Consider the following 144,179-nt stretch of genomic DNA (forward strand, 5'->3'; position numbering starts at 1 on the left):
CTTGTTCTAAAGGACGCAAGGTCTTCCTCCTTCTGGGGGACGAGGAAAGCTCCTCAGTGAAGACCAAGAGCATGCCATTGTAGGATTGGTCATTTCTGACAATGCAATAAAACAGAGAAATTCAGACCAGAATTGTAGAGGACACCTGCTTTTTCACAATGTGGAAAGCATCAGCCTGACTACCATTGCTCGGACTCTGACCAAAGACAGAATTGGAATGAAACCGTTTTTTTTAAAGGAACAGTGAGCGGGGTCAAGGATCTCCGGGACACCAATACGTCCAGGTATAGTGTCTATCCAATATGTCTTGTTCTATAGTGAGTTTAACACTATGCTACTCTACATGTAAACATGGGTTACATTACATACAGTAGGACACTATGCTACTCTACATGTAAACATGGGTTACAGTACATACAGTAGGACACTATGCTACTCTACATGTAAACATGGGTTACAGTACATACAGTAGGACACTATGCTACTCTACATGTAAACATGGGTTACAGTACATACAGTAGGACACTATGCTACTCAACATGTAAACATGGGTTACAGTACATACAGTAGGACACTATGCTACTCTACATGTAAACATGGGTTACAGTACATACAGTAGGGAGACTATGCTACTCAACATGTAAACATGGGTTACAGTACATACAGTAGGACACTATGCTACTCTACATGTAAACATGGGTTACAGTACATACAGTAGAACACTATGCTACTCAACATGTAAACATGGGTTACAGTACATACAGTAGGACACTATGCTACTCTACATGTAAACATGGGTTACAGTACATACAGTAGAACACTATGCTACTCTACATGTTAACATGGGTTACAGTACATACAGTAGGACGCTATGCTACTCTACATGTAAACATGGGTTACAGTACATACAGTAGGACACTATTCTACTCTACATGTAAACATGGGTTACAGTACATACAGTAGGACACTATGCTACTCAACATGTTAACATGGGTTACAGTACATACAGTAGGACACTATTCTACTCTACATGTAAACATGGGTTACAGTACATACAGTAGGACACTATGCTACTCAACATGTTAACATGGGTTACAGTAGGACACTATGCTACTCTACATGTAAACATGGGTTACAGTACATACAGTAGGACATACTGAAAAGCATTTACACATACTGTGTTTGATTTCTTTCAGAGACATAGAGTTGGAGGCTAATCCGACCCCACATTAAATTATTTATGTAGACAAGGCAGGGTTTAACCTGGCAAAAACACGTCAGCGTGGAAGAAACGTCACCGGGAAAAGGGCTACCGTTGATGTGACGGGTCAGAGAGGAGAAAATTTCACAATGTGTGCTGCAATCTTGAGTGCTGGTTTGGTCCTGCAAAAATGCCAGATTGGTCCCTACAACACTGAGCTCCTTCTACTGTGTTTAGATGACCTCCACCAACAACTGGTGCCAGAAGCAGAAAGGGAACAGCTGGGAGGAAACATGAGGACATTTGTGATTGTGTGGGACAATGTAGCATTCCACCATTCACATGCAATCACAAACTGGTTTGCAGCCCATCCAAGAATGTTTTCCCTTTTCCTCCCCCCTACTCACCTTTCCTCCCCCCTACTCACCTTTCCTCCCCCCTACTCACCTTTCCTCAACCCCATTGAGGAATGTTTTTCTGCCTGGAGGTGGAAAGTGTATGATCATCGGCCATATGACCAAATGTCCCTCCTGGATGCAACGGATGCCGGCTGCAGAGACATCTCAGCTGAAGACTGCCAGGGGTGGATAAGGCACGCCAAGCGTTTCTATCCAAGGTGCATAGCGAGAGACGACATAAGATGTGATGTGGACGAGAACATGTGGCCAAATGCTGAAGATTGTATAGATTAGATTATAGATTAGAACAGGACTGTGCTTTTTCCCTTCTGTGCCTTTTTTGTTGATCACTGGCAGTAATTTCATGCTGCTAATAAAGCTTTCACTGCAGCAATTCTGTCACTTACAATTTTTTTCCCACTACATTCTATAAAGTAAAAATGACTCATTCACTTTTAGATAGTATGTTGCCCTAAAAATGCACTTATTCGACACTCAATCAAAAAATGTAGAGTGGTTTACAGTAAAAGGAAACTGAATTCTAAAAAACAATGGATGTCATATTGTCTATTGTCTATTGTCTGCAGGTAGAACTGAAACATGAAAAGTAATGCAGTTTTTGTAATGCCATCAACTGTTAGTGTTTTGAAAGTCTTAAGTATAGGTAAACGCTTGTTAGCAATTGTAAAAAAAATTATTGCGTAGATACATGACCAAGCTGTGTGTTTGTGTGTGTGAGAGAGAGAGAGAGAGAGAGAGAGAGAGAGAGAGAGAGAGAGAGAGAGAGAGAGAGAGAGAGAGAGAGCGAGCATGTGTGTGTGTGTGGATGTTGTTGTTAGTATGATGGAAATAGATAAACTGTAGAGATTTACAATAGAGATGTGTTAATGTTTTAGGCCTGTACTGTACCTACTGTATTAGTACCGCTCGTTTAGTTTTACGGTGTCTTCCAATACCCTGGTTATAAAGACAGAGTGGCTAGTGACCATCTGCTTTCTGTCAACATAATGGTCACATTAATGACCATCAAGGCATGTCTTCATCTGGGTCTGTACATCATCTCAGAGTAGGAGTGCTGATCTCGGGATCAGGTCCTCCCTGTCCATATAGTCATTGCGATCTAAAAGGCAAATCAGATTTACTTAATGCGTGCATACATTTTTACATATGGGTGGTCCCGGGGTCAAACCCACTATACTTGCGTTACAAGTGCCATGCTCTACCAAGTGAACTACAGAAGACCCAGTAATGTTGCTATGGTGCTTGAATAGTACATAACACTGGCTCCATCTAGTGGTGCGATGGTGGCTCTACATCAGACAACTGAGTCTAGGGCACCAGCTGTTCGTCCTGCTTGTGATCAGCAGCCAAGCTACAGTATCCGTCTATATAAGCAGGCTTGAGGCCCACTGTGAGAACTACAAATCCTCTGGCATGTCAACAACATAGCTCAGGCAGTAGGAAGCTCTTTCATCCATTTATATGCGGATGATACAGTCTTATACTCAGCTGGCCCCTCCCCGGGTTTTGTGTTAAATGCTCTACAACAAAGCTTTCTCAGTGTCCAACAAGCTTTCTCTACCCTTATCCTTGTTCTGAACACCTCCAAAACAAAGGTCATGTGGTTTGGTAAGAAGAATGCCCCTCTCCCCACAGGTGTGATTACTACCTCTGAGGGTTAAGAGCTTGAGTTAGTCACCTCATACAAGTACTTGGGAGTATGGCTAGATGGTACACTGTCCTTCTCTCAGCCCATATCAAAGCTGCAGGTTCAAGTTAAATCTAGACTTGGTTTCCTCTATCGTAATCGCTCCTCTTTCATCACAGCTGCCAAACTAACCCTGATTCAGATGACCATCCTACCCATGCTAGATTACGGAGACATAATTTATAGATCGGCAGGTAAGGGTGCTCTCGAGTGGCTAGGTGTTCTTTACCATTCGGCCATCATATTTGCCACCAATGCTCCTTATAGGACACATCACTGCACTCTATACTCCTCTGTAAACTGGTCATCTCTGTATACCTGTTGCAAGACCCACTGGTTGATGCTTATTTATAAAACCCTCTTAGGCCTCACTCACCCCTATGTGAGATATCTACTGCAGCCCTCATCCTCTACATAAAACACCCGTTCTGCCAGTCACATTCTGTTAAAGGTATCGAAAGCACACACATCCCTGGGTCGCTCCTCTTTTCAGTTCGCTGCAGCTAACGACTGGAACGAGCTGCAAAAAACACTCAAACTGGACAGTTTTATCTCCATCTGTTCATTCAAAGACTCAATCATGGACACTCTTACTGACAGTTGTGACTGCTTTGTGTGATGTATTGTTGTCTCTACTTTCTTGCCCTTTGTGATGTTGTCTGTGCCCAATAATGATTGTACCATGTTTTGTGCTGCTACCATGTTGTTGTTATGTTGTGTTGCTACCATGCTGTGTTGTCATGTGTTGATGCCATGCTATGTTGTTGTCTTAAGTATTTCTTTATGTAGTGTTGTGTTGTCTCTCTTGTCATGATGTGTGTTTTGTCCTATATTTATATATATATATATATATATTTTATTTATATATATATATATTATTATTTTTTTCAATCCCAGCCCCCCGCAGGAGGCCTTTTGGTAGGCCGCCATTGTAAATAAGAATTTGTTCTTAACTGACTTGCCTAGTTAAATAAAAAATAAAATAAAAATGAAGCCATCCATTCTGAGAAGGCTGGGACATTCAGCGACAGAAAGTTCTGCTCTAGACTAGATAGAATGTTTCGCCATTCCAGAATCCATAGGAATTGGGCTTCTAGAATTTCATCATTTGATATCTGATGTGATGATCAGAGACATATTTTTATTTATATCTAAATATATGGCTCTATTGATGATGAAATAGAGGAGCCGACATGCATTAAGGGTATAATTACAGTGCTGGTGAGCTGGTCAATTACATGTGATGACATTCATTGTATATCATGCCTGATATATTGATATATTCTCGCTATACACCAAGTCACTTGGCTCTGTCATATCCTCACATGGTCTCTCCTATCATTGCTATGCAGACGACACACAATTAATCTTCTCCTTTCCCCCTTCTGATAACCAGGCGGCGAATCGCATCTCTGCATGTCTGTCAGACATATCAGTGTGGATGACGGATCACCAGCTCAAGCTGAACCTCGGCAAGACGGAGCTGCTCTTCCTCCTGGGGAAGGACTGCCCGTTCCATGATCTCGCCATCACGGTTGACAACTCCCTTGTGTCCTCCGCCCAGAGTGCTAAGAACCTTGGCGTGATCCTGGACAACACCCTGTCGTTCTCCACTAACATCAAGGCGGTGACCCGATCCTGTAGGTTCATGCTCTACAACATTCGCAGAGTACGACCCTGCCTCACACAGGAAGCGGCGCAGGTCCTAATCCAGGCACTTGTCATCTCCCGTCTGGATTACTGCAACTCGCTGTTGGCTGGGCTCCCTGCCTGTGCCATTAAACCCCTACAACTCATCCAGAACGCCGCAGCCCGTCTGGTGTTCAACCTTCCCAAGTTCTCTCACGTCACCCCGCTCCTCCGCTCTCTCCACTGGCTTCCAGTTGAAGCTCGCATCCGCTACAAGACCATGGTGATTGCCTACGGAGCTGTGAAGGGAACGGCACCTCCATACCTTCAGGCTCTGATCAGGCCCTACACCCAAACAAGGGCACTGCGTTCATCCACCACTGGCCTGCTGGCCCCCCTACCTCTGAGGAAGCACAGTTCCCGCTCAGCCCAGTCAAAACTGTTCGCTGCTCTGGCACCCCAATGGTGGAACAAGCTCCGTCACGACGCCAGGACAGCGGAGTCAATCACCACCTTCCGGAGACACCTGAAACCCCACCTCTTTAAGGAATACCTAGGATAGGATAAAGTAATCCTTCTAACCCCCCCCCCCCCCCCCCCCCCCTTAAAAGATTTAGATGCACTATTGTAAAGTGGTTGTTCCACTGGATATCATAAGGTGAATGCACCATTTTGTAAGTCGCTCTGGATAAGAGCGTCTGCTAAATGACTTAAATGTAATGTAAATGTAATATACTATATCTGGCCCTATATTTTTTTTACATTTTTACATTTTTAGTCATTTAGCAGACGCTCTTATCCAGAGCGACTTACAGTAGTGAATGCATCACATTTCATTTCATACATTATTTTTCTGTCCTGTATATTGCAATACGTTTGACCCTGGCCCAAAGGTATGTATCTCCCGCTGAGTATTTGCTATTTAAACAGTTTAAGTTAAGGTTGAGCCTTGTGTCTTTTGAACACGGGGACTGCTTTGACTCACACAAGGAAGCTGCGGAGGTTTCCTTCTTCAGTTTATTGATTTATTGACATTGATTTTCTTTTTTTCACCATTAGTTTCTCTCGACAGACACCAATAGCATTTTCATAAAGTATATTTTTTGTTTAAAATTACATTTATAATATTTTACTCACATATGTATTTTATTGGTTCCTTTTTTTTGTTATTGCAATAAACAAGAGTAGCCAGTATGAGTTGGGTATTGCTACAATTCGACATACAAACTCTTACTTGTCCCTTCTAACAATGAAATTCAAAAAAATTACTTTATTGGCAAGACACGGTTTCACCAAAGTGTCTCCATCTTTATCTTTCTCTGGATGTTTTCCAAATGGCACCCTATTTCCTATAAAGTGCACTACTTTTGACCAGGGCAGTACATAGTGAATAGGGTGCCATTTGGGCAGCATTCTCTGCCTCTGGTGATTAATAAGGATGGAATAAGGCTAAGAGCCTACACACAGCTACCAGGACACCTGCTCAGAAAATATGTTCAACAGTTTGACTAATACATGAGGATGTACGTACCATTTGAGGTGACTACGATATAAACATATATGTGAATTTCTACTTCATGGATCTAACAGTGACAGAATCAAACACTTTGAACTGATCGATGGGTCATGGTTGTTAATAATGTTTGATGCTTTGTCAACCTTATATCAGGAAACAATCTATAACGTCTGTGCCTGCGTGGGCGGGTTAAGGTTTGTCTCCTCTATTGTGGTCGGCCACCTTGCCTGGGTTAAGGTTTGTCTCCTGTATCGTGATAGGCCACTTCTGTTCCAGCCATGGCTTCTCTGGTCTCTGATTGGTGGGGAGTGGGGAGAGCAGGTCTCAACACACACAATATTACACAGGGTGCATCTGAAATGGCACCCTATTCCCTATATAGTGCAGTACTTTTGACCAGAGCGCTATGGGCTTAGTGTACTATTTGGGATGCAGACATAATGATACACACCAACATGAACAAGAGCACTACTCCAAGTACACTTTTTAACTTCACTACAAATGAAATCATCTCCACCAAGTCAAGATCAAGTTTAAGATCAGGATTAAGATCAAGTTAACCAAAAGAGCACATTGGTGGATAAACTGACTCAGTCAGCTCTTACATAATGGCATTGATATAATCATATATTCTGTCATATCAGGATTTATTACTCAATACTCAACCTTATTTCTCACACACGAAAATGAAACACAATGCAACAAAAACACAAAAAGTTCAAACTAAATGAAAAAATCTTGTCAGATCAACTTTAATGCCAGTTTGCTACCTGGCATGTATGTACCATTCCCCAAGCAGAGATGGGCTGCTTTCCAATTATCTCTCTTTCACCCATCTCATATTAACAGCCCTTCCCTAAACTGCTTCTTTATTGTCCCTCTTCTGTCCCAAATCGACCTCTAGACCCTTCAACCTATGCACTTGAAAAAAATCTTAAGATGATTAGATACGCAATATGGTAGTAGCACAATCTGGCCGACTGATTGACTAGACGGCATTGTTGTGTCCAATCCGCTGAGATCGCTGCAAGTGCATAGGGTCTAGGGGTCCATTTAGTATTGGGCTTCTCTACTGTACCCCTCTGCAGGCCACCCCCTCTGTGGACGAACATAAAAGGCCTATTATCAGGTACATTTCCCATTCATAGGACCAGGAGTTTTACACTGACTATGTGACTCGACCATGTGACCTGAACAGGACAAAATGCATTTAAGCACATCTAGGACCCAGAGTTCACTGTACATTACCTTGTAGTGTACAACACATTGTTTACGCTTAATAACAACAAGTTAAACTCTCCGATCAAAGGTAAGACATTAGAACACATTGCTTCTCGCTGGAAGGGCAGTGTACATCTCCGTTTGGGTGGTGTTCATTAGGGCACTTTTTGCAACAGAAAACGAACGCAGGCGTTTCTTATTGGACGACTTCAGTAGTAGTATCACCCTGTTCAGCTCTGTTTCGGCTAGTTTTCCTCAGTTTTGTGGCCGTCGTGAACACGGCCCAGTGCTATAGCAGTGTTCAGCAGGGCAGGCTTCTCTTCGTCTAATTCTCAGTTCTGTTAGCCTGCTGTAGGTGGACAGCACAGTCTCAGTCTCTGCATCCGGTATCTTACCAACTCCTAAATATTCCATCCTTCTCACTTCCCACCCGTCTCCAACCATTCCCTCATAAATAGAATTTTTGTATTTTTTTATTTATTATTATTTGCACATCACTATAATTGTGTAGGTAACTATGAAAATGAACCAACCATCCCAAAATACAACAGAACAAAACATTGATCACTCATGGTAAAATAATACACCTAGCATTGCATGGCTTTCCGTTTAAAGACAGGAAGGTGTGGATGTCAAAAATAAAGAGGGCTGGGCAGGGTTTCCCAGGCCTGTCCTAAATACACTATGTGTGACCTTGCTGTGCTAGTGCTCTGGGGTGGTTGTCACTTAAGTTCAGTGTCTTCTCTCTCTCTCTCTCTCTCTCTCTCTCTCTCTCTCTCTCTCTCTCTCTCTCTCTCTCTCTCTCTCTCTCTCGCTCCAACTCGCTGTGCCGCTCTCGCGCTTTGTCTCTCTCGGGGGATCTGGTAGAGATCGTTTGGGGAGTTCGCGGTCCCCTTGTTGCCCCTTATGTAGCCTTAAACCAACCCTCCGGGGATGAGGGGGGGTCGATCCAGGTCGATCCAGTGATGCATAAGAGAAGACCCTGACCCTTCCGGATCCCAGAACTACAGGCCCCACACAGAGAGAAGGACAGAGAGACATACAGGGAGATACTCTACGTAGAGATACTGTACACTGGTCACACCACCAACACTGTATGGAGTTCATATGGGGGTGGGGGGGGGGGGGGGGTTGCATAGGTGGATGGAATCCGGAATCCTGTGCTTTATCGCAGATACACAAATCATTCTCTCCACACGCTCTCAGGGACACACACAAACACACACAAGAACAGACTCTCATGTGGTTGTACTTTGAGGACTAAGACTCACATTAAGGTCTCAATGAGTAGTAGATGCTGCAATACCAGTCAGAGTATATGGCAAGGTTCCAGGTTACTGTGTTAAAGGGGCAGTATGAACCAATGCATGCCTCCTCTGCCCTAGCTCCTCTCTCTCTCTGTTCTCGCGCTCTCCTATCCGGTGGAGAGGTTTAGCTGTGATCGTTATAGTGGTTGACACACTTCCCCCCCCCCCCCCCGCAGCCATCTTTGTTGTTACAATCTATTTTCAAACGCCAGCGTGTCTCCGCCTCCTCCACAGTGCCCCTGGGTCCAGATATCCAGTGACCCACGCTGGTCGTCCTCTCACCTAGTCCTACCACAAGTACCCTAGAGTCCTGTTCCCTTCTCCTCTCTTACCCCGCTCTCCTTTCTCTCCCCCATAATCCCCCTACACTCTGTCCCCATAGGAGAACCCTTTTTGGTTCGAGAGGAACTCTTTTGGGTTCCGTGTAGAACCCTCTGTGGAAAGTGTTCTACGTGCAACCAAAAAGGGTTCTTCAAAGAGTTCTCCTACAGGGACAGCCAAAGAACCGTTTTAGGTTCTAGATAGCACCTTTTTTCACAAATCCCCTTACAGTCCTGTTCTCTTCTCCTCTGCCCCACCACCACACTTCACACATCAAGACGTGACCATCACAATCCTGTTGTCACCCACGGTAATACTCTAACAAGGACCTATAGGTCCACCAATAGGAAGAGAACCTAGGGGTCACCCACAATGAGGAACAAGGTTGCCTGTTTCGTTTGTGCCCCCGAGAGCGGGAGGAGAAATTTACAGTATTGTGGAATATTGCTATACTTATACATGGCTACACACGTTTATAATAGCGAAGAAGACCACTGAAAAGCAGCTAGCCTACTGTACTGGCATACTATAGTAACAATATTCTCTTGGTTTGGAGGTGCATAGGAGGAGGTGGAGGTGAATAGTACATTAAGTACACGTTAGACCAGAATGATGAGGAAACCATACATACTCGTAGTGTGGCCCAGCACACACTGCACTGGAATAGTTAGCTGCAGTGGAGGGGTGTGTGTGTGTGTGTGTGTGTGTGTGTGTGTGTGTGTGTGTGTGTGTGTGTGTGTGTGTGTGTGTGTGTGTGTGTGTGTGTGTGTGTGTGTGTGTGTGTGCGATCAGTCTCATCAGTTTGTTCTATCGCTATATGCAGTGATGGAGCTCACAGTGTGTGGGGGAGAGGGAGGTGGGGAGGTGAGAGATGAACAGGGGAGTCTATCCAATGCATACTGTGTATCGCTCCTCCTATCGCTCGTTCTCTCTCCATCAGTCTATCACTCGCAGTCACAAGTCTATGAGATGGAGGGAGAGTTTCAGGACAGAGTGCCCTCTTCCCTTTCTTTTCTACTCCTCTAGATGTTTTTTTTACGTTTGATTTGTTCACCGATGATTTTGTTTAACTTATCAATTGCTGTTTGTCGTTTTATGTTGATTATTTCTTCACAGTGTGCTTTTGGAGTGGCTGCTCCTGACTGGCCGAGGTGGAGGGGGGTGGAGTCAGTAAGGAGAGAAGAGGATTGGCCCGTGGGAGGTACGCATGGGTCCGGGGGCGGGTCTTACGATGGCGTGGCTGAGAGGCGGGCCCTGTAATAGGTGGTGGTCGGTGGTGATGCGAGGGGTGGTGGACGGAAGACGCTGCGGCGCGAAGCTGAGCCAATTGGTGGTTTGAGGAAGCGGCGGCCGCACATCGCCGCGGCAACCGCCAGGGGACTGGGCAAGAGCCCAGCGCCCAAACATTTGGAGAGATCCTTAGAGAAGGTCAGAGAGGACTGAGGGAGAGAGAGAGGCAGAGAGCGAGGGAGAAAGAGAGGGAGGGAGAGACGGATACAATGTTTAGTGGCAGAAGGTGAACACAAGGGATTCAGGGGAACAAATATAGAAATTCCATTTCAGTTTGAACCTCTTTGATCTTATAACACAGAGGTTTCTAATCAAACTATGTTTCCAGCAAGCTACAAAATGGATCTTCAGCGCTTTGGTAAGGAATCTACTCAGAGGAGGCTGCTGGGAGGAGCTGTAGGAGAATGGGCTCATTGTAATGGCTGGAATGGAATTAATGGAACGGAGACAAACACGTTGTCTTTATTTGTTTGGTACCATTCAATTGATTCCATTCCAGCCATTACAATGAGCCCGTCCTCCTACATCTCCTCCCAGCAGCCTCCTCTGAATCTACTTTACCATTAAGTACTGACTACTCAGGAGACAGCCAAACCTCCTCTTGTTAATTAACTGTGTGCGTGTTTGAGATAGACAACATTGCAGTTTGAACTTTACACAATCACTGATCTACCAACCCCTTCGCGTCCCAAATTACTACCCAGCCTTGATCAGGCTGATCCAGTCAAACGCGCTGATTGATAATCTGATCTAGCCCTGGCACGATAGTGGTCGTAGAGGTGAAAAGTTACCGTGAGGTCAGCTCCCCTGTGCTTCTTGTGTCGGCTGAGGAGTGGGTTGGGTTTCCCTGCCACTCCGTCCCGGTGCCTTCGACTAGATATGTGCTGCAGAGCGAGAGAGCGAGAGAGAAAGAGAGAGGGAGAGAGAGAGAGAGATTAGGAGAGAGAGAGAGAGAGAGAGAGGAGAGAGAGAGAGAGAGAGAGAGAGAGAGAGAAAGACAGGGTGCAGTGTTAGACAGCAAGCCAGACAGACAGACAGGTAGGGTTGAACTCTGACCTCTTGAATTCTCTAACAGCCGGTCCCAATCTACTCCTTAACTCCCTAACCCTTCAACGTTTGCCGATCTGAATAGGTATAATCAGGGTAATGGTGGAGCTTACAAGGAAGCGTTTAGCGAATTTGAACTGACTGAGCTCTGGACTAAGGAGCCTAACTGCAATATATAAGGTACAAATGATAGGTAAACAAAACCAGTATTCTCTAGTTAGTTGATTAAGAAAAAGATGCAGTATGATGTGCCCCCCTTTCTTTCCATCTCTCTCACCTGCTTGAGCTGCAGTTCGGAGTTGACCCCGCACGTTGCAAATCTCACAGTGGAAGGTGCGTTCCTGAGTGTTGGGGTCCAGCGGCCCCCCTCCCAGCTCCCCCGGGAGTTTGGGGCCCAGTCGAGGGTACGCCTTAATGGGACCCAGCCCCACTGCGAGCCTCCAGGATAGTTTTGTGTTTGGTACCTACACACACACACACACACAACACACACACACACACACACACACACACACACACACACACACACACACACACACACACACACACACACACACACACGTATTCTTTAATTGACTTAAAGAAAATGGTGTCTAACAATCCCATAAATGATTGGTCAAGACACAAAAATGCGTTTTTAGTTCAGGATGACATCACCCCCCAAAACACTAACATGTACGCTATGCTGAACTCTTATATGGCTCATGCTAACCCCATCTCAATTGCCAGAGCTCGTCACCCATGTATATCTGGAATCCTTCATACCACAGAACAGCATATGGTGAAGGAGAATATGACAACGAGAGAGCCAGCCTAATGCACTCTCTGGGAACGTATGTCATCATCTCTAACCCAGCACACGTTCAGTTAGTGGAATGGGACTGGGAGGTGTAGTGTAATATATTCGCCACTAGAGGCCCACAGTGATAAGGTAACGCTGTCGTCGACAGAAGGGTTAGTGACGGAAGTAACATAAGATGGTGTTTTTCAGGATCTCTGCATTGTTAGCATTGACGTTGGCACCGAACGGAAACACATCTTTAGATCTCTCTGTTCTCTTAGGGTAGCTAATTCAATGTTCTGGGTTAGGGTTAGCTTGACTGAGAGGTCATATGGGTGGTTGTAATAATGTCTTACAGGGGTCAAATGTCTAGAACAGCATCTATAAATTGAAGTCGACTCGTGCGTAGCCAGGTCAACTGCATTTGGTCTTGAAAGAATGGAAGAGCTGCCTCTCATGAGCAGAAATATGAGTGTTCACATTTTTTGAATGGTTAGGATTACACAGACAGACAGCACTGACGACGTTGTGCCAGAATAGTTCCTATAATTAATTGCATGTTCTGCTCTTGGCTGAAAAATTCCAGTCATGTCCTACCCTCTGCCGCCCCTGCCCCTGCCTCCACTCCTTCCTCCCCCGCTGTCCTCCCCCCTCCTCTCCCAATCCCAAACCCCCAAGCAGTCTGGTTGCACTCTGTCTGACTGAGAGGTTTAAGTGCGTCCCAAATGGCACCCTATTCCCTATGGGCCCTGGTCAAAAGTATAGCACTATATAAGGGAAAGGATGCCATTTGGGGCGCAGCCTTTAACTTGTTCTACCAAATCTTTGAGCTTTGAGAAGTGAGTTAGAGGTTACAGCAGGAGAACATGGGGAGTGGGGGAGGTCGGGGAGGAGGAGCGATGACTGGAATGACTGATTTCACGTGTGGACAAAAAAAGTACACTTTTGTTACTGCCTTTGTTCTATTCTGGGCCGACAATGGACGAACCCCCTCGGGGTGTTTTTCACTTGTGCTCTGCGAGTCGAGCTCGACTCATGTTTACAATTAACTAAAGCACTACGCAAACAGACAGGAGAAGTTTCTAAACATGAAAATAGACAAAAACACAGAAAGGAAACCATTGTATAAACGTATGATTACGGTTGAATACACATCCATCCATAACCTTGATCTCTCCTCTCTGTATGTAATGTCCGTCGCACCGCTAGCCACACAGTCTGTCTCTCTGTCTGTGCAACAAGTCTTTTTTATTTTGGACTCTGTAACGTTTGAGTATTATTTGTGTTGATTTGTGTGTTGATTTGGGTTGTTATTCTGCCCAGATTGAACTGCAGCCACTGTCGCTGTCACACACACGTCTGAGTGTCTACGTTTATCTCTGATTGTTTCATATCTGTAGCGTAAATGATCTCTGTGGGAGTTTGCATGTACGTACTTAATTAGTGCTTGAGTGCACATGCATACTATAAGAAGAGATGAGAGGGAGCCCTCTGTTACACGATCAGCTAGCAGCTAGCAATCTTATCTTATTCTTATCTTATATTATTGACACCTGAAACCCCACCTCTTTAAGGAATACCTAGGATAGGATAAAGTAATCCTTCTAACCCCCCCTTAAAAGATTTAGATGCACTATTGTAAAGTGGTTGTTCCACTGGATATTATAAGGTGAATGCACCAATTTGTAAGTCGCTCTGGATAAGAGCGTCTGCTAAATGACTTAAATGTAAATGTAAATGTAATTCCTTCATCTCTGTGTCCTGCCCCTGGGGCTCAATCAAACATCTATTACAAAAAGCCTTCCGGAGGTTACTCTAATGATATCAGTGATTCTTTTTCCATTGGTGGACACTTAATCTACATTAAGCTGTTCATTGATGTGTATTATCATGTCTGGCTGGCTGGTAGTCCAAGGCTATTCTCATTCCCTTAACAACACTGCCTTACTGCTGTGGCGTGGTAATGGGGATATGTAGGGACTGGTGTGTGTGTGTGTGTGTGTGTGTGTGTGTGTGTGTGTGTGTGTGTGTGTGTGTGTGTGTGTGTGTGTGTGTGTGTGTGTGTGTGTGTGTGTGTGTGCGTGCGTGCATGTGTGACATGAATCAGAACACCGAGGGAGTGAGGGCAAGTTAACTGCTTCCCCGGTTAAAAACAAAGCCACTGAGACTGAGTGGAAGGTTGAGGCCGAATGGAGTTGAGAGGAAACAAATACTATTTGAACCCAGGTCTGGCCTCATAACAGCTCTGTGGTTTTACAAGCTTAAAGAAACTCCTCCAGTGGTGGAGCATTAAGAGGGCCTCATCTACCAGCATTAACAGGACTTTCTCGGCTTCCTATTCAGGCTGAATGCCTGGGGCAACAGAGACCAGCTTTCTCCTGCATCCGCTTACAATATCACAAGGTACATCATGAATGTTTGAGTGGGAGACTCAATAACTTTATAGAATTATTATCAAGGCGTTATTTGTACTGTAACTGGACCGTGTAGGCTACGCTGGCTGGGTGATAGAGGACGTGTAGAAACAGGAAGGAAGAGAGGAGAAATATGCTACTCGGGCATGTTGGATCAGACACTACAGTAAAACCATTTTGGGAAGGAAGCTTGTGGTTGAAAAGGTTATGCTTAGCTGGAGTCTAGCACCTTTGATTTATTTGGTCATCAAGATACTTTTGTTATAGAAGCACCCTCATCTGTGTTTGAACTTGAAACTCTTACCCCTTTTGGGTTTTATTTTCCCTAAGTGCGGGATAAAATGAAAATGGTGGTGTTGATGAGGGTGACGCAGGCCAAGCAGATGGGTAGAGGAGAGCCGTTCTGAGTTGAAATCTTTTATTTTTTCATCTGGCACTCCACACAGGCTAAATCTCAAGCTCTCAAAGTATTTGAAAGAAAACAAACACTATATTAGCCCAGGTCTGTTGGTAAGGAATTCGCCATTAAGTACTGACTATTCAGAGGACTGCCACGTGTCCTCTCCGAGATTAGTAACCTGAAGATGGTCACTATCCATACGTACATTTACGTACCTTTGTTGTGAGCCTCCAGCTGTGAAAGGGAGTTGACGGCTACTTTGCAGAGTGAGCAGTAGAGGAGTTTCTTAGCTTTGTCCTCTTCTGTCTCTGGGCCGGCCGGGGCCCCGGGAGCAACAGGGGCCACTGGACCACCATTCTGGTCTGGGTTGGTGGTGCCAAAAGCCAGGGGAGAGTCAGAGGATTGGGGGAGCAGAGGAGGAGGGGTGAGGGTGGGGGAGGTCAGCATGGGACACACAGAGGGGGCAAGGGGGGAGTCGGTGGTGGGAGAGGTGGAGAGGGGAGGCAGGAGGTGTAGGGGCCCAGGCAGGGCCAGCAGAGGTCCCCCATTAAACTGTGATGGCAGAGGGCGCGGTTCGTCTATAAAAAGGAAACACAAGGGGAAATCATTGTCAAATAAAATGCAGTGTTAACAAAACAAAAATAGAGTAAAGCATGTAACTGAAACTATAACGTGTTTACAATAGACTTCGACGATGCTGTTCAAGTGTGTATGAGGTGAAGCAAATTCAAGTGTTTTCTTTTAACGTATAACCAAACACATCCCAACCCAAGCCAGAGGCCACTTCAACTACAACCCACTGGCTGGTTCAAAGATCACACAAACCCCATTTTATCTCACTAAAGTAAAGGATTCCAAAAGAAAAACACTGGCTTGCCATAGGGAAGTATTTTAGTATTCAGTACGACCTTATAATTGTGAACGGTTCCTTCCTTTTAATCTGTACTACAGCAATAACCCATAGGGAGGATTTGACCAAGCAGGCTGGGAACCCGGGACAGAACCAACTATGTATATATACTAGTATATATACTAGTATATAAACACATGGCATATACAATATATAGTGAATATATGAATATCTGGAGACAGAACAGAAACCAAAATGTTTGGTCTTCTGAGGTGTCCGAGTTTTCCTCTCCTCTCAGTGATGTGTTATGCTTCCCAAATGGCACCCTATTCACTTTCTAGTGCACTACTATTGGCCAGGGCCCGTAGGGCACTCACCTCTGGTCTCATCTTATTAAAATGGTTCGGAGGAAAGAAGAGGAGAAAGAAATGGGAAACAGATACTCCCTTGGCAGTGGATTTATGTTTTTTCACCTGTTATTGTTGGCTGAGAATGAGACGGAGCAGGGGGAAAGTGGCACAAGTGTGTTTTGAAAAGGGGTTCCATGCTCTCTCTCTCTCGCTCGCTCTCTCTCTCTCTCTCTCTCTCTCTCTCTCTCTCTCCTCTCTCTCCTCTCTCTCTCTCTCTCTCTCTCTCTCTCTCTCTCTCTCTCTCTCTCTCTCTCTCTCTCTCTCTCTCTCTCTCTCTCTCTCTCTCTCTCTCTCTCTCTCTCTCTCTCTCTCTCTCTCTCTCTCTCTCTCTCTCTCTCTCTCTCTCTCCCTCCCTCCCTCCCTCCCTCCCTCTCCACACATGTACAGCTAGTACACATGCTTCTGGCCAGCCACTCCCATGCTGCAATGCCTCTGGTATTCACCCGACAAGGCACTTGATGGTGTTCCATAAAGACCCCCTAACTTTGGGTGGGTGGGGTGCAATTCAGAGTTCTGCCCTCCGCCCCACAGGCCCCCCTCAGTTGGGACACGGACGGGACAGAAAGCCCTGCGGGATTATCGGACTTAAAGGGGCTAGAGTGGACTATTTTGGGGAAGAACACAAATATTGACTTTAACTGCTCAATTTCCTTTTCAGGATTACTCATCCTCCTCCTCCTCAACAAGCTCTCACAGTCTCACTGTAGAATTAGACGCTTATCCACGTTTCTCCAAACGTTTTTTTTGCCACCGAGGGTTGTTCCTGCTGCTCTGTATAGTAGCCATCTTTGAATGGATTTCCGATGTCTTCAAATCAAAATCAAATCAAATTTTATTGTGTAGCGAAGTGCTTGTGTTCCCAGCTCCAACAATGCAGTAGTGTCTAACAATTCACAACAATACACACAAATCTAAAAGTAAAAGAATGGAATTAAGAAATATATAAATATTAGGACGAGCAATGTCGGAGTGGCATTGGACATGTCGGAGTGGCATTGGACATGTCGGAGTGGCATTGGACATGTCGGAGTGACATTGGACATGTCGGAGTGGCATTGGACATCAGGACATGGATAGACGTCCAATTTCGAAGTCAATCTTGAACAAAAAGCGTGGCTGCATCAAAGAGCTGGGTGATGGGTGTGTCAGGGGTGTGTGGGGCGATGGGTGAGTGGTGTTTACGGCTGGGAGGAGAGGGTTCACACAAAAAAATTATAATAATACAAATAATGTTTTGTTGTCACATAAATAGGTGCAGTGAAATGTGTTGTTTTACAGGGTCCGCCATAGTAGTACTGCACCCCTGGAGCAAATGAGAGTTAAGTGCCTTGCTCAAGGGCACCTCGACCGATTTTTGACCTTGTCGGCTCGGGTATTAAAACTAGCGACCTTTGGATTACTGGCCCAACGCTCTAACCGCTAGCAACATTAGAGCAGAGGAAGGAGAGAGGGTGTCATCGTAAAGCTAAACTTTACCCTATAACATTTTTCTAGAAAATGACAACATGTAAAACAAGCGCGTGCACACTCACACACAAGCGCCCACACACATGTGCCTACACATATGTGCATACACAGGCTCTTAAACACACTCCTTGCACCCTCTTCTGTCAGATCTCTCGCACCGACACACACACACACACACACACACACACACACACACACACACACACACACACACACACACACACCATCACAGTACGTCAGCACGCCGATGGAAGAGCGCTGGCCTCCGACCATGCCTCATGGAATAGTATTGAAGTTAAACCCATAGCGTCCTGCATGTGGTTTATGTTAGGCTAAAGAGAGAAGGAGGGAGAAGGAGTGAGGAGGGGATGAGAGATCGTAATAGGGGATTTCATGATCCTCTATGGGCTGGAGGAGAGCTATGCTGTTAAGAACTTTCATTTCAATGCATCATTTCAATATGCTTCCTGCTTATTCACCACAGTCACTCCTACGGTTGGTTCCCCCCTGAAACTGAGTTCAACTCGGTCTCAGCATTCGGTATGTTTCAGAATACATTCCCATTGATTTATGCAACCTAAATGTATATAATGCAACGGATTCCACTAGTGCTTTTAACATGAATGTCTTTGTTTATGCATTGCAATACCCATGTATTTGTGTCTTTGATTGCCCTTTGGGTATTGAATTTGATTCCTATGGTTTCCCCCGTCAAACTCAGCTCAGCTTTTCATGTTTCAAACATGTTTCAGCAGCATTGATTCCCAGCCTCCAGAAAAAAGAATCGGATCCTCAATTGATCAGGCTTTTCCCAATTACAGATGGATAACTCCAATTACAGATGGATAACTCCAATTACAGATGGATAACTCCAATTACAGACGGATAACTCCAATTACAGATGGATAACTCCAATTACAGACGGATAACTCCAATTACAGATGGATAACTCCAATTACAGATGGATAACTCCAATTACAGATGGATAACTCCAATTACAGACGGATAACTCCAATTACAGACGGATAACTCCAATTACAGACGGATAACTCCAATTACAGACGGATAACTCCAATTACAGATGGATAACTCCAATTACAGATGGATAACTCCAATTACAGACGGATAACTCCAATTACAGATGGATAACTCCAATTACAGATGGATAACTCCAATTACAGATGGATAACTCCAATTACAGATGGATAACTCCAATTACAGACGGATAACTCCAATTACAGATGGATAACTCCAATTTAAAAGGCCAGTAGAGAAAATAACACAGGTGCACACGAGCGCACACGCACCCACACACACAACCACATACACACGCACCCACATACACACACACCAACTACAAACTACAACCAGATGCCTTAAAGTTCTCCTTAGTATATTAATGCTGTTATTCAGCACGACGATTAAAGAGTGAGGATGGTGTGGGCTAGACAGCTGAGACCAGGAGGGAAGGTTAATCAGATAGGCATCCATTCTCCTCTGGTGCGTTAGAAGATACCAGACGTGTACAATCAATCCACCCTGTAGCTGGCTCTCTATATGGGAATACAGACAGGAATGGAAGAAAGAGAGGGAGTATTGGCCAATAGCTGGATAAAAGACAAGATAAGAAGTGATAGGGAAAGAGGAAGTAGGGCTAGAGATGGCTTATGTTAAGGGAAATAAAACATGTATATCTGCCTTGTTTTTTTTCTTATTTAAAAAAAATATGTAACCTTTGTTTAAAGGTCATTACAATTTAATGCGGAGGGAGAACCAAAGAGATGTGTTTTCAATAACATAGTAAAAGTTGCTCAAGGAGGACTACTGCCTCATTCAAAAATGCTTTTAAAACCATGTATTAAACTAGCTCCATTGTCCTGGAAGGATAAAACAAATTAATAAATGTTCACTAACGATAACTTCGATACATATGAGCCAAAACACTAGACAAAAAGCATACCAATACCACATTTGTTTTTCATATAAATAAATAAAGCATCAAATGTTAGTTACAAACTCAGAGAAAGTAGCTAATGAAATAAAACATTTGATCTCTTTGGTAGCTACAGTACACTGTTTGAACACATGAGCATAGTGCTGGCTAGTTATGGTACTGCCAGTAACCAGGTGGGTGTGCTGGGATAAGGTGCACCCCCCTTCGAGTGGTCAGGTGTTATGTTCACAGGAGGCGATAAGGGACCTGTGTACAGGGTCAGAGGTCGGGTGTACCCCTTGTGTGTGGTTCCCCTCCAGCCCTCTCCTCTCTGGCTGTGTTACAGGAGTCCATGCTCAGAGTCCATGCCCCGACGAATTGAGGCTACTCTGAGGGCAAAAGGGAGTGAGGGAGGGTAGGGCTCCAATGCTTCCCACAATTGTGTCAAGTTGGCTGGATGTCCTTTGGCTGGTGGACCATTCCTGATACACACGGCAGACTGTTGAGTATGGGGAGGAAGGTGCTCCTAATGCTTGCTATACTTCGTGTATATCATTCATTTATAAGTCCAAAAATGGATGTAGCAACTAAGGATTCTAGCGTTAATGATTAATGAATGGAGAAACCCAACACTGTTCTAACGAGCACTCAGCGTCATGTATAATGCAGCATGGTGCCTTCTCCTCTCCTCCTGGACTCCGTATTAACTATGACTCAGATACGCACGCAGGCTCCCAAGCGTCACTCTGCCTGGGTGGAAGGGCTGTCGACTTACACTAGCGAATAAATATTTATGCTGTAGGGGGGGGGGGGTAAAAGTTATAGACTACAGTTCAACTCTTCCGATTTACAACCAACATCAGATTAGGATATTGCAATGATTGGTAGCCGTCTATAGTTTATGTGAGTAGTGTATGAGATCCAGATCAACTTCCTGTTATTCAACACTACTCTATAGTATGCATGCAGTAACTATAGCCCCCAAATGAAAGTCATCTCTTTAAATAAGCTTGGGTGTGTGGACTAAGCACACTTTAACCACACTGGGCGCAGCTTGGCGGGTGGCTTTACTAGGGCCCACATTAGAGAGGGCGGGAGGGGTGTCAGAGGAGGGTGAGGTGAAGAAGGAGGAGGAGAAGAAGGAGGTGGATGAGAAAGAGGAGTAGGAGCAAGAGGAGAAGGAGGAAGAAGGAGGAGGAGGAGAGCCACGGCTGCTCTCTCTTTATAAACAGCTAGCCTTGGCCTCTACCACTGACCACAACTCAACCCCAGGCTTTTCCTTCACAGTCCCCCAAGGGCCAGTAACTGATCTCAGTACAGTACAGTAACAACAAGCCCATATAATCCATCTCACAAACAAATATCTCAACTGGAATGTGTATTATTAGCACACTTCCATGAAATTCTCAGAGAAGATATTCAACCTTCAACAATATATTATATATTTCAATAGAACAAATTGCACATTCATTGATAACTGAGGTTCAATAGTCATATCTCAAAGTCCCAGTAGAGGAAATAGAACTGTAACGTCTGAAAAACAGACCAAACGAACAGACTTTACACAGTAAAACAATCTGCATCGACCATCACATGGAACTGTAACGTCTGAAAATCAGACCAAACGAACAGACTTTACACAGTAAAACAATCTGCATCGACCATCACATGGAACTGTAACGTCTGAAAAACAGACCAAACAAACAGACTTTACACAGTAAAACAATCTGTGTCGATCATCACACAGAACTGCATGGTAGTAGCCAAGTTCTGCTCAAGCATGAGAATTATTTTCCTCTCCTCTCACCCTCCCTGACCACAGCCCACAGTGTCTGTGTGTGTGTTTTCACACGAGTGCATGTGTGTGTATTTGTACGTGCCTATGTGTGTGTGTGTGTGTGTGTCTTTGCGTAGCATGTGTGTATGTTATCCTATGGACCCCACAAAGTGAACCACAGTGACCGCCCAGCTAGACCCACCCACCCATTCTCCATCCTCCAGACAGGGCCCCTCCAACTGCAACATACCCCAGCTGGGACCACAGCTGCTGGCCCTCACAGGCCCTGGATGTCCCCCTCCATGGAACTGATGTTGTGAAACTGGTATTGTGAGACACTGAGTGCACTGGGATACACACATGCACACACAATCGTAGCTAGGGAGAGAGAGAGAGAGACACACACACACACACACTCACTGACATTCAGGGAGATGGCTGGGCTTCCAGGGTCAAGAAAGAGTCTTGGATGGAAAAATGCATTCTTTCACATGTATCTGCTTTCACATTTAGATCATGGTAGGCTTGTTTTGGCTCTGCTTCCCTCTGGAATTCTCTCAGAGCCTCGTTAATTGAGGCTGGAGTGGAGTTGGACGCTGAAACCTCTGTGACTGCAAGGCTGTAGGCTATATAGACGGTCAGACTGGCCTCTTAAGACCTTGTTGCAGTATTGTGCTGACCCGCAGTTCTAGAAACCATGGTGGGTGCATAACCAGGCCAGATCAGTACAGCCTGGTTTGGTTTTAGTCCCCTTTAGAGCTATGTGGTCAGTGGAAACCTAGCCACAAGAGAGAGAAATAAACACCCATTAGACCCCTTCAGAATGTCCAGTCCTTCCGTCATGACACCATATGATGTCTCATGGTCCTAGTGGTGGGTTAAAGTCACAAGAGAGATATGAAAACACCCCTTGGGATGAAGAAAGGCAGCCACATCAGAATGTTAAGCCCATCACTCTCAATTAGGAGTTCTGATATGACTGGGCTGAGGGCCGTGTCACTGAAGGACTGCAGGCTACAGATCACCCCGTGAGGCAGAGAGACGGCCAGTCTGCCCTCATAAACATGTTTCACTATTGTGGCGACCCAGACTGTTGGCTGAGATATTTCATTTTCACATTGTCCTTTCAAGTATGGTGGAATGTGTATGCAGGCCAGTCCAGTACAGCTCAGTTTGGCTCGGCTCCGTTTGACTCAGTAGAGTGGAAACAAAGCCACAAGAAAGATATGAAACAAGCTAAGGAAGAAGAAAGGCAGAGCCCTTCAGTTAGGAGTTATAACACCGTATGATGCCTGTTGGTCCCTGTCCTTTATCAGTTTCTATGTTATTGTTTCAGCTTTGTTTAATGACACCTTCTCTGTGTTTCCCTGAGGAAATAATGGTCAGTACAACCTTTTTCAAATGCCAACACCAGATTCAGAATATGCCCCAGTTATTTCATTACGAAGTGTTTGATTCAGGGAGGGACGGAGATGGACAGAGTGAGGGAATGGAAAGTCCCGGGTGGAGAGAGAGAGATGGGCAGAGACTGAGGCCGAAAGAGAGAGAGGAGTATTTACATTTGAGTCATTTAGCAGACGCTCTTATCCAGTGAGACTTACGGTAGTGACTGCATACACTTCATACTTCTTTCCCCCTCTGTACTGGTCCCCCATGGGAATCAAACCCACAGCCCTGGCATTGCAGGCAACATGCTCTACCAACTGAGCAACTCGGGACCAGAGAGTATGGCAGAGACTGAGGCAGAAAGAGAGAGCGAGAGTGAGAAAGACAGGCAGAAAGAGAGCGAGAGACTGGCTTCCCAGCGACAGAGAGCGAGAGAAGGAGAGGAAGAGAAAAACAGCAACACCCTCCACCTTGCCCTCTATCCCTAACAACCAACCTGTCACTCCAATAATCTGACAACAACACTGAATTACATTAGATTAGACTGATTAAACTGATGTCAGCTGTGATCTTTCCATACCAATAGATGTCGTCCGACAGCTAAGCCGTCTCTCTCGCGCGCTCTCTCCCTCCCTCCCTTAGCACCCTCTACCTCCTCCCAGACCCCACAGTTTATTTTGACTGTGTGACAAATCACACTCTAATACCTAATAAAACACGACCCATAACTATAAACACACCGAAGGGGGTCCGAATTAAAGAGGCCAAGAAAAGCTGCCACGTTATGGTGCCATTGTGCGAACTGCAAATTCACCGGTTTGTTTCTCTGAGGTCAAGCTTTAAATAGGTAGCCCTATCCCAGATATCTTTGTGCCGTCTTGCCAATACCCCACGTGAAATTGACAATGACCAAAGGATTGACATAGGAGTTGCCATGTCAGCACAAACAGATCTGGGACCAGGCTACTTAACAGGACACGCATTGTAGAAGCCTTTCATTGTTTTGAAGGCAACACAGCATTAGTAGTGCAATACATTCCTTTAAAGAACTCAAAGAACTCAGACCGCCATTTCAGGTCCAACAATACACGCTGCTGTTGTCCTCAGATCGACCTGCTGGTTGGCAGGAGAGGTTTTCCACAATGTGTTACTCGTGTGTCTCTGCTCAAAAGGCCATATTCAAATTCGGATAAAAATGAGTCCTTCCTTTTTCCCTTCATTGAAGTATTCACTGACAGTGTTTGGGATGAAGGGTTTCCACCATACAGCTTTCATCAATTCTGTCATGTCCGATCACAAGATCAGTTGTTAGCCTACTTCAATGAAGGGAGGAAGGAAGGATGCATTTGTAAAGTATTTTAACTTGGAGCTAGGTTCTGCAAGAATTTATAACCAGATATAGCTCCCCTTTCTAAGTCCTTGGTCTCTACTTGCAGCTGAGATTTTGGTCCAGCATTTATCTGTGTGTTTGTCATCTCAGGGTTAGGGAGACAGCAGTGACTGAGTAACTATGTATTTCTAAGGTATTTGAAAAAGGAGTTAGTCTCTGCATGGAGTTAGAGACAAAAAAAATCCCCAAAAAGTCCTTAGTGAGTTTCTGCTTCTCTGTCTGTTTTTGGTCCAGCTTCTCTCTGTGTGTTGGTCATTTTGTCATTGTCATCTCAGGGTCAGCTGGACAACAGTGACAGAGGAGATCTGGGCCTAAACAGAGTCTGTGGTGCTTTGCTGATGCTGTGCTGTGCTGGTGGGAATGTGGGAGGAGCAGATTCTAGCCATCAATTAAGGTCAGAGTTTGACCCGACCACACAGAAAGAGGAGCCATGAAGGACCAGAACAACATACTTCAAGGCCTATGTGATTGTTATTCCTCCATATCTGTGGAGAGCTATTCATATCTCCCTCAGCCCACAGTGGTCAGTTAATTTCCCTATGGATTGATGACTAACTATAGTAAAACATGGATGTAGTAGAATGGTGCTGGAGGGAATAGTAACCGTTTTTACGGGCTCCGGACCAATTGTGCTGTATTGTGTGTTTTTTTAGCTGATCTTAACTTTTTTTGTACATCATGTTTTAATCAAATCAAATGTATTTATAAAGCAATTTTTTTAAAGCTTCCTCATGTAAAGCTGTAGACCACACTATTTACCAAGAGTGTTTTCATCTATATTTTGCGTAGCTGTCTATTTACCACCACAAACCGATGCTGGCACTAAGACCGCACTCAACGAGCTGTATAAGGCCATAAGCAAACAACAAAATGCTCAGAGTGGCAGGTGATTTTAATGCAGTCTTTCCTCATTTCTACTAACAAGCCACCTGTGCAACTAGATGCGAAAAAACTTTCGATCACCTTTACTCTCCCTCACCCTCCATTTGGCAAATCTGACCCTAACTCTATCATCCTGATTCCTGCTTACAAAAAAAACATATTTTTTTTATCAAAATGTGTTTTTTGGCAGAAATACCTTATCGAACATGTGAAATTTCATGTGCCTTAATAACAAACTTGTATGCTGTAAATACAAATAAAATTGTTAAATTATTCACCTAGTTGGTCTAGCTACAGAAAAAGATTGCAACTTTTCCGCTAGCTATGATTGGCTGAGATAATGAGTGGGCTGGACATGCCGAGAGATGAGCTTGGATTGGTCTGCCATAAAGCACGCTTCTGTCTATTTGAGCTAGTCAGTATGTCTAGGTAAACCTGTCTAACGCGGCTTTCTATAAAATGTATTGAGTAGTAAAACAGCATAAACCTAATGTCAAGTTAAAGTGTACTTTTAGCTAGCTAATGCTAGCTAACTGGCTTGCTAGCTAACGTTACATGCATGCTCTCCACTTTCTGGTGAACTCGAGTATGAAAGCTCAGGAGATGTAGAAAACACCTGTCTCCGGATTACATCTTCAAACTAAAGGCAACCATGGCATCAGAGAGGAGACTCGCCCATCCATGATGTATACGGGTAAGATAGTCTACCTAGCTACATTTTTAGATATTACACATTTGTAATTTTGACAGAAAGTTGTTTCATTTGAAGTTAAAGTGTACTGTTCGCTAGCTAATGTTAGCTGGCTGGCTCGCTAGCTAATGTTACGTGTATGATCTTATAATTCGTATCTCTTAGCCACTAGTTATAGCCTAATGTTAGCTAGCTAACATTGAACCTGGTTGGTTAGCTACCTGCAGATTCATGCAGGGTAGTAACGTCAAGAGTTGGGATTATGGTTCATTGTTTACCTAGCTAGCTAACTACATGTCTTAATCAACAAAAGACTCTCATCTGAGTGTGCCAGAGCGCAGAATAACTGATGAATTTACGAACGCTCAACACCCGTTGAGTATGACCGGTGTCAGTAAACGTCAGCAAAAAAGTGTAATTAAATGGTTTTCAGCAGCAAAGTTACAGTCACCAACGCTCTGGATAACATGAAAACAGCCTAACCAGCGAACTAGGGCGAGTAAAATGGTCAAAGTGGGGTGTTCTGTCATTATGTGTCTGGAAGTAGCTTTAATTAAGAGGTTTGAACAAGGTAATTCAGTTAAGAACAAATTGTTATTTACAATGAGAGCCTAGTGGGTTAACTGCCTTGTTCAGGGGCAGAACGAGAGATTTATACCTTGTCAGCACAGGGATTTGATCTAGCAACCTTTCAGTTACTGGCCCAATGCTCTAACCACTAGGCTAACTGCCACCCCATTCTGTTAGTACAGAATGCTCAGATTAACCCTTAAAGAGATGAGTGGGGCTAAAGCTTAAGAGGGTGTGAACGATGCTGAATGGGTTTAGACAAAGAACGCCTCTCCAGTAGTAGTACCAAAACATTCAAAGGCCATTTTCTCAAAAGAGAGTTTACAAGTTCAACTTTCAAAGCAAAATTACTTTCCCATTGTTCCTCAACTGTAGTGTATGATATACCATTTTGAGTCTCTACTTTTATCCAAAAATGTAAAAAACACTATTTCAAATTTTTCTTCATAAGGTCACAATTAATAAATACATCAACGACGTGGCCCACACAGTAACCTTTCGTACAAATCCCAACCAGAAGCCATGGATTACAGGCAACATCCGCACTTAACTAGAGCTGCCACTTTCAAGGAGCGGGACACTAATCCGGATGCTTATAAGAAATCGCGCTATGCCCTCCGACGAACCATCAAACAGGCAAAGCATCAATACAGGACTAAGATTGAATTCTACTACACCGGCTCTGATGCTTGTCGGATGTAGCAAGGCTTGCAAACTATTACGGATTACAAAGGGAAACCCAGACATGAGCTGCCCGGTGACGCAAGCTTACCAGACGAGCTAAATGCCTCCTATGCTCCCATCAAGGCAAGCAACACTGAACCATGCATAAGAGCACCAGCTGTTCCGGACGATTGTGTGATCACGCTTTCCATGGCCAATGTGAGTAAGACCTTTAAACAGGTTAACATTCATAAGGCCGCAGGGCCAGACGGATCACTAGGACAAATACTCAGTGCATGCGGTGACCAGCTGGCAAGTGTCTTCACTGACATTTTCAACCTCTCCCTGACCCAGTCTGTAATACCTACATGTTTCAAGCAGACCACCATAGTCCCTGTGCTCAAGAACACCAAGGTAACCTGTCTAAATAACTATGGCCCCGTAAGCACTCACATCTGTAGCCATGAAATGCTTTGAAAGGCTGGTCATATCAACGCCACCATCCCAGACACCCTAGACCCACTCCAATTCACATACCGCCCCGACAGATCCACAGATGACGCCATCTCTATTGCATTCCACACTTCCCTTTCCCACTTGGACAAAAGGAACACCTCCATGAGAATGCTGTTCATTGACTACAGCTCAGCGTTCAACGTCATAGTGCCCCCCCAAGCTTACAACTAAGCTTTGGACCCTGGGACTAAACATCTCCTTCTGCAACTGGATCCTGGACTTCCTGACGGGCCGCACCCAGGTGGTGAGGGTAGGCAACAACAAATCTGCCGCGCTGACCATCAACACGGGGGGCCCTCAGGGGTGCGTGCTTCCCATCCGGGACTCCCTGTTTACTCACAACTGTGTGGCCGTGCATGACTCCAACACCATCATTAAGTTTGCAGACGACACAAAGGTGGTAGGCCTGATCACTGACGAGGATGAGACAGCCTATAGGGAGGAGGTCAAAGACCTGGCAGTGTGTTGCCAGTACAACAACCTCTCCCTCAATGTCAGCAAGACAAATGTAGCTGATCTTGGACTACAGGAAACGGAGGGCCAAACAAACCCCCATTCATATCGACGGGGCTCTATTGGAGTGGATCGTAAGCTTCAGGTTCCTCTGTGTTCAAATCGCTAAGAACCTATCATGGCCCAAACACACCAATACAGTCGTGAAGAGGGCATGACAATGCCAATTCCCCCTCAGGAGGCTGAAAAGATTTGGAATGGGCCATCAGATCCTCAAAAAGTTTGACAGCTGCACCATTGAGAGAATATGACTGGTTGCATCACCGCTTGGCATCTGCTTGGCATCCGACCGCAAGGCGCTAGAGAGGGTAGTGCGTACAGCCCAGTACATCACTGGGGCAGAGCTCCCTGCCATCCAGGATTTCTATACCAGGCGGTGCAGAGAAAGGCCATAAAAATTGTTGAAGACTCCAACAAGTCATAGACCGATCTGTATGCTACAATATGGCAAGCGGTACCAGAGTGCCAAGTCTGGGACCTAAAGGATTATGAAAGCTTCTACCCCTAAGCCATAGGTAATCAAATGGCTACCCTGACTATTTGCATTGACCCCATTTTTATTTGCACTGACTCTCTTGCATTGGCTCTATGCACACTCACTGAACTTTACCCACACACTCACACATATTACACTGATACTCCAATACACACACACACACACGCGCGCACACACACACACACACACACACACATATAGACACAGACACACTCTTTCACGCTCTTCACATATGCTGCTGCTACTCTGTTTATTATCTATCCTCATTTTTACCCCTACCTACATGTACATATTACCTCAATCACCTCTACTACCTCGTACCCCTGCACATTGACTCAGTACCAGTACTCTTTGTATATAGCCTCGTTACTGTTATTTTATTGTGTTACTATTCCCTTCTTTTATTTAGCAATTGTTTCTTACTTTTTAAAAGTAAGCATAAACGGTAAAGTCTACACCGGTTGTATTCGGCGCATGTGACAAATACAATTTGTTTCGATGTCTTAAGTTTACTTTCAACAGCATTTCCTTGCCATCAACCCTGTTATAATGTCGGTCACCCATAAATGTTTCCACTGTATTGGTGTGCGGTGATGATGGAACTGTGCAGGGTATAGTTGGTATACACCCAACACCCTGTATTGAGAGCTGGTATTGGCAATATACTGTTACTGTACAGAGTCTTTCTCCACCATGGTCTTACCTGCATTGCAGGGGTCGCTGATGTCCGAGGTGGCTGTATGGGGTCCACCGGGGTCGGACGGGGAGAGGGGGACAGGTGGGGCCGGCTTGTCACCCTCCTGGGGGCGACTCTTGGAGGTCTCGATGCCTTTGACTCTCCGGGCGTGGCGGTTGCCTTTGTAGTGGGCTTCTGCCTGGCTCTGTGTAGAGATGGAGAGATGGAGAATAGGATTTAGGCTAACGAAAACAACGGGTGAATAAAACATTGGATGGATACAAATTGACTGGAAAACAGAGGCCCGAAACACCATACACACCAGCCAATGATTGCGGTGCCCACAATGACGCAGTTTGATATAGTATACCTGCCATTGTGCGCCTGGGTACATTGATACACATGCGCGAATCCAGGAGTGATAAACGCACACACACAAACACACACAGTTTCGGTGTCTGGTATGTTATTCAATCTGCACCGGGGATAGGAGACAGGAGGCAGGCTGTAAAATGGCATGCATAGAGGACATCGCAGAGTGTAACAGGTGATCTGATCACTGATACTCTAGGCAGTAATGATCTAGGCTGTGGAGGCAGGAGTTTTACCTGATCAAGGAAAACTTCCTGGTCCCCCCCACCCCCCCCCCCCCCCCCCCCACCCACCCACCCACCCACACACACACCACACCCTTGGACCTCCTCATCTGACTGTGTAAATGATCAGTGGGGAAGCCAGCATTCATCTATCCTTCTACTCCTACAGAGCAAAACCTAACACCAGAATACCAAGGCTGCCTACAGCTTCTCCAGTAGGCCTAGACAAACTCGGAGTTAATTGCTTGCATAGAAATGCATATCTCTCTAAATACGCGTGCTACTGGGCAGTGGGTATCTATACCCTTTGTGGCGGTGGTGGGAACTGGAAGGTGCTGGCGGATGGAAGGCAGGTTTTGTAAAAGGCTGGGGAATGTCCTGCAGTCCGACAGAGAGAAACACAATCCACGTGTCCATTACAGTAGCACTGTTCTGATTAATCTCCTGTTGAAAGGAGTGCTCCTGGTAATGTGTTGGTTCAGGGGTAAACAACAGAGGGAGTCATCCATTAAAAGGACGGGACTGGAGTAGGGGACATTGCAGACAGAGACAGCCCCTGTCCTTTTGCAAGACTCTCCATCCACCCCTCACTTCTCACCACCAAACGCTTTAGATACTGGCCACTAGTTTGAGAATGATGTACAGCTATATGTCTGTCTCAGCTCAGTGTGTTGATTGGCCAATTGGTCTCTGTCTGTCTGTATTAGTGTGGTTGTTTGGATGGACAGATTGACCTCTGCCTGGCTAGGTCTTGAGACACCTAGGAGCTGTCGCCCATGGTCTACTTCCTCATGATGGCCTGCTGCTGCAGCAGTGCTGTGCTTTACACAAACACACACACACACACGCACGCACGCACGCACGCACGCACGCACGCACGCACGCACGCACGCACACACACACACACACACACACATTGCCCCTCCGCTGTGCGCTGTGAGCACTTCAAACAGATCATCTGGCAGCTAGCAGGATGAAAAAGGCCTGCCCAAAGCCTCTGGAATGTTGATGTGTGTGTGTGCGTGTGCGTGTGTGCATGTGTGTGTGTGTGTGTGTGCGTGCATACATTGGTCGGGCGAATAATTATTGTATCAAGATGATGATGATGATGATGATTATTAAGGCTTATAAAACAGGGCTGGAGAGACGCTGACAGCTGCAACAGACAGGCGATGACAGGGATAGAGAAATCAAGTGGCACAGCACACCACACCACCGGCTAACTAGGGGCTCAGGGCAGGGGCTCAGTTATACTGGTTCGGCAGGGAAGGAGAGGAGGTGTGAGGATAGGAGGAGGACGGGAGGTGAGAGGAGAGAGGAGCAGAGAGAGGGGGCCTTGACTGAGGCATTGTTGGACAGAAGGAGGGATGTAGGCTGGGATGGCTGAGGATAGACAGGCTTGACATTGGAGGAGAGGTGGAGAGAGGAGGTGAGAGAGCAAAGAGACGGCCTTGGCTGGATGGCTGGCCCGGACGGGGTGGGGAGATGAGAAGGGGGGAGAGGGAAAGAGGACCTAGGCTGGAGCTCCTGTGGTTTGGATGGCAATAGTCTGTGGTCAAGGCATCAGGCTCCCGAGTGGCGCAGCGGTCTAAGGCGTCACTACAGACCCTGGTTTGATTCCGGGCTGTATTACAACCGGCCGTGATCGGGAGTCCCATAGGGCAGTGCACAATTGGCCCAGAATCATCCGGGTTAGGGGAGGGTTTGGCCGGGGTACGCCGTCATTGTAAATAATAGGTACACTACCAGTCAAAAGTTTTAGAACACCAACTCATTCAAGGGTTTTTCTTTATATTTACTATTTTCTACATTGTAGAATAACAGTGAAGACATTAAAAATATGAAATAACACATATGGAATCATGTAGTAACCAAAAAAGTGTTCAACAAATCAAAATATATTTTATATTTGAGATAATTCAAAGTAGCCACCCTTTGCCTAGATGACAGCTTTGCACACTCTTGGCATTCCCTGCTGGGTCCGTTGACATGACAATTACATAGGAGTTGCAAGACAGCACAAAAAGATCTGGGACTCAGGCTAGGCCGGATGTTTCTAGCACTATCCCCTGTGGTCAGGGCGTAAGGTATGCCCAGGCACCAGGCAGTATGGTCGATGTCTCTTTAAGCCGAGAGCTGTAATTGCCGATGACAGTCTGCCCTACCCTGAGAGCGTATATAGCAGGTCCCTGTAACTGTAAACGTCCTGGGGTCTTAAGGAGGCTAAAGCCGTTCAGAGTGTGTCGGTATCAGAAGGAGAAGCCATTAAGGAGGAGCGATACAACAGGACACACACAAACACACAATGATGGAGGCTTTCTGATTAACCTCTACTTCCAAAGTTTGGGATCACCAGCCAAGACCCAGGTGCTCATATGTTTCTGGATGGAAAGACAGCGGAAAGATAGAGGGGGATGGAAGACAGCACAGAGAGAGGGGGATGGGGGGGTTGGCAGAGGTTATGGGAGAAGATAATGGCTGGCCAGAGAGACGGAGGACAAGAAGAAGAACAATGCAGGAGGAAAGGAAGAAAGAGCAAGAACGAGAGACAGAAAGAAAGAGGAGAGCAACACAGGAGAAAAACAGATTGAAAAGGACTGCATGTCTTATCGAGAGGTCAGATAGAAGCAACATGTGATATAGAGAGAAGTGATTGTAATCAGCATATTGAGGGTACATGTGCTGCAAAGCCTGGATACTGAGAGAAGAGCTGTGGCACAAGGACACACATTGCAGTGCAGCAGCAGCTCCAGATGAGCATAGAGAGAAGGGAGGAGGGGCCGGACCAGCTGGGTCATGCGGCAGCACTGAGTGACGTTGACCAATGCAGCGTAAAACCGGCCTGTGACATCACTCCTGTCCTGAAGCAACTCACAGCAAGGTTATTCCTCCCATCGCCATCAACCCCACACACAGGCAGGGCGAGAGATACTGGGGGCTGGCGACACACACACCATACACACCGATCGGGGACAATGGAGGATGATGCCACATCATCCCCCTCTCCACTTCTCTACCCTCTCTCACCCATCTCTCCACCTCTCTACCCTCTCTCACCCATCTCTCCACCTCTCTACCCTCTCTCCACATCTCTACCCTCTCTCCACATCTCTACCCTCTCTCACCCATCTCTCCACCTCTCTACCCTCTCTCCACATCTCTACCCTCTCTCCACATCTCTACCCTCTCTCACCCATCTCTCCACCTCTCTACCCGCTCTTACCCATCTCTCCACCTCTCTGCCCCTTTAATCAGAGTGCAACAGGGCTGTCACAGACCATGGCATAACCCTGGCCCTTGACGAATGCATCTTATCATAAGTAGTGGCAGCCAATTTCAGGCTTTCCGCACTGTAAATAACAGAGACAGCAAGAGAGAGAAAGAGACAGAGAGAGAGAGAGAGAGAGAGAGAGAGAAAGAGATTGAGAAAGATGGGAAAAGAGCGAGACCACGAGAGACCGAGAAAGAATGACAGACAGTCAGAGAGGAATATGAATGCAGCAATGAAGCATGAAATGGCTTGACTGACTTGAGCACAGATGGGATGGGGGGGGGGATGGGATAAGCTTTTGAGGAACTACTATATCTGCTGATGGTATGGTGATATGGTCAGAGGCCACTTGTTTCTCTGGGCTGCACCAGGCAGACGTTTCTCTGATTAAAAGAGAGGCTTTATCTTAAAGATAAACACTGATATGAGAACTGTTAGCGTCATCTAGAATATTAACTTCCATACTGTACTACGTTGTTGGAAAAAGCTTTGGTGAAAGCACAGTCCTTTCCTATTTTCCATAGCGTTATGTAGTGTGCAGTAAGGCCTTTCACCTGCTTGGAATAAAAATGTGTGTTAGCTGTGACAGTAAGAGAGGATTGCAACAGAAATCCCTAAACGTGACATACACACACGCACACAGCCCTGCAGGGAGAAACACATACATGGATGCATACACGTACGCACACACGCAAAACACAGCGAGGCAGCTACTGGCCCTGCTGGGAGTCGAGGGTCATAGATGGCCCGACAACGCTAGTGTACTTAGCTTTTTATTGGACGGTATGTGTAAATATTTACCAGCATGTTTATGTGTCAGACCTGTTTGGCTGAGAGGTCACATACTAGGCTATAAACAGTAAGCTTATACCCTGCAAGTCCCTGGTCGCTGGCATTTATGTTGAAGACATCATACCTGGGTTCAAATGCTATTTAAGTACTTTAGCTGTGCTTTATTGAGCTTGCCGGGCGTAATGGGACGAAAAAGAACAATCCCAGACGTGAGAACCTCACCCACTTGGCAGTCCAGGCAGGCTCAAGCAAAAGCTCAACATAGTTGAAAGATTTCAAATCCTATTTGAATCCAGGTCTGAGACATGCACTTCACTTACTACACTGCATACCTATGCAACGATCGCATTTTGTCCATGAAATCATGTCTCATTTCAGATATGGGAGTAATAAAGTAAAGAAATCATGAAGACAGGTAGATTAGCTTGAATAAAAATATCCATCACTTACCATATGAAAACACCGCCTAACAGTTTAATAGCCAGGGTCAAGTTTCCAACGGAATAACAGACACAAACATCCCCTTACTCAGCTGTTTCCTGTGGCGTAGTAGTCTAAGCCATGACTGTGTTCACTTTTACTATGTAACTTATGTGGGATCTCTGTGGGAATTGAACCCACAACCTTGGCATTGCCAGTGCCACGCGATTAACAACAGAGCCACGCAAGATCTAAAGTTTCCTACAGTGGCCTATGGAGGGCTTTACCTCTGCTCAATGCAGCCTAGAAGAGTACAGCTCCACCGCCACAGAAACCACAAGCAGGCCATGATTGTAGGCCTGCTCAGTAAAAATAGAAATGGTTTACTGGGTTGACACTATTATCATGGAAGTGTTATGGGGCACTCCCTAGTCCCTGTGTGGGATTGGGATATGGGAAAAGATCCACCCTGGCTTTGAACTGAAATCTATGCTGCAGAATATTTTGCCCATAAAGCCAACTTTAAATATTTCACTATAGGCCTACAGACTAAAGTATTTTTGCTGATGTACACGTTGATGGTGTGATTTGCTAAGATAAAGGATGCTTTGTATACTGGGAGCTTCTAAAGCATTCAGAGAATGTTGGTGACACGAGACATTAAACCTACCCACTCCATTTTGCTTTTCAAAAAACACACATTGCATACATACAGTACATTCATGAAATCATGAATGCACATTGCATTGCAACATTACACATCTAGATAAACCTATCCCCTATGTTCTGCTTTTCAAGTCATGCAGTATGCACATTAAAAACAAGTCAAGATAAACTGTGCCATATGGTTGGATGAAAATGTAGTTAGCGGAGGTGGATTAATCACATTAATCAGATTATATAAAAGAAGGCGGTCTAAAAACTGCCGTTGCACTTATTTCTGGAGAGATTTCAACTGCGTCCCAAATGGCACCCTATCCCCTAGCACATAGTGCACTACTTTTGAACAGAGCCGTATGGGTCCCCCGAGTCAAAAGTAATGCACTATATAGGCAATTTGAGATGTAGACTTAAAACTTTGTGGTATGCTTATGTGAAATGAGTTTTCATGCGCTCAAGAAGAACCTAATCAACATTCCCCATGTTGATGTTGGGGAGAGAAAATCCCTTTGAAACGTGGAGGAAAATCTTATTTCATGCTCTCAGCTTGCCTAGCAACACTTCAGGGCTGTCACTGCAGTATTATACCACACCTGGGTTCAAATACTATTTCAATTCTTTAAAATACTTTTGTTTTAGCCTGCCTGGATTGCCAGGTGGACAGGGACTTTTGGGACTCTTCTATTGGTCCCATCGCAACAAGCAAGCCCGATCAAGTACAGATAATATATTAGAATTGATTTCAAATAGTATTTGAACCAAGGTCAGCTGTTCTGTGTCTTTGTCTCACAACTCTCACTCAGACTAGGTACGCCATATTCCAATGAGGCATTGACTGCCAAACCACAACACAAACAGATGTACCAAACACTACAGAAACACAAGCAGATGTATGCAGCACGTCCATGGTGGCACCACTTTGTCCAGAGATATAAAAAAGAGATAAACAATAGTAACCAGAGAAAGCCTTCTAAACAGTGTGCATATGGTGTCCGAAATTGTGCTGCACGATGTGTTAGGAGTGTTAAGGGCATTTCACACTACTGAGCCAAACCAAGCTGTACTAACCTGGCCTGGTTACACATCCATCATAGCTGCTGGAACCGTGCAGATTCGGTACAGTTTGGTTTGGATTAGCACGCTTGCGTAAAAAAAGCTTAGATTGGTACGGTATGGTGAGTATGCTGTGAGAAGTGCTATAGTGTACTGTACCTCAGAGTTGAAGCGTATCTGGCAGACGTTACAGGAGATGATGGGCCTCTTGGTCTTCACCAGCGGAACGCCAAAGGTATGGTTAATCACCGCCTTTTGAACCGGGTCCATCTGAGAGAGAGAGAGAGGGATGGGTGGAGGGAGAGAGAGAGAGAGAGGGTGCAATAGAAAATGATGCAGTGCTTCCCTGTTTCAGTCTGTTTTCTTGTGTTTGGTGCCGAATAAACACAACCTTTGAAAGCTATGTGGGCAGATGCAACTGGTGGAGAGCTTTGTGAGTGAGTGACCTCCTCCTAATTGTTTCAGCTGGGGTGTCCATCATGGGGATGTTAGGCCGGTAAGGCCACTCGGTATAAATTTAACTGTCCAGCTTTAGCACCAGGACAATGCTTTGCAGGAGGCTAAGCCTCTTTTAAACCACAGTCCCAGACAGGGCCGGCCCTAGGCAAAAGGGGCCCCCGGCCCCTAGGAACTCAGTCGGGGTGTCAACTTACTGTTGCAAATTAGAATAGTAGAATACACAAGGTGCAGTTTCGATATTTGGTAGTGCACCAGTTTTTCTCTTGTAATGTTAGTCACTGACAGTCACTCAATTAGCATGTCAGTAAAAACATTTTTTATGGTAAGTTAGTCTAGCCAGCTATCTACACCTTGTAGTAATCATGGCCGAAGTACTGACCAGGCACACAGGGTAGGTGCCCACGGGCCCTCACCTCCAGGGGCCCCCATTGATTTTGTTTAGTCACTCTCACTCAGATATCATACGAACATGTCAAACTGTGCAGAATTACAGGAAACTGGCTTTAAAACTGCAACATTTTCTCTTCGCCCTATGGAATCTTTTTTAGAATTGCATGAAATGTGTCTTTAAAACCACAACATTTTCTCTACGCCCCATGGAAAGATGCATAGAATAGCAGGAAATTAATTTTAAACTTCCATTTTTTTCTCTCAGCCATCAAGAGGGGGGACCACTTGACCAAAATCTCGCTTAGGACCTCCAAAAAGCTAGGGCCGGCCCTGGTCCCAGACACAAAGAGACAGGAAAGCCAGTCAGCCTGTCCTGCGGTCTCTGAACTGAACCCTTATCTTTTTCTATCTTTTTTTGTCTGAACCGTAATTTACTATTGGGCTCATGTTTAATTGACATTAGCATTAGTTGGGGATCCATCGCTGGTGTGGATTTCAACCACCCCTGGATTCAAATAGTATTTTCCTTTTTTAAGTAATACTTTGAGCGTTTGTTTGAGCCTGCCAGGAAGGCTAGATTTGGAGGGGTTTGCACTTTTGCGGTGATTCCATTGGATCCATTGAGCCAGACAAGCTTAATCAAGCACAGCTTCACTGTGTGAAAGATTACAAATACTACTTGAACCCAGGTCTGATTCCCACCATAGCCAACCGTCGGGTACTTCAGGTCGTGTAGCCTACGCTAGCATTGCCAGTCAGCTTCACTGGGCAAGATAAAACTTTATTCGACACCAATCTGAATTTCCATTCCTTGACATGTCCTAATAAAAATCATTCAGACAGTTACTGGGACACAAATCTCTCTCAACTCTACTGTACAAAAAAAAACATTTTAGATTCTAAGTTTAGATGATAATCATTACGTTTCTTCTCATTGTCTTACAGCCAGAGTAAGCCATGTCTAAAAAATTGCTTAAGTTGGCTGGAGTGTCACGACTTCCGCCGAAGTCGGCTCCTCTCCTTGTTTGGGCGGCGTTTGGCGATCGACGTCACCGGCTTTCTAGCCATCGCCGCTCTATTTTTCATATGTCCATTTGTTTTGTCTTGTTCCATACACACCTGGTTTTCATTCCCCAATCAATCTACATGTATTTAGTCCTCTGTTCCCCATCATGTCTTTGTGTGTAATTGTTCATTGTTAATGGAGTATGTTCACGCGCGATACTGTTATAGTTTATGTTCCGTGTTTTTGGGCACTTATGTCATTTTTTGTGCCTATTGTTGAACGGAATAAAAGTGCGCCCGTTTACCGTACTCTACTCTGCTCTCCTGCACCTGACTTCGCCTCCCTTACACAGCCTTAACATGGAGAGCCAGCTGAAGAGGCTGAAATGAATACGCCCTTAAGTGAAACAAAACAATTTGGAAATCTGCACTGGGATTGTAACCAGGCAACCCAAAGAAGGAAAAACTACACAGAGGAACAGAGAAAGGGAGTGACAGGGTGACAGTACAGACAGACACCATCTGTAGAGGAGAGGGGGAGAGAGAGAGAGAGAGAGGGGGGGGAAGAGAGAGAGAGAGAGAGAGGAAAAAAGAGAGAGAGTGAGAGAAAGACAGACAGAGAGAGTGAAAGAGAGTGAAAGAGAGAGGAGGAAGAAGAAAGGAAAAGAGAAAGACAGACAGACAGACAGACAGACAGACAGACAGACAGACAGACAGACAGACAGACAGACAGACAGACAGACAGACAGACAGACAGACAGACAGACAGACAGACAGACAGACAGACAGAGACAGACAGACAGACAGACAGACAGACAGACAGACAGACAGACAGACAGACAGACAGACAGACAGACAGACAGACAGACAGACAGACAGACAGACAGACAGACAGACAGACAGACAGACAGACAGACAGAGAGTGAAAGAGAGAGGAGGAAGAAGAAAGGAAAAGAGAAAGACAGACAGAGAGACAGAGAGAAGGAGAGAGAGAGTGAAAGAGAGAGGAGGAAGAAGAAAGGAAAAGAGAAAGACAGACAGAGAGACAGAGAGAAGGAGAGAGAGAGTGAAAGAGAGAGGAGGAAGAAGAAAAGAGAGGAGAGGAGAGGAGGGCCAGGCTCAGCGCCGGACATCCTGACATCGCACATTCTTATCTCCTCTGGCCCTCTTCTCCCTCTTTCTCCCTCTTTCTCCCTCTGTCCCGCACTCTTCCAATTTCCCCAAAACTCATCTCTCCAAGGGTCTTCTGGTGCTGTTGTCCACATGTGAACACAGGGAAAGCGCAAGGGGGATGGATCCTGGCCAGTAAATGCTGGACTATGATGATACAGTGTTCCTGGACCTCCAGGAAGTTACTGCAGAGCTACACCATGCAGCCTGCTTGGTCATTGCTCACTGGTCAATGCTCTAGAACATAGTGGTATAAAAAGGACAGAAACCTCCACTCCACTCCACTAATCCTGTTTTACAGCCACATAGCCCACACATAGAAACAAACGCCCCTGCCACCAAATGTTGTTGATTAAATGCATACGTAACCCTCATACATAAACAAAGCTGTCATCAGTGTGCATGTGTATGTTCGTGTGTTTGGGTGTGTCGTTTGTTCAGAGGTTTACATAACCTTTTAGTTAGTCAGGTTAGGCTCATTGAGATAACATCTATTTTTCAAGAGAGACCTGGTCCAACCAAGACAGCGGAAGGGGGGTGGGGAACAAAGTTTCAGACAAATATCAGACACAATAATTTCTCAGCGACGCGAGTCAACCAAACTTTTCAACTCCTCCGAGGAAACAAGATCCTGGGGTTTCAAGCCGGTCCGGAGAGAATTCCAAGACCCCGGAGCTGAATAACAAACACACTTTTTTGCCATGATCCGTTGGGATTTTAAGAACCGTTTAAAGTAAGTATGAGTGAGACCGTAACTGCTATTTATTTTCGGGACCTTATCAAAGAAGAACAGATACTGTATAAAGTGGCAGTTTTCCCATAATGGGAGTGTGTCTGTGTCTACCTCCTAAAATACAAGGGGTCTGTCCAACACCCTCATAAAGTCAGTTTAATGAGAAGCTGAACAGAACTGTAATGGTAGGTTGAGTCACTGAATTCCTGCAGGGTCCAGGTCAGTATTTTGGGTGTTGCTCCACTTCACTTTAGTACTAAACATTTACTTTAACCAACAGGGTTCTCTCAATCACTGCTCCACTGGTCTCTGACCTCCGGTAAAACGTTTTTTCGAGAAAGAGAGCGTGTCTTCACTGGCAGCGCTACAGTGGCAGGCAGTGTCTATGCAACCGGGCACCTTCATAGCAGGTGGAAGGAACACACTCAAACAAACACACACACACACACACACACACACACACACACACACACACACACACACACACACACACACACACACACACACACACACACACATAAACGCTGTAGAATAGCATCACTCCCACAGCACATGTCAACAGTTCAACACACCAACACTCCTCTCTTTTCCTAAATAGTGTTTTAACACAAACCAGACTCACAACAGTGTCTGTGAGACAGACCAATACCGGCATACCACACATCTCTCAACAAAACAGCACTAAACAGCTGCATGCCCCAAAAAGTAACAGCCAAGGATTCGACTTTCTTCTCTCCGTTTTCTCCTTTGACTTTTCTCTCATCACTCTCTCTCTCTCCGAAGCGTGTCTATCGTAGCCCTGAGAGATGAAATGTTTCTGCCATGGCGCTCAACTCAAATTCCTGCGGTCCAACCGTACACTGTTCTATTTCACACTGTGGGACTTGGCTGGCGACAGGAGCAACAACTCTACCAAGCCAGATGAAACATCCTTTGAACACCAAGGTGTGCGTGCGCGCGCCAAAGTCTCTCCGTTCGAGTCCTGCCCAGTTGTAGAGTACCTCAACATGAAATCACTCCCCTCTGTCCCATATATCCCTGTATTCAACACTTCTGCTCGTTCTGGTTCTGTACTCACCCTCGTCTCCTGCTCTGAGTCAGCTGGATCTTTAAGCTGCATGCTTCCGCCGGTGTGTATCTCTCTGTGTGTGTGTGTGTGTCTCTGTCAGGGTGTGTAAGAGTGAGGTAGTGGGAGTGTGTGTCTCTGTCTCTCTACTCATTCAGCCACCTCCTACACTATGCTAGACTGGTATAACCTCAACAGTGAATGTAGCTAATAGTACACTCCATCTATTCCTCTCACTTTCCTTATTTGTTCTCCTTCTTTCTTGTGTCTCTATATAGCTGTAGTGTTTGAAGTAGTAGTTTTGGCCATGAGGGATTCTGTTGGGATTCTGTTGTTTATCTACTGATACGTCACCTAGCTAGCAAGTGTCTGCCTTATCAACGCAGACTTCTCTCCTCTTTCTCTCTCTCTAGCTCTTCTGTCGCTCTCCCAGTGCTGTAGTCATTTTCTTCTCCCACACCCTCTCTCTCTCTCCCACACTCTCTCGCTCTCTCTCCTTCTCTCCCACACCCTCTCTCTCTCTCACACCCTCTCTCTCTCTCTCTCTCTCACACACCCTCTCTCTCTCTCTCCCACACCCTCTCTCTCCTTCTCTCCTACACCCTGTCTCTCTCACACCCTCTTTCTCTCTCTCTCCCACACCCTCTCTCTCTCTCCCACACCCGCTCTCTCTCTCTCGCTCCCACACCCTCTCTCTCTCTCACACCCTCTCTCTCCTTCTCTCCCACACCCTCTCTCTCTCTCTCTCTCTCCCACACCCTCTCCCACTCCCTCTCCCTCTCTCCGCCCTCTCTCTCTCTCTCTCTCTCTCTCTCTCTCTCTCACACACACACACACACACACACACACTCTCCGTCACATGCATACTCCCACAATCTGTCCAGATGCAGTCAGTGTAGTGTCATGCTCCCCTCCTCTCTTCCTCCTCCTCCCCCACTCCCTCCCCCCTCCTCTGTTCTTGCCATCTACCAATGGTTGTCATCCCCAGCCAGTAGAACTTTTGCCCTCCCCATCACCCCTTCCCTTTTCATTCTGTCTCCCCTCATCCCCCCCTTCCCTCACCCAATACTGCACTAGTCACCACCAATTGTTCAAAACACATGGCGATGTTATGTGGAACCACTTTCAGAGAAAACCTCATTACACACATCAGAAATCTAGGCTTCATCTCAAATGGCACCCTATTCCCTTCAGGGTGCACTACTTTATTGCACTATATGGGGAATAGGGTGCCGTTTGGGACGCGTCCCTAGTCCCAAATGGAACATCTCCACCACAGTATCGTCACATGGATAGCATTACGTTACATTTACATAAGTGCTAAATCACAGTCTGAGACTATTGAACTGTATCAGGGTCCTTGGAGGGATACTCATCTGAACGTCTCTAAAGGGGGGCAGGGTTATGTTTAGCGTGTGAGACGAGACTGTCGACAGACTAGACACACAGCAAGAGAGGGGACCTGAGGCTACAGTATTATAGAAAGTTCTTCGAAGGGAGACATGGAGGGAAGAAAGCAGGGAGGGACAGAGGGAGGGGGGAGGGATAGAAAGGAGGGAGAAGGAATGAGGGAGGTGCAGGTGGGGCCCGCGGCAAGTGAGAATCGACACGTCTGCGCATGGCTCGCATGACTAGACAGCTTCATTGGAAATTCCTGACTCTGCCGCCTGCGCGAGGCACCTATCTCAGCCTACCTCAGCCTAACCCTTAAGCCTATAGTACCACCAGTAGCAGCTGCTGCTGATAAATGATCACTGTCTCAGGGCACGTTGGGCCAGATTGACACACATGCAGGTAGAGAACAAGTTACATTATTGAGAGACATTGACGCTACAGAGCTATAAGATTTAATAACAGAGACTATGAATAAGTACTTTTTCATTTAGCTTTTAGCCAGATTGACATCCTGCTTAAGTTACCGGTACAAAGAGCAGTAAAACACATATAGTGTACCTGCTAGCACTTTGGTAGTAAATCACCTATAAGCTACTGTACAGTTACCGAGAAGCCTCGGGTTAGTTATCTCGCATCCTTATAAATGTAACATTTAAAACCTATTTGGAACTACATGAGTTAACTTGAAAGACGGACTACAATGCAGAGTACTGGCTTTGTCTCTTCAGAGGTGGTCAACGACAGTACAGAAGATGATCCCAAACAGATCATTCACCTCTTCTCTTCGATTGTGCGAAAGAAAGAAAGTATGAACACGTACGACCTCACTAGTGTAAGTACAGTAGCTCTGGATAAGAGCGTCTGCTAAATCACTAAAATGCAAATTGTTTACACCTCCTCTCCTCTCTCTCCCCAAAAAAGGCAAAAATCCATAAACGCCTGCTATGACGACAACCATGCAGACAGAAGTAGTACATTAGTAAAACGTACTGCTCCTGAAAACATGGGTCTCGCTCTCATTGATCCTACATGTAATGTCGGGCTGTACTGGCTATATCTATGTACAGCCCAAGACTGCTGTCTAATGCACAACTACTATACGTAATTGACAGAAGCAACAGCACGTGCACTGCCATAGACACACTGTAAGTCCCGATCCGTTCTAGAACTTGTAGTCAACGTTCTAGACCGCAGACTCCCCTCCCAACGGTTCCTAATAAAAGACCTGTTTATTACCTGCATGTGACTTTCTGTTACTCATCACCCCATTGTTTTTTAGTGCACACAATGCAGTAATCCCTTTCTGAAGGTGTCCTAAAACGTTGTTGGTAAGGTCAGGTTGTCCTCTCCAACACCCCCATCTACTGGTCAGCAGCAGTACAAGTCTGTAGGCTGTTACAATTCACAAGATCGTACTAGACCAAATATAGATAGTTGCTGTGGTAAACAGGAGCACTTGGAATGGCAAGTCAAAAAGGGCTTTTCACACTCCTGAGCAGCATCGAGCCAAACGGTCCTGAACAGGTCTGTGAGATGTAGGCTAAATATCCAAGACAGCACAGTATGGTTCGGGTCAGCAGCACGATACTGTTGGAAAGAGCTAGAATACCTACAGTATGAGAGAGAGTCTGGGTTTAGCTTGGTTTAAGAGAAACACATCAGATCTGTCGAGATCTGAAACAGTCTGTAACGTTATCAATCTATGACCGGTCAGTCCTGTTCTAATTTCAACACAGTGAATGTCAGCAGTGTGCAGCTCTATAGAAACTATGGGGCGTGTTAAAGTCAATGGGTAGTAAAATATAATGGAGGTTAAGGTCTCTGTTTGTTCTACGTCTGTATCACCTCCTGCACTGAGGCCAAGTCACATGCCATACTTCCAATTGGCAACAAGTGTCGTACCCTATGTTGCCATGCAATGTCCCGAGCCAGCTGGAGAACCAAGGATACAGATTGAGATGGCAAACAAATAGAGAAAAAGTCAGCGGTGTGGGAATGACCTTATTACCCAACATAAAGACCTGGGCCCATAGTCTATTCACAAAGAGTCTCAGAGTAGGAGTGCTGATTCAGGATCAGTTTAGCCTTTCAGATCATAACTAATCAGATTTTATGGAGATGGGGGACCAGGAACCATATTCACAAAGTGTCTCAGAGTGGGAGTGCTGATCTTGGATCAGGTCCCCCCTGTCTGATCTAAAAGGCAAAACATGATCCCAGATCACCCTAACCCATACGAGATGCTCTTTGAATGAAGTTCCTAGTCCAGTCTAGTAGAACAATCCTTCTCTGTTCCATTCATTCTATTCTGCTGACCAACAGAACCACACTGTACTTTTTATAATGCATTTCCAAATCAGCCATCTTGAGAATGCAATGCACAGCTCTTTTCAACAATATGCTGAGTGTGGCGATATGCTAAATATCATCCTAATCAAAATGATCAGCCATAACTCGTAGCCTAGGGCAGACCTGGGTTCAAATAGTATTTGACATCTTTATAATACATCAGCTGCATTTCACTGAGCTTGTCTGGCACAAAGGACAAGACTGCAAGCCCCACCCATGTTGAATTCCAGGCAAACGCTCAAGGTCTCTGAAAGATTTCAAGTAGTATTTGAACCCAACTGGCCCGAGGACACAGAGCGTCCCTATAGAAATGAGAGAAGGACATCCACAGGGCACATTGAAGAACACACATCAAACAACCATCTCAGACGGGGTTGATACATTGTGTGTTTTGAAGTGTAAGTAGAAGTGTGTTCTGAAGTATACAGCCTTGTAAAAACGACCTTGAAGTTACTCTTCAATCCAATTCATTTGAAAGGTAGTTAACAGGGAGGTTTCCTGACCTTAACTGTGCTGGTATTTCATCTTGTGACCTGGAGTCAGTACCTACAGAATAGTGCATATGTGTGTGTGTGTGTGTGTGTGTGTGTGTGTGTGGTGTGTGTGTGTGTGTGTGTGTGTGTGTGTGTGTGTGTGTGTGTGTGTGTGTGTGTGTGTGTGTGTGTGTGTGTGTGTGTGCGTGTGCGTGTACTCACGGTGTTGTATATACTACTCACGGTGTTGAAGTTGTGAAACAGACCCATGCTGTGTTGTGGTGGAGCTGTATCCATAGGGAACTGCAGGAAGGGCTTCATATCCAGGTGAGGCTGGATCATAGTGGGGGTCCGCAGGAATGCAGGCATCGCCCCCGCACGGTTTATACCTCCTACAGAATGAGAGAGAAAAGATGGAGGGAGGGACACAGTCAAAATACAGTACATACCCTGACTAGTACAGACAGTACACTCTTAGAAAAAAAAAAGGTGCTGTCTAGAACCTAAAGGGTTCTTCGGCTGTCCCCATAGGAGAACCCCTTGAAGAACTATTTTTGATTCAACGTAGAACCCTTTTGGGGACAGCCAAGGAACCCTTTCTGAAACTCTTCTTTCGAAGAGTGTAGGCTCTTGTATGTCCTAGAAAGTGTCCTTGAAAGGAACACTCTCCGAAACATGGTGAGGACCTGCATCAACTCCAGCAACGATAACAGTGGGCTACAAATGATAATTGACTCACTTTCGTAGAATAACACACAGATTTTTAGACATTATTGTCCTCTAACACCTTTCTAGTGGAAAGGTGGAGATAAAACCAGAACCAACATAGCTTGTGAGGACATAAGTCAACATTTCATTTTAACAGGCTGCCAGTGTCAGGCAGTGGTTATGAAACATGGTTATGAAACATGTCTTCTGTCTACGTCATCGTCCCTATCTCTCTCTGTGTCCCTCTCTGCCCCCCTCCTCACCCCTTCCTCTCTCACTCGCTCTCTGCCTCCTCCTTATTCCCTTCTTCTTCTGTAACCTCTGTCAAGGATGACACTGAGGGGGCTCCGCACCGAGCAGCAAACCTCAGAAAGTCAGCTTGCAAAAAAATAAGCTTCTTAATATCCGCAACTGGATTTCTGTGGCTTTCAAATTCCCCCAAGACTTAAAGCTTCCCAGGCGTCTCTTCCTTTTTTTGCTCCATCTCTCCGTGTTTGTCTAGCTATCTCTCTCTGTTTCACTCTCGCTATCTCTCTCTTTTTCCACTATCTCTCTCTTTCTCTCTCGCTCTTTCTTTCTCTCTCTCTGTAGCTGCCTGATACTATTTTTCTCTTCCTCCTACCCACCTAAATACTTTCTTAATTTCCTGGAGGGCTTTCACCCCGCACTTCTCAAAAAGTTTGTTGTGTTCGTATTTCGAATAATTTCAGCTGCATTGAAAAAGCAGCCCAAAGTGGGCCTCTGTCTGTTGAGGGGAATGTGATGTGATGGGATGTTAAGCCCAGGCTTCTCAGCAGCAGCTGTCTCCCAGTTAAAGAACATGGTGAGAGAGAGAGGGGGGAGAGAGAGAGAGGAGAGAGAGAGAGCGGGAGAGAGAGAGAGAGAGAGAGAGAGAGAGAGAGAGAGAGAGAGAGAGAGAGAGAGAAGGGAGAGAGAGTTAAAGTGAGAGGGAGTTGGGGCTCATTTGAAAGGGACTTTGAGAGACTTTGTGAATGTGCTGTCTCAGCCAAAGCCCAGCTGCTGCTTGCCTCTGCTCTCTTCTCCCTGTCCACCCCAACGCTCAGTGCATCTGTGAGCCCCAGGGCTGAGCTGAGCTGAACTGAGCTGCTGAGGCCTGCATCATTAAGTCCCATTAGACATGCATGGTTTTCCTCTAACACACAAACACACATGCACCCCCGAAAACACAGCTACGAGAGCACACATACAAACTTCAAATCACTCAAGCACTTGCATTCAGACACAGAATTCTCTCCATGAGTACTGGTGTTAAACAGACAATCAGTCTCTTGCTGGTGGTAGACCAACTGCTGGTGCTTTCATAATCATTCTCTTCACCGAGTCTCTCAGCGAGCACAACTACAGAGCATGACTAGCTTGCCCTACTGATGCATGGCCTGCACCAATGAGTGTGTGTTAGGGTTGAATATTTCCCCGGTATTTTACAAACGATCCATCCAGAGAATAAATCTATTTTCTCCCGGGTAAATCAGCATTTCCTGCCAAACCCAGAACAGTCATTCTAAAGCATTATAAAGCATAATATCGGCCTATGTCTGGTTTTGATTGGAGCTTTGATCGAAAAATTCAAGCCTGATGCTACCTGAGACTGTATTGTATTATACTGTATTGTATTATACTGTATTGTATTATACTGTATGATATGGACTGGAATTACGCACATCGTTTAAACCATGATATAGCAGGGAGATAACATGCAATTTTGGTGGAGCACATGCAGCCTACAAAGTTACAAGTATAGGCTGATTTTAATTTTGAAATAGAATAGGGACTATTTGTATAATTAGTAGGCTGATGAATATATACCTTTCATAATATTTTCCCTAATGTTGTTATTAGCCTACCTCCTCTTTCTCTCTCTATTGTTGCTTCATTTCTCCCCGCTTTCAACAGTTAAATGATATACATTTTGTTGTCCTTATCTTCTTCATTCTAATGACATCCTTGAATAATATAGGACTAGAATTAGATGCAGGCTTTGACTTCTCTTCACGAGGATGACAGGTTATGGGTCTGAATAAATAACTGCTGAGGCCTACCGCGTTCGCTCTTCTTTCAAGGTAAATTCTATCGGCTGCTGTATTTAACATTCAGCAAAAAAGAGCTTGCTCAGAATAGTCTATCGCTATAAGAAAAACTAACAAATATTTCCAGCCAGTTATTCTATACTGAACAAAAATATCAACGCAACGTGCAACAATTTCAACGATTTTACTGAGTTACAGTTCCTATAAGTACTGTAAATCAGTCAATTGATATAAATTAATTAGGCCTTAATCTATGGATTTCACATGACTGGGCAGGGGCGCAGCCATGGGTGGGCCTGGGAGGGCATACGCCCAGGCACTTGGCAGACAGGCCCAGCCAATCAGATTTTTCCCAACAAACAGGCTTTATTTCAGACAGAAATAATTCTCAGTTTCATCAGCTCTCCGGATGGCTGGAGGTCCTGGATGAAGAAGCCGGATGTGGAGGTCCTGGGCTGGCGTGGTTCCCAATGGTCTGAGGTTGTGAGGCCGGTTTGACGTACTGCCAAATTTTCTAAAATGACGTTGGAGGCGACTTACGTTAGAGAAATGAACATTCAAGCTCAGGTGGACATTCCTGCAGTCAGCATGCCAATTGACACACTCCCTCAAATCTTAAGACATCTGTGGCATTGTGTTGTGTGACAAAACTATGCATGGCCTTTTACTGTCCCCAGCAATAGGTCTATATAGTAGAACAATCTAGAACAGGATTATCTATTTTGGATGCAATTTGAGGGAGTTGATGGAGAGAGAGCCTGTGAGAGTGCTCGCAGATGCACTGATTTAAAGCAACAATATTCAAGTGACAGGCTGTTTAAAAACTCTGCAGCTACAATTTAAACCAAATAATATTTACAATAAAAAAAATAAGGTGACCCGAAAGCCAGATGGAGATGGGTAAATGAGACGCGCATTCAGTCTTTACATTGTGTTTGCATAGGCTATGCTGCAGCATGTAGGCACACCTGTCACAAGAAAAAAAGTTACCATGGTTAGGGGAAGATAATAAAGAAGGAAAATAAATAAAATATATATATTTACCAAAGTGCATGGATACAAGACCTATGGGGAATAGGAAGTGTTCCAGAAGGACAGAGGGAGCAGGGGAGTTGGCCTTAGAGCAAAGAGAGAGGGAGAGAGAGACCCCAGCCCGTGTGTGTAAATCAGTGTGTCTACTTCCTGCCCCCAGTGTATAATTACCCCATTAAATTAAAGCTTCCTTTGGGGGCTAGCACACATTGTAAATCACACTGTCGTGTGTGTGTGTGTGTGTGTGTGTGTGTGTGTGTGTGTGTGTGTGTGTGTGTGTGTGTGTGTGTGTGTGTGTGTGTGTGTGTGTGTGTGTGTGTGTGTGTGTGTGTGTGTGTGTGTGTGTGGTGTGTATGCGTGGGGACGTGTTTACTATTCTCCACAAGAATAGTAAACAAACTAACATTTTGTTAGTCCCCACAAGGTCTAATGATATTTCTAGGGGGTTTAGGGTTAAGGTTGAATTAGTGTTATGATTAGAATTAGGTTTAGGGCTAGGAGTTCGTGTTAGTTTTAGGGTTCGGGTTAGGAGTTAGGTTTAGGGTTATGGTTAAGGTTAGGTTTTGGGGTTAAGGCTAGGGTTAAGGAAAATAGGATTTTGAATGGTTCTAAATTGTGTGTCCCCTAATGCTGAGCGATTTAATCGAAATTTAGTTGTTTTATGTTAAAGTAATTAACCAACGTCGGTTCAATTATTTGAATACCATTTTGTTTCGTCACACACACACACACACACACACACACACACACACACACACACACACACACACACACACACACACACACACACACACACACACACACACGGAAGGCCTAGAATGATGCAACCTTTTGGGTAGGGCCTCCTAATATATAAATGACGAGACATGTTGTTTGATTATAATCCCATCTTCAACAAAGTCCCTTTAGAAGAACAATGGAGCACAACCCAATATATCTTAACAGCCAGAACAAGCACCTCATCACATACAAGGAACTTAATTCTACTCAAAGATACAACAACTGAACAGCACCTACCAAGTCACCCAGAGTCATCAAACACACACAGCCATGTAAGTCTTATGAGGTGAGCAAGAATCTCTTTTTTCCTCAGCGGGCATACATACTCACTGCTCCCGTCAGTGGCCCTTGGAACCTGATTTGTCTGTGTGTGTGTGGGGGGGGGGGGGGGGGGGGATGTCGTTAAATCCATGCCACGCTCTGAGGCTTTAATCAGTCCTCTTAAACAGGCCGCAACGTTGCCACGCAGCCAATGTAGTGTAGGGTTACAGCTAGCTAGTAACACTACACTACATGGCCTGGGGTGGGACTCATACACACACACACACACACACATTAGCAGTCTTAAACAGGCTGCAACACATAGGTCACAACACACACAAACACACACCGACACACACAGCAATATGTGTGTGAAAGAGAGAGCATAAAGAAGAAAGACTGGCATTACCAGGAGAGCGGTTCTGCAGATGGATTTGGGAGAAGAAAATGAAGAGAAGTTGAGAGGAAGAGGTGGTGTCGTTGGTGGTGGTGTATTATTGACAGGGCGGAGGGGGAGAGGGGTGAGGGGGCTGATTGAAAAGAGGGAGAAGGACAACGAGGGATGAGAAACGGATTCAAACATTTTAAAATGATCTGCCAGTAAGTCTGTTTGTGACCGATAAGTCTTATCTACCTCAACTGCGCTCCCGGCCTCCGTCTCCCGGGTAAATCTCCCACAATCCTATTTCTCAGCGACGGGGTGCTGTGGCAGAACGCAAACTGTTGCCTACGGTTATGGTACATGTATGTGAGTGTGTGTTTTGGTTTAGTCTGCCGGAGGAAAACAACCGCAGACTGGTGCATGAGGCTTAGCTGAGATACAGGTTGATGTCTAAAGAGGGAAATGTAACAAAGAAATTTGATTTTAAGTGGTCTACCAAAATAAAGGTTTACGTATGTGTGTTGTGTATCCGTGTGCGTACTCGTGCGAGTGTGTGTGAAGCAGGATTTCCACCACTCCCTGTGGAGACTCATCGTTATAGAAGTGAAGAAAGTAGCTTATTTAGTTTATCCCAGGAAAAGCTCATAATGACTTCAGTTATTTTACCGCATGTAGGAATCAATAAACAGTTAAGGAGAGGAAATTCAATCGGCCTTGGTCTTTTCCGTATGTGTTTAAAGCCAGTATGAAGTCACCTGACTTGTAGGATCTAGGGATAAAAATGTATTTTTAGCCTTGAAATGATCCAACATATTGTCAATGTCCTGAAACGTACCTCTGTCTCCATACAGTCTTCACGCGCTATAGGAGCAGGAACACTGCTTATGACCATTCGGTGCAGTGAAGGGAGGGAGAGAAAGAGGAGGATTGGAGGAGGAAGGGGAAGTGGTTGGCACTGAACGGCCCATACCGGCACAGATTGCCCTGGGGCCGTTGGCAGAGGTTGTCCAATAGACAGAAAGGAGGGGATCTGCCCTTCAGATGAGCCAGATAGCTTAAAATATGCTTGAAGAAATATTATCTGTGAAAATGCTGACAACCACAGTACTGAGTGAAGCTAAGTCTTCTAATAGTGTTTTTATGTTTTTATGATGATGGTGTGTGTGTGTGGTGGTGGTTATGATGGTGTGTGTGTGTGGTGGTTATGATGATGGTGTGTGTGTGGTTGTGATGATGGTGTGTGTGTGGTTGTGATGATGCTCTGTCCTAGATGTATTAGGTATATTCCAGTATATTCCTGCCCTATAGATTATCCTACTGACTCCTACTGTACCTCTCTCCTCTATAATGTATACATTAAACACAGGGCAGGGCAGTTAAACACAAACACAGGATATATAGTCCTCTCAATGCGCACAGTAAGTCCACAAGATAAAATCAGCTCAGTGAGTGACTGGGGTTCAAGCAATCTGTTTCAGAGGTGAAGACGGTATCTGAAGTTCATTCTTACCTTCTACCCAAGCTAGAACATTACACGGAACAGATGATGCCTTTCAATAACCTGCTAGTCAGATGCAGGAGCTTCTGAAACTCATTGAATCACTCCGCATACCAAACAGTTACCACCACTGTCCCATCATGTACAAACGTAATTTATTTAGTCTGGATAGCTTTAAGCAGTATGTAGATGGAAGCCTTGTCTTTAAGATCCTGCAGGGTCTTGCCCCTCCACCCCATGCCGGCATATCATGCTCAAGGATAGCATCTCCAGGATAACAAAGGCAGTAACTAGAGGGGACTACGTTGTCCCTTATCGACACAGTAAAATCGGCCAGTCGGCCTTCTCTGTTAGAGCTACGATATACTGGAATGCAATGCCCATGGACTTGAGAAGATTCACTGATTATTATACTTTTACATTTGAATTGAAAACATGTCTAAAATCTATCCAAACCTGTACACATGAGTTATCTGTGGCTCCTCGTATGTAAGACGACAGCTGATGATAGTGTTGCTGTTGTTAAGAATGATATGTTGTTGGATGTAATGTATTGGTATTTTGTATTGTTTTAGTGAGCATGTTTATTATGGCTGTGTAATTGTCCTTAGTTGCCCTGGGACTACTGGTGCAAATTAGCTTTTGGCTAAACCCGGCACATTTACATGGATGACGCATGATTGTAATATTGATGATGATTAATGTGTTTTGTCCCCTATAAATACATCTAAAATAAAATACAAATATGACGATGTAGCTTCTCTCTCTCTCTCTCTCTCTCTCTCTCTCTCTCTCTCTCTCTCTCTCTCTCTCTCTCTCTCTCTCTCTCTCTCTCTCTCTCTCTCTCTATAGTCTATCCTGCAGGGACCAGACTCTGTACACAGCTGTGACCAAAGCTGCAGTCAGAAATTGCCAATTCATTTAGCCAATGGAGGCTGGCTTAGTGTCTGATAACCACAGGGACAGGGCCTGGCCCAGTACGTACAGAGGATGCGTCCCAAATGCAAATGGCACCCTATCCCATATAGAGTGCACTACTTTTGACCAGAGCTCTATGGGTCTGTGTTAAAAGTAGTGCACTGAATAGGGAATAGGCTGCCATTTAGAGATCGACTCTGGTCTAGAGCCACTTGGTATTCTCCTTTTGTCTGGAGGCTTGACAGGGACGGCAGAGGTGCAGAGAGGCAGGGCAGAGGGGCAGGGAGAGATGCAGGGAGGGCACGGGGCACAGTCACCCCCTTCACCTGAACACAACAGTCAGCATAACTATCACAGGGGGCAAAATATACAATATCACACAGGTACAGGCGTACACTAAGGAGGGGCGGGAGTACTTGAGTACTCGATTCAAGGTTTGTATTTGTTTCTAATAATCTAATACAGTTACACAAAATGCAACTACTTAACAGGTAACATTTATTCCAACTTTAAGATTTCTTTATGGAGTGGCCCATGTCAAATGCAGTGAAATTATGTTCACTTTCATTTTCAGTTCTGTGTTAATCAGCAGAACCAGCAATAGCAAAAACCAGCATACCGCAAAGTCTTTTTGCATTCAGCCCCATTTCGCTAGCCTGGGTTCCAGTCTCTTTAGCTAACATTCCACTCCTTGCCACAGCATGAAAACATTGGGCACATGCAAATTTTCCGCAATATAGAATAACAATTTTAAGAACAACTTAATATGAGAGGATGGATAGATAACACAACTGAAATTAGCATAACAAATTGTAAAAATTGAATCAAGTCATGACAATCAGCATATGTGCGAGGAATGACGACAGGTGCCAGTTTTGCATTTCTTTCCTCTTGTTTATGGGTGACAACTGAAGCAAATGTAGCTCGATAACATTTTGGATGCTAAAATGTGTCATTATTTCTCTCTCTCACTACGGAGTCCTCTCTAGCCACTTTGAACAACAAGATCTTGCATCTTGCCTTCTCACCAGGGAATGACCGCAGCAGTTTGTAATGTTACGCGTGTTGTTGCTCTTAAACATCCATATTGTGCCAAATTTGCACGCACCCCATGTTCCATAACGTTGTCATGGAAAATACGAATGTTGTTTTCAACTACCAATCAGCAACTGGTACAGTGGCTTGCGAAAGTATTCAGCCCCCTTGGCATTTTTCCTATTAAAATAGATTTTTGGGGGTTTGTATCATTTGATTTACACAACATGCCTACCACTTTGAAGATGCAAAATATTTTTGTGGGTGTGAAACAAACAAGAAATAAGACAAAAAACTGAAAACTTTAGGTTAGGTTTATTTTGACAGTGAGAGACAGAATAACAACAAAAATATCCAGAAAAACGCATGTCAAAAATGTTATAAATTGATTTGCATTTTAATGAGGGAAATAAGTATTTGACCCCCTCTCAATCAAAAAGATTTCTGGCTTCCAGGTGTCTTTTATACAGGTAACGAGCTGAGAGGTAACCTACCATTAAAATTATAGACTGATCATTTCTTTGTCAGTGGGCAAACGTACAAAATCAGCTGGGGATCAAATACTTTTTTCCCTCACTGTAATTATGTGACTTCTGAAGGTAATTGGTTGCACCAGATCTTATTTAGGGGCTTCATAGTAAAGGGGGTGAATACATATGCACGCACCACTTTTCCGTTTTACATTTTTTTGAATTTTTTGAAACAAGTTATTCTTTTTATTTCACTTCACCAATTTTGACTATTTTGTGTATGTCCATTACATGAAATCCAAATTAAAATCAATTTAAATTACAGGTTGTAATTCAACAAAATAGGAAAAATGCCATGGGGGGTGAATACTTTTGCAAGGCACTGTAAATCCAGCTGCATATTGAGTGTAGAGATTTCCTAAAGACCAGTCTCTTTGGCAATTAACAAAGACTGACAAGAAGTGGAATGTTATTTAACGGGACTGGTACTCAGGCTACCGTTTAGCACTAACATGCTCCAGTACTAACTTATTTAAAATGATTTCCATGATAGTGCTCGAACGCAGACGTTCTTTCAAATGCCCATCCCCTAGCATACACACATACAATTCAGTGAGTTCAGACACAATCTGAGACACTCAAGTACAAATATGTACGCTAAGCCTCCAGCTTAATGTGCACCTTAAAAAGATTGGGTCATGTGCAAGTGGCAGTCTTGTGAAAGGGCAACATTCCTCCCTGAGTCTAAATCTCTTTTCACTACTTTGTCCTGACAGAGCTTCTCACCTTTAGTCCCCTGACATTAAAGGGGTAGTGCGACATTAAACATGCTAGAGGTTCCTATAGATTTTCAGACATTGCGCTAACGCTAATAGCAATGGCTCCAGGAACGTCCTTCACACTGCACACAGAGACATAAAAATAGTATCCATGACTTCCTCTGACTCTGGGTAAGTACAAAAAAGGGCTTAATTGCCAAAATGTTGCGCTACCACGTTGTCAAATCTTATTTGTCACATGCGCCGAATACAACAACAAAAATATTGCGAAAAAACTAACATTTACATTTTACATTTTTAGTCATTTAGCAGACGCTCTTATCCAGAGCGACTTACAGTAGTGAATGCATACATTTCATACATCTTTTTTCTGTGCTGGCCCCCCGTGGGAAACGAACCCACAACCCTGGTGTTGCAAACACCATGCTCTACCAACTGAGCTACAGGGAAGGTTAACAAAATTGCACGGTTGGTTAAGAGCCCATAAAACGGCAGCCATCCTCTGCGGCGCCATCTTTGGTCCCTTTAATGACTACTACACTGTTATTTCAAAACAACCAGCTGCAGAAGCTACAAGCTCATCTAAACGCTTCAACGTGCACACCTCATTAGCATTAAGAAGAGTCTGCCCAGTGGCTCATCATTTACCTGGATCTCTCATCTCTCCAGCGTGTCTACATCAACGGCTGACTCTAAGTGCAGTATGTTAGTCATGCTCTCTCTAGATGGCTGCCTCAGCCCATATGAATAAGTTATACAGCAAAGCAAAGCACCTTGATGCTAAGTCAACTTCTCAGCGAGCACAAAGACATCTCTTCAATGTTTTTCTTTCAACCAAAAAGGAAGTCCTTTGACGTCTTTTTCCATGTTTTGCTCATAGGGTTATTATGACTAATGACTAAACAGCAAAGCACCCAGATGCTAAAAAGAACAGGGACGGTTTTATTTCAGTGTTAAAGCAACGAGGATGGGCTTTTTCGGAGGAATCACTGTTATACATACTAATCCTTTATACCCTTTTCACGCTAGCTTGCTAAATCGTACTGTTTCTTTTCACATGGTCCTTTCCAGCAACTATGGTGAATGCGTAACCAGGTCAGCACGGTAGGCTATAACTCGCCTTTGCTCATGTTGGCTCAGTAGAATGAATGGGAATTAGTGAGTGAACTCAATCTACCAAGGGTCAACCAAGATTCAAACTCAATAGACAGGACACAACCCTGCAGTGGCTACAACAGACCACTAGGATGTCCCCACATCACCTTCAGAAGCATGTAGTGCATCGCAAACGGCCCCCTTATCCAGCGCCAATAGGGCTCTGGTCAAAAGTAGTGCACTATATAGGGAACAGGTGTCATTTGGGACATAGCCTTGCTCTTCAAGAGATTGTTTTTCGTACACAAGTGCACATTTATTCAATTACGTGACATAGGTGCTAGAACTTTCTTTTCATTTTTTTAATCAGGGCATGATAAGTGTAATCTACACATCCTGTCTTCTGTTTGAAATGTGTATAAGATAGAGGGATTAGACTCCCTTTGATGTGCTGCCTGAAACCACCGGCGGCAGTCATGCTATGAATGATTATGCAGAAAGGAGCGCCAACAGCTGCCTCTTAGACATAACTGTGTGTGGCACAGCTGATCATCTGAATCTGTGATAGAGCTGTGGAGGGCTCAGCCACTCGAGGCTGCACACCGGCTGCCCACCCGCTACCTCAGAGCTGGGTATCAGTCAGGGCATGTCCGACTCTAATCGCAATGCACACACAGCAGACCATGATCACACACACTGGGGCAAGTACACAAAACCATAGAGATGCATGATGAGCTAACTGAAGGGCTTAAAGCTGGATTTGTGTGTGCGTGTGTGTGCGTGTGTGTGCGTGCGTGCGTGCATGTGTGCGTGCGTGCGTGCGTGTGTGTGTGTGTGTGTGTGTGTGTGTGTGTGTGTGTGTGAGAACACTTCACCTGGAATGATATGGTGTCCGTAACCTAAAGGTTTTTGTAGCACAACAATTTCAATAATTTTAGTACAGACTTGGAAAGTATTTGGTTGAACTGTGGTTGGTGGTAAAATGTTCCTCGCTGCCCTATGGAAATAAATGATATGTCTGTGTGGATTAGCATTAAACTCCACGTCAAATGAGCGGTGTGAAAGTGACATCCAAACCCAAGTCTACACCGACACAAACTCTTGATTCTGATGCTGTCCTAATATGGACACTGTATTTTGTTGTAATTTCATCATCAGGAAATGCTATTCATAATGAATGAAGTTGTATTGAATTGAATGAAATTGATTAAAGCACATCGAGTGCTCATTTCTGCTCAGAGGACTACAGACAGTGAGTGAGTACACATGCCCCTGTCCTGTCACCCCTCTTACCCAGCGATACTTGATCTCTCCCTGGGTGTAACTGGATCATGGAAGAAGGCCCCAACCACAACATCAGCTCTGGTCCCTCAGCAGGAGATGTACCCTTCCAAATGATCATCACATACTCACTGGCACACCAATATAGACACACACCCTACACAGAGCAGGAGACCTTAAGAGCGGCAAATTCAGGGTAGTGTGTGTGTGTGTGTGTGTGTGTGTGTGTGTGTGTGTGTGTGTGTGTGTGTGTGTGTGTGTGTGTGTGTGTGTGTGTGTGTGTGTGTGTGTGTGTGTGTGTGTGTGTGTGTGTGTGTGTGTGTGTGTGTGAGGTGATATAATAAGCTAAAATCCTCCAAAAAGGACCGACAGTACTAAACCTTGATCTGATAAGCAGGTGAATCAAGGCTATGAGACTTAATTACCAGCTGTACCTCTGGGAAAGATATGACAGGAGACCCAGCCAGTCAGCACTGAGGGAGGGAGGGAGGGAGGGAGGGAGGGAGGGAGGGAGGGAGGGAGGGAGGGAGGGAGGGAGGGAGGGAGGGAGGGAGATCAAAGGTAAACTGGTTCTTCTGTTCTAATCTAAGGAGTACAGACAGGGTTGACTGGGTTTTCTATAACGTATAAGGAGGAGTACAGACAGGGTTGACTGGGTTTTCTATAACGTATAAGGAGGAGTACAGACAGGGTTGACTGGGTTTTCTATAACGTATAAGGAGGAGTACAGACAGGGTTGACTGGGTTTTCTATAACGTATAAGGAGGAGTACAGACAGGGTTGACTGGGTTTTCTATAACGTATAAGGAGGAGTACAGACAGGGTTGACTGGGTTTTCTATAACGTATAAGGAGGAGTACAGACAGGGTTGACTGGGTTTTCTATAACGTATAAGGAGGAGTACAGACAGGGTTGACTGGGTTTTCTATAACGTATAAGGAGGAGTACAGACAGGGTTGACTGGGTTTTCTATAACGTATAAGGAGGAGTACAGACAGGGTTGACTGGGTTTTCTATAACGTATAAGGAGGAGTACAGACAGGGTTGACTGGGTTTTCTATAACGTATAAGGAGGAGTACAGACAGGGTTGACTGGGTTTTCTATAACGTATAAGGAGGAGTACAGACAGGGTTGACTGGGTTTTCTATAACGTATAAGGAGGAGTACAGACAGGGTTGACTGGGTTTTCTATAACGTATAAGGAGGAGTACAGACAGGGTTGACTGGGTTTTCTATAACGTATAAGGAGGAGTACAGACAGGGTTGACTGGGTTTTCTATAACGTATAAGGAGGAGTACAGACAGGGTTGACTGGGTTTTCTATAACGTATAAGGAGGAGTACAGACAGGGTTGACTGGGTTTTCTATAACGTATAAGGAGGAGTACAGACAGGGTTGACTGGGTTTTCTATAACGTATAAGGAGGAGTACAGACAGGGTTGACTGGGTTTTCTATAACGTATAAGGAGGAGTACAGACAGGGTTGACTGGGTCTTCTGTAGCGTATAAGGAGGAGTACAGACAGGGTTGACTGGGTCTTCTGTAGCGTATAAGGAGGAGTACAGACAGGGTTGACTGGGTCTTCTGTAGCGTATAAGGAGGAGTACAGACAGGGTTGACTGGGTCTTCTGTAGCGTATAAGGAGGAGTACAGACAGGGTTGACCGGGTCTTCTGTAGCGTATAAGGAGGAGTACAGACAGGGTTGACTGGGTCTTCTGTAACGTATAAGGAGGAGTACAGAAGGAGAAGGAGACAGAGAAGATGAATGAAGGGATGAAGAGGTCAAATGTTAAAAGTGGCGTGGAGGTTCAGTGAGCCACAGTAACCACTCACCCCTACCTAACCCGCCTCATCCTCCCTCACCCACCTCACTCTGCCCGCCTGGCCCCAGGCCTGCATGTGCACGTGTTCCAGGCACAGAAGCAGATGCACAGGCTAATCCTTAGATAAATCTGCTCTTAGCTGCCACGTACACACACACACGGTCAGACGGGGACGTGTGCACGCGCACACACACGTACGCACACACTCCAAAGGCTCAGGTAGGCTCTCACTGGAGCTGATGGTAACACCAGAGATTCTTTTGATACAGTTGCTGGGCCTTGTGGAGCATAACACCACTGATTTCGAAGACTTTCCCCATCTTTCCCCATCCACGCTAAGGATACAGCATTATTAATGTGACTAGTGAATGGTGTACTGCTTGCTTCAGAGCCGTTATAAAGCCGTTAGTCATTATGATGGTGCTGAATGAGGACAGAAGGCTTGGGTTACGACTTGTAGCATCCACCTCATTCAGGAAACCGTTCATAGCTAAATCTGTTTCAATTGGCATCAGTAGTCCAACATCCCAGTGTCGGTGTTGAGTACTCATATTCATACTACAAGTACATACAGTGCATCTAGGTTATAAATACTGTAGCCTACAGTGATTGAGTAAGTGGGTGAATGAGTTAATGAGTGAGTGTGTTGGTGTGTGTGTGTGTGTGTGTGTGTGTGTGTGTGTGTGTGTGTGTGTGTGTGTGTGTGTGTGTGTGTGTGTGTGTGTGTGTGTGTGTGTGTGTGTGTGTGTGTGTATGTGTGCGTGCGTGTGTGCGTGTGCGTGTGAGTATGCGCGTGTGTGTGAGTGAGTATGCGCGTGCGTGTCTGTGTGTGCACGTGTAGACAGAGGATGTGTGTGGTGACGAAGAGTGTTTGTGCTGTTTTGAGGTCAATAATGACAGAAAAATGGCAGCCACCTCTAATCGGAAGGGACAAGCCGGCAGTCACACACACACACACACACACACACACACACACACACACACACACACACACACACACACACACACACACACACACACACACACACACACACACACACACACACACACACACACACACACACACACACACACACACTCATTTTACCAGGCCAAAAACACACGCAGGTATTAGATTCAGCTCTCTTTACTTTCTATCCTTCCTACCTCCGACCCACTTTTCTTCCTCTGCCTTCTTTCTCTCCTTCCTCAGGTTTCTATCTTCCTTTACAGCTTTTCTAATAAATGATCCCTATTTGGCTGAAGGCCAGCTTTGCGTGTAAGACGATCCACTCTCATACCAGTGGAGATCAGTCTGAACGTTACTCTGTGGATGTTACTGGCTGTAGGGCCTGTCTGTACTGCCTGTCTGAGGTCTGACTCAGAGATACATAGATGGTTCTAGAAGGGCAAGCAGTTGGTTGAGTTGTGGCTGTGAGAAGACTAAGGTGTCCACCGCAGAGCCAGTAGATTAGACTAGTGGCGCTGGATAGTGTAGTACACACAGCATGGAGCAGTACAGACAAAGAGACAGACAGACAGACCTACAAGCTCCGTACTAAGTCCTCTACAGAGGAATAGACATGGAAGGAGGGACACAACATTTAGAGTCCAGAACACTGGACTACTGGCTCTGTCAGCCAACCGGCTCATAATAGGAGAGGGAGGGAGGGAGGGAGGGAGGGAGGGAGGGAGGGAGGGAGGGAGGGAGGGAGGGAGGGAGGGAGGGAGGGAGGGAGGGAGGGAGGGAGGGACAATGGAGACGTGTGACATTCCTACTTTGAGCAAAACACAGTAACAACCCTTTCTTCCACCTGTCCTCTCCTCTCCTCTGCTGTCTTCTGTTCTTTTCCCCTTTAGCCTGTTCCCACCCGATCCCTACAGTATCTTTCTTCCTCCCCCTTCACATCTCCCTCCCTCCCTTGTTCAACGTGGTAGACACACACCCAGGTACAACAATAGCCATTTTATTTCCATGCACCTTCTCACAGCCTCACACACACACACACACACACCGCCCACCCAACAACAATAGGCATCCTTTTTTTCCCATGCTACCATCTCACAGCCCTCTGCCCTCAGGTATGGAGTTCTATCCCTCACCACAGACAGCTGGATTAACTCAAATACACAGTGAGGAGAATGGACAGAGAGAAACAGCAATTGCGGATTCCCTCACAGATGACCAGGAGGGGCGAGGGGCAACCATTGTTTGAATAACAACAACACAACACTAGCGGTCCAGGGAATAACATGACAGCAATAATGGCTCCATTCCCCAGCACCCGAAGCTCTGGTAACAAGAGAACCCCAGTCCATAAGAGTACAAGGGCAGGTTCCAGCGGACTAGTAGAACAGTAAGGATGACGACGGCGTGCTCCTGGCAACCATCACTATACAGCTCCTGTGTTGTACAGCAATGTATGAACAGTGCACAGTATATGAATATTAAGTAGGTTGCCAAACAACAACGTCCTATACCACAGGAAGTCACATTCCTACTGGACACTGTTCTAGGGACATTATCATTATATTAACTCCCCCACCCAATCTCTGGCCCAGGGCCACTTTTATGTCACTTGTCATTGCTGTGACCACAGATGACCCTGTTGTTTAAAACACTATCCATCACAACCATGCAAAGGATTCTCGGTAGCTGGGAGTACACATGGTGAGATTCGCACATACATGCATGGCACGCGCCCGCACAGACAGACACACACACGCGCGCGTGCGCACACGCACACAGTATACAGTAGTCACCTCACGGTTAAACAAATCACTGGCATTCAAAACACCTCATCGTCAATAGAAACAAATTCATCTGATATCTACTACATTATTACGCAAAGTGAACAAAGACAAACACAGGGAAAACTTTCCCAGCCAAGCATGAATTCTCCTGGTGTCCCTCATTATCTCCTACAGGAAAATTCATCTGAACCACAGACACACTCATTTGTCATAGACATACACGAGCGTTCTTCTCTAACTCTCTCCCTTTCAGAAAGGTTTGCATCCCACATGGCACCCTCTTCCCTGTCTAGTGCACTCCATAGGATGCCTTAACGGGATGCACACATAAACACAGTAAAGAAACAAGTAGGCATGCTCTCCCCTTGTTTCAGAGACTGGAGTAAACTGGGAGCACACTCAACATCTCTCTCTCTCTCTCTCTCTCTCTCTCTCTCTCTCTCTCTCTCTGTGCTAGCAGCTAACTGATGCATTATTCAGGGGTTCTGCTTGGTCATGGGCTGTGTCACAAATGAAACCCTATTACCTATACAGTGCACTACTTTTAACAGGGACCATAGGACTCTGGTCAAATGTAGTGCAGTATGTAGGGAATATGGTGCCATTTGAGACGCAGCCTTGGTTATGATACAACTTTGGTCTATGGGAGCAACTCTCAACCCTGCCTTCAGAGAATGTTCATTCACAATCAACTACCTGGTTGTCTCTGATCTGGCTTTTTGAACATGGGGGGGGGGGGGGGACACAACAAATCCTGTCCCTAAATCTCTCTACTGCAGTTTCTAAATAAACTAGATGGGATGAGGATAGAGACTTTTAAACGTGTATTTACACACAGCAAGTCGTGAGTAATGAATACATTTCCCACGGCTGTCTGAAATAGTGTAGTACAGTGTGGCGGGGGAATCAACGTAGCTTCAGCATTCAGTTTTATGTCAAACAAAATATATTTGTTCAACCACTATGCTTCCCCATGGTTCCATCCTCATTATTTAACCTCTTGACTATAAGCACACAAGCATAGTCACAGGGATGTGCAGTGCACACACACACACACACACACACACACACACACTGAACATTAATATTATTATAAAACGTGTGCATTAAAAAAAGTGCAAATGCACCCTGGTGTCACAGCCCTTAAGTAGGATCTCCCCACATGACCTTGGGCTTCAATTGGGAAAGTGAAGGAAAACCAAATGAGGGGTAGGGGTGAATGCAGACAGATAGGGAGAGGTAGGGGAGGGAGAGGGAGCTGACTTGGCATCCTCCCCTCTCTTTGTTTGTTGGAGGATTCAGATGATTCAGTCCTGCACCCAATCTCACCCCCTCACCATCTACTCCCCCTTACCCTCCCCTACTACCCCAACAGGAGGGGGAGAAAGAGCGAGAGAGAGAGAGAGAGAGAGCGAAGACTACAGACAGAGAGAGAGAGAGAGGAGACTACAGACAGAGAGAGAGAGAGAGAAGACTACAGACAGAGAGAGAGAGAGAGAGAGAGAGAGAGAGGAGACTACAGACAGAGAGAGAAAGAGAAAGAGAGAGAGAGAGGAGACTACAGACAGAGAGAGAGAGAGAGAGAGAGAGAGAGAGAGAGAGAGAGAGAGAGAGAGGAGACTACAGACAGAGAGAGAGAGAGAGAGAGAGAGAGAGAGAGGAGACTACAGAGAGAGAGAGAGAGGAGACTACAGACAGAGAGAGAGAGGAGACTACAGACAGAGAGAGAGAGAGGAGACTACAGACAGAGAGAGAGAGAGGAGACTACAGACAGAGAGAGAGAGAGGAGACTACAGACAGAGAGAGAGAGGAGACTACAGACAGAGAGAGAGAGGAGACTACAGACAGAGAGAGAGAGAGAGAGAGAGAGGGAGAGAGAGAGAGAGAGAGAGAGAGAGAGAGAGAGAGAGAGAGAGAGAGGAGACTACAGACAGAGAGAGAGAGAGAGAGAGAGAGAGAGAGGAGACTACAGAGAGAGAGAGAGAGGAGACTACAGACAGAGAGAGAGAGGAGACTACAGACAGAGAGAGAGAGGAGACTACAGACAGAGAGAGAGAGGAGACTACAGACAGAGAGAGAGAGAGGAGACTACAGACAGAGAGAGAGAGAGGAGACTACAGACAGAGAGAGAGAGGAGACTACAGACAGAGAGAGAGAGGAGACTACAGACAGAGAGAGAGAGAGAGAGAGAGAGAGAGAGAGAGAGAGAGAGAGAGAGAGAGAGAGAGAGAGAGAGGAGACTACAGAGAGAGAGAAAGTGATGGTGTGTGTGTCTGCAAACTCTCTCCGCCCCGATCTCAGTCTGAGGTGATGGGTGTTGTGTTGTGACCCTAGCCAACGAGCCTCATTGTTATGATGCTGTATCTTTTTTAATGAGTGAGCTAGCTGTGGCCCTCCCCTCTGCCATACAAAGGTCTGATTGAATGTGGCATTGCATTAGCATGTAAAAGAGCCCAGGCTTCATCTCTGAGCCGCTGACTGACAGCCGATATCATCTCCGTAATTGCTCCATACTGCAAACCGGAGCCAGCCAGGGAGGAGAGAAGGGCGAGAGAGAGAGACTCTTTGGAGGAGTGTGGGGCTGGGGGTTGGTATGGGGTATGAGGAAAGAGAGAGAGAGAGGAGCTGGTGGAACCTATAATAAAGTGTTGTATAACTCAATTAGGTATGGTGAGGACCTCATGCTGAGCGCTGAAGCACTGCCTTCTTTTGAGATATCCCAGCTGCCATAAGCAGCATTGTCCGGGAAACAATGACAAAATATTTCGGTATATCTCCCTCAGACAGTGAGGCAGGGATTCTATTTTCATGTGAATCATAAAAGCCGTGAGCAGACAACAGCAGATGAGACCCTCGGAATGTTGGCGTTAGTCATCTTTGCAGTGTGTGTTTCGTGGAACGTGTACACAGCACGCCCGTAGACACTGTAGCCCATGTGTTTCCCTGCGTCAGCTTTGCACCACCTCACACTATTCCTCTGCTATGCCGTCCTTCCTTTGTATCTAGAGTGATTACCCTCTCTCTTTCTCTCTTTCTTTCCCTCTCTTTATTCTCTTCTGCTCTCTCACTTCCTCATTCCATGCATCACTGAACCCCCCTCCTCTCTCCCTGCTCTTTCACCCTCGCTCTCCCTCCGTCACCCTCGCTCTCCCTCCGTCACCCTCTCTTGCGCTGGCTAGCCTCTTCCTCGCTCTCCTTTCTCTCTCTTTTCTCTCTCTTTTCTCTCTCTGCAGTAAATGGTGATTGAGCAAGCAGTGTGCCGGTGCCGGAGGAGGGCTGTAGAAAAGATGGTTATCCTGACTCCACGTGCCACGCATCCCAAATCAGTCCTCCCTCTATCCCCTACTGTCTCATTCACACCCCTTCTTCTCTCCTCTTTCCTTTCTTCCTTCTCTTCTCTCTCACCTTCCTATTTCCTTTCTCTCTACTTCCTCTCTCTCCTCTCCACTTCCTTCTCTCCACCCCTTCCTCCACTGCTCTTCCCATCGCCTTCTTCTCTACCCTTTCCTTCCCCCCTCTCCTTCCCTCCTTTCCTTCCCCCCTCTCCTGTGCTACTGTGGTGATGGAGATGGTGTGCCGTACAGTAACACAGAGTAGTGAGACCTGTCCATTAAAGGAAAGGTTCACCCATTTTGAATGTTAAATTGTTTTAGTGCATCTCTGAGTGATGTTCTATCGATTCCCTGGGTCATTTCATGTTTTCATGTGTATCTGAGTTATTGGCGTTCAAGCAGGCAGAAATGCGTCCGGTATGACGTAGCGCCGCGATAAAGTCTCTCTCACTACACTGGAAGTTGATAGGAATACGACTTTCCTTTGTGAAAGCGTCTTTCACACATGTCAGATTTCAACACTGGCCGACCTCATAACTCTGGAGGATGTCTTCTCTCGAATGAGCCGTTGATCATATTTTTGCAATATTCCTATTTGTCTGCCTCGTCAGTCCAGGGTGCATTGCGTGGCGCCGTTTCCAGAGATATTAGAGAAAGGAGATAGGAATCCAATGCATGATGGAACGTATAACGGCCCACCCAGCAGACTGTCAACCAATCACATTCACGTTGTCATGATGCATCACGCGGTTGCTAAGCTAATCGTCACTCAATCCCTTCTGAAAGTCGGTGAGTGTAGAGAAACGTGACTATTTTCCTTCGAAAGTACTTCATGTCACGGTTGCAAAGCAATACGACATTACAGATAGCAAGGTAATTGTCTCATATCTCAGAAAAGATTCGGAATGTTGTACTTCTTGTTGACAGAATTCGTGCTAATGTTGGGTTTTTGGGGTAGCACACGATAGACTCCCATTCACTCCTTGAAGGAGAGCTCTTTGTCCCAGAATCGCCCACAATTCACCGTGAGGCCCATTGACGTAGCATGGGCAACGTTTCCCATCTCCTCACAAGTATATCCGCCGTTACGAATGTCAGACTCCACTCTGCGAGGCACATCGATCCGCAGGTTGAACATGGTGAGATTGTAGACTCCTACATTGACAGTGCAGTTTGTTTACGCGGTTTTACAGCTAACTAGCTACTTCACATGCCGATATTGTCTTTGGTATTATTGTGTGTAGCTACATTTGCTAGATAGCTATCCAGCCAGCCCATAGAGAGAGAGAGCATTGCATTGTGGATTTTGTAGTCGACTTGAGCTGCAACAGATTTCCACAACGGTTTTCCATGTTGCTACCAACCTTACTATAACTCCAAAATAAAAAAATAGTTCACAAAAAAAATGTTGTTCTCACATATTAGTGTTATTTAACACTGTAAATTAAAGGGATGAGGGGTTTTGGGTGGACTTTTCCTTTAAGTCCATTAACAACAGAGCAGTAGACAGCAGAGTGGCTCCACCTGGTGCATGTGGCTCTTTCTCAATTTGTCGTTTCCTTGATTCCTCACATCCTCTCACTCCTCACCATATTCTCAAACTGCATTGGTCCCTCCCCTCTTCTCCTCGAGTGCGTTTGGAGAAGGAGGACGTGAGGAGTTAAAGAAAGAGCCTGAGACTGTGTCTGGGTCTGTCCCACCAGGACCGTTGAGGGCTCTGAGAGGTTCAGAGTTTACGGAGTACGTCCATGTTTTCATTCCTGAGAATAAGGGATAGATGACTTCTTGTGTGAGATGTCACAGAGAAATGGGAATTATACGGTACGTAACAGCCACATTCCACATGTTCACGTTAGGGTTCGAGGGAGTATTTCAACGGACGGGGCTCAATGTGCTTCAGTTACATATTCAACATCAAAATTCTACCCTTGGAAACCTAAATTCTATCACAATAGCACGGAGCTACAGTGTTATATAGTGACTATGCCGCTGCATCCAAAGTCCATTTCAATCAAATGATGATTCACCTAAGGCAAGTTAAATAGCAGCACATCATATCATGGGCGTTCTGCCATTAAGAAATGCTTCATGTCCAAGCTTCACCTGTGTAGTGTCTATTTGCTAGTGCTCAACTTCAAGATCACATTACTTTGCCAAGGGTCCTTCAGAAGGGCAGGGCAACTCTTTGCCCTCTGTGTTGCCCATCCGGCTCCTCTCCTCCTTTTCCCGCCCTCCACCTCTCTCTCCTCCTCCTTTTCCTCCTCCCTTTCCTGCCCTCCCTCCACGGTCATCCCTCCATCCTTGATGAGTAATTAATAGGTGCTAATTGAAGAGGCTTAGTCTCTCTGCCAAAACTGCTGACTAGCGGGACACTATGTCCCCTCTCACACACTTTCACACCCCTCTCTCCTCCCCAACTCTCTCATGCCCCTATCCCCCACTTTCTCGACACTCCTCCCCCAATCCTTCCCTCTCGCCCACTTTCTCTACCCTCCTCCCCCAATCCTCCCCTCTCGCCCACTTTCTCTACACTCCTGCTCCTCCCATTGCCAATTGTTCTCCCACTCCCTCCTCTCCTTCCCATAGCCAATCCTCCCCTCTCGCCCACTTTCTCCTCACCTATCTCCTACTTTCTCTCCCCCTCCTCCCGCTCTTTCATACTTTCTCACCCTCTCCTCCTCTCCATTGCCAAATATTCTCCCACTCCCTCCTCTCCTTCCCCTAGCCAGGCAACCTCCATTTTTGTATGTAGGATTAGCATACTGATCAAATCAAATCAAAGTTTATTTGTCACATGCGCCGAATACAACAGGTGTAGACCTTACAGTGAAATATTTACTTACAGGCTCTAACCAATAGTGCAAAAAGGTATTGGGTGAGCAATAGGTAGGTAAAGAAATAAAACAACGGTAAAAAGACAGGCTATATACAGTAGCAAGGCTATAAAAGTAGCGAGGCTACATACAGACACCGGTTAGTCAGGCTGATTTGAGGTATTATGTACATGTAAATATGGTTAAAGTGACTATGCATATATGATAAACAGAGAGTAGCAGCAGCGTAAAAAGAGGAGTTGGGGGGGGCACACAATGCAGTTAGTCCGGGTAGCCATTTGATTACCTGTTCAGGAGTCTTATGGCTTGGGGGTAAAAACTGTTGAGAAGCCTTTTTGTCCTAGACTTGGCACTCCGGTACCACTTGCCATGCGGTAGTAGAGAGAACAGTCTATGACTAGGGTGGCTGGGGTCTTTGACAATTTTTAGGGCCTTCCTCTGACACTGCCTGGTGTAGAGGTCCTGGATGGCAGGCAGCGTAGCCCCAGTGATGTACTGGGCCGTACGCACTACCCTCTGTAGAGCCTTGCGGTCAGAGGCCGAGCAATTGCCGTACCAGTCAGGATGCTGTCGATGTTGCAGCTGTAGAACATTTTGAGGATCTCAGGACCCATGCCAAATCTTTTTAGTTTCCTGAGGGGGAATAGGCTTTGTCGTGCCCTCTTCACGACTGTCTTGGTGTGTTTGGACCATTCTAGTTTGTTGTTGATATGGACACCAAGGAACTTGAAGCTCTCAACCTGCTCCACTGCAGCCCCATCGATGAGAATGGGGACGTGCTCGGTCCTCCTTTTCCTGTAGTCCACAATAATCTCCTTAGTCTTGGTTACGTTGAGGGATAGGTTGTTATTCTGGCACCACCTGGCCAGGTCTCTGACCTCCTCCCTATAGGCTGTCTCGTCGTTGTCGGTGATCAGGCCAACCACTGTTGTGTCGTCTGCAAACTTAATGATGGTGTTGGAGCCGTGTCTGGCCATGCAATCTTGGGTGAACAGGGAGTACAGGAGGGGACTGAGCACACCCCTGGGGAGCTCCAGTGTTGAGCTTCAGCGTGGCAGATGTGTTGCTACCTACCCTCACCACCTGGGGGCGGCCCCTCAGGATGTCCAGGATCCAGTTAGAGAGGGAGGTGTTTAGTCCCAGGATCCTTAGCTTAGTGATGAGCTTTGAGGGTACAATGGTGTTGAACGCTGCGCTGTAGTCAATGAATAGCATTCTCACATAAGTGTTCCTTTTGTCCAGGTGGGAAAGGGCCGTGTGGAGTGCAATAGAGATTGCATCATATGTGGATCTGTTTGGGCGGTATGCAAATTGGAGTGGGTCTAGGGTTTCTGGGATAATGGTGTTGATGTGAGCCATTACCAACCTTTCAAAGCACTTCATGGCTACGGACGTGAGTGTTACGGGTCTGTAGTCATTTAGGCAGGTTGCCTTTGTGTTCTTGGGCACAGGGACTATGGTGGTCTGCTTGAAACATGTTGGTATTACAGACTCAATCAGGGACATGTTGAAAATGTCAGTGAAGACACCTGCCAGTTGGTCAGCACATGCCCTGAGCACACGTCCTGGTAATTCGTCTGGCCCCGCAGCCTTGTGTATGTTGACCTGTTTAAAGGTCTTACTCACGTCAGCTATGGAGAGCGTGATCACACAGTCGTCCGGAACAGCTGATGCTCTCATGAATGCCTCAGTGTTGCTTGCCTCGAAGCGAGCATAGAAGTGATTTAGCTCATCTGCTAGGCTTGTGTCACTGGGCAGCTCGCGGCTGTACTTCCCTTTGTAGTCTGTAATAGTTTGCAAGCCCTACCACATAAAACGAGCGTCGGAGCCGGTGTAGTATGATTCAATCTTATCCCTGTATTGACGCTTTGCCTGTTTGATGGTTCGTCACAGGGCATAGCAGGATTTCTTGTAAGCTTCCGGGTTAGAGTCCCGCACCTTGAAAGCGGCAGCTCTACACTTTAGCTCAGTACGAATGTTGCCTGTAATCCATGGCTTCTGGTTGGGGTATGTACGTACAGTCACTGTGGGGACGATGTCCTCGATGCACTTATTGATAAAGCCAGTGACTGATGTGGTGTACTCCTCAAAGCCATTGGAAGAATCCCGGAACATGTTCCAGTCTGTGATAGCAAAACAGTCCTGTAGTTTAGCATCTGCTTCATCTGACCACTTTCTTCTAGACCGAGTCATTGGTTCTTCCTGCTTTAATTGTTGCTTGTAAGCAGGAATCAGGAGGATAGAGTTGTGGTCAGATTTACCAAATGAGGGAGAGCTTTGTATGCGTCTCTGTGTGTGGAGTACAGGTGATCTAGAATTTTTTTCCCTCTGGTTGCACATTTAACATGTTGATAGAAATTTGGTAGAACTGATTTAAGTTTCCCTGCATTAAAGTCTCTGGCCACTAGGAGCGCCGCCTCTGGGTGAGTGGTTTCCTGTTTGCTTATTTCCTTATACAGCAGACTGAGTGCAGTCTTAGTGCCAGCATCTGTCTGTAGTGGTAAATAAACATCCACGAAAAGTATAGCTGAAAACTCTCTAGGCAAGTAGTGTGGCCTGCAATTTATCACAATATACTCTACTTCAGGCGAGCAAAATCTAGAGACTTCCTTAGATTTCGTACACCAGCTGTTGTTTTCAAATATGCACAGACCGCCCCCCCCCCCCCCCCCCTCGTCTTAACGGAGTGTGCTGTTCTATCTTGCCAGTGCAGCGTATATCCCGCTAGCTGAATATCCATGTCGTCATTCAGCCACGATTCCGTGAAACATAGGATATTAGAGTTTTTGATGTCCCGTTGGTAGGATATTTGTGATCGTACCTCGTCTAATTTATTGTCCAATGATTGCACGTTGGCGAGTAATATTGATGGTAACGGCAGCTTTCCCACTCGCCTTTTCCGGGTCCTGACCAGGCATCCGGCTCTTTGTCCTTTGTACCTGCGTCGCTTCCTCTTGCAAATAACGGGGATGTCGGCCCTGTGGGGTGTTTGGAGAATGTCCTGTGCGTCTTGCTTGTTGAAGAAAAAATCTTTGTCTAATTCGAGGTGAGTGGTCGCTGTCCTGATATCCAGAAGCTATTTTCTGCCGTAAGATACTGTTGCAGAAACATTATGTACAAAATAAGTTACAAATAACGCAAATAATTTTGTCAGAAACAATCAGTGGATGTTCCATTTCACTGCCCAGCACTGCCGCAGTCTGAGACGTGGTACTGGGATGGAGGGAGGAGGAGGAGGGAGAGAGAGGGAGATGGTGAGAGGAGGAAGAGAGAGAAAGAGGGCAAGAGAGGGAGTAACGCCACATCTGTCTGTCCTCGAATGGAAGAGGGACGCATACACACAGACATACGCACACAAAGCCACACACACACACACACACACACAAAGCCACACACACACACACACACACACACACACACACACACACACACACACACACACACACACACACACACACACACACACACACACACACACACACACACACACACACACACACACACACACACACACACAGGTAACTACCAAAGTAATGAAAACACAAGTAAATCTTCTTCTAATCCGAGGTGAGTGATCGCTGTCCTGATATCCAGAAGCTCTTTTTTGCCGTAAGATACGGTTGCAGAAGCATTATGTACAAAATAAGTTATTTAAATAACTGTGTGTGTTAGCAATAAGGGTCTAGATACATCACTGTTTCCTTCCATTACACAAACCCTCAGTCGTCTGAATCCATGATGCTGTCTGAAGAGCTAGTTTATCACCAGCAATTATCTTGCGAGTAAGTAACAGCCTACTCAACCACACAGCCTGGATGCATCGCAAATGGCACCCTATTCCCTAGGGCTGCCCATAGGGCTCTGGTCAAAAGTAGTGCACAAAAGTAGCGCACTATTGAGGGAATAAGGTGCCATTTGGGACACAGTCTCAGTCTATAGGACAAGGCAGTCTGATCCTGATCCAGCTTCTGGCCATCAGTAGGGACATATGTGTCCAACATGGGAGTTGATGCATGAGGATACTGATGCTGAATGTCTATATCATAGAAATAGAATTACTAGAACGGAAATCCCCATGAGGGATGGACTGGCGGTAAAGTCTATCAATGGTCTGTCTATAACATGCAGGGATGGGCAACTCCAGTCCTCGGGGGCTAGAGTGGTGTCACACGTTTTCTCCATCCCTAGGAAACACCGCTGATTAAACTAAATGCATTCTAAACTGAAGATCACGACAGTGATGTCTCCACCCTAACAATGGGAGTTGGCAATGTGCGATGGAATGTGCGACTGATGTAGACTTTGTGTACATGTGTTTGTGTATTTATGTACTGTATGTATGTATTTATGTTGGTATGTATGTATGTACAGGTAACTGGCAAAATAAAGGAAACACCAACATAAAGTGTCTTTAATAGGGCGTTGGGGCACCATGAGCCAGATCAGCTTCAATGCACCTTGGCATAGATTCTACAAGTGTCTGGAACTCTATTGGACAGATGTGTCACGTCCTGACCAGTGAAAAGGGTCATTTTGCCATAGTAGAACGGTCAGGGCGTGGCAGGGGGGGATGTTTTGTGTGTTTTGGGGTTGGTTTGTTTCTAGGGGAATTGGTTCTAGTTTTCTGTTTCTATGTTTCATTTTCCATGTGTGGCCGAGTATGGTTTCCAATCAGAGGCAGGTGTCTTTCATTGTCTCTGATTGGAAGCCATACTTAGGCAGCCTGTTTTCCTTTGGGTTTTGTGGGTGGTTATTTTCTGTTTAGTTATTGTAACCTGACGGAACTGTTGGTCGTTTTTGTTATTTTGTGAATGTCACTCATTAAAGATTTAAAAGATGAGCACTCAACACGCTGCGCCTTGGTCTGTTCACTACGACTCTTGTGACAGAACCACCCACCATAAGAAGACCAAGCAGCGTGGGAGGAGGTACGTCGAGTCATGGACCTGGGAGGAAATACTGGATGGGGCAGGACCGTGGACAAGGCCGGGAGAGTATCGCCTCCCGCCGGAGGAGATAGAGGCAGCAAAGGCGGAACGGCGTTACTGGGAGGAACGGCTGGAACGGCAAGAGATGGCTGAGAGGCAGCCCCCCCCATAATGGGTAGTTTGGCTAGGTCAGGGAGGAGCCCTGACCTAACTTCCCTGGCGTACAGGAGAGAGCCGTGGAGCAAACCGAAGCCAGTAAAGGAGTCAAGCGCTGAGTTCGATGCGAGATTCCGGGAAATGGTACTGGCGGAAAGGGCACTGCGGAGTGCAGAGGGGCGAGAAATGCATTACGGAGTGATGCGCACTATCTCGCCCATCCGCACGCACAGTCCGGTGCGGTCGGTACGGGCTCCTCAGCGTTGCCGTGCGAGAGTTGGCCGGCAGCCAGGGAGAAGTGCGCCGGCACAACGGATCTGGTCTCCAGTGCGTCTCCTCGGCCCAGTTTATCCTGCGCCTGCTCTACGCACGGCAGCCCTCATTCCCCAGCATAGCCCAGTTCGCCCTGTGCCAGCGCTCCGCCCGTGCCGGGCTACAGTGACCATCCAGCCAGGACGGAGTGTGCCAGCCCTGAGCTCCAGACCTCCGGTGCGCCTCCACAGCCCAGTGTGCCCTGTGCCTGCTCTGCGCACCCAGTGTCCTGTGCCTCTCCCCAGTCTGGTGAGACCTGTTCCAGCTCCCTGTAGGAAGCCTCCAGTAATGATCAATGGTCCGAAGCCTCCAGCAATAATCCATGGCATGAAGCCTCCAGTGATGATCCAATGCCCAGAGCCTGTAGGGTTAATCCATGGCACAAAGCCTCCAGTGATGATCCATGGCCCGGAGCCTGTAGGGATGATCCATGGCACGAAGCCTCCAGTGATGATCCATGGCCCGGAGCCTGTAGGGATGATCCATGGCACGAAGCCTCCAGTGATGATCCATGGCACAAAGCCTCCAGTGATGATCCATGGCACAAAGCCTCCAGTGATGATCCATGGCGCGGAACCAGTAGTGATGATCCATGGCACGGAACCTACGGCGACGCTCTTCAGCCCGGGACCTCCAGCGACGCCCCTCAGCCCGGGACCTCCAGCGACGCCCCTCAGCCCGGGGCCTCCAGCAACGGTCTGCAGCCCGGGGCCTTCAGCGACGGTCTGCAGCCCAGAGTCTTCGGTAATGGTCTGCAGCCCAGAGCCTCCTGCGGTGGTCGGCAGCGCAGAACGGGGGTTACGCCAAGAGCCAGAGCCACCTCTGTAGCTGGAGGATTGGCGGAAAGGTTGGGTGTAGCACAGGAACCATCGTAGACGGTGGCCACCTCCCTTCCCTCCCTTTAGGTTTGGGGTTGTTTTTGTGGGTTTTCTGTTTGGGGTGCAGTCGGGGTCTGCACCTTCGGGGGGGTACTGTCACGTCCTGACCAGTGAAAAGGGTCATTTTGCAATAGTCGAATAGTCAGGGCGTGGCAGGGGGGTTGTTTTGTATGTTTTGGGGTTGGTTTGTTTCTAGGGGAATTGGTTCTAGTTTTCTGTTTCTATGTTTCATTTTCCATGTGTGGCCGAGTATGGTTTCCAATCAGAGGCAGTTGTCTTTCGTTGTCTCTGATTGGAAGCCATACTTAGGCAGCCTGTTTTCCTTTGGGTTTTGTGGGTGGTTATTTTCCGTTTAGTTATTGTAACCTGACGGAACTGTTGGTCATTTTTGTTATTTTGTGAATGTTAGTCATTAAAGATTTAAAAGATGAGCACTCAACACGCTGCACCTTGGTCTGTTCACTACGACTCTTGTAACAGGATGTGACACCATGCTGAGAGAAATCACTCCCATAAGTGTTCAATTGGGTTGAGATCTGGTGACTGAGACGGCCATGTTTTTTAAATACACTGCTCAAAAAAATAAAGGGAACACTTAAACAACACAATGTAACTCCAAGTCAATCACACTTCTGTGAAATCAAACTGTCCACTTAGGAAGCAACATGGATTGACAATAAATTTCACATGCTGTTGTGCAAATGGAATAGACAACAGGTGGAAATTATAGGCAATTAGCAAGACACCCCCAATAAAGGAGTGGTTCTGCAGGTGGGGACCACAGACCACTTCTCAGTTCCTATGCTTCCTGGCTGATGTTTTGGTCACTTGAATTCTGGCGGTGCTTTCACTCTAGTGGTAGCATGAGACGGAGTCTACAACCCACACAAGTGGCTCAGGTAGTGCAGCTCATCCAGGATGGCACATCAATGCGAGCTGTGGCAAGAACGGTTTGCTGTGTCTGTCAGAGTAGTGTCCAGAGCATGGAGGCGCTACCAGGAGACAGGCCAGTACATCAGGAGACGTGGAGGAGGCCGTAGGAGGGCAACAACCCAGCAGCAGGACCACTACCTCCGCCTTTGTGCAAGGATGAGCAGGAGAAGCACTGCCAGAGCCCTGCAAAATGACATCCAGCAGGCCACAAATGTGCATGTGTCTGCTCAAACGGTCAGAAACAGACTCCATGAGGGTGGTATGAGGGCCCAACGTCCACAGGTGTGGGTTGTGCTTACAGCCCAACACCGTGCAGGACGTTTGGCATTTGCCAGAGGACACCAAGATTGGCAAATTCGCCACTGGCGCCCTGTGCTCTTCACAGATGAAAGCAGGTTCACACTGAGCACGTGACAGACGTGACAGAGTCTGGAGACGCCGTGGAGGACGTTCTGCTGCCTGCAACATCCTCCAGCATGACCGGTTTGGCGGTGGGTCAGTCATGGTGTGGGGTGGCATTTCTTTGGGGGGCCGCACAGCCCTCCATGTGCTCGCCAGAGGTAGCCTGACTGCCATTAGGTACCGAGATGAGATCCTCAGACCCCTTGTGAGACCATGGTGCGGTTGGTGGTGCGGTTGGCCCTGGGTTCCTCCTAATGCAAGACAATGCTAGACCTCATGTGGCTGGAGTGTGTCAGCAGTTCCTGCAAGAGGAAGGCATTGATGCTATGGACTGGCTGCCCGTTCCCCAGACCTGAATCCAATTGAGCACATCTGGGACATCATGTCTTGCTCCATCCACCAACGCCACGTTGCACCACAGACTGTCCAGGAGTTGGCGGATGCTTTAGTCCAGGTCTGGGAGGAGATCCCTCAGGAGACCATCCGCCACCTCATCAGGAGCATGCCCAGGCGTTGTAGGGAGGTCATACAGGCACGTGGAGGCCACACACACTACTGAGCCTCATTTTGACTTGTTTTAAGGACATTACATCAAAGTTGGAGAGATTATTTCTTTCATTCAGATCTAGGATGTGTTGTTTAAGTGTTCCCTTTATTTTTTTTAGCAGTATATATTGTTTTATATATTTAACCTTTATTAAACTAAGCAAGTCAGTTTAAGAACAAATTCTTATTTACAATGACGGCCTAGGAACAGTGGGTTAACTGCCTTGTTCAGGGGCAGAACGAAAGACTTTTACCTTGTCAGCTTGGGAATTCAATCCAGCAACCTTTCAGTTACTGGCCCAATGCTCTAACCACTTATGTTTACATCATTTTCAAGCTCATCAAACTATTCAGTGACCACTCGTGCCTTGTGGATGGGAGCAGTGTCATTCTATGGGGGGATAGCCATGGTCGCCAAAATAATGGCCTGCCCAGCATTTTTATACATGGCCCTAAGCATGATGGGATTTGAATTGCTTACAGTTTTTCCCAATTGTTTACACACTAAAATTGGTCCATGAGGCACAATGACCCAAACCTGTAACTCATTTAGCAGAACCAGACACCAAATCTGCAATACTACTGGCACAGGTTTTGCTTTACACTCAGATTGCAATTCTATAACAAACATTTGGCAAAACACAACACACAACACGTTTCAACAAGCTAAGCTAAATTAGCAATTGATCACTTTCACATGTGCAAACACTAATTGCTTATATGTTTCACTTTGCACCTTTGGTATGGATAAAAAGACCACAGGTGAGTACACCTGTGTTTGGAGAACAATGGAAGCAAACTTGGCAGAGAGAGGTGGAGGTGAGGTGGAGGTGGAGGTGGAGGTAGTGGTAGAGAGATAGACGTAGAGGTGGAGGTGGACCAAGAACAAGGAGAGTAATATCTGATGAAATTCGGGCGACTGTGGTGGACCATGTGGTCCACCATGGTTTGACCTTGAGAGAGGCTCTGCAGAGAGTGCAGCCCAATCTGAGCAGCTTCACCGTAGCATCCATCATCCGGACATTCCAAAATGAGAATAGGTATGTACTGCAGACATTGGACCTCTCTACTACTTTTACTACTTGACAGTAGTACAGCACAGTAAAGACTGTAGATTCCAATACATACTGTAAGGGGAAACAAAGTCAATGTTTCATGTATTACTGTATGTATGAAATTGGGAGCTATACTATTTTGTAACATGTTTGTCTTGTACAGTGAGGGAAAACAGTATTTGATCCCCTGCTGAATTTGTATGTTTGCCCACTGACAAAGAAATGATCAGTCTATAATTTTTATGGTAGGTTTATTTGAACAGTGAGAGACAGGATAACAACAAAAAGATCCAGAAAAACGCATGTCAAAAATGTTATAAAATGATTTGCATTTTAATGAGGGAAATAAGTATTTGACCCCTCTCTATCAGAAAGATTTCTGGCTCCCAGGTGTCTTTTATACAGGTAATGAGCTGAGATTAGGAGCACACTCTTAAAGGGAGTGCTCCTAATCTCAGTTTGTTACCTGTATAAAAGACACCTGTCCACAGAAGCAATCAATCAATCAGATTCCAAACTCTCCACCATGGCCAAGACAAAAGAGCTCTCCAAGGATGTCAGGGACAAGATTGTAGACCTACACAAGGCTGGAATGGGCTACAAGACCATCGCAAAGCAGCTTGGTGAGAAGGTGACAACATTTGGTGCGATTATTCACAAATGGAAGAAACACAAAATCACTGTCAATCTCCCTCGGCCTGGGGCTCCATGCAAGATCTCACCTCGTGGAGTTGCAATGATCATGAGAACAGTGAGGAATCAGCCCAGAACTACACGGGAGAATCTTGTCAATGATCTCAAGGCAGCTGGGACCATAGTCACCAAGAAAACAATTGGTAACACACTACGCCGTGAAGGACTGAAATCCTGCAGCGCCCGCAAGGTCCCCCTACTCAAGAATACATATACATGCCCGTCTGAAGTTTGCCAATGAACATCTGAATGATTCAGAAGACAATTGGTGAAAGTGTTGTGGTCAGATGAGACCAAAATGGAGCTCTTTGGCATCAACTCAACTCGCCGTGTTTGGAGGAGGAGGAATGCTGCCTAGGACCCCAAGAACACATTTACATTTACATTTACATTTTACATTTACGTAATTTAGCAGACGCTCTTATCCAGAGCGACTTACAAATTGGTGCAAAAACCTTATGATATCCGCTACACCATCTCCACCGTCAAACATGGAGGTGGAAACATTATGCTTTGGGGGTGTTTTTCTGCTAAGGGGACAGGACAACTTCACCGCATCAAAGGGACGATGGACGGGGCCATGTACCGTCAAATCTTGGGTGAGAACCTCCTTCCCTCAGCCAGGGCATTGAAAATGGGTCGTGGATGGGTATTCCAGCATGACAATGACCCAAAACACACGGCCAAGGCAACAAAGGAGTGGCTCAAGAAGAAGCACATTAAGGTCCTGGAGTGGCCTAGCCAGTCTCTAGACCTTAATCCCATAGAAAATCTGTGGAGGGAGCTGAAGGTTCGAGTTGCCAAATGTCAGCCTCAAAACCTTAATGACTTGGAGAAGATCTGCAAAGAGGAGTGGGGACAAAATCCCTCCTGAGATGTGTGCAAACCTGGTGGCCAACTACAAGAAACGTCTGACCTCTGTGATTGCCAACAAGGGTTTTGCCACCAAGTACTAAGTCATGTTTTGCAGAGGCGTCAAATACTTATTTCCCTCATTAAAATGCAAATCAATTTATAACATTTTTGACATGCGTTTTTCTGGATTTTTGTTGTTGTTATTCTGTCTCTCACTGTTCAAATAAACCTACCATTAAAATTATAGACTGGTAATTTCTTTGTCAGTGGGCAAACGTACAAAATCAGCAGGGGATCAAATACTTTTTTCCCTCACTGTATACTGTATTACTGTAGTGTTTACTGTACTGTACGCTATTTTGTTTTTGTAGAACTGAAAGACGACAACCACGTGGTGGTAGAACGTGGCTGTTTACAGGCGAACAGGAGGCTGCCATTGTGCAAATGGTAGTTGAAAATAATGCCATAAGACCACGGGAAATCCAACAACAGATGATTGAATACCCTGTCATCCTCCATAACATCAGAGTGAGCTTATCAACCATCCTTAAGAAACATCATCTCCGAATGAAGCAAATCTACAGAGTCTCATTTGAAAGGAATTTCCAAAGAGTGAAGGATAAACAGTCCGAATATGTGTAATTAAGTAATGTACTAGTATTATATTCTTAAAACATTAGAGACTCATTGATGTTGTCAGTGAACTTTACTATAGAAATTACAGTATTTACTGTCCTTTCAGAGAATCACGGAGTTGGATGTCCGTCCCATCGCCCCAGGAACTCACATTCATAGATGAGGCTGGATTCAATTTAGTGAAGACGAGGAGGAGAAGAAGTAACATCATTGGTCAACGTGCCATCGTTGAGTTACCTGGCTAGCGCCGGGGACAATGGGGTCCTCCACCGCCATGCCACCCTTGGACCTTCCAAACTGCCCATCTCCTTCATTTCCTAAACACTTACCATGACGATCCTTCTCAGCCGGAGCAGAGTTGGCCAGGTGATCCTGAGCAGCAGATGTATGTTCTGATTTGGGACAACGTGAGTTTCTATCGGGCTGCTCAGGTCTGTGGCCAGACCAAAACAAGACACATGACTGATTTTCTTTTACCAATGGATTATTTGTTTCTTTACATTTTTTTATATATATATATATATTTCACAGTTTCTTTATCTATTCCATATAATTGATCTAGCATACAGTACAGTAGTACAAATAGGCCTATTTTTCTTCCTTTGCATATGCAAAATATTTTTACAAATGCAACATTTCTACTGTATGTGTGCTTACAATATGCTGTTTATTTGAGTTTATTTTATTTTTATTTTTACAGGGACAGTGCACATTAATCAACGTTTCAGTAAAAGTGCCGGTTTTAGCCAGCCGGCTAATTTTCAACCGCAGTCCCTGGGCAGGTGTGACATATATTAAGTCATGTTGAGATATGAAACAAAAAATGTTGCATTTGTGTTCCTTTCTTGTTTGAGTAAACACAAACAGTATAAGGTATAAGAACTAAATCATAGTCTTTACGCTGAAATAGGTTCTGATAGCAGTGTAAAGAATATATCACATTAGTGTGATCTCGGTTATCACCAAGTTAGATTCATTTGATGTGTGTGTGTGTCTCATTTGTGCGCAGAGTTTCATTCTGAGCAGGGAGTACATGATTTTGATTGCTGTGTTTCATATTGCAAGATGTCTGCGGGGTTTGGGGAAATTGGCTAACTGTTTAGTGTTTTTTGCTTTGTGTTTAGAGTTTTCAGTGCCTGAGATGTAGTTTCAGCAAACGTGTGTTAACAATTGGGGGAAAACTGTAATTAACTCAGGAACCACACCTGTGTGGAAGCACCTGCTTTCAATATACTTTGTATCCCTCATTTACTTGTGTTTTCATTACTTTGGTAGTTACCTGTGTGTGTGTGTGTGTGTGTGACATGCATTTGATTCCATGTCATCAAAATGGCGCCGGAACAAATGGCAGCAGTTTTACGGGCGCCCAACCAATTGTGCTATTATGTGTTATTTCTCGCGTTATTTGTAACTTATTTTGTACATAATGTTTCTGCAACCGTATCTTACGGCAAAAAAGAGCTTCTGGATATCAGGACAGCGATCACTCACCTCGGATTAGAAGAAGATTTACTTGTGTTTTCATTACTTTGGTTGTGTGTGTATGCGTCCCTCTTCCATTCGAGGACAGACAGATGTGGCGTTACTCCCTCTCTTGCCCTCTTTCTCTCTCTTCCTCCTCTCACCATCTCCCTCTCTCTCCCTCCTCCTCCTCCCTCCATCCCAGTACCACGTCTCAGACTGCGGCAGTGCTGGGCAGTGAAATGGAACATCCACTGATTGTTTCTGACAAAATTATAGAGGCAGAGAGAGAGAGAGAGAGTACAGGTACGCAAAGGGGAGGATAAAAGAATAGGTAAATGCAGCTATAAAAGAGGAAGAGCGAGAGAAAAGAAGAAGAAAGTACGAGAGAATGTGGCTTTAAGAGCTCGGGGGGGTAATGTGGGGAGACAGGAGACAACAGAGGGGCAATTGAAGGGTGACAGAGCATCAGGGAAGCTCCTGGCGGGATGAGGAAGAGACGGAGTTCATTCTGCACCGTACATACCCCTCCACGTCTGTCATAGAGCACAGCTTCACCCCCCACGCATCACAACACAGGGAGATAAATCATTGATGACCATGGACTTCTTTGCCTGCGTCATCATCGCCACACCAACACGACCTGGTGGACTTGGTCTCTGTGTGGTGTTCGGTCCTCTGCTGTTACTGTATCAACACGCAAACACACACAGCCACACACACACACACAGCCACACACACCTCCTTTGTGCCCGTGTCACGGCAGTAGAAGGAGCACCCTGTGAAGTTCCCTGCTGTCAAGGTCACCCTGCTGCAGCCCTGCAGTGATGGATTGCACACACACACACACACACACACACACACACACAAAACACACACCTCCTTTGTGCCCGTGTCGCAGCAGGAGCACCCTGTGAGGTTACCTGCTGTCAAGGTCACCCTGCTGCAGGCCTGCAGTGATGGATTACACACACACAGGCAGAATTGGATATACCGCCCTTGAGGGAAAAGAAGGTAGAGGGATGGGAAGAGAAGAGCTGTCTGCCTGACGGGGTCTGGCCACCTCCATGATGGTGTGAATGGGGGTTAGGGAGGGAGGAGAGGGAGGAAGGGAGAGAGGAAGAGAGGGAGGGTGGGAAGTAGGAAAAGAGGGAGGGAGAGAGGTAGAGAGGGAAGGAGGGAAATAGGAAAAGAGGGAGGGAGAGAGGGAAGGAGGAATGGACAGGGTTTGATGACAACGAAAGGGCACAACAAAAAGCCTCAGTCTGACTTTATTGGCATTCGGTAGAGTCCTTCCCTTCCTTTGACCTTTGACCCACGGTAAGAGTGAGACAGGAGGCCTGTAAGTGCCCTGTGCTGTGAGATTGAGCTATTACACCTTAAAGTGATCTGAAATAGATCCTCCCAATGGCTCCCTTTTACAGAACATGTGATAGGTCCAACACAACAGGCTCCAGGTGATTCACTGTGCTCTGCCCTCCCTGTAGGGAATGGAAGAGGGAATCGGATCCCTGATCACAGACCTGCATCTACTTCTACCTCTGCTGATATCAAAGAGCTACAGCCTGACAAAGAAAGACAGTGCACACGAGAATTCAGACAGTGCTCCATTTTACCTCCTTGGGTTGAAAGGCAGTGACACCTTTCATCCTTTTATCCAAATGGTGCAGTGAGGCTTTCCTCTAAGTGCCAACGGGATGGGGAATGCTACTGTTCTGTACTGTGTGACAACCAGTGCATCCCTAATGGCATCCTATTCCCTTTATAGTGCACTATATAAGTTGCCATTTTTGGACACACACAACGACTCTCTATGGTGTTTTAGAGGTCGGTAGGTAGGACATGCCTTTTCAGCAGTAGAGGGTCACACAAACCTGTGGATTTGCCCAGACACACATGCATGGACCCACACACACACAGGCATGGACCCACACACACACAGGCATGGACCCACACTCACAGGCATGGACCCACACACACACAGGCATGGACCCACACACACACACAGGCATGGACCCACACACACAGGCATGGACCCACACACACACACACAGGCATGGACCCACACACACACACAGGCATGGACCCACCCACACACACACGCATGGACCCACACACACACAGGCATGGACCCACACACACAGGCATGGACCCACACACACACAGGCATGGACCCACACACACACACAGGCATGGACCCACACACACACACAGGCATGGACCCACACACACACACAGGCATGGACCCACACACACACACAGGCATGGACCCACACACACATGGACCCACACACACACACACAGGCATGGACCCACACACACACAGGCATGGACCCACACACACACAGGCATGGACCCACACACACAGGCATGGACCCACACACACACACAAGCATGGACCCACACACACACACAAGCATGGACCCACACACACAGGCATGGACCCACACACACACAGGCATGGACCCACACACACACAAGGATGGACCCACACACACAGGCATGGACCCACACACACAGGCATGGACCCACACACACACAGGCATGGACCCACACACACACACACGCATGGCCCCACACACACAGGCATGGACCCACACACACACACACGCATGGCCCCACACACACAGGCATGGACCCACACACACACACACACGCATGGCCCCACACACACAGGCATGGACCCACACACACACACACGCATGGCCCCACACACACAGGCATGGACCCACACTCACAGGCATGGACCCACACACACACAGGGATGGACCCACACACACAGGCATGGACCCACACACACACACGCATGGCCCCACACACACACAGGCATGGACCCACACACACACACACGCATGGCCCCACACACACAGGCATGGACCCACACTCACAGGCATGGACCCACACACACAGGCATGGACCCACACACAGGCATGGACCCACACACACAGGCATGGACCCACACACACAGGCATGGACCCACACACACAGGCATGGACCCACACACACAGGCAGGGATGTAGGCACATACTGTGGTTTGCTGGCTTGGCTGTTCCCGCTGTGACCTTAATTTGTTCTGTCTTGTGTCTTGATGCCCACTTGGCTGCTGATGCTCCTTCAGGGAACAACATAACAAGTGTGTGTGTGTGTGTGTGTGTGTGTGTGTGTGTGTGTGTGTGTGTGTGTGTGTGTGTGTGTGTGTGTGTGTGCGCGCGTGTGTGTGTGCGTGCGTGCGCGTGTGTGTGTGTGTGTGTGTGTGTGAGCGTGCGTGTGACTCAGGTAAGAAGGTGGCACTGTAGGGGTCAACTTTACACTTTACAGGTTCAAGATTAAGTAAAGGAGACAGGAGAGAGGGAGGGCAGGTGACACACACACACACAGGCTCACAAATATAGGAAAAAGAACACAAGCTGTCTCTCTCTGTCTCTCTCTCTCTCTCCGCTAATCGGCTAATGAAGATTTGTGGCTGTGGCTCTGGTGATTATTGGACTAGCGCTGCCTCAGACACAATAAGCTCTGCCAACACACTGTAAATACAATCTCTCCCATTTATACAAGCCATCACCGGTGGAAATAGAGCCCAGAGCACAGAATGTGGCGTGCTGCTGTTAGCAGACGTTATCGCAACGGTTTAGCGCTCTGCGATGCCATGACGCACTTCTGTGCTTCTACCCCACAGAGCTGCTATAAATCAGTGTTCTTCTATGTCATTTTGTGCTTCCACATCCATCACGAGACAGGGCTCTTACTACTAACTCCACTACAACCCACAGCATCACAGAAAATGACTGGGAGCAAGAGGACGAGATCTGAAGTCGTGTCACCGACCAATTCCCTGATGCTCTCTATGTTCATTTTATGGTAACAGGTGTTTCTCTTTCTTGTTGCTTCCCATTTGTTAGATTTCATCTTGGTTCTGTTGGAACACGTTAACAGCCCAGGTCTGCATTTGAATGGGGTGTGTGTGTGTGTGTGTGTGTGTGTGTGTGTGTGTGTGTGTGTGTGTGTGTGTGTGTGTGCGTCTGTGTGCAGCAGTTCATTCAAGCGTAAAGCCCATTATAGACACAGGGGAGACAGAGAGAGAGAGAGAAAGAGAGAGAGAGAGAGAGAGAGAGAGAGAGAGAGAGAGAGAGAGAGAGAGAGAGAGAGAGTGCGAGAGCGAGCGAGTGAGAGAGAGAGGGAGAGAGCGATTGCATTAGAAGAGGATGAGAGAGACATATTAAGAGTTTGGCCTGAAGAGACAGTTCCGCTACTCAATCCCTATCAGATCTCTGCAAATAGAGGAGCCCCACCAGTGATCAACACAACAAACCATTCATTGTTCCATCAAGAGCAAGAGCCCCTAAATATCAAGTACTCTTTGTTGTCCTCTTATCAATAAAGAACTCTGTCCTCGTAATTAGCACTTTTACACGGTGAACAGATCAACAGAGTGGTTTGTCTTCCACAACCTGCTGAAGCAACGGTGAAACGCAGTGGCCCCTTCATTCAAGCGCTCTTCACAGTGAAGAGATGAACAGAGTCATTATACCTCTATCATAACGTAAAACAAACGCTGGGAATAATGGTGAAAATGGTGAAAATGAGTTAAGGGGAACACTGACACACAGTAGGTTTACCTGAGATACCACCTCACCAGAGTGTCCCTTACAGCCTTCTGGTCCACACCTCTCTCTGACAACCTACCCTACCCACTCACCCTCCCTCCCCCTCTCCCTACCCCTTTCTCCCCCAGGCAGAGGTAGGGCAGTAGTGCAGGCCCCAGCAGAGTCCTCCCTCTCTCTCTGGGTGGGCTTGGCCTATAGCGAGGTGTGGGTGGAGACAGGTGTGCATACCAGATGCCAGCACTGAGTCCACCATGCAGCCAGCATACAGCAGCTTCCATATTATATCATGGATGCGTCTCAAATGGCATCCTATTCCTTATAAAGTGCACTACCTTTGGGACTATATCGTGCACTACATATGGTGCACTATAAAGGGAATAGGGTGCCATTTGGGATCCGGTCTATATTTACCTGCTGGCCAGGCGTTTACCTCTCCAGGCCCACAGCCAAGGCAGGATCCACTGTCACAGCAAGCAGGTCTGAGCCCAGCCTCAGCCCTGCACCTCTCGCTCTTCCTCCATCTCTTTCTCTCTCTCCCACCTTCTCTCTATATCTCTCTCCTTCTTCCCTTCCCTCCCTCTCTCTCCCTCTCTCTCTCTCTCTCTCTCTTACTAACCAGAGCCATTAGAAACACCATTAAAGCACACACCATTGAAACACACACGTGGCCAGCATCCATTGAGGGACATGTTAATATTGATGCTGGCTGTAGCAGGCTTACCGGATCTACCACCACACCAGGCAGGTTGATGTAGAAGCATGTAGAAGCGTTAGGGATTGGACCTCACTTTGGGTTTCATAGCTCCACAGCTGCTGCTACTTCCAGACAACATAATCTGTTACTTAAGCGCAATGTTCCCACTTGCTTAACGGAAGTGATACATACAGACTGTATCACGATTCCCATTCCCCGCGGTCCTAAAGGGAGAGAATATGGATGGATGGATGAGGTAATACTGAAGAAATTCCCCCACAGCCATAAGAAAAGGTCAGGTTGGGAGAAAGAAGCTGTAGAGAGAGAGAGTGTGTGTGTGTGTGTGTGTGTGTGTGTGTGTGTGTGTGTGTGTGTGTGTGTGTGTGTGTGTGTGTGTGTGTGTGTGTGTGTGTGTGTGTGTGTGTGTAAGAGAGAGTCTGTAGAGAGCCTTCTCATTACTGCAGAGTCAGTGATAGCGTTCACAGTGTTCACATCACATTCTCTATGTTGTACACATGAGGCTATGAGGCTGAGGCTTTGAGTTAAGGTAGAGAGGCAGGAGCTCTGCTGTGCTGCTGCTTGGAAGAACCAAATCCCTCCCCCTCTATCACTCCTTCCCCTCCATTTCCCTTCTCCCTCCTCCCTCTTCTCTGTCCTGCTAATACACTCTCAACCTCCACTCCCCCCTCTCTCCTTCAATCTCTCTCTCCCTCATTCGCTCTCTCTCAACCTCCACTCCCCCTCCTCTCCTTCAATCTCTCTCTCCATCTATCACTCTCTCTCAACCTCCACTCCCCCCTCCTCTCCTTCAATCTCTCTCTCCATCGCTCTCTCTCAACCTCCACTCCCTCCTCCTCTCCTTCAATCTCTCTCTCCCTCTATCGCTCTCTCTCAACCTCCACTCCCCCTCCTCTCCTTCAATCTCTCTCTCCATCGCTCTCTCTCAACCTCCACTCCCCCTCCTCTCCTTCAATCTCTCTCTCCCTCTATCGCTCTCTCTCAACCTCCACTCCCCCTCCTCTCCTTCAATCTCTCTCTCCATCGCTCTCTCTCAACCTCCACTCCCTCCTCCTCTCCTTCAATCTCTCTCTCCATCGCTCTCTCTCAACCTCCACTCCCCCTCCTCTCCTTCAATCTCTCTCTCCCTCTATTGCTCTCTCTCAACCTCCACTCCCCCCTCCTCTCCTTCAATCTCTCTCTCCATCGCTCTCTCTCAACCTCCACTCCCTCCTCCTCTCCTTCAATCTCTCTCTCCCTCTATCGCTCTCTCCAACTTCCAACTCCACCTCCTCCTCCCCTCTATGTCCCCGTGCACTGACCTTGCCTGTGTCTCAAGGAGAATTGATTTTCTCCTGGTCTTTGTGTGAAACCCTATCTATCTCTATCTCAACAACACCCAGACCTCCATGGAGCTTGTTCCCTATTACAAACACTGTTTTCTCCTCCATGTCATCTGTCGCTCCCCTTCTTCCTATTTTCCTCTGAATACCTCCCTATCTTTTTCTCCTCACCAGAACACAGAAATAGAACAGGCATGAGTAATGCAACACGGAGGGAGAGGCGGGACTCAACCTTTTAATAAAACCACTGATCTTTGAGAAATGTCATTCATCATCATTCAGCTAACAGCACATTTCAACATTTCTTCACGGCCATAATGAGATGGATGGAGAAATGTGGACTCTTGAAAAGGTGAATGTTGAGATATGAGGGAATGTGAAACCAAATTGAGGGCAGACACAGACTGTAGGTCCCTATTCAATCAATACAGGTTAGGCTAAGTCAAAAACAACATTCCTGTGCTGGAAGAGAGCACGTTTGGCCTCACTGTTTACAGTGGATTTCAAAGAGAAAGACTAATGCATTTTAATTCAAGCATGTTTGGATGCTGCGTGCTCGGAATGTTTTTCTACACTTCTCCTACTTCCCAGTGTTGATTGGGTTCCCTTGTGCTATTGAAATGAAACAAATCCTGTTAAATGAGTAGTAGAATGCTATCTGGGTCTCCGTGTTCTGTTGTTTGGAACACTATCTGTAACGTTGATGCCAATATTGATGCCAATGTGAACAAACAGTTCAAGTATACCCAACAGAGATACAACAAAGCCATCTTCATTATGTTATCCACTCTGGGTCTTTATATGCTGTATCTTGACTACTATTGGGATATCAATGTTGATGCCAACGTGCACAAACAACAAACAGCTCAGAGACAACATGAGGACAGCAGGCTACCTTCATCCACTGAGCTGGGACTGGTTTATAATAGGATCTCATTATAGGACTGTATGAATTTCAGATCGGATGATTCCCCACCAAACTAGAACAAAAAAAGAGACAGTGATTTTGTAGATTTTCACTAAGTGTAAATCCATAGATGGGTCCTTTGGAGGAAGGATTGTTGACTTATATTTGACATTTGTATCTTAAAGTGTTTAAACGTTTGTGACATTTTGGCCTTACCTAGGCCTCCTTTAAGACTCCATACTGTTTCGTCTATAGGTGCTACAAAGCAAAAAGTGGTGTCATGTGAAGCTTTACTGCTTGCTCTGTAATATGAGTAGTATTTTGATTTCAATAACAATTTTCTTCCATCACTTTATGAATAATGAAAATATAAACATGAATATTGAAAATATTACATTTTTGATTTGGCAAATTATTCAATATATTGTTGAACATAATATACTTTACTTTCATATCAAAGTTCCCTAGTGGAAGCAATGTAACCAATCACAGCTCTCCTTTAAGTTGTGTCATTGCACATCCTGCAAATCACCAGCAGAGGGTGTCCATTTTGAATCCATTTTCACATTCACTCTGTTGGTAATGATTACAAATTGGATCATACCTCTAAAAGTGTCAGAGATCCCACTCTGGAACGTTGATGTGCCCTAGAGTATGTTATGTTCGTCAATATATAGAAACATTTGCCAAATCCCCCAAAATGTATTTTCAATATTCATGTTTATATTATTCTAAATTCATAAAGTAATATAAGAAAATAGTTTTTGAAAACAAAATTGTACTCATATTACAGAGCTTTGTACCACCTACAGATGAAACATTATGGATGTCACAACGTCCACAGAAGGTGGCGCCCCTCCCCGGTCGAGCGGTGCTCGGCGGTCGTCGTCGCCGGCCTACTAGCTGCCACCGATCTATGTTTCAGTGTCTGTTAGTCATGTCTGTTTTTTGGTTGCACCTGTGTCTTGTTTGTCATTAGTGAGGGGGTATTTAGTTAGTCTGTGTTTAGTTAGGATTCGTGCGGGATTGTTCTATGTTACGTGTGGTAGGGGTTGTATTGATTTAACGTAGTTGCTTTCGCTACGTATCGTTTAGGCATTAGGGTTGCCGGGCTGCGCCCCGTCTGACTTTTAAAGTGGAGCTGTCACTCGTCATTTGACTTTTGTGCACCCTGCCTTATATGTGGATTTTGCCCCTTGGCAGTATTAAATACGTTTTGCTCAAACGGACCTCAGTCTCCTGCGCCTGACTCATCCTCCAGTGATTTATCTGCCCGGGACAATGGAGTCTTAAAAGAGGGCTGGGTAAGGCCAAAATGTCATAAGTATTCTAAATTCAATTAATTATTTCTAAATGATGCTTTAAGACACAAATGTCAACTATATATTAACAATCCTTCCTCCAAAAGACCCTTCTGTGGATAAAATCTCGTGAAAATCCTCCAAAATCATGGTCGGTTTTGTTTTCTAGTTTTGTGAGGAATCAGCTAATAAGACTCCCATATAACCTATCCTCTTTCCAGCTATAGCTTATAGACGCGCACGCACGCACGCACGCACGCACGCACGCACGCACACACGCACACACGCACACACACACACACACACACACACACACACACACACACACAATACACAGACATACACGCACACACACACATTGTATATTAGCCGTACACCTGGGCTGCCACCTGCCTCTGTACCATCAGTGAAATAGTGGTACTCTGTGAAGCATAGCTTAGCTGCACCTGACTGTGATTATTGTGTCTCACATTAGTGCAGTCAATGGGACAGGCTGGCGCTGCATGGGCTGGTGTGCACAAACACACATACACACACACACAGACTAGGACAGGCTGCTGGCTTCAGGGGCTACGTAGTTAAAAGACACCTGGGAATTGTAGTCTAGAGAGCTACTACTGTATGTCTCCACGCTTCAACAGTCTCACTTGCATTTTCCCTCTCTTCCTTTTACCTCTCTTCTTTTTTCCTCCTGCATCAAGGCATCTCAAAAGAGAATGTCATATTTTGGGGGGGGGGTACTGCGTCTGTATTTGTTTTGATGTGAATGTGTGTGAAGACCTCCTATGGCTCTAATTCACTAATCCCCCCCCCCCCCCCCCCCCCCCGTCATGCTGATGAGATTCAACTATGTCAATTGGCTTTGATGTGGCCAGCAGTAATGTGATGGCTGACACTCAGTGACTACAACATCAACTAATGGAGGATTCGAAGGAAGGGAGAGGAGGAGAGGAGAAGGGGAAGGAAGGGAGAGGAGGAGGGGAGGTAAGGAAGGAAGGGAGAGGAGAAGAGGAGGAGAGGAGGGGAGGGGAATGAAGGAGGAGGAGAGGAGGGGAGGGGAAGGAAGGGAGAGGAGAGGAGGAGTGGAGGGGAAAGAAGGGAGAGGAGGAGAGGAGGGGAAAGAGACCTGAGTGATGTGGGATCAATCTAAGCAGTAACCCACCACTGACATGAGCAGAGAGAGACCCATGTGCACACCACACACACACACACACACACACACACACACACACACACACACACACACACACACACACACACACACACACACACACACACACACACACACACACACACACACACACACACACACACACGACACCTTTTGCCTTTGGAACAGCTTCCTCACTCAGAGATGAAGAACACTACATCCCACTACTCTCCTACCATAGGTCAGAGAGATGCATTCGAATGATCATGATAGTGCTTCTATCTTCTCGAGGGGACCACTGCCACTGACAGAGACTGCCGGGAGGTGAGGGAGCTCAAGGGAAGTGGAATATTATGAAACCGTCCAGGAATTCACAGCACACTGCTTCACAAAGAATAGGATTCAACCGCTTGAAAAAGAAGAGACCGACTTGGCCAGTGTCATTTGTAATAGAATGTAACACACTGTAACAGAACGGTCAGTGGGTGAAAGAGTCCCGTTCTGCAGTTGAAACGAGTGACTGATGACGGACCAAGTACTTTCAAAACTTCTTAACATGACATGAACTACGGAGGCCTCAGAGGATCAACAGTAACTACATAACACAGGGCTCAACATTAAGGATTGGCCCGATGACCCATGGCTACCGTTTTCTAATAACGTATCCTTACAGCAGTGTTTTGAAAAGAGCTGCGGTATTGAGTCTTTGCATAAGAAAACAGAACAGGCACTTTAGGAGAGTGACTTACTATAAAGGTGCTGACTGACTAAGTGATGTAGCTGAGGCAACAACACAGCACTTCAAGGTACTAATGGATTACGGAAAGTTTGTGACAGAGTTTGACAAAAGCGTCAAGAAATAAAATCCACTCGGCAATAAGTCTGTGGTATATTGCATTCAGATTTCCCCATTGGGCCTTCGTTCACAAGTGTTTCAATTATGTGGGGGTTTTTTTCTATGGGGGAAAGCCTTGGGGGACAAACTGTGCCGATGTCACAATGGTAGAAAGGCAGGGCCCTGGCCCCGAATTTTTTAGTGGAGTTGGATAATACAGTTTTTTACAATCATTTTGGCACTAATTTCAGAACCTTGTGGTTTTCAAAACTAGACACAAAACTGAAAACGGTCACAGGCTGTCCAATGTTCAAAACATTGTATTGTGCATTCATATCTTTAAAGAAAACTTGCAGAATCATTGGTTCAGGTAACTCATTTGTCATTAAAATACCATAGGAACATTCATTTAGATCACCCACACACAAGATTCCGATAGTTTCACTGTGTAGTTGTTCGTACAATCATTAAGTATTCTAGCACAAAATATGTGATACATGTTTCATTATGCTACTACACGTAAATGCATCACTGTAAAAGGACTAGTAGAGAGAATACCACAGACACAGTGGAATCCTTGAACAAAATCTGAAACGTATTGATGAAATACTATAAAATCACAACATAGGTATCTTTGAATCAAAGCAAAAATAATTACCTACAAAAAAGAAAAAAACTACAGTAAAACGTAAACTGCAGTGTTCCTCACCTGGCTTACTGTAAAAAGCAAAACAAAGGATTGATTACTGTACTTCTATATTTCCTTCAACACTGTCTTGTGGGTTCGGCCACAGGTTCTCATCCACATCACAATGGATGTTTTCATTAGCCAAACATTTTGGGAAGAATCTTCGGGCGAATCCAGGCCTGACACTGGTCTGCCGTGATGTCATTGCATGCGTCATCCATGGCCTGGAGAAGGGTGGCTTGTTCATGAGGGCGCCTATCATATACCTTCCACCTTCATGTGGAGAAAAATTCCTCAATTGGGTTAAGGAAAGTATGGGGGTAAGTACAGGGTGGTAAATTGTGGATGGGTCTGAAACCATGCTTGCACCATTTGAGCATGGTGGAACCGGACATTATCCCACACAATGACATAGGTCACGCCATCAGCTCTACAGACCTGATTTAGCTCATCAAGGAAGGTTACAAGGACAGCTGCATTATATGATCCAATACGAGGTCTGTGTCCCACCACACCATCTTCCGATATAGCCGCACACATGGTGATGTTGGACCCACGTTGTCCAGGTACTTGGATGGTTGCCAGCTGGCCAATGAAATTCCGACCTCTCCTCCTTGTCTTGGCCAGGTTGAAGCCTGCCTCATCCAAAAAAATAGGAATTTGTGATGGTTTTCGTTTCTGGCCCGAACCAAATTGACCACAGCCCGCTCTTGCTGGTCAGTCAGAATTTTGCCTCTGCCGCCCCTATTTGGCCTAGTCTCAATTCTGCAGGGAAAATGACAGTAAGAACACATTTAGTCACATCACCTACTCTGTGGTACACATTGGCATGCAAATTTCAAATTCAAATTTATTTTATTTGTCACATACACATGGTTAGCAGGTGTTAATGCAAGTGTAGCGAAATGCTTGTGCTTCTAGTTTCGACCATGCAGTAATATCTAACAAGTAATTTAACCTAACAATTTCACAACAACTACCTTATACACACAAGTGTAAAGGAATGAATAAGAATATGTACATAAAAATAAATAAATTAGTGATGGCCGAACGGCATAGGCAAGATGCAGTAGATGGTATAGAGTACAGTATATACAGATGAGATGAATAATGTAGGGTATGAAAACCTTATATAAAGTGGCATTGTTTAAAGTGGCTAGTGATACATTTAATTACATCAAGATGGCAAGATGCAGTAGATGTTATAGCGTACAGTATATACATATGAGATGAGTAATGTAGGGTACGTAAACATTATATAATAAAAAGTGGCTAGTGATACATTTATTACATACATTTTTCCATTATTACAATGGCTGGAGTTGAGTCAGTATGTTGGCAGCAGCCACTCAATGTTAGTGATGGCTGTTTAACAGTCTGATGGCCTTGAGATAGAATCTGTTTTTCAGTCTCTCGGTCCCTGCTTTGATGCACCTGTACTGACCTCGCCTTCTGGATGATAGCGGGGTGAACAGGCAGTGGCTCGGGTGCTTGTTGTCCTTGTCCTTGATCTTTTTGGCCTTCCTGTGACATTGGGTGGTGTAGGTGTCCTGGAGGGCAGGTAGTTTGCACCCGGTGATGCGTTGTGCAGACCTCACTACCCTCTGGAGAGCCTTCCGGTTATGGGCGGAGCAGCTGCCGTACCAGGCAGTGATACAGCCCGACAGGATGCTCTTGATTGTGCATCTGTAAAAGTTTGTGAGTGTTTTTGGTGACAAGCCGAATTTCTTCAGCCTCCTGAGGTTGAAGAGGCGCTGTTGCGCCTTCTTCACCACGCTGTCTGTGTGGGTGGACCATTTCAGTTTGTCCGCGATGTGTACGCCGAGGAACTTAAAACTCTCCACCCTCTCCACTACTGTCCCGTCAATGTAGATAGGGGGCTGCTCCCTCTGCTGTTTCCTGGAGTCCACGATCATCTACTTTGTTTTGTTGACATTGAGTGTGAGGTTATTTTCCTGACACCACACTCTGAGGGCCCTCACCTCCTCCCTGTAGGCCGTCTCGTCGTTGTTGGTAATCAAGCCTAACACTGCAGTGTTGTCTGCAAACTTGATGATTGAGTTGGATGCGTGCAGGGCCACGCGTCGTGGGTGAACAGGGAGTACAGGAGAGGGCTGAGAACGCACCCTTGTGGGGCCCCAGTGTTGAGGATCAGCGGGGTGGAGATGTTGTTTCCTACCCTCACCACCTGGGGGCGGCCCGTCAGGAAGTCCAGGACCCAGCTGCACAGGGCGGGGTCGAGACCCAGGGTCTCGAGCTTAATGACGAGTTTGGAGGGTACTATGGTGTTAAATGGTGAGCTGTAATCGATGAACAGCATTCTTACATAGGTATTCCTCTTGTCCAGATGGGTTAGGGCAGTGTGCAGTGTGATGGCGATTGCGTCGTCTGTGGACCTATTGGGTCGGTAAGCAAATTGGAGTGGGTCTAGGGTGTCAGGTAGGGTGGAGGTGATATGGTCCTTGACTAGTCTCTCAAAGCACTTCATGATGACCGAAGTGAGTGCTACAGGGTGGTAGTCATTTAGCTCAGTTACCTTAGCTTTCTTGGGAACAGGAACAATGGTGGCCCTCTTGCAGCATGTGGGGACAGCAGACTGGGATAAGGATTGATTGAATATTTCTGTAAACACACCAGCCACCTGGTCTGCGCATGCTCTGAGGACGCGGCCAGGAATGCCGTCTGGGCCTGCAGCCTTGCGAGGGTCAACACTTTTAAATGTTTTACTCACGTTGGCTACAGTGAAGGAGGTAGCGGGCTGTGTCAGTGGCACTGTATTGTCCTCAAAGCGAGCAAAAAAGTTGTTTAGTCTGTCTGGGAGCAAGGCTTCGTGATCCGCGACGGTGCTGGTTTTTCTTTTGTAGTCTGTGATTGACTGTAGACCCTGCCACATACCTCTCATGTCTGAGCCGTTGAATTGTGACTCCACTTTGTCTCTGTACTGACGCTTAGCTTGTTTGATTGCCTTGCGGAGGGAATAGCTACACTGTTTGTATTCGGTCATGTTTCCGGTCACCTTGCCCTGATTAAAAGCAGTGGTTTGCGCGTTCAGTTTTGCGCGAATGCTGCCATCAATCCACGGTTTCTGGTTTGGGAATGTTTTAATAGGTGCTGTGGGTACGACATCGCCAATGCACTTGTTAATAAACTCTCACACCGAATCAGCGTATTCATCAATGTTGTTGTTCGCCGCAATGCGGAACATATCCCAGTCCACGTGATCGAAGCAATCTTGAAGCGTGGAATCTGATTGGTCGGACCAGCGTTGAACAGACCTGAGGGCGGGAGCTTCCTGTTTTAGTTTCTGTCTATAGGCTGGAAGCAATAAAATGGAGTCGTGGTCAGCTTTTCCGAAGGGAAGGCGGGGGAGGGCCTTATATGCGTCGCATATAGTTAGAATAACAGTGGTCTAGGGTTTTGCCAGCCCTGGTAGCACAATCAATATGCTGATAGAATTTGGTGAGCCTTGTTTTCAGATTAGCCTTGTTAAAATCCCCGGCTACAATAAATGCAGCCTCAGGATATGTGGTTTCCAGTTTACATAGAGTCCAATGAAGTTCTTTCAGGGCCGTCGATGTGTCTGCTTGGGGGGGAATATACACGACTGTGATTATGATCGAAGAGAATACAGTCATTTGACAATTGAGAGTAGCCTAATGTTTAGTGCATGTTGAAAACTTACCGATTCTCATTGCGGAAAGTTCTGATGATTGAGGCCATGGTTGATCTTCTGAGGTTTGGTTGAATCATTGTAGCTGCCTCAGTCATTGTCATGCCATGATTTACGACCTGGTCTACAACTATTGCTAGGATTTCATTGGACACTCTTGCTGTTGTTGCCGCTGTCTTGGTCCGTGGCCTTGTCCTCTACCACGTACACCTCTCAAACGAGGCCCATGACCACCTCTTAGAAGGGGTGCTTGTCCCCTGCCATTCCGTTGACCACCACGTCTTCCTCTTCTTCCTCCTCCCCCTGCTTGACCTCTATTGTGACCTGGATCATCTGCCGGCTCCATGTTATTGCTATGTTGTTGTAGGTGGATACCACTCATTTCACTATATACTCATACCACAATGTGAAATCAATCACCAGTAATGAGTTGGCAGTATTGGAAAAGCGTGTTAACGCAAATAGCCTGCTCCTTCGAACAGCGAATCATGTGGCTGCCTGCAACTCAATATATAGAGTATATAGAGTAGAGAGCTTTAGTTGTTGTTTGACCAAACATTAGAACGGGCAAGATGAGTAATCTAAGCAACTTTGACCGTGGTATGATTGTTGATGCCACACATGGTGGTTCCAGCATCTCAGAAACAGCTGCCCTCCTGGGATTTTACGGCACTACAGTCTCTAGAGTCTACAGAGAATGGTGCGATAAACAAAACACATTCAGTGAGCGGCAGTTCTGTGGGCAAAAACACCTTGTTCATGAGAGAGGTCAGAGGAGAATGTCCAGACTCATTCAAGCTAACAGAAAGGCAACAAATGCTCAAATAACAGCCGTTTAAAACAATGGTGTGCAGAAGGGCATCTCTTAACGTACAACACTGTGAATAATTCAGGTTGTTGTGGAGACAAAAGGGGGTCCTACCCAGTACTAGATAGGTGTACCTAATAAAGTGGCCAGTGAGTGCACAGTAATGTCAAATCTGAAAACACGGTCTGGAAAAGTGGTACATGGGACCATAGAAACAGTGTCTGATAAAGAATGATGATGAAATATTACATCCATAGATAATGTAGTCCAATTGGTTCATGTTCCACAGTAATTAGTGTCAATGGATCTCGTTATCCTGAAACTTTCATGATCTAAACATGGATTATTGTTCGTCAGTTTCCATAAAACTATGCATTAAGAGTAATGCAACAGTTACTTATCATTTGATCAGTTGTATTAACTGATAGTTAGATCAGTGTAATGAAATGAAGACAGTCATCTCAGATGTAATGTGTGAATTGTATTTTGAAATGGTAATACTTTGATGTTAAGTTGTGTCATTTTCAACAGGTGATTTTAGTTCAATGAACAAATGATCTTAGCTTTATGTGTATTGTATCCAAGCAATTGGAAAAAGTGTTAGAGTTTTGAAAAATGTGCATTTTGATCATCGGTTGTGAGTTTTGTGTCTAGAGTTTTGAAAAATGACATCGAGGTTCTGAAATTAGTGCCAAAGTGATTGCAAAAAACTGTAATTGCTGCGTCATTGTGACGTGACACCAATGAGAGACAGCAGTGTGCGTGTGTGTGCGTGCGAGCGTGACAACAGGACAGCCATAGAGGGGAAATGCTGAGCTGAGAAAACAAACACATTTCTGACTGTCTCTCTTTTGATAGAGAGAGAGAGAGAGAGAGAGAGAGAGAGAGAGAGATTGCATTAGAAGAGGATGAGAGAGACAGATTAAGCGTGTATTGTTATTTTCCATTTTGTACTTTAACTATTTGCGCGTCGTTACGACACTGTATATCGGCATAATATGACACTTGAAATGTCTTTTGTGAGTGTAATGTTTTCTGTTCATTTTTTGATTGTTTATTTTACTTTTGTTTTATTATCTATTTCGCTTGCTTTGGCAATGTAAACATGTTTTCTCATAAGTGACCTCTAGCTATGCAGACAGGTTGGTCTGTGAGACTGATGTGCTATGAAGACAGATGGGCCTGTAATGGACACAATAACACAAAGACAAAGAGACAGATAGACCACCAGATAGATATGCAGCACAGTATATTCCCCTGAGCTGAAGCAAGGCACTGACTCAACCAGACACACAGACAGACTTGTAGCTCAACATGCCCAAATGCTGCTACGGCTGTCTTTGTAGGACAACCCTTTTTTGGTTCTAGGTTGCACCTTTTTTTCTAAGAATGTTGGACAAGGCCTCTTGTCTACGGCAGAACCCTTACTAGTAGCCTCAGGCCTCCAGGTGCAGTCAAATGGGGATGTGGCAGCTGATCACAATACATCTAGAGCCACATTGAATAGGCTGGGTATCTCCACATCAGGGGGAGTCCAGTGAGCCCAGTGATCATGTTACCCATTATATGCTGCAGTGATGTTCTTCCTCCCATCCTCTCCTCCCCCTCCTCTGTTCTCTGATCCAGATGACAGCAGCAACAACAGCTCCAGACCCCCAGGCGTGGTGCAGCACAGCCCAGGCTTGGTGCAGCACAGCCCAGGCGTGGTGCAGCACAGCCCAGGGGAGAGACAGTGAGGACAGAGAGAGACGCAAATACATCCTATTCACTTAGCACCAAACAGAAGAAAACGCCACTGAAACAGGGAGGAATTACATGACCTTGCCCAATAAGAAACACAAATGTTCCCTTTCTGTTGCCAAACGTTTTGCTTTGGTGTGCCGTAATGAACATGACCATGGTGTGGTGTATGGGTGACTGCTATTATCAGCATCAGGAGTGTCAGCACCGTCAGCGTTGTCACTGTAGCCAACGAGCTCTGTGCCAGGGACCCTGACATTTAACAAATAGATATACAGCATGTAGAACACCAAGGGCATAGATATATGTGTAGTAGAACGTCAAGGGCATAGACATATGTGTAGTAGAACATCAAGGGCATAGACATATGTGTAGTAGAACATCAAGAACAAAGATACAAGTGTAGTAGAACGTCAAGGGCATAGATATATGTGTAGTAGAATATCAAGGACAAAGATACATGTGTAGTAGAACGTCAAGGGCATAGATATATGTGTAGTAGAACGTCAAGGACAAAGATACATGTGTAGTAGAACGTCAAGGGCATAGATATATGTGTAGTAGAACGTCAAGGACAAAGATACATGTGTAGTAGAACGTCAAGGGCATAGATATATGTATATTAGAACGTCAAGGGCATAGTCATCATAGAGGGTAGTTATAGGGAGTTGAGCTCAAGGTCAAAAGTAGAAATAAGCGAGGCAAATGAAGCAAATTACCCATGTACTAATATCCACTGATGCATACACACGGTACTATACGCACATACACGCTGTACACACACACACACACACACACACATGTACGTTCTGTTTTCCTATCTTGTCTAATGCAATGTGTCACCTTGTCGAAGAGTTATGTTATCAGAGCTGAACAGAATACTATCTACATAGTAAATCAGGATATCAGGAGTAGATCAGCTGATCAGACGGTACAGACGTGGTAAAGGTCATTAGATTGACATTCGCTTTTTCACCGCTAAAACGACTGAAATGTCAACATTGAAAATGTATAAGCAAATAGAGACGAATGTTACTCAGTACTATTAAAAGGGTTCTGACACACAAAGTGTAAGATAGATAAGAAAACAATGGTGAACCAAACAGTTGAGATGCAATCGACAGCAAAATGATAGTGTGGTTATCTGCCGCTTTTAACCTCATCTGCAAAGGTGGTGGTAGATTTTATGGGCCATTAAATGTGAGGAAAACCACTAAGTCCGACTGCATTTCAAATGTGTATTATCACCATGTAGGAGCAAATGGCACAATATTCCCTGTAAGTGTAGGGAAAAGGTTGCCATTTGGGATGCACTCTTTCAGTCTGGTCCATACTGATCTCCTCACAGAACTACAGAACCTCACACATACACCGCAGCATGCAGGCTATTATGAGCATATCACTACTACATATTGATAATAAATAATTGTCTGATATTTCCCTTGTTTTAGTGTGGTATACTAGTGATACAGTTACATATGGGGGATATGATTTTGGGTGATATATCGTATTGTATCGTTTTGACAATATCGCAATATTATTTTTGTGTGTCGTTGGCTGTACCGGCACCAAAACTCCAGTATTTTTCCTTCATAGCGTGTTCTCAGACACATTTCAGTTGAATGCATTCAGTTGTACAACTGACTAGGTATCCCCCTTTCCATCTTCTTTTTAAATAGAGAGACAATTTGTTTTCAGCACTTTTAAAAACTTCTCTCTTGTCCCTCTGCATAAGACATATGTTGAGCAATATGTTTGGAACATCGAAACGCAATAAAATCACAGAATCGAATTGCAATGCATATATAACTGTAAGAATCACAATACATATAGAATCGTAAGAATCGCAACATATAGAATTGTAAGAATCGCAATACATATAGAATCGTAAGAATCGCAACATATAGTATTGTAAGAATCACAATACATATAGAATCGTAAGAATCGCAACATATAGAATCGTAAGAATCGCAACATATAGAATCGTAAAAATAACAATACATATAGAATCGTAAGAATCGCAACAAATAGAATCGTAAAAATAACAATACATATAGAATCGTAAGAATCACAATACATATAGGATTGTAAGAATCGCAACACATAGAATCGCAAGAATCACAATACATATAGAATTGTAAGAATCACAGTACATATACAATTGTAAGAATCCCAATACATATACAATTGTAAGAATCACAATACATATACAATTGTAATTATCACAATACATATACAATTGTAAGAATCACAATACATATACAATTGTAAGAATCACAATACATATATAATTGTAAGAATCGCAACATATGCAATTGTAAGAATCACAATACATATACAATTGTAAGAATCACAATACATATATAATTGTAAGAATCGCAACATATGCAATTGTAAGAATCACAAAACATATATAATTGTAAAAATCACAATACATATATAATTGTAAGAATCGCAACATATGCAATTGTAAGAATCACAATACATATACAATTGTAAGAATCACAATACATATATAATTGTAAGAATCACAATATATATACAATTGTAAAAATCACAGTACATATAGAATTGTAAGAATCGCAACATATGCAATTGAAAGAATCACAATACATATACAATTGTAAGAATCACAATACATATACAATTGTAAGAATCACAATACATATACAATTGTAAGAATCACAGTACATATACAATTGTAAGAATCGTAATACATATACAATTGTAAGAATCGCAATACATATAGAATTGTAATTATCACAATACATATACAATTGTAAGAATCACAATACATATAGAATTGTAAGAATCACAGTACATATAGAATTGTAAGAATCGCAACAAATAGAATCACAAGAATCACAATACATATAGAATTGTGAGAATCACAATACATATAGAATTGTAAGAATTGCAATACGTATAGAATTGTAAGAATCACAGTACATATGCAATTGTAAGAATCGCAATACATAAAGAATTGTAAGAATCGCAATACATATACAATTTTAATTATCACAATACATATGCAATTGTAAGAATCACAATACATATATCATTGGAAGAATCGCAACATATGCAATTGTAAGAATCACAATACATATACAATTGTAAGAATCACAATACATATAGAATTGTAAGAATCGCAACATATGCAATTGTAAGAATCACAATACATATAGATTTGTAAGAATCACAATACATATACAATTGTAAGAATCACAATACATATATAATTGTAAAAATCACAATACATATAAAATTGTAAGAATCGCAACATATGCAATTGTAAGAATCACAATACATTAAGATTTGTAAGAATCACAATACATATAGATTTGTAAGAATCACAATACATATATAATTGTAAAAATCACAATACATATAAAATTGTAAGAATCGCAACATATGCAATTGTAAGAATCACAATACATATACAATTGTAAGAATCACAATACATATATAATTGTAAGAATCACAATATATATATACAATTGTAAAAATCACAATACATATAGAATTGTAAGAATCGCAACATATGCAATTGTAAGAATCACAATACATATAGATTTGTAAGAATCACAATACATATACAATTGTAAGAATCACAACACATATATAATTGTAAAAATCACAATACATATACAATTGTAAGAATCGCAACATATGCAATTGTAATTATCACAATACATATACAATTGTAAGAATCACAATACATATATAATTGTAAAAATCACAATACCTCTATAATTGTAAGAATCACAATACATAGAATTGTAAGAATCACAATACATATAGAATTGTAAGAATCACAATACATATACAATTGTAAGAATCACAATACATATAGAATTGTAAGAATCACAATACATATACAATTGTAGGAATCATAATACATATACAATTGTAAGAATCACAATACATAAACATTTGTAAGAATCACAATACATATACAATTGTAAGAATCACAATACATATATAATTGTAAAAATCACAATACATATAGAATTGTAAGAATCGCAACATATGCAATTGTAAGAATCACAATACATATAGATTTGTAAGAATCACAATACATATACAATTGAAAGAATCACAATACATATATAATTGTAAAAATCACAATACATATAGAATTGTAAGAATCGCAACATATGCAAGTGTAATTATCACAATACATATACAATTGTAAGAATCACAATACATATATAATTGTAAAAATCACAATACCTCTATAATTGTAAGAATCACAATACATATAGAATTGTAAGAATCACAATACATATAGAATTGTAAGAATCACAATACATATACAATTGTAAGAATCACAATACATATACAATTGTAAGAATCACAATACATATAGAATTGTAAGAATCACAATACATATACAATTGTAGGAATCATAATACATATACATTTGTAAGAATCACAATACATATAGAATTGTAAGAATCACAATACATATAGAATTGTAAGAATCACAATACATATACAATTGTAGGAACCATAATACATATACAATTGTAAGAATCACAATACATATACAATTGTAAGAATCACAATACATATAGAATCATAAGAATCACAATACATCTAGAATTGTAAGAATCACAATACATCTAGAATTGTAAGAATCACAATACATATAGAATTGTAAGAATCACAATACATATAGAATCGTGAGAATCGCAACACATTTCATATCGACACCTAAGTATTGTGATAATATCGTATCGTGAGGTCACTGGCAATTCCCAGCCTTTTGCTATACGTTTCATAATGTCATGACAACAATGAAAGGAACCCACAACTATACAGGTGACGAATTAACCAATAAGGCCCGAGGGGGTGTGGTATATGGTCAACATACCACAGCTAAGGGTTTTTCTTATGCATGACGCAATGCCTGGATACAGCCCTTAGTCGTGGTATGTTGGACATATACCACAAACCCCCGAGGTGCCTTACTGCTATTATAAACTGGTTACCAACGTAATTAGAGCAGTTAAAATACATGTTTTGTCATACTCATGGTATCTGATATACCACGGTTGTCAGACAATCAGAATTCAGGGCTCAAACAACCCAGTTTATAATATAAAACAGTATAATGGAGTATAATATAATAGAATTGAATAGAACAGAATACAATTCAAACCAGTACTAGGAATTAAAATAGAAACTTAATGGGATCTCTACAATTCAAACTTCCCACATTCTATCATTCTCTATATGAGAATGAAAACGAACGGTGACATCATCAAATAGACTGTTCCAAGTACAGATCAGAACAATTAGTCTGGAGTGAGGCAGCTGTAGTTAGAGGGTTAATGATGCTATTAACACATCTCCTGTCTCAACCTCATTAAGCTGGGCCTCTAGTGATCCCCACACACACACACACACACACACACACGCACACGCACACACACACACGCACACGCACACGCACACGCACACACACACACACATACAAACACACACACACACTAGCGAGGCAGAGCAGAGTGCTTAAATGAGGCAGAAGTCAGGTACTCTGTCTGTCTGTCTGTCTCTCTCTCTCTGTGTCTCTGTCACTATTCTCTAAGCAATATGAACTCACACACCTCAGATGACATAACTCCCTATAATCATTACTGTCACCTTGAAAAACATGCCTGGCGGGGAACAGAGGAGAGGGGGAGCGGCGGAGGAGAGGCGGAGCAGAGGAGAGGGGAGCGGAGAAGAGAAGAGGAGCAGAGGAGAGGGGGAGCAGAGAAGGAGAGGCGGAGCAGAGGAGAGGGGAGCGGAGAAGAGAAGAGGAGCAGAGGAAAGGGGGAGCGGAGAAGGAGAGGCAGAGCAGAGGAGAGGAGAGGGGAGCGGAGAAGAGAAGAGGAGCAGAGGAGAGGGGGAGCGGAGAAGGAGAGGTGGAGCAGAGGAGAGGGGAGCGGAGAAGGAGAGGCAGAGCAAAGGAGAGGGGAGCGGAGAAGAGAAGAGGAGCAGAGGAGAGGGGAGCGGAGAAGAGAAGAGAAGAGGAGCGTTAGCTGTCTCTGAATCAACCCCGGCGTGCATTAAACAATGTGGCCTCTCCTGAGCCGGAGCACATAGCAACACACACACACACACAGCGCAGCTCATAGACCGACACGCATATAGTACAAGACCACACACACACACACACACACACAGCGTCTCTCACAACACAAGTGACAACACATACAGAAACACAGATACACACACACCCCCCCACACACACACATAAAACCCAATCTATGTAGCATGGGGACTTACAATGTTGCGGTAGCAGAGCTCTTGTCCCCTGCAGCGGTAGTGAGTACTAGTATGAGCTTACTAGCAGCAGAGAGCCTGGAAGGAAGGCTTCTCTCTCCCCTCACCCACATGTGGACTATGAGACTTGAATACTAAACAAGATCATGATGCACAGCCTATAATAGATACAAATGAATAACAGTGCTTGTTGGCGTATCTTGCAACAAACTGTACCGTCGTAGCCTTATTCATACACAATTAGGATTTTCCGCACGGAATTGCTTGTGGTAGGAACAGCAAATGTAATCATTTTAGGAACCCTACAGCACCAGAGGAGAACGTCGAAATTCATATGTGACGATGTATAGACCCAATAACCTTCACATGTAACCTTCACAGGACTATTGGTGCCCGGCGAGTTGCAGTATGCGTAGCTGCGTCTCTGTCGTGGGCTGTTATCTGAAACATCTCTCCCTCCTCAACCTCTCCTCGCAGGACAGACAGGGAGGGAAAGGAGAGGAGAGCGGTGAAGAAGCATGGTCATGTCATGTGACCAAACAGATCTTCGCGATATGCTGCCAACGCAATCACTTTGACCTCTCCTGTCATCTGCCTATTCTAACACGTCATATAGATTACTTGTATAGTCCCAATCCTTCTGGAGGAGGCTCCATACATTTGGACTGGTGATCAGTAACACCACGACGGACAGCTTAAGCGTATTTAAGACATTGAATGAATGAGACTATAATAAAAGGATCAGGTTTTGATGGATGATGGTACTGTACAACAGGAACACTTGACCTCCCAAAAAGAACGAGCTGCGGAGGGAAATAAACAACAAAAACTCACCCAAAATCATCCTATGACTTCTCCTTCTCACTGCTCCTCTCGTTTAACAGTGCTCCCTCGTTTCCCCCGGTCTCTCTTTTTTCTCCAAGGGGACAATGGCTCCAAATTCTTTTTATTTTTTTCCCCTCTGTCTCTCTCTCTCTCTCTCTCTCTCTCTCTCTCTCTCTCTCTCTCTCTCTCTCTCACTTTCTCTCTCTCTGGAAAGAGGCAAGCAAGTCAGAGAAGCAGTAGAATTACATGTGATTGGAGACTGCTACTGCTATCGCTCCTACTGTTGCCCATGCTGTCTGTCCTCACCAGGTGACTAGCAGTATGTGAAGGAGGAGATAAGGAGGAGGAGGGGAGGGGGGATAACGCTGGTGCAGTTGTGCTCTCTGTCTGTCTCAGGTAAGCCTGGGGACAGTCGGAGAGAAGAAGGGGGTTGGTGGACGTCAGAAAGAAGAGGGAGGGGGAGCTAACTACCCAAAGTCTAACTATCCAATCACAGAATGAGAAGGAGCTACTGTGGCTAGATCTTCATCTCCAGAGAAGTCAGAAAATGCACTGGTCGTATAACCTAAAGGCACCTTACTTGCGTGCTCTGATTGGCAGCAGCCTCGACAAATGGGAGTGTTGGCAGCCACTTGTCATCATGCAGAGTGTAAGGCATGATTGAGAAAGCGCTGGACTAATAATGTATGTGTGTCCCTCTCGCTCGCCCTCTGTCTCCCCCCTCCATCCCCCCCTCTCTCGTCACCCCTCTGTCCAGAGTATTTGTCGGCTTGCATCTGCCGCGTTCTCTCGTCGTTTATTGCCCCTCCCCCTCATCTCTTTGCTCTTTGACTCCATGTGACCGTGGACTTACAGGATGAACTTTTTTTTCTCCTCTCTTTCTCTCCTTCTCTCTGTCCTCCTCTCACTTTCTAACCTGTCTAGGCAAGGTTACACATTCTGCCGCCACTTTCTATTGCCCTTAAAGGACAGGATTTGGACAGGGGGAATGAGAGAGAGGAGGATGGAAAAAATTTGATGGGATAGAAAGCGACAGAGCGGAGGAAGCAGGAGAAGGAGGGGGAGAGATTCAACGAAATGCAAACTGACAGAGGGATGAAGAGACGTGGATTGACAAGAGAGGTGATGAGGGGACCATGAGGAATGAGACAGTGAGAGAGAAGAAGAGAGAGAGAGAGAGATGGTGGCATAGAGAGGGAGTTTAATTAAGCTGCAGTCCATAGCAATGCAGTAGCTAAAAACACACTGCTTGTGAACGAAAACAAGCAGCCAACTAAATAATGTATCTTGCTATGTCTATACTGAACTCATCCCTTACTTAACAACTGCCCTGAAAAGACTCATCAAGGGCTAGGAGTGTAAGACAAAGAAAGAGAGAGAGGGGGGAGAAATTGAGAGAGGGAGGGAGGGGAGAGAGAGAGCGAGAGAGAGAGAGAGAGAGAGAGAGAGAGAGAGAGAGAGAGAGAGAGAGAGACAGAGAGAGAGGGAGGTGAGAGAGAGAGAGAGAGAGAGAGAGAGAGAGAGAGAGAGAGAGAGAGAGGAAAGGGGGGAGAGAGAGAGAGAGAGAGACAGAGAGAGAGGGAGGTGAGAGAGAGAGAGAGAGAGAGAGAGAGAGAGAGAGAGAGAGAGAGAGAGAGAGAGAGAGAGAGAGAGAAAGACCTTTCAGAAGCACAGAGCCATGATGCCACTGAGAAGTGGACAGGAGGTTAAAAAGAAGGGCTTAATAAAACAGAAAAAAAATGTATCCCCTTGGGTTCCAAGCACACAGTGCAAACACACTGAAACACGTGGCCTAAGGCTAGCTAGATAAACAAGCCTGTCTTGTATAGTGCCTTGTTGCCTTCTCTCGTCCTCCTTTCCATCTCTCTCTATCTCTCTCTCTTTCCCTTTGTCTCAGGCTCTCTATTCTTCTCTCTCACGTCCCTCTACCTAGCTCTCCCTGTCTGTCTTTTTTTATGCCTTCTTCTGTTCTGCTCTCTCCCTCGCTCTTTCTCCCTCTCACCCCCTCTCTCCCTGTCTCAGACTCGCTCTCCCTCCCTCTCTCACCTTGTGTCAGTCTCTCTCTCCCTCTCTCCCTCTCCCCCTTTCTCTTGCTCTCTCTCTCCCTCTCTCAGGCTGGGGCAGTGTGTGTGTGAGTCAGAGAGTCAGAGAGTGGTGCAGTGAATACTAAAGAGTCTGCCTGACACCTCTAATACCTCACTGCTGCACTACACAGCAGAAACACTCCACGCACCAAACACACACACACACACACACACACACACACACACACACACACACACACACACACACACACACACACACACACACACACACACACACCACACACACACACACACACACACACACACACACACGCTCACACACACACACACTGCTTTGTATGTAAACACACACAAATATTAGGAGCCACAAACACACATACATATGTAGGATCTTAATTTGAGCCAGTCTGCTACAGCAGGAAAATAATCCTGCGGCAACAGGAAATGTGATTTGTTATGTGGATTATAATTCATGGACATTTTTGTAGAGAAAAATCAAGTCTGAAATTTCAAAGTGGAAATGACCAACTTCAGAAGCCTTTTTAAATCTCAAATACACTACACATTTTAAAAGTTCTCCTGTGACAGGGTGATCAAATGAAGCTCCTACATCTGCATGATACATACAAACATAATGCAACTCCAGTCAAACACACTACAGAAATCACCTCCATGCTGCTGTGGGAAAGTAAAGTGTAGGAAAATCCATTATCTACAACAGTTTAAGTTTCGGCCTAGGGACCCATAGATTGGAAATGTAGTTTTGATCCCAACTTTGCAATGGGAGGACATACTGAGTCTCTAGGTCTGGTCTTAGTGTGTGTGAGACCTGGGCAGTCAATCTGGCTCAATAACTGTTATTGTCATGATGTCTCTGTATGTGCCTGTCCCTCCCTGCAGTTCTCAGGACAGTGGTAGCCCTGTCCCTCTGGCGGCGTCCCAAATGGCACCCTATTCTCTATGTAGTGCACTACTTTTGACCAACGCACTATGGGCCCTGGTTAAAAAGAAGTGCACCATAAAGGGAATAGGGTATCATTTGGGACGCATCCTGTGTCAGCAGAGGAGGGGGATACAGTTTCCTCATTAGTACTGTTGCTATCAATAATTCAACTCCAGGTCTTGTTGGGCTCAATGGTCCGAACGCTAATGTGCTGTCAGGGCCCCACAGTGGCACTGTGTGTGTGTGTGTGTGTGTGTGTGTGTGTGTGTGTGTGTGTGTGTGTGTGTGTGTGTGTGTGTGTGTGTGTGTGTGCTAGAGCAGGCCTTAATGGATGTCATGATGAGAGGGTGAAATAGGAGCATAGGGATCCTCTGTCACCTCACCCATGGGTGGGGGTTAGAGGTGGAGGGGAGGGCGGTGTGATGATGGGTATGGTCCACTGAAGCCTGTGTCTCTGCCCTTCTGCCCTAAGTGTGCACTTGTTCACTTCCACTCCGTTCACTGCTTTAATGGTCCAATGCATCCGTTTATATCTCAATAACAAATCATTTCTGAGTAACAATTAAGTACCTTCCTGTTGTTGTTTTCAATTAAAATAGTACAAAAAAAATTGATTGTTAGCTAAAAGCTATTTCTCAAGCAAGAATTATATTACATTTTTGGCCTTTCAAAAATATTCAGTGACCAATATAGCCACCATTATTTTCAATAACTGCTATGAGCCTTCCATCCATGGTGTATGTCAGTTTCTTGATCTGTTCACGATCAATTTTCGCTGAAGCAGCAACCACAGCCTCCCAAATGCTGTTCAAAAAAGTGTATTGTCTTCCATCACTGTAAATCTCACGTTTGAGAAGGGCCCACAAGTTCTCAATAGGATTTAAGTCAGGTGAGGAAGGGGGCCAGATCATTATTCAGGCATCTTTGAGGCCCTTGCTGGCTAGCCAAGCAGTGGAGTACTTGGATGCATGTGATGGAGCATTGTCCTGCATAAAGATCATGGCCTTCTAGAATGCTGAGGACTTCTTCCTGTACCACTGTTTGACGAAAGAATCTTCCAGAAACTGGCAGTAGGTTTGGGAGTTGAGTTTCAGTCCATCTTCAACCCGAAAAGGTCCAACTACCTCATCCTCAATGATAGCAGCCCATACCAGTACCCCTCCTTCACCTTGCTGGCACCTGACTCAAAGTGGTGCCCTGTGTCCATTACTGATCCAGCTACAGGCCCATCCATTTGGTCCATCAAGAGTCACTTTCATTTCATCTGTCCATAAAACCTTTGAAAAATCTGTCTTCAGGTATTTCTTTGCCCAATCTTGACGCTTCAACTTGTGAATCTTATTCAGTGGTGGTCTTGTTTCAGTCTTCTTGACCTTGGCCATGTCTCTGAGCACTTGACACCTTGTACTTCTGAACACTCCAGGTAGGTTGCAGTTCTGGAATACGGTGGCACTGGAGGATAATGTGTTTCTGGTAGTTTGACGTTTAATTCTTCTCAAGTCTTTTGCAGTTAATTTGCGCCTTTTCTTCGCCATGCGTTTTTTGCGCCCCAGTTGACTATTCGCAACAAAACGTTTGAATGTCCGGTGGTCACACCTCTATAGTTTAGCTATTTAAAGAGTGTCGCATCCGTCTGAAAGGCATTTTACATTTTTGGCTTTTCAGTGTCAGTTAAATTTGTTTTTTGCCTATTTTACCTGAGGTAATGAGGCTGCCTAATAATTATGCACACCTTGATATAAGGTGTTATTCACTTTCGCCACTCCCTCCCTCATTACACAAATACATATCACCTGAAAATGATTCAATCCAATAAGCATTCAAGTTTATATGGTTTGGAGTTCGAAAATGTTAATAGAAACAATGATAAGATCAGAATAGTCACTTGCCTAATAATTGTGCACGCAGTGTAGATGTTATTGGCAGAGAAGAGGGCAAACTCTCTTTGTTATTGGTCTATTAACTTATATCGCCTGATGATGTCACCAGGCAGTCCGAAAACTCCACCCTTCCAACCAAGCTGAAATTTCTGGCAGTCTTTTCAAACAACTCTTACAGTAAAAAGGGCATTATCATCATGTTCACAATTTCACAGTATTATTCCAACCTCATAATGTGGAAAAAATATATAAAACACAAACAAATCAAGTTTTTGACTGCACTGCCCCTTTAAAAATAAAGGAGCAGTGTAATAAATATGGTGTGAACAGCTAATACTGCCCTTCACAGCTCTCCACTGTAGCTAATACTGCCCTTCACAGCTCTCCACTATAGCTAATACTGCCCTTCACAGCTCTCCACTGTAGCTAATACTGCCCTTCACAGCTCTCCACTGTAGCTAATACTGCCCTTCACAGCTCTCCACTGTAGCTAATACTGCCCTTCACAGCTCTCCACTGTAGCTAATACTGTCCTCCACAGCTCTCCTCTGTAGCTAATACTGCCTTTCACAGCTCTCCACTGTAGCTAATACTGAGCTAATACTGCCCTTCACAGCTCTCCACTGCAGCTAATACTGAGATAATACTGCTCTTCACAGCTCTCCACTGTAGCTAATACTGCCCTTCACAGCTCTCCACTGTAGCTAATACTGCTCTTCACAGCTCTCCACTGTAGCTAATACCGCCCTTCACAGCTCTCCACTGTAGCTAATACTGCCATCACAGCTCTCCACTGTAGCTAATACCGCCCTTCACAGCTCTCCACTGTAGCTAATACTGCCCTTCACAGCTCTCCACTGTAGCTAATACTGCTCTTCACAGCTCTCCACTGTAGCTAATACCGCACTTCACAGCTCTCCACTGTAGCTAATACTGCCCTCAACAGCTCTCCACTGTAGCTTTTGGGGGTTAAATTTGTGCTACAGACCTGGGTTCAAAAGTAGTATTATTCTTTCAAATACTGGAATCAATGGAATAGTCCCAAAAGTGCAAACCCTGCCCATCCGGCAGTCTAGGCAGGCTCAATCAGATGCTCACACAGACTATTTGAAAGAAAATCCATCCTATTTGGATCCAGGTCCTGTTGTGTGATTGTCAGAAATGGACAGCTCAGTAATCTGAGGCTAATGCCCTGAGAGCGAGAACGTAATGTGGTGTTGGGTGAGCCTAAACCACCAACATCTCTGTCACCAGCTGGAGGGATGGACACTCATCTTTCCACATGAGGGTTAGAGTTAGCCACCTGCAGAGTGTCCCGGTGTCACCCAGCCAACCTGTGAGACGTCATCACATCACAGGAGAGGACCTATGGATGTCAGTGTCACAAACATGGCTTGGCAGACCTGATCCCCCCAGGTAGCGAGAGACGGACCGAGCAACTGCGAGCTAAAGTAGCCCCTGACTGTGATGAGGCTCTACTGCTCCCTAGTTGTAGGACCCTGTCAACACAGTATCAACTATTTTTAACAGAACACACAGGCGTGTTCAGTAGGCAAAGGTTGTGGAACATTGCAGATAGAAATGCCGTGAATAGAGCTGGTATGATCCCGTGTTTTACATTTAATTACACAGCATTGTGCCCTGCTGAACGTAGCACGGGCACCACAGAAGGTGCCACTTCATACCACTCACACAGTTTAGACAGGGGCCGGACTGAAAAGGGTCACATGTAAACTAAGACATCCATTTTCCCAGAACTTCCTTCTGATGCCCACTCATAGGACCGGACAGGAGAGGACAGGGGTAAATAAGGGAAAAACTGAAGTTATTAAAGATGGTGGAAGAGGTTAGGGCAGCAGGTGGTTAAGAGCGTTGAGCCAGTAACCACTGGTTTGAATCCCCAAACCGGCTAAGTAAAAAATCTGTTGATTTACCCTTGAGAAAGGCACTTAACCCTAATTGCTCCTGTAAGTCGGCTAAATGACTAAAATGTAAGTCATTGTACCAGACCTTAAATCCGAGAAAGCTCTCATCAGTCCAAAACAGTTCAATGGATTTTCCCCTCAAAATAACTCCCCAGCTGATACAAATACTATGGGGAAATAATGTGTTATCTGAAAATGTCGAGACCAGAGTTTGGTACTTTCCTCCATGTTGTAGGAACCACCACAAGGCACAAGTAAAGAACAAGGTTTGAGTGTAGAGAGTCACATTTCATATTGACTAGTTCATAATGGCTGAAAAGTCCCCTCCTGATTCAGTTTCAATAAATACGCACGGGGTTTCACGCAAATCATTGGTTGATGTAAATAGGGGGCTTTTGCGAAAATGTCAGAATACGCCCTTGGTGAAATAATGTGTCATACTGTAGATTCAACAAACCTCAAAAGACAGTTTGACCTCTAAGATATTCACCCCCTAGGTGCCACAACACTAGCTCTTGTCCAGGGCGTAATGCAAACCACTGTTGCTTGTGCGGCTAGCTAGTACACACAAGCTAGGAACCACAGTTCTGTAAGGTTATCACAGTTTTGTGTTTTTATATTCGTTTTTCGATTTATATTTGAAATTCAGTTTAGTTTCAATACATTTTTCAGACCTGATTTGCTACTTTTTATTTAGTTTTAGTTGTATACAAATATTTATATTTCGTTTTTATATGATTTCATTTCAGTTTTATTGTTAATGACAGAAAGCATGTGTGTCACATCCTGACCAGCAGATGGAGCTATTGTTTTAGTTTTGGGGTCAGGACGTGGCAGTTTTGTGTATGGGGAATGTTTGTATTGTTGATTGGGACTTCCAATTGAAGGCAGGTGTGTTGAGTTGCCTTTGATTGGAAGTCCTATATAGGTGTGTGTGTTTTTCTTTGGGGTTGTGGGTGGTTGTTTTTGCACTGCGTTTCTAGCCTGCAGAACTGTAGCTGTTGGCACCTTTATTGTATTGTTAAGTTGATGCTTTACTCCTTATTTGTAATTAAATATGAGTATTCACATACCTGCTGCGCCTTGGTCCATTTATGAAGACAGCCGTTACAATGCGTGGGAGGCTAGGAGCTATTTGTGTTGTATAGTGTTTGTGTTTTTTGTGATGTCACTTCTTGCCACTGGGGGCAGTAATACATAAGGTGATGATGGGTCAGGTCATAGGTTAGTTCATGTTTAAATTCTTTCAAGTCAATCTCAATGTGACTTGGCTTTAAAAGGAATAGCGCCGAGACTGGTGCAAAAAATATGGTGGAAGGAAACTTTCTCTCGCCTATGTTTACACCAATCCAATGGTTTTTTTTTATTTTTATTTTATTTTATCCAATCCAATGCTTTTTAACTTTAGGTAGTATATGTAAGAAGATTCAAGTTAGCTAGTGATAGTCGTCAATAGTCGTCAATACTGACAAGATACTGGACTAATTACTAATAATGGGAATAAATGTCCGCAAAAGTGGAAGGCATGCGGGGAGGAGGGGGATCAGGCGGGGACATTCTAGCCAATGAGAGGGCAGATACGGGTGTGAACAACAGGCACAACTCTGATATAAAACTGTTTTTCTCAAAGTTGCCGGAATGCCACGTGCGTCCACTTAAATCAGTACATCCGTAACAACCTAAACATTACTAAACTTATATTCGATCAAATAAGCCTCACCTAGCTAATTAGCAATTCATTTTTATTTTGACCACACGCTTTCATTGACCTCCATACCAAAAATCTGCACTTCCTCTTGCTTCGGACAGATTTTGGGGCGGAGTCAAGCCTCTCGATTCTCCGCTTCCTCTCTGTAGCGATTCCCAAACAAAAAAAATCTGGCTACATTTACCAACCAGCTTCAGACGCTTGAAAAACCCATATAAAATCCCATTCGATTTTTCCCCAAAGTTTAGAAATAAAACTGAATACAATTCATGATGGTTTTTATTTTATTTTAGTTCGTTTTGGAATCAAAGATAATAGTTTGAAGTTTTTGTTTTTCAAATGGGTTTGTTTATAATTTATTTATTTTTGATAACTAAATAGTTTTTTTATAATTAGTTTCAGTTTAAGTTTCAGTTATCGTTTACTAAAATAATCTTGCTGTACTGTACAAAAACCGGACTGAGGAACCCAGCTAGAGCTACTGGAAAATCAGATTCTCTATACCAGTGCTTCTTAAACCTCTTCTTGGAGACGCTTGATGATTAGTTGACAAGTTGCATCAGGTGTGCTAGCTCTGGAATAGATCAAGTACATGGAACGGCTGGGGCTCCAAAAGGAGAGATTTGAGAACCACTGCTCTATATACCAACATAAGTTATTTCATAATGCCTTTTCCTGGTTTGTAGAGGTTTGCATACCGACGATTACATCAATGATTTTATTTTGTATTGGTGGTTAGGATGGTGGGTGTTAGCGTGATGGAAAGGACCTTTGTAGCCCTCTGAGTTTCCATTGAAACAGACAGAACCTGGGAGTCTGAAAGGATAAGCATATCAGTTTGGATTTCTGAGATGTGATACCACTAAATAAAGACTATTGATCAGGTAGGAATACAGTGCATTTGGAAAGTATTCAGACCCCTTGACATTTCCACATTTTGTTACGTTACAGCCTTATTCTAAAATGTATTAAATTCCTTCGACCTCATGGTTTAGTTTTTGCTCTAACATGCACTGTCAACTGTGGAACCTTATATAAACAGGTGTCTGCCTTTCCATATCATGTCCAATCAATTGAATTTATCACAGGTGGACTCCAATCAAGTTGTAGAAACAACTCAAGGATGATCAATGGAAACAGGATGCACCTGAGCTCAAATTCGAGTCTCGTAGCAAAGGGTCTGAATACTAATGTAAATAAGGTATTTCTGTTTTGAATTTTTTATACATTGTCCAAAACCTGTTTTCGCTTTGTCATTGTGGGGTATTGTGTGGGGCCAGGCCTATGTACAAACATAGCAACGATCACTAAAATAGCGTACATACTTCTTTGAATGGTATTAATGAATCGATTATTAACAACAGCTGAGGGGGTGTTCTAGATGCGTGTGTGTGTGTGTGTGTGTGTGTGTGTGTGTGTGTGTGTGTGTGTGTGTGTGTGTGTGTGTGTGGTGTGTGTGTGTGTGTGTGTGTGTGTGTGTGTGTGTGTGTGTGTGTGTGTGTGTACTGTGATGTCAGGGGATTCACCCTGGTCCGTAGAGGCTGAGAATGTTGATGTTGACCGTTATTCTCTCACACATCCCTGTTGTTTTCACACTGCACCTTGAAGACAGAATGTCTCTCTCTCTGCCTCATCTCTCTCTCTCACACACACCACACACACACACACACACACACACACACACACACCACACACACACACACACACACACACACACACACACACACACACACTCAGACACACAGGTCCCATCTAGCCTCAACCACCATATTCCTACATGAACTACCCAACCCAAGATAGCCTAAACAGTATGTCTGAATACTGCCAGATGCCTGAAACAAAAACACACATACCTCAGAGGAAGAGACAATTGCTTCTGAATTGCCATTGTGACATGTTGTGTACATTTGAAAATAAATGTCATTTTCTGGAATAGCTTTTTGTATTGTTCCATAGTTCCTCAAGGAGTGACGTTTCACTGCGGTCACGTGGGTCGTACTAGTGTACGGATGTGAAAATCCTTCAAATCTGCCATTGGTGCCCATTTAAATTAGCCCCAAGGTTGCCTTGTTAAATTCGGTTCATTCTCAAACTAAACACCATGACTGCATTTTCATAAGCTGGGAATGTTGTTTGAAATGTCCGATACACCATACTTTGGTGATATTGTAATGAACCTATTATATACCACAAAATATACATTTTCATGTGCAGTGTGCTATAACACTCATTAAGACAGAATGGTAGAATAGCTAGCATAGCTAGCCATCGCTAGCATTCACTGGTTGAATTTGAAGTAACTTTTGAGTGTAATGGAGTTGACTGGTGACTATAGCATGAACATACAGTACCAGTCAAAAGTTTGTACACACCCACTCATTCAAAGTTTTTTTTTTTCATTTTTACTATTTTCTACAATGTAGAATAATAGTGAAGACATCAAAACGAAGAAATAACACATAACACATGGAATCATTTAGTAACCCAAAAAATGTTAAACAAATCCAAACAAATGTTATATTTGAGATTCTTTAAAATAGCCACTCTGCCTTGATGACAGCTTTGCACACTCTTGGCATTCCCTCAACCAGCTTCATGAGGAATGTTTTCCCAACAGTCTTGAAGGAGTTTTGACATCTGCTGAGCACTTGTTGGCTGCTTTTCCTTCACTCTGCGGTCCAACGAACCCCAAACCAGCTCAATTGGGTTGAGGTCGGATGATTGTGGAGGCCAGGTCATATGATGCAGCACTCCATCACTCTTCTTCTTGGTCAAATAGCCCTTACACAGCCTGGAGGTGTGTTGGGTCATTGTCCTGTTGAAAAATAAATGCTGTGGTAGCAATGCTGGTTAAGTGTGCCTTGAATTCTAAATAAATCACTGACAGTGTCACCAGCAAAGCACCCCACACCATCACACCTCCTCCGCCATGCTTCACGGTGGGAACAACACATGCGGAGATCATCCGTTCACCTACTCTGCGTCTCACAAAGACACGGTGGTTGGAACTAAACATGTGGACTCATCAGAACAAAGGACAGCTTTCCACCGGTCTAATGTCCATTGCTCATGTTTCTTGGGCCAAGCCAATCTCTTCTTCTTATTGGTGTCCTTTAGAAGTGGTTTCTTTGCAGCAATTCGACGATGAAGGCCTGATTCACGCAGACTCCTCTGAACAGATGATGTTAAGATGTGTCTGTTACTTGAACTCTGTGAAGCATTTATTTGGGCTGCAATTCCTGAGGCTGGTAACTCTAATGAACTTATCCTCTGCAGCAGAGGTAACTCTGGGTCTTCCTTTCCTGTGGCGGTCCTCATGAGAACCAGTTTCATCATAGCGGTTGATGGTTTTTGCGACTGCACTTGAAGAAACTTTCAAAGTTCTTGAAATGTTCCGTATTGACTGAACTTCATGTCTTAAAGTAATGATGGACTGTCATTTCTCTTTGCTTATTTGAGCTGTTCTTGCCGTAATATGGACTTGGTCTTTTATCAAGTAGGGTTATCTTCTGCATACTACCCCTAACTAATTAGCTCAAAAGCATTAAAAAGGAAAGAAATTCCACAAATGTACTTTTAACAAGGCACACCTATTAATTGAAATGCATTCCAGGTGACCACCTCATGAAGCTGGTTGAGAGAATGCCAAAAGTGTGCAACGCTGTCATCAAGGCAAAGGGTGGCTACTTTAAAGAATCTAAAATCAAAATATATTTTGATTTGTTGAACACTTTTTCGCTTGCTACATAACTCCATGTGTTATTTCATAGTTTTGATGTCTTCACTATTATTCTACAATGTAGAAAATATTTAAAAAATAAAAAATAAAATTTGAAAGAGTGGGTGTGTCCAAACATTTGACTTGTACTGTATATCATTCTCGACATTTGGACGGGAGCCATAATCCAGTCATAATACACCATTTTTTTTTAACTATGTGTATCGTTAGGGCCTGATTTCAGGCTTGGCCAAACTGCTTTCATTGGGGAAAGATTGCTACCGTACTCCACTTGCATGATTTTCTTTGAAAACTTAACTTCGCCATGTGGAGCTATAGAACTCTTTGGATTCTATTTCAGAACCTGGTAAGGACATTCTGGGGGTCAGATGAGCAAGGCCAGGCGGCCAACAGGAGGAGGTCTTCCTCGGGGTCGTTGGCGAGACATGGCTCTGCAGTGACATGTTGTCACTGACTCTGTCACATGGTTGACATCACAGGCCACATGTTTTTACATAGTCACTAGTGAAAGTCTACACACTCATGCCTCATGCAGACTTAACATTTTGCTGCATTAAAATTAAATCTAAAAAGAAAGAGAAATTATACAACATTTTCTAAACACGTCTTCACTTTGTCATTATGGGGTATTGTGTGTAGATGGGGTGGGGGGGTATTTGATCCAATTTTGAAATCAGGCTGTAACAAAACGAAATGTGGAATAAGTCAACAGAACACACACGCGTACACACACACTAAAATCAGCCCAGTCTAAATCTCTGCTGTTACGTTCCAAGGCAGAGGTGGAGTGGTTTACAGGTGAAGCTGTCGCTACTGTTGTCAGCTAGCCATTACCGGTATATGTGTATATTAGGTTGACAGATCCAGACTCTGAAATCAAACACCATGTATGTATAATATTTGGTCCATGAAAACATCTCTGAAGATTACCGACTGGTTCAATATGTGTTTGGAAAGATCAAGGAACTTGTTCGAATGAAATTGGAAGTCAACACAAATCAGCCATCTAATATGACACCGTTGTCACTTAGAACTGACATTAAAGTTCATCACAAAGTCAGACAGCTTCACATAATCCTACTATTACACTGTACTGTATTTAGGTTCTAAATAAGGGGTTATATTTACAATTTATTGTATCCAGACTACAAAGACGCGGACCATTTTGCTCAAAAGATATCTCTTCTGTGCAGTGTTTCACCCGACAACAACTACTCAAGACCACCATAACAATTCAGTAGGCTATTGTCGCACCACAGCGAGAGCCAAACAGATAAAGCAAAAAAAAAGCCTTACCTGAAGGCCACATTGCCAGCTCTCTCTCTCTCTCTCTCTCTCTCTTTCTCTCTTCCTCACTCTTTTTCTCTTTCTCTGAGTCCTCCCCTCTGTTCTTGGTTAGCGACACCAACCCTCAGTTCAGTCCCAGTCCAACCGCACAGCACCTCCACCGGAACTATTTCCTGTGTGAAATCCCTCCTGGCTTGAAACTTTTCAGGGGTTTAAGACATAATACATCGCTGGTCACTGGAAGGCCGGCATGACAAAAAGAGAACGCAAGGAGAAAAAAGATTCAGACATTTCAAAGATTCTGGTCAATTCCGAGAGTCAAAGCAGGAACGTATGCAAGCGCATACCTCACGCTGAGGACGTTAGCAATGTGGAAAAGAGACCACATGTTGTCACATCTTGTCTTTCACACCCACCTTCTTTCCCTCCCTCCCTCCCTTTCGCTCTCTCTCCCTCCCTCCTTCTCGCTTTCGCCCCGGTGAGAAAACGAAACAAATGCAGGAGATTCCGGCAGCTAATCCCACCAGAGCCTTAATATGTGAGGACAACTGTGTCGAGAGAGGGAGAGAGAGAAGAGATAGAGAGGGAGAGAGAGGAGAGAGAGAGGGAGAGAGAGAGAGTGCGGGTGAGAGAGGGTGTAAAGACTGGGAGGGAGGGAGGAGAGTCAAGTGTCAATAAAGAAAAGAGAGGAACCGTACGGGCACGGAGATAAATGCCTACATGTCAGTCTATCGAAAGCAGAAGATCTGTCGTACAGTATGCTAATGGAGTCTATGAATAATCTGGCGGTTGACGGAGTGGCTGACAAGTCACCCAGAAGGGGCAGCCTTTAGGAAAGGACTAGGATAGCCTGATCCCAGATCTGTTTGTGCTGTCTTGTCAACTACTATGTTTGTCACAGTCATTAAAGTTGACAAGACAGCACAAACAGATCTGGAATCAGCCTAGGGCCATGGCCAGGGAACAAAGCTGAGAATAAAGCTCTGAGGCCCTGTAATAAAGAAGACCAGTGTCTTGTACTGTACAGTAGGAAAAGTCTTGTCACATACAAGTTGGCACTGGCAGACAGACAGCTAATATGGAACATCTATCTAAACCAGAAAGCTCAATGCCTGAAATGTACATCAAATACAATCCCATACCAAACTAATGTTATTGAAGGTTGATAAAGCACCCCAACAAAAACAACAATAAGAACTTTGTGGTACATACAGTATCAGCAATCCAACTACATATTCACACAGCCGTGAACAAATGTGTCACCATTCACGTCCAATCATACACTCCTCCAAAATAGTCATCCATAACCCTCCTGTGACTGCTTACTCAGTGATTCACAGAGGCATATACATCCCCATCAGCTGCATTGCACATTATCCTGATTTAAGTGGTGCATATTCACACCAGTGCTCTACCCAAGGACTCGGGCTGTCTCCCTTCAGCAGAAGGGCAGAGGGGGAAACAATTTGAAGCAGTAAGCACATTTCACGAGCCAAGGGTAAGGGGATAGGGTTACTGTAGGGGTACAGGGCGACGACTGTCCCTACCTCTCAGTAATAAACAGGCTTGTAAAGTTCACACCACAAACAGTTATAGCTGAGTGCTATTTCTCGGACATCTAACCCTAACCCTATATCGTTACGTTTTATGTGTACTGACTAGGAGGCCGAGGCAACCGATATTTTATGACATTTCTCTTGAGCTCTTGTTTTGAATGTTGATTATGACTTAAGTATATTTTAACACTGAAATAGTGTGAAAAGTCAGGTTTTGCTATTGTGATCATGTGAAAGTCATGAATAGGATTTGGATCTATTCGTCACCAACCATTCAACGCCATCTGGTTATGTGTGTTTCAGGGTTGGGATCAATTCTGTTAAAAAGAAAATTCTAACCATGAATTGGAATTGAATTTGAAATGGCCACACCTCACATGAAGCAGAATTTGAATTTAATTTGAATTCAATAGAGACGTAAAACATGAAAGTCTCATTCATTTGACAAATATTTTATCTAAAGGATATGCCACTTATTAATGCAAAGAATATACATACCATTTCAAATATTAGAACTCAAAGATGTCAAAGAGCATTTATTTTTTTGTCATGATGTTAGATTGTCATGATGTTAGATTGTTCCCTTCCATTCTACAGTGTTTGATGATTTGATCTAATGCGTTCCAGGGAAGAAAAAAAAAAACGGATATTTAAATTAGGAATTATTAAATTTTTAAATGATTATACATTATTTAATTATTATGAATGATTATACACATTAAAAACATGATTTTAGAATATTTTCAGACCACTGTAATTATGTAAAATAGTTGTAGCATAATCATTTTTAAAATTAAATGTTTCAACCTTGGGAAATGGTATTGGTAAGGGTACATGATGTCAAAAAAAAGTCTATGGTGATGTATAGAATAAATAAGGCATTTGAATTTCATTGAATTTCATTTCATGAAATTTGACTTCCTTTCATTCAAATTAAATTCAAATTATGCTTGCTGTGGGGTGTGGCCAATTCAAATTCAAGAATTTAATTGGAATTAAAGTGCAATTTGGGAAATCTGAATTCAGAATTTACCCTGGTGTGTGTCTATATGGCAGAAAACATTAAGAACACCTTCCTAATATTGAGTTTCCCCCTGCTGCCTAGGGACTTTCCCCTGTCCCAGCCGTAAGCACAATGTGTGCTGTGCTGGGAGCAGCAATAAAACCTCACCAAAGTGTGTGGAGATGCCCAACTTGCTGCAGCACAAATATCTCCTATAGTCAACACTTTAAAACCTCTCTGGAATAGGATCTAGTTTCCTGAATTTCCGCCTGACTGACGTGCCCAAAGTAAACTGCCTGTTACTCAGGCCCAGAAGCCAGGATATGCATATAATTGGTAGCATTTGATAGAAAACACTTTGAAGTTTCTACAACTGTTAAAATAATGTTTGAGACTATAATAGAATTGATATGACAGGCGAAAGTCCAAAGAAAAACCAACCCAGAATTCTTTTTTTTTTAGGTCCCAGGCTCTTACAATGGAAAGCTATGGGTCCTATGTAATTCCGGCTCCCAGATTGCAATTCTTATGGCTTCCACTAGATGTCAACAGTCTTTATTAAAGGTTTCAGGCTTGTTTCTTGAAAAATGAGCAAGAATTTTGAGTTTTAGGGAAGAGAGCGCCAGAACAATATCAGTCTTTCGGTGCGCGAGGAAGAGGGCATGCGCTTACTAATTTTACTTTCCTATTGAACATACTACTTTCCGTATGAAATAGTATAGTTTATTTACATTTTAGAGTACCTGAGGATTAAATAGATACGTTTGACTTGTTTGGACGAAGTTTAGCGGTAGCTTTTTGGACTCCTTTGTCTGCATATTGAACAAGTGGATTACTGAAATCGATGGCACCAACTAAACAGACTTTTTGGGATATAAAGAAGGATTTTATCTAATAAAACGACCATTCATGTTGTAGCTGGGACACTTGGGATTGCAAACAGAGGAAGATCTTCAAAAGTAAGTGATTTATTTAATCGCTATTTGTGATTTTGTGAAGCCTGTGCTGGATGAAAAATAATATGTGGGGCGCCGTCCTCAGACAATTGCATGGTATGCTTTCACTGTAAAGCCTATTATAAATCAGACAACGAAGTTAGATTAACAAGAATTTAATATTTTAAATGATATAAGATACTTGTATGTTCAAGAATGTTAAATATTACGATTATTTCTTTTTGCGAGCCCTCCAATTTCACCGGATGTTGTCGACTGTTGTCCCGCTAGTGGGACGCCTATCCCTACAACGGCCGATGCCGCTGCCACACCCCTGGTGGAGTGGGAACATACACTGCTAGGTAACCCTTGCCCCTTCTCGCTATATGCCAGGGAGATAGCCTCCACAATCCAGTGGGAGAGACACTGCTTAGAGAGTGCCCTGTCGTGAAGTGGATTAGCAAAACAGACAAAAACATTGTCACATAACCGAATGTCCAGGTCCGTTCAATGTACGTGTGTAAAGCTCACACCAGACATAGGGCATATAACCTCTGTTGCGCTTCAGAAGTGAAGGAGGAGAAAAGGGAAATAGCTCCCCAACACCTTTAGCCAAGGCCAAAGCCATGAGCAGGGAGGTTTTGTTGGATAGGATCTTCAGATCTACCTTTCCAGAGGCTCAAAAGGGGCCACACACAATGCCTCCGAAACCAGCGCCAAGTCCCATGTGGGCACAATAGGTTTAGACAGGTCTGAGACCACGTACACCTTTCAGGAATCGCACCGCCACGCGGGTGACACCACTTTTAAGACCCGTGAACACAGTGGAACTCAGTTGAAGAAATTGTGTTTAGGTGCCAAGGTTTGCCTAAAGCCCGACTCACTCTGGGTACACGGGCTCCGGCGATCAGTGACGTACCCCGATTGGCCGTGGCCGTGCCACTTGGAGGTATTGTTGTCACAACGAACTTCACGCAGTTTAGTCACTGGACCGCACACATTAAAAATAGACCCAGGGGGGAAATATTATCCTTCCAACCAGTCATAGGTACTGAAGACAAAGTGCCTTGTACCCTAGCTGGGAATGGGACAGACAGCTCTCAATACATTGTAACAGACAGGGGCAGGTGTCACGAATCCCACCGAAGGTGGCTCCCCTGCCTGCTCAGGCGGCGCTCGGCGGTCATCGTCGCCGGCCTACTAGCCGCCGCTGATCCCTTTTTCCTTTTCGTTTGGTATGTCTGATTGTTTGCACCTGTTCCTCATTTGGTTCTCTTGATTTTGGTTATTTAAGCCTGTGTAGCCCGCCCAGGTTTGTGCGGGATTATTTGCGTCAGTGTGTTTTGTTATTGGATGTGCTGGCGATCGAATAGTGTTGTTTTATGTGCGTGCTGTGTACCTGTTGTTTTTGGGCACCTCGCATTTCACGCCGGTTGTGTTGGCGTCGACCGTTTTTGTTGTGTTACGGAATAAACACATTATCTCCTTACCTCTGCTCTCTGCGCCTGACTCCTACCACCACTCCTAGCATTTACTGACAGAATCCCGCACCAGCTATGGAGTAAGCAGGAGCAGCATCCCCTCCTCTCCCATCGATGGAGGAAAGGGTCCTCCATCATACCACCATTCTCCACCGAATCGGCTCAGCGATGGATCAGATGATGGAGAGGATGGACCGATGGGAGAGGCGTGGCCTTCCTACCGCATCCCCCGCACCAATTCCCCTTCCCCCATCTACCCCTCCGCCAGCGTCCGGACCCGGAGCCTTGCGCCGGGCTCTCCCCAGGGAGTACGATGGAGCGGCGGCTGGGTGCCAGGGGTTCCTGCTGCAGTTGGAGTTGTACCTGGCTACCGTTCGTCCGACTCCCTCGGGAGAGGAGAGCGTAAGCGTCCTCGTCTCCTGCTTAACGGGACGTGCCCTGGAGTGGGCTAACGCAGTGTGGTATGGCCCAGACTCGGCAAGGGATCACTACCCCGAGTTCACCCGCCGTTTCCGGGCCGTGTTCGACCACCCATCAGAGGGCCGGGCGGCGGGTGAACAGCTGTTCCACCTGCAGCAGGAGACGAGGAGCGCACAGGATTTTGCTCTGGAGTTCCGGACCTTGGCTGCTGGAGCGGGGTGGAACGACAGGGCCCTGATGGACCACTATCGGTGTAGCCTCCGAGAGGACGTCCGCCGGGAGCTAGCCTGTCGGGACACTACCCTCTCACTGGATGAACTAATAGACATGTCCATTCGTCTCGACAACCTGCTGGCTTCCCGCGGACGTCCAGACCGGGCCCTGTTGGTTCCACCTCCAGGCCCTCCAGCTCCCATCCCTATGGAGCTAGGGGGGGCCGCGTCGAGGGGAACCGGAGGAGGAGGCTCCTCCTGTACCCAGTGTGGTCGGAGAGGACACACTGCCGACCGGTGCTGGGGGAGCTCCTCTGGGAATCGGGATGGCAGGCGGAGCACTCCTCGTCCACCTCAGGTGAGTAAGCACCAACCTCACCCAGAGCTCCCTGTTGGTCATATGTTCGTATTAGTAACTTTCCCCTTGTTTTCTCCCTCTTTCCAGCATAAGGTGCTAGTCGATTCAGGCGCAGCTGGAAACTTTATGGATCGTGGGCTCTCGTTAAGGCTAGGGATTCCCCTGGTGTCGTTGGACCAACCTTTCCCCGTGCACTCCTTAGATAGCCGACCATTAGGGTCAGGGCTGGTCAGGGAGACCACGGTGCCACTGGACATGGTAACGCAGGGGGATCATGGGGAACGGATTAGTCTCTTCCTCATTGATTCGCCTGCGTTTCCGGTGGTGCTGGGGATTCCCTGGCTGGCCAATCACAATCCTAATATTTCGTGGAGACAGGGGGCTCTCAGGGGGTGGTCAGAGGAGTGTTCAGGCAGGTGTACGGGAGTTTCCATCGGTGCGACGACGGTGGAGAGTCCAGACCAGGTTTCCACTGTGCGCATTCCCTCAGAATATGCCGATTTGGCTATCGCCTTCTGTAAAAAGAGGGCGACCCGATTACCACCTCATCGACGAGGGGATTGCGTGATAAACCTCCAGGTAAACGCTACACTTCCCAGGAGTCACGTGTACCCATTGTCACAGGAGGAAACGTTGGCTATGGAGACATATGTCACGGAATCTCTGAGACAGGGGTACATTCGGCCCTCCATGTCACCCGTCTCCTCGAGTTTCTTTTTCGTGAAGAAAAAGGATGGAGGGCTGCGTCCGTGCATTGATTATCGAGGTCTAAATTCCATCACAGTAGGGTTTAGTTACCCGCTACCTCTCATCGCTACGGCGGTGGAATCATTTCACGGAGCGCGTTTTTTCACGAAACTGGACCTCAGGAGCGCATACAATCTGGTGCGTATCCGGGGAGGAGACGAGTGGAAAACCGCATTCAGTACCACATCGGGCCACTATGAGTACCTCGTCATGCCGTATGGGTTAAAGAATGCTCCAGCCGTCTTTCAATCCTTTGTTGACGAGATTCTCAGGGACCTGCACGGGCAGGGGGTGGTGGTGTATATTGATGACATCCTGATCTATTCCGCCACCCGCGCCGCGCATGTCTCCCTGGTGCGCAAGGTGCTTGGGCGACTGCTGGAGAATGACCTGTACGTTAAGGCTGAGAAATGTGAGTTTTTCAAACGAGCCGTTTCCTTCCTGGGGTATCGCATTTCCACCTCGGGGGTGGTGATGGAGGTTGACCGTGTTAAAGCTGTGCGAAATTGGCCGACTCGGACCACGGTAAAGGAGGTGCAGCGGTTTTTAGGGTTTGCCAATTACTACCGGAGGTTTATCTGGGGCTTTGGTCAAGTTGCTGCTCCCATTACCTCACTGCTGAAGGGGGGTCCGGCGCGCTTGCGCTGGTCAGCAGAGGCGAACAGAGCGTTCAGTCGCCTGAAGGAGCTGTTTACTGACGCTCCCGTGCTGGCTCATCCGGACCCCTCTTTGGCATTCATAGTGGAGGTGGACCGTGCTATCACAGCGCTCGGGCGCGCCACTCAAACTCCGCCCATGCGCTTTCTTTTCTAGGAAGCTCGGGCCGGCGGAGCAGAACTATGACGTGGGGGACCGGGAGTTGTTAGCTGTGGTCAAGGCTCTGAAGGTGTGGAGACATTGGCTTGAGGGGGCTAAGCACCCTTTCCTCATCTGGACTGACCACCGTAATCTTGAGTACATCCGGGCAGCTAGGAGACTGAATCCACGTCAGGCCAGGTGGGCCATGTTCTTTACCCGTTTCCGTTTCACTATCTCTTATCGGCCAGGTTCACAGAACACGAAGGCTGAGGCACTGTCCCGCCTATATGACACCGAGGAGAGGGCCATCGATCCAACTCCCATCCTCCCAGCGTCGTGCTTGGTAGCTCCGGTGGTATGGGAGTTGGACGCGGAGATCGAGCGGGCGTTACGGTTGGAACCTGCACCATCGCAGTGTCCAGCAGGTGTTCAGTACGTGCCGCTTGGTCTCCGTGATCGATTGATTCGATGGGTCCATAATCTCCCCTCTTCGGGTCACCCTGGGATCGAGAGGACAGTGCGGAACCTGAGGGGAAAGTACTGGTGGCCCACCTTGGGTAAGGACGTGTGGTTTTATGTTTCCTCCTGCTCGGTGTGCTCTCAGAGCAAGGCTCCTCGACACCTGCCTAGAGGGAAATTACACCCCCTCCCCGTTCCACAGCGGCCGTGGTCGCACTTATCAGTGGACTTCCTCACTGACCTTCCCGTATCTCAGGGGAACACCACAATCCTGGTCGTTGTGGATCGGTTCTCGAAGTCCTGCCGTCTCATCCCGTTGCCCGGTCTCCCTACGGCCCTGCAGACTGCGGAGGCCCTGTTCACCCATGTCTTCCGGCACTACGGGGTGCCCGAGGACATCGTTTCTGATCGGGGTCCCCAGTTCACGTCCAGAGTTTGGAGGGCGTTCATGGAACGGTTGGGGGTCTCGGTCAGCCTGACCTTGGGTTTCCACCCCGAAAGTAATGGGCAGGTGGAGAGAGTGAACCAAGAGGTGGGTAGGTTTCTAAGGACGTATTGCCGGGACCGGCCCAGGGAATGGGCGAGATACGTCCCATGGGCAGAAATAGCCCAAAATTCCCTACGTCACTCCTCGACCAACATGTCACCGTTTCAGTGCGTGTTGGGCTACCAGCCGGTCCTGGCTCCATGGCACCAGAGCCAGACCGAGGCTCCTGCAGTGGAGGATTGGGTGCAGCGCTCGAAGGACACTTGGAGAGCCGTCCAAGACGCACTCACTAAGGCGAGTGGACAGCAGAAGAAGAGCGCTGACCAGCACCGCAGTGAGACCCCTGTGTTTGCACCAGGGGGTCGAGTCTGGCTCTCGGCTCGAAACCTGCCCCTCCGCTTGCCCTGCCGGAAGCTGGGCCCGCAGTGTGTAGGGCCGTTTAAAGTCCTGAGGAGGATAAACGAGGTGTGTTACCGGTTACAACTTCCATCTTACTACCGTATTAACCCCTCGTTTCATGTGTCTCTCCTCAGGCCGGTGGTGGCTGGTCCCATGCAGGAAGGTGAGGTGCCGGAGGTTCCTCCACCCCCGCTGGACATTGGGGGGTCCCCGGCGTATAAGATACGTGCCATTCTGGACTCCAGACTTCGGGGGGGGGGGGGGGGGCCTACAGTACCTCGTCGACTGGGAGGGGTACGGCGCGGAGGAGAGGTGCTGGGTACCTAGGAGGGACATTTTGGACCCCCCACTACTGAGGGAATTCCACCGCCTTCATGGGGATCGCCCTGCGCCTCGTCCTCCGGGTCGCCCTCGAGGCCGGCGGCGGCGCGCTGCGGGAGCCGCGTGTCGGGGGGGGGTACTGTCACGAATCCCACCGAAGGTGGCTCCCCTGCCTGCTCGGGCGGCGCTCGGCGGTCGTCGTCGCCGGCCTACTAGCCGCCGCTGATCCCTTTTTCCTTTTCGTTTGGTATGTCTGATTGTTTGCACCTGTTCCTCATTTGGTTCTCTTGATTTTGGTTATTTAAGCCTGTGTAGCCCGCCCAGGTTTGTGCGGGATTATTTGTGTCAGTGTGTTTTGTTATTGGATGTGCTGGCGATCGAATAGTGTTGTTTTATGTGCGTGCTGTGTACCTGTTGTTTTTGGGCACCTCGCATTTCACGCCGGTTGTGTTGGCATCGACCGTTTTTGTTGTGTTACGGAATAAACACATTATCTCCTTACCTCTGCTCTCTGCGCCTGACTCCTACCACCACTCCTAGCATTTACTGACAGCAGGTGCATAATTGAATCTAATTCCCAGGAATTAATAGTATTGAGCTGGAGACAGACAGCTCATTTGGGGGCTCATACGAACCAAAGAGACTGCATGTTGAATAATGACGTGGTCATGTCCAACCCTGCTCATTCCCTTGACTCTGCTACCACAACTAATTGCCTATAGAGCCCATAACCAGTATCACTAGACATATTATAGGGACTAGTGAGTTACAGGCAGGAATCAGCAATGAAGTCTGACCCTTTACGGACACAGGGGGCTCTGGCAATGCCTGACGTAGTACCCCGTTTACCAAACGCTGGGACACTGTTGTCACAGTAATTTATTTGCTGAGGGGTGCACTGGTCACTCAGATCCGTGCCAAGGCCCCGTACTCCGAGGGTTACCCCAGCCAAGTGCTCAGGGGGCTGCTTCTTCATCGCAGGGACACGCAAACCCAGTTTCCTTCACTCCCTCTAACTCCAGGAACTGAAAATAGGAATGGGGTTGCCATAAGGCCAGGGGAATGCTAGTTAAGCTAGCCTGGCCTCCAAAGTCCACGTTGGACCAGATCACTTCATCAACAAGTCTTGGAAGAGAGGCAAGCGGTGCTTGACCAATGGTAGACACAGGCGGTGGAGCGTGCCCACCGAACCTGGCCCCCCTCTCTTTTCGAGTAGCCTCCGTAACCGGTGACAGAACGCACAGGAGCTACCACATACCCCATGCCCAGGCAGCCACCACATACCCCACATCCAGGCAGCCACCACATACCCCACGCCCAGGCAGCCACCACATACCCCACGCCCAGGCAGCCACCACATACCCCACACCCAGGCAGACAAGACATTTGCTCCGACCACCCAATCCATCTCCACTTCCTGCACCTTGGTCCCAACTGAAGTGCCGGCATCCGGGAAAGGAAAGTCGCCATCAGTAATTCCAAGCTTCCTCAAGAATCCTACACATCTTCCAGGGATTTTGTATGCAGTGCGTGGCAATGCACACATGGACTGGTTCGAGCGAGGTTTGGCTGAGCGTGCTCCAATCAGAGACAAACTACACGTAGATCGTGAATATCTTTCAGATAAATGCTATGACTGCATGACTGGGGGCATGATCTTGACCCCGAACCCAACTTAGCCATTGCCATCTCGGGTCATTTTCTTAGCCATCTTATTCATTGCACCAGCAAATTGAAGAATAACTCATAGTTTGTGATTAGGAAACGTATGGGAACAGTACAACAATTGTAGATCCTTCAACTGAAGTCGCAAGAGTGCGACTCCCAATAGTATAATTATAGTGTGCTGTACCGAAGTTGACTGACTGAAAGGGAACGCAATAATCTCTTCTTCCTCCTAAAGTGTGCACTTGTTCACTTCCCTTTACTGATTTAAAAGGAAATTACCGGTATAAGAAATCTAGCCCATGCCAAGCCCATTCCTCCACCAATCCAATGCTTTTACATTTGTGGAATGTAGTGAACAAGTACACACTTCAGAAATGAGATACTATTAGGACACACCCAATGATGACCCCATATTTGCTATAATAGACATGGGCGTGTACTCCTCCTGCATAGGAGTTTGACATTATACTATTTTATATGAGACATTTATTGAATTCGTTACAAGTTAACACTATTACATAAACACTACTATTGTATTTGAGCCAGACCCTTCCCAGCTGGCCTGTGTATGGATGTATGTGTCCACTGTGACAGTATGTTATGATTTACTGCTAAGCAGGTGCTAGATGTTGTTTCGTTTTGTCGGGTGTCTGGTGAGGTTTCTTCGACCCTCCTCTGACCTACCCCTCCCTCTGCTTCTGGTGATAAACGGTGTGGTGATGGCTCCCTGGAAGTACCAACACACCACATATTGTAGGTTCATACAGGCACAAAACATACTGTGGCCCCTGCTATGTTACCATGTTACTTAACCCTCAAACAGACAGACAACATACAGTAGTGGTCTGGACGTTAGTCATAACCCTCTTACAGCCAGACCACATAGTGTACCAGACCACACCACGTAGTAGTAGTTTATTGGTTAATTTTATCTTGTCCACATTTCCTGTTACGTTACCTACAGCCTCAAACAGCCAAAGAAAACTGACTTTGGTTCCTGATCTTTTTTCTTTTTTTTTACAATTCAAAACATACACATACCAACAACAGCATACAAACAAACACACACAAACATCAACGACATCACCCAGCCCAGACCTACCTGCTCCCAACCCCATCTCCAGCACCCGTATCACTCTCCGCCAACATGGCCACAAACTGCACCATTTTGTTTCTCTCCATCGCCCACTCACTTTCCACATTTAGATTAAAAAAAGCATTTGACCTGTTCATTGTGTTAACGATGGAGGATTAGTTGATTTCTAGTTTTTAAATATGAGTTTTTTCAAGATGATTGACAAGAAAAGTATCGTCCAACCCATTGGGTATCTCACTGCACCCTCACATTAAATACAAGTAAAACTAAATGCATGCTCTTCAACCGATCGCTGCCTGCACCTGCCCGCCCGTCCAGCATCACTACTCTGGACGGTTCTGACTTAGAATATGTGGACAACTACAAATACCTAGGTGTCTGGTTAGACTGTAAACTCTCCTTCCAGACTTACATTAAGCATCTCCAATCCAAAATTAAATCTAGAATCGGCATCCTATTTCGCAACAAAGCCTCCTTCACTCATGCTGCCAAACATACCCTCGTAAAACTGACCATCCTACCGATCCTCGACTTCGGCGATGTCATTTACAAAATAGCTTCCAATACTCTACTCAATAAATTGGATGCAGTCTATCACAGTGCCATCCGTTTTGTCACCAAAGCCCCATATACTACCCACCACTGCGACCTGTATGCTCTCGTTGGCTGGCCCTCGCTTCATACTCGTCGCCAAACCCACTGGCTCCAGGTCATCTACAAGACCCTGCTAGGTAAAGTCCCCCCTTATCTCAGCTCGCTGGTCACCATAGCAGTACCCACCTGTAGCACGCGATCCAGTAGGTATATCTCACTGGTCACCCCCAAAGCCAATTCCTCCATCGGCCGCCTCTCCTTCCAGTTCTCTGCTGCCAATGACTGGAACGAACTTCAAAAATCTCTGAAACTGGAAACACTTATCTCCCTCACTAGCTTTAAGCACCAGCTGTCAGAGCAGCTCACAGATTACTGCACCTGTACATAGCCCATCTATAATTTAGCCCAAACAACTACCTCTTCCCCTGCTGTATTTATTTATTTATTTATTTATTTCGCTCCTTTGCACCCCATTATTTCTATTTCTACTTTGCACTTTCTTCCACTGCAAATCTACCATTCCAGTGTTTTACTTGCTATATTGTATGTACTTCGCCACCATGGCTTTTTTTTGCCTTTACCTCCTTTATCTCATCTCATTTGCTCACATTGTATATAGACTTATTTTTCTACTGTATTATTGACTTTCTGTTTGTTTTACTCCATGTGTAACTCTGTGTTGTTGTATGTGTCAAACTGCTTTGCTTTAACTTGGCCAGGTCACAATTGTAAATGAGAACTTGTTCTCAACTTGCCTACCTGGTTAAATAAAGATGAAATAAAAAAAATGTAAAAAAATATTTCATGTCTTGAAATATGCAGACAGAAGGATTAAAAGTAAATGTACATTGTAATACTTCTGACAGCCAACTTTCTAACTCTGCCCATAACATTTGGGACGTTATAGCATTCCCAGAACGCATGGATTAGGGGAGTCATTGTTAGTTTTACATTTAAGACATGACTCTGCAGTTGTGCTGTAGAATTTGTGAATTTTCTTTGTTGTTTGATCAATTCTGAGTTTGAGTTTAAGTTTATTTACTCTTGCTCACAGATAAAACTGAAGAAATGCAACATTTACATCACTAAGAATTGCAAAACACTGATTTAAAATACATAACACATAATACATGACATAAATAGAATACAGAACTCTTGAAACATTACAGTACATTTTTCACGATGAAAATTGAAATGTTAAAATGTGATTGTTAAAAACAGAGTTTTTTGGTGTTTCTCAGGTGGTTCGTATGGGCAGTTACATAGCACATTTACATTTACATTTACATCATTTAGCAGACGCTCTTATCCAGAGCGACTTACAAATTGGCACAATTTGTGGCTGTTTCCCGGGAGCCTGGTGGTGCAGTCACCTCTTTTTGGAGGGAGCAGGTCATTCAGTGGGTGGTTAACAGTGTGCATGTCCTTCACCAGGTGCACTGCAGCCTGCTCTCGCCTGCTCTGCAGTGACGGGAGCTGTGGTTGCACTGCTCCACCTCAAGGCCTTCCTCTGCATCCTGTCTAGTTGGGCCTGCTGCTTATTGTTGCATCCAACTAACAGCACTCCACCTTATTCCAGATAAGGCCTGACCAATGTAGTGTATACTCTGACCAGATCTTCAGTGGGTAGACCATTTCTGGCAAGAACAGTCAAAATGTGCAGGCGTTTTGAAGCCTTCCTCACTGACTGCTCCAGTGGGCCACACTGACTGATGTGGCCCACTCTTCCAGCTTCTTTGCCTCCAAGCCCATGGAAGTGTCCACCTCGATGCTGGTTAATGGTATGGCTCGGGACAGCCCTACATCGTCTGCATACCCAGTGTCCAGAGTGTCCCTGAAGACAACTTTTCGGGTGGACATGTGAAGGAGAAACAGATGTGGTGAGACCACGCCCCCTTGTGGCACACCATAGGTGACCTCTGACCAAGGGCTAAATGTGCCATTAGCCATCACCCTCTGCCTTCTTCCGGTGGTGTAGCTATGGAGCCAGGCTAGTAACCTTGGACACAGCTCAATGTCAGACAGATGTTGTTGGAGCTTTGAGTCATCTACTTGATCAAACACTTTGGACATCAGCAACACCCTCACCATTGTTGGTTTTCTGGAGTCTGTAGCTGTCCGCCAGGAGTGTGTGGCTTTCACAAGGGCAGTAGTAGTACTGGACTTTGGGAGGTAGGCATACTGATTCATGCACTCAGACAGAACTGTTGGAATTTGTTTTTTTTCATGATGAAGCTCTCGTGGATTTTTCCAAGACGTGAAGTTATAGAGATGGGCCTCCAGTCACTCGTTGTACATGGGTTTGACACTTTAGGTATGGGACACACATTGACAATCTTCCAGGCAGCAGAAGATTGTTAACAATGTGTTTGATGACAGGGGCTATATCTTCTGAATGCTATTTTAGTAGCCAGGCTGGAATGCCATCAGGCCCACACGCTTTACGTGGACTGAGTCTGGTATGAGCTTGCTTTATCTGGCCAATGCTGCACAGCTCAACCTGTCTTGTAGGTATGGGCAGGGGGAAGATGACAAGAGGTGTGGTGCTTGTCCATGCCTCAGCAAAGAAGTCATTCAAAACATCAGCAATGTCGTTGTCTTCTGTACATTAGTTTATACTGGATTAAACTTAAACGTTCGTTAACTGTAATTTGGTTATTTATATTCCAACATTCTCTCCATCTTGTGCCAATCAGTCTTGGTTCCAACAGTTCATATTTGTTTCTAAGAGATTGTCAGTAGGATAGGCTCTCTGCAAGGTTTTGTATATCTTACCTATCATATATCATTTTCTGACTTAAATAGGATTTCCTCAAGGTTGCTCTGACGTCCAGGAGATTTTAAATGGACATTTTGTGTTATGAAACTTTTAAGTTGCATGTATTTGAAAATATCTACATTGGTCAGTCCAAAATTGCGTTTTAATTTTGTCATTGAAGTACAGTTGAAGTCGGAAGTTTACATACGCTTAGGTTGTAGTCATTAAAACTCGTTTTTCAACAACTCCACAAATATCTTGTTAACAAACTATAGTTTTTGCAAGTCGGTTAGGACATCTACTTTGTGCATGACACAAGTAATTTTTCCAACAAATGTTTACAGACAGATTATTTCACTTATAATTCACTGTATCACAATTCCAGTGGGTCAGAAGTTTACATACACTAAGTTGACTGTGCCTTTAAACTGCTTGGAAAATTCCGGAAATTTGTGTCATGGCTTTAGAGGTTTCTGATAGGCTAATGCACATAATTTGAGTCAATTGGAGGTGTACCTGTGGATGTATTTCAAGGCCTACCTTCAAACTCAGTGCCTCTTTGCTGGACATCATGGGAAAATCAAAAGAAATCAGCCAAGACCTCAGGGGAAAAAATGGTAGACCTCCACAAGTATGGTTCATCCTTGAGAGCAATTTCCAAACGCCTGAAGGTACCACGTTCATCTGTACAAACAATTGTATGCAAGTATTAACACCATGGGACCACGCAGCCGTCATACCGCTCAGGAAGCAGACGCGTTCTGTCTCCTAGAGATGAATGTACTTTGGTGCGAAAAGTGCAAATCAATCCCAGAACAACAACAAAGGACCTTGTGAAGATGCTGGAGGAAACAGGTACAAAAGTATCTATATCCACAGTCCTATATCGACATAACCTGAAAGGCCACTCAGCAAGGCAGAAATCACTTCTCCAAAACTGCCATTAAAAAAAGCCAGACTACGGTTTGCAGCTGCACATTGGGACAAAGATTGTACTTTTTGGATTAATGTCCTCTGGTCCGATGAAACAAAAATAGAACTGTTTGCCCATAATGACCATCGTTATGTTTGGAGGGAAAAGGGGGATGCTTGCGAGCCGAAGAACACCATCCCAACCGTGAAGCACGGGGGTGGCAGCATCATGTTGTGGGGTGCTTTGCTGCAGGAGGAACTGGTGCACTTCACAAAATAGATGGCTTCATGAAAATGATGTGGATATATTGAAGCAACATCTCAAGACATCAGTCAGGAAGTTAATGCTTGGTCGCAAATGGGTCTTATAAATGGACAAGCATACTTCCAGAGTTGTGGCAAAATGGCTTAAGGACAACAAAGTCAAGGTATTGGAGTGGCCAATTATTGCAGTTATCTCCAGGTGTCATCTAAATTATTTGTAGAGATTACATTTTTGGGCCTTTTTTGAGGCTCATTGAATTTGCCTTTTTTATTGCTACGTCTGTCAATCTTATCGAATGTATGTATTGTTGACCCAAATCAGTCAAGTTTCAAGACTGTTCATTCAACTGAGACTGCTCTTCTCTGTGTCACGGAGGCTCTCCACACTGCTAAAGCTAACTCTCTCTCCTCTGCTCTCATCCTTCTAGACCTATCTGCTGCCTTTGATACTGTGAACCATCAGATCATCCTCTCCGAGTTGGGCATCTCCTGCGCGGCTCACTCTTGGATTGCATCCTACCTGACAGGTCGCTCCTACCAGGTGGCGTGGTGAGAATCCGTCTCCGCACCACATGCTCTCACCACTGGTGTCCCCCAGGGCTCAGTTCTAGGCCCTCTCCTATTCTTGCTATACACCAAGTCACTTGGCTCTGTCATATCCTCACATGGTCTCTCCTATCATTGCTACGCAGACGACACACAATTAATCTTCTCCTTTCCCCCTTCTGATAACCAGGTGGCGAATCGCATCTCTGCATGTCTGGCAGACATATCAGTGTGGATGACGGATCACCACCTCAAGCTGAACCTCGGCAAGACGGAGCTGCTCTTCCTCCCGGGGAAGGACTGCCCGTTCCATGATCTCGCCATCACGGTTGACAACTCCATTGTGTCCTCCTCCCAGAGTGCTAAGAGCCTTGGCGTGACCCTGGACAACACCCTGTCGTTCTCCGCTAACATCAAGGCGGTGACCCGATCCTGTAGGTTCATGCTCTACAACATTCGCAGAGTACGACCCTGCCTTACACAGGAAGTGGCGCAGGTCCTAATCCAGGCACTTGTCATCTCCCGTCTGGATTACTGCAACTCGCTGCTGGCGGGGCTCCCTGCTGTGCCATTAAACCCCTACAACTCATCCAGAACGCTGCAGCCCGTCTGGTGTTCAACCTTCCCAAGTTCTCTCACGTCACCCCGCTCCTCCGCACACTCCACTGGCTTCCAGTTGAAGCTCGCATCTACTACAAGACCATGGTGCTTGCCTACGGAGCTGTGAGGGGAACGGCACCTCCGTACCTTCAGGCTCTGATCAGTCCCTACACCCAAAGAAGGGCACTGCGTTCATCCACCTCTGGCCTGCTCGCCTCCCTACCTCTGCGGAAGCACAGTTCCCGCTCAGCCCAGTCAAAACTGTTCGCTGCTCTGGCACCCCAATGGTGGAACAAGCTCCCTCACGACGCCAGGACAGCAGAGTCAATCACCACCTTCCGGAGACACCTGAAACCCCACCTCTTTAAGGAATACCTGTGATAGGATAAAGTAATCCTTCTAACCCCCCCCCCCCCCCCCCCCCCCCCCAAAAAAAAATATAGATGTACTATTGTAAAGTGGTTGTTCCACTGGATATCATAAGGTGAATGCACCAATTTGTAAGTCGCTCTGGATAAGAGCGTCTGCTAAATGACGTAAATGTAAATGTAAAATGTTTAGGTTGCCTGCTAAAATAATAGTTTGATCTAATATAGCTTGAATTCTCTCTAAAAACAACAGATTTGCCCCTGGTGGGATATACAATTAAATCAATGTGTATTTTTCAATTCAACATTAGAAAACGGCCTTCTTGGTCCGTGTGCTGGGATTTAAGGGAAAAGTGTGTATTCTTTATCAGAACACCTCTGCTGTTGCTACAGTAGGTGGCAGCATAGGCCTCTCCAACACAGCTTTCTCCTTTTAAAAAAGTGTAACTTGAAGGAAAACCACATCTGCTGACAATCCTTTTAAGTGTTCAAGAGCCATATGCTTATTTTTTTCATCATGGCGCCCGTGCACATTCCATGTAATAGGTTGTACTAGGCTTTACTTGTAATAGGCTTTACTTGTATAGAATCAAAGTTAACTTTGTCTGTTCTGTCTGTCACTGAAGAACCAGATAAAACATTTTAGCAGACATGAGGGCGGTGGACATTCCATGCAATGGGAAAGTGATAGTATGAATACATAGTTATTGTATACATTAGATATATGGAGCGTGTGAGCATGTGGGCTGAGCAAACATTTAATGGAAAATACACCAAAAATATAAAGCACAGTTCTTCTTTGTACTCAGAGGCTTTCTGCCTTTTTAGGGCTTTTAAGCTCCAACTCCTCTCCTAATGTACCAAAGGTCTGTGGATTATGTCATTGTTCATACAGGCTATCACCAGGGCCAGGAGTTTTCCCAGACCATGAAAAACTCTGGGCTCTAGTTTCTGCCTACTACCCGTCATTGATACCACAGCTGATGGGCATCTGCCCACAGGCCTATGGTAGATCTATTTTGTGACATGACAGTGTGTCTATTCGCAGATGGCAGGGTTTGTCCAAGGCCCAAGTGAGAACGAGCCTGACGTGGCCTGCTGCTTCTTCTGTCTCAGAGAGCTGGAGATCTGGGAGCCTGAGGACAACCCATGGTAAGTGTGGTCCTTCCACTTCCACTAGAACCAGAGCCCGGAGTTATTACTGCTCTGTGCCCTAACTGTACGAGTCGCCATCAAATCTTCCTCACCATTCACATTGGATTCAATACCATTGTTGTTCAGTTGAAACTCTACACCTTTGAAATGTGCATTAGAGTTGTCGCTGTGATAATAATTGCGTCTTTAAAGACCTACATGTCTCTCTCTTCGCTCTCCTCTCTCGGTTGTCCGTAGGTCTGAGCATATCAAACGCTCTCCTAACTTTGGCTTCCTGGCCATAAGGAAAGACTTTGGGGAGCTGACTGTGGCTGAGTTCTATCATCTGGAGCAGGAGAGACTGCACATCTACATTGTAAGTCAATGTGTCTTAAAAAAGTGTCTTAGACACACCGTACTACTGTATAAAGAATAAATATCATATACATTGCAGCATCACGCACATTGCACAATGCCCATGTCATACACATCATATACACCTACATCTTCTCATTCAAGGCAAATACTTGATATACATGTATTTCACAATGCCCCTGTATTGTCCTGCTGTGTGTACACTCATGCCTTGACTGAAAGTTGTGCTTTTATATATTTTCTTTAAGTTCACAAGCTATTTTATACTTGCTGTAGGGTTGGGGTCAATTTCAGTTAACTTACGGAGGCCTAAGCTGTGTATTACTTGTAGTTTACCCGTGTCAATAGCACGCCATTTCTACTGTTGCAGAGGAAGACTTTGCATCTGAAGATTGCCATTTATTGAGATGAGGTGGAGAAAACAGTTGATTACATGAGAAGGCTGTTTGATTCGGCACCTATAATGTAGTTGACATTAAGGAGTGTATATTTTAGTCTTTGGTGTGGGGTTTTTTCTTATCTGTAAATATTTTGATGTGAATTAATAAAGTTGTTCTATTTTATATCTTTCAATTAAGTTTTGGAGTATTTTCTCAAATGTTTTGCAGTATTGCCTCTTACCACAAGATGGTGACTTCACACTGGAGTAGCCCTGTTTTCCAATATTATGTCACAGATATGTACCAAGTTCTCCAGCCCATATTTACAAAGCCTCTTAGAGTAGGTGTGCTGATTTTAGGATCAGTTTGGCTTTTTACATCATAATTAATAAGATTCCTAGATCCTAGATCAGCACTGCTACTCTGGTTGCATTTACAAAGGCAGCCCAATTCTGATCTTTCAGTTCACTAATTGGTCTTTTGACCAATCAGATCAGCTCTGAAAAAAGATCTGTGAAAACATCTGGTGTGATTGGTCCACAGACCAGTCAGTAGAAAAAAGATCAGAATTGGGCTGCTCGTGTTAACGAAGCCTCTGAGACAATTTCTGGACCCTAACTCCCCAGGGGCAATCATGACTGAAAGAAGGCACGCATTGAACAACCCACAGAATAACAATGTTTCCTGATTTTTATCCTCCCAAATACTTGCCGTTGGGTTTTCCTGAACGTGCCACCTCCACCATTTCTTTCTGCCTCATCTTTTCAAACCTTGACCCTGGACAGATGGCCCCTTAAGCCCGTCCCTCTCAATACCAACTGTTGCCCTAGTAACATCTGTCGCTTATAGGGCGCATTCAGCAGGGAGAGGGGTGGCCCATAGGGGAGTGCTGAGCTATAGGACTGAGACGGTGCACCAGGACGCTGGGGTGCTCCTGGAGAGGAAGAGTTGGAGGGGGATGCCAGAGTATCGGTTGGATTTTTTTGAAGAATCGGCAGTTAGTTGTCACCGCAGCTTGAGCATACATAGACAGTGATGTAAAGTACCTAAGTAAAAATACTTTAAAGTAATAACTGAAGTTTTTTTTTTTTGTATGTCACTGGGTGACTTTCACTTTTACTTAAGTCATTTTCTATTAATGTATCTTTACCTTTATTCAAGTATAACAATTAGGTACTGTTTCCACTACTGAGCATAGGTAATGTAACTGTGAGGAAGTGTTCCATGGACTCCATGAGGGGTCTGGGACATGTACAGAATAATATCCTAACTACTCATTTGCTTATTGTCTTATTGTCTTACTCTGCCTAGCAAAAGCCAACACACCCCTTGCACAGTCTTTACATTTTTCCTGCCTTGAAATTAAATCTAACAACAGAATAAATTCGATTTTTGTTTTTACCAGTGTACACAACCTACTCCACATTTTCAAGGTGAAAGAAAAATTATAGAACATTTTCGAAATTAATGAAAAACAAAGATGTCTTGTTTTCGTATGTCTTGTTTTCGGCAGCCATTGCGGCTGTGAATCATTTTGAATAAGATTCTACCAACTTTGCACAGTTCTTAGGGCAACATATACCCATTGTTTCTGTCAAAATTGGTCAAGCTCGGGGCCTCCTGAGTGGCACAGCGTTCTAAGGCACTGCATTGCAGGGCTAGAGGCGTCACTACAGATCCGGGTTCGATCCCGGACTGTGTTGGAGCCGGCCGCGACCGGGAGACCCATGAGGCGGCGCATGGGTCAGGGGAGGGTTTGGCCAGCTGGCCCAGCGTTGTCCGGGTTAGGTGAGGATTTGGCTGGCTGGAACGTCCTTGTCCCATTGTGCTCTAGCAACTACTAGTGGTGGCTGGGCACATGCACACTGACGTCGGTCACCAGCTGGATTGGATATCATGAACTTGGGGAGAAAAAATGGGTAAAAAGTACCAGAAAAAAATTGTCAAGCTCAGTATATTTAGTTGGGAGGAATTGATGGACAGCAATATTCAAACCTTGTGTCTGATTTTCAAGTCAGGAGACTGAACCCTTCAGGAGCACTCAGCACCTACTAGAAAAACATTCTGGTGTGTCTTTGGCATTAGATATGTAATATTCAGAAGAATAAGGCAGGGTTTCCTCAAAACTTGTATCTGGGCTTTCCACCTTTTTAATATTTATTTTGATCCTGAGAAACTCCCCAGTCCCTGCTGGTGATCAGTATACCCATAACATGATGCTGCCACCACAATACTTGAAAAAACAGAGGATCAAGAGCATTGCATTCACTCCACATTACTGGCCAGTATCGCAAAGTGAAAAGAAGGAAGCCTGTGTAAAAAAAAGTTTTTTTTTAACTAAATCATCTATTCTGTTTGCAATAAGGCTGTTAAGGTATACTGAAGGACAACATGGCAAAGAAATTAATTTTGGCCTAGATTAACAACTACAGGCTTGGGTCAAATCCAATATTACACAACACAGAGGGAAACCATCTGTATTTTAAAGTATTATGGTGGCAGCATCATGTTATGGGGACTTTGCCAGAATCAAACAAAATATGAAAGGCGCAAAGCCCAGGTAAAAAGTTAGAGGAAAACCCAACTCAGTCTTTTGAAAACGAGTTGTTCAGTGGGACAATTACACAATGTCAATGCCAGAGACACAACAGAATGGCTTTCTAAGATTGCTCCTGAGCGGTTTAGTCTCAGTCCTGACTTAACTTTGATTGAAAATCTGAGACAACGTTTGAATATTGCTGTCCATCAATGATTCCCAACCAAATGTACTAAATGTGAGCAATTTTGACAAAAAGAGTTGGTGGAATCGCATTCAAAGTGATTCACGGCTGTAATGGCTGCCAAACTTGTTTCCACCAAGTATTAACTCTGGGTGTGAAGACATGCAATCAAGACCTATTTTTAATCAGTATTAATCAGCTGCTCCGATAAGCTGATGTATCCTCTTGCTACGGAGACACAGTTTTTCCAGAAAAGAAAGAAGGGAAAAAAGATTTGATGTGATATTAAAAATGGCACCGTGCACATTACTGTCTTGTCTTTTTCATCCAGATCTCACAAGAGTGGAACTTGTATTTGTATTAGGCTACATTTGAAAAGTTCTATATGACAGAACAAGACGTCCCACTGCGCACAAACTGGTTGTTTCAATGTAATTTGTCAATGTATTGTGACGTGGGATCTATGTGGAAAATACATTGGCTTTGAACAACGTTTTGCAACTGCTGTTTTGAGGGTAAAATTTCAACCACAGGACATCAAGGTAACCAATTTTCAACATAGACAAACCTAGACATACCTTTGAAACAACGTCAGATCTTCAAAGTAATATCCACCATAAGAATATAATAGGCTAAGGCAGCACCTCCTACTGGAGAGTTGATCTATCTACAGCTATCCTTTCAGTGTTTTAACCAAGCCCAGACCTGCTTAGCTTTGATATTTGTTACTGACTTCTACCATGTGCTATTGTGAGAACAATTGTTGAGAAATCTCCACTTAATAGATTCACTGTTGCTATCAAAGTCATTCCAAAGTGTAGGTTCAACCAAGTAAAGGAAATAAATAAAATGTTATTTGTCACATACACATGGTTAGCAGATGTTAATGCGAGTGTAGCGAAATGCTTGTGCTTTTAGTTTTGACCATGCAGTAATATCTAACAAGTAATCTAACAATTTCACAACAACTACCTTATACACACAAGTGTAAAGGAATTAATAAGAATATGTACTTAAAAATATCTGGATGAGCGATGGCCGAACGGCATAGGCAAGATGCAGTAGATGGTATAGAGTACAGTATATACATATGAGATGAGTAATGTAGGGTATGTAAACATTATATAAAGTGGCATTGTTTAAAGTGGCTAGTATTACATCCATTTTTTTTTTTTTAAAGTGGCTAGAGATGAGTCCGTATCTTGGCAGCAGCCACTCAATGTTAGCGATTGCTGTTTAATGGCCTTGAGATAGAAGCTGTTTTTCAGTCTCTCGATCCCAGCTTTGATGCACCTGTACTGACGTCGCCTTCTGGATGATAGCGGGGTGAACAGGCAGTGGCTCGGTTGGTTGTTGTCCTTGATGATCTTTTTGGCCTTCCTGTGACATCGGGTGGTGTAGGTGTCCTGGAGGGCAGGTAGTTTGCACCCGGTGATGCGTTGTGCAGACCTCACTACCCTCTAGAGAGCGGTTGTGGGCGGAGCAGTTGCCGTACCAGGCGGTGATACAGCCCGACAGGATGCTCTCGATTGTGCATCTGTAAAAGTTAGTGAGTGTTTTTGGTGACAAGCCGAATTTCTTCAGCCTCCTGAGGTTGAAGAGGCGCTGCTGCGCCTTCTTCACCACGCTGTCTGTGTGGGTGGACCATTTCAGTTTGTCCGTGATGTGTACGCCGAGGAACTTAAAACTCTCCACCCTCTCCACTACTGTCCCGTCTATGTGGATAGGGGGCTGCTCCCTCTGCTGTTTCCTGAAGTCCACGATCATCTCCTTTGTTTTGTTGACATTGAGTGTGAGGTTATTTTCCTGACACCACACTCTGAGGGCCCTCACCTCCTCCCTGTAGGCCATCTCGTCGTTGTTGGTAATCAAGCCTACCACTGTAGTGTCGTCTGCAAACTTGATGATTGAGTTGGAGGTGTACATGGCCACGCAGTCATGGGTGAACAGAGAGTACAGGAGAGGGCTGAGAACGCACCCTTGTGGGGCCCCAGTGTTGAGGATCAGCGGGGTGGAGATGTTATTTCCTACCCTCACCACCTGGGGGCGGCCCGTCAGGAAGTCCAGGACCCAGT

At 45.2% G+C, this 144,179-nt stretch overlaps 1 protein-coding gene across 1 annotated transcript; it reads right to left on the bottom strand.

Annotated features, from left to right (window-relative positions):
• Window positions 1-5,935: 5,935 nt before the first annotated feature.
• znf385a (zinc finger protein 385A) lies at window positions 5,936-120,087 on the bottom strand. Its single transcript, XM_082960119.1, is given in 11 exon segments — window positions 5,936-10,619; window positions 10,658-10,740; window positions 11,383-11,475; window positions 11,916-11,942; window positions 11,944-12,066; window positions 12,068-12,102; window positions 15,449-15,811; window positions 29,481-29,658; window positions 36,405-36,515; window positions 45,529-45,677; window positions 119,523-120,087. Coding segments are annotated over 11 exon segments (1,326 nt in total). The 5' UTR covers window positions 119,536-120,087; the 3' UTR covers window positions 5,936-10,468.
• Window positions 120,088-144,179: the final 24,092 nt, after the last annotated feature.

Source organism: Salmo salar, chromosome 13, assembly GCF_965601325.2.
Source record: "Salmo salar chromosome 13, fSalSal1, whole genome shotgun sequence".
NCBI lineage: Eukaryota > Metazoa > Chordata > Actinopteri > Salmoniformes > Salmonidae > Salmo > Salmo salar.